Source organism: Cyanistes caeruleus, chromosome 10, assembly GCF_971803275.1.
Source record: "Cyanistes caeruleus chromosome 10, bCyaCae1.hap1.1, whole genome shotgun sequence".
NCBI classification, from domain to species: Eukaryota; Metazoa; Chordata; class Aves; order Passeriformes; family Paridae; genus Cyanistes; species Cyanistes caeruleus.
The window spans coordinates 19,327,193-19,471,371 of NC_141710.1; the positions used below are offsets into that span (position 1 = coordinate 19,327,193).

The 144,179-nt window shown below is 38.9% G+C and overlaps 1 protein-coding gene and 1 long non-coding RNA gene across 5 annotated transcripts in view; both read right to left on the bottom strand.

The window, feature by feature from the left end:
- Positions 1-13,707: 13,707 nt before the first annotated feature.
- On the bottom strand, positions 13,708-75,585 carry LOC111933205 (uncharacterized). The gene is made up of 7 exons (XR_002866563.2): positions 75,404-75,585; positions 34,980-35,058; positions 33,220-33,279; positions 20,801-20,945; positions 19,678-20,008; positions 17,773-17,888; positions 13,708-15,050 (listed from the first exon to the last, which is right to left on the bottom strand). It is a non-coding gene; the product is annotated as an uncharacterized LOC111933205 (long non-coding RNA).
- A 35,275-nt stretch (positions 75,586-110,860) lies between these two features.
- Positions 110,861-144,179, bottom strand: part of NAALADL2 (N-acetylated alpha-linked acidic dipeptidase like 2) — a 406,977-nt gene continuing 373,658 nt past the window's right edge. For all 4 annotated transcript variants that reach the window (XM_086844332.1, XM_086844333.1, XM_086844335.1 and 1 more), the window contains 3 exons: positions 135,370-135,463; positions 127,891-128,089; positions 110,861-113,347 (listed from right to left, as the gene is read on the bottom strand). In XM_086844332.1, coding sequence (XP_086700458.1) covers positions 113,149-113,347; positions 127,891-128,089; positions 135,370-135,463 — 492 coding nt within the window. In that variant the 3' untranslated portion in view covers positions 110,861-113,148. The remainder of the gene's footprint in view (positions 113,348-127,890; positions 128,090-135,369; positions 135,464-144,179) is intronic.

A 144,179-nucleotide genomic window follows, 5' to 3' on the forward strand; every position in this document is an offset into this window, starting at 1 on the left:
GGGAATCATCTTTTCACTCCACTGGGATTTGGATTAGGCCATGGGGAAGAGAAAGAGATACTGGATAAGTCCACATGGTGTCTGATGTAAATTCCTCCTGTTCCCATCCTGGGCACAAGAGAGCTCCAGAGCTGAGCCCTGTTAGCAGGGCACAGAGCTCACAAAGCCTGTGGAAAGGCAGAGTGAATTATCTTGAGCTCAAAGCTCCTCTGCTGCAGCCACAAAGCTCCTGGCCAGCTTGGCACTTCAACCAAACAAACATCACATCTGCCTGAAAAATCCCATGTAAATAAACCCATCCCTGTGCAGTTACAGCCATGGGACACCCCTACAATCTCAAATGTGACTGCACTGCAAAAGCCCCATAGTGTTTGTACAGAACTAGAGCTCAAGAAATAATTACTTGGCTAAATCTTGATAGTCTGGAGATGATGTCTCATTACTCTGCAAAGTCAATTGCTCAAGTACTACTAAAGACAGCACTTGAGAAACATTGAGTGTCTTCTTGTAATCACACTCCCAGGAGCTGCATTTGTCATTGCTGCCCATAAGTGGTTCCAGGATAATTGTGCTAACCTAATAAAACCATATGTCAAATCCCACAGAACACTTGAAAACCAATTGGCGCTCTTAAAATGCAAAATTTGGGTTTTTTAAATTAAAACTTGTACTTTTTTTACCTTCCCAGACTCCCTTTCCTCCCCAAGAATGTGTATCTAATATGGTAGATGTTGATTCTATAGCAGCATCAAAGGATCTGTAAAGGTTCTTATTTGGAAGTGCTGATTATACAGCCTGTGATCTCAGCATCCTGGTCCTTTCACCTCCCTCTCAGGGGAGGAAAAGGAGATTTTTTTTTCCTACAGATATCCACAGGTACCCAAAGGAATTCATCTGCTTTTGAACCCAATGACCACCATAAATCTCATGCAGTACAGTGTATTTCCTGGGAGGAAACTACATCCTCCCTTTCCTAATTACATTTTTAAAATAGATTCTGAGAACACTTGGAATGCTTCCTTTGATTCTTTCAGAATTCCTCATGTTTCCCTTACTTTTGTTTCAGCAATAGCACTCAGTACATAGATCTCAATAATACCTACATAGTGAAAAAGGTTCACCCAATTTACTATCCAGTTTTAATACTATTGAGGACAATAAATCAAATCTCTGCAGAAGTTAGGGTGGATACACCTCCATTGACTCATCAGCTGAACCTTAATTCTGACAAGCAGCACAAAGTGAAGAATCACCTAAATTCTCCAAAATCATTTACTGCCTAAAAAAGCATAATTCCCATGTCCAGCTGTGTCAGGCTGACAATCCCAGACACAGAATTCTACCACAAGGCATTAGGATCTGGTCTGCTCTTAGTTAACATAGTAACAACATCCATAAGGGTAGTAATTTTCACCCACTGATATGCAAAAAGAGTGGAAGCAGTGTGGGATAAAAGCTGGGTGAAGTGTTGGTATCTGTACCCATCCTGGCCCACGTGCAGTCAGCCCCAGAGTCTGTGCATGGGATTTTCCCAGAGTTTTGCTTCCAGCCTCTGCACACCCAGAGGCAGCTCAGATCCACCCACCCTACACACACACCACATGCAAAAAATACCATTTTCTTCTCGACCTTTAGCCTCACATAAAAAATGAGAGGTTTTCTCACAGCAGGTTTCCTTAGGAATCTAATTTTCTTGCCAGCTAAGTAATAGATATTGGACTGTAACTGGGATAAATGTCAGGAAATTTCCACCAAAAGTTTTTGTAAGATCTGTTCAGTTCTCAAAATGTAGGGGGAAAGAATCTCAAGGAAAGCTGCCTTGAGTCAGGGGATGTATTTGGAGAACACCAAGGACTGACATTTGGAGGACACCAAGTCCACCTTGCAGTGCTATGATCCTACAGCACCTTGAGAAAATCAACTGCTCATCAAAAAGGAATTCCCATCTGCAGCCACAGCAAAGCAGGGAAGTGTTACACTTCCATTTACCAGACACGTCCCACACATATGAAGATCACAGATGGTAAAGTTTCAATCAAATAGAAGTGTTCTGGGTGTTTGCTGCTACAGAGTAAATAAAAATCATATTAAAGTAGACAAAGGAAGCTGACAAGGAAAGTATCAAACTTAAGCGAACCCAGCAATGATGATAGAAATGGATATGGATTCTTAATTTCTGGAATAATTCAGTGGCTCCTATAACTCAGGAAAAGACAATTCATGAACAGCTTCCAAAGACACCATTTCTATAAAGAAAACTCATGGATTTTTAACTGCAGTTCATAAAAACAAGAGACTATAATCATTCACTCATCTTTTGAAACTGCTGGTTAGAATGAGAGCAGGGATGGATATGGCCAGAAGGGTCTAATTGAAATAATATTTTAAAGAAATCAAGATTTATTTCTTGTAAATAGAAGAGATGCCTTTTCTTTGTGATCCTTCTTATTCTAAATGCCAATTCAGTCAAGTTCATGAAAAATAGGCAGCTGAACAAGCAAACTTTTTCTTTAATTATGAGTACAAAGTCAGTTTTCACTGTCAGAAATTTAATTAGAGACACTGAACATCAGTGGAACATAATGTCTCTCTGCTGTCCTAAACAGATATAATAAAGGAAGCAGAATCCTCATTTTCCAAATGAAACTGAGATTGTCCCAGATGAAAAAACAGAGACTTGATCCTTTCTCTCAGCACCTCCCTCCAAAGTGTTAGAGTAAGAAAATGAAGATCAGATGAAACACTACTCTGAGCCTCATTCTCTTACACCCTGTATGGTGACACAGAGCCATGCAGACCCTTTTTTGAGTCTGACAGAACATAAGTCCTTCCTCTGCAGGAGCTGATGGCACCATGGATGGGCTCTGAGAGGGAGAAGGGAATCTTTTCTCCCACCTTTTTCAGCTGAGAAGCATCAGCTGGGGCCCATCATCAGCACAAGCAATCTTCCAGTGTTTATGGAAATGAGAACAACAGCTATTGAACAGGCTGTAAGGAGTTTCCAAGAGCACAATCAGAACAATTAAATGCCTGATCTGGCACGCAGGATGTGGTATCTGTGCACACTTATCAGCACAAGCCTGAGCAGCCACGCTCCCTCTTTGACAAATTACCCATCACTAAGCAGTGCCAGCCTTCGACCCACTGGAGCTGATAATGGGGGCTGGAAAAATGTGCCCCAGGGAGTCACCTTCTGAGCAGACTGGGAAAAATCCCTATAAAAATTAAGGGAATGTGAGGGATCTCTGAAAGAATATTGTTCCTTCAGCCTCTCCAAAGCAAACTGGAGCTCTTGCTCCCTGCCTTCAAGGGAGTTTTGCGCTTCTGTTTCAAAGTTCCTTTGAGTTACTCTCAATAGTGGAATTCTTTGAAGAAGGCTCTAAAACACTGCCCTTTATATCTCAAAATACAAAGCTGTATATTAAATTATTTCAACAAAATCTCAGCTTAGCATGGTCTTTTCCTTCTCACCACGGTATTCTACTTGTTTGTCAATAATATCTGGTTTTAGCTCTTTTATTCTGCTCTAAACTATTTTATTTCTGTGGTGTTCCTATGTAGTAGCCCTAGTTATATTTTACTGTCAGACATTTTTACTACATTGCATAACATTCTACAAAATCTTTTATGCAGCACTTGGGTGTATCTACATATAATACTTAGATTAGGTTTTCCCTCATTGTGTATTCTGCCTCCAGCACTGTGCAATGCTCAGGGATTGTCAATGGGAGGATTTCCATTGACTTAACTGAGAGCTGGAGAACACCTGTAACTCCTGAATTTGAACTTTGTTCTGGTATTTTGCTCAAGTCTAAAGAATTTAATTTGAAAAATTCAAAATCAAAAAACAAACAGCAAACAAATTCCCTCTCCTCTTCAGGTAAGGTGCATTGTTTTCTTTTTTTTTTTTTTTAACAGAGATTTATTTTCTCCATTGTTAATGTACTGATGACAATGGAGGATTAAAAAGAATAACCTCCCTTCCTCCCAACATCCTCCCACTCATTTTATAAACAGGTAGAAACTACTGTAAATTTCTGTCATTTTTCAAACAAAGGATAACATCCTAGAGCAGCAAATTCTGAGACCCATTTAGTTTTTTCCAGTTGTGACAGTTCTTGTTTTTAATTTTGGGGATTTTCAGTTTAACAAACCTTGACAAACGACTGTTTGTTGTTTTTGGTCTCTATAATGCATATCTATAGGTAAATCTGTGTGGATAAACTGATGGGTGAGTACCTGCACTGATGTATTTATATGCACATCCATTTATGCATTTTTATCCTGGTCTCATACAAATTTAAGCTGTTTCCATTGTGATATGACCTTTTTTATATTATTTGTTAAAAAAAGCAGTAAAAAAATAGTTGCCAGAACAGCTCAGAGCAAGAGGGGGAAAAGGAATAACTACAGCAATCACCTAAGTTGGGACCATCTTTTCAACAAATAAAAAAGTGCAGTTTTTTGGATTTCTCTGCTTCCATAAGTATGACTTACAGCTAAGAATATTTTCTAACTGTCAGATTCCAACCTGTTATTTTTTGCTGTGGAGAATTTTTCTGTCAGCCTCCCTGTCTGCTTTTCAGGGGGTTACTAAAGAAAGGTGGAATGGAAGGTAAGACAGATCCTTACCTTTGTAAAGTAAGTTATTTTTCATTATTCTAAAAATAAAAATTCACCCTAGGCCAGACACTTAACTGTCTCCATCTCAGCTGAAGTTGAAAGTTATGCAGTTGTGTACCAGCAATATCCTAATATTTTAAATTCACCATAAAAAACAAATTCATGGGCTTGAGATGCACAGACCCACAAAAATCTTAATATGTGCACTTTTTTTGGTAGAGCCAAGCCAGCTGTGACTGCAGTGACAAAAGCAGATGTCAGAGGTGGAGAATAAGGGCAGATCTGCTTCTAGTGTGCAGAAAGGGTCACTGCCAGAGACACAAGGCAGAAGAAGGAACCAGCTGCAGTCTAAGCTCAGAGCATCATGTCAAAGAGCACAGAGGGTATTCGTATGGAAGAACTGTATGTGAGCTAGGGTGGGAAGAAATACACAAACACTGGATTTGACAGCTAGCAGGGGCATGGCAGGAGGGAGAGGATCAGTAACAGATGGTGGGAGCAGCATCCTGGTGTGTTAGAGCTGAAATGGAGCTATTGTATGCTGGTAGACAGGAGAGAAAATGTGTGTCTAATGGCCTTTGGCTTTTCTTTATCTTCCAGTCAGCCCCTACACTGCACACAGGCTGTTCTCAGCAGCACATCCTTCTGATGGAGCTCAACAGGTAAAACACTGAACACCCACCCAACATCAACAGAGAAATAACCCTGATATGACCAGACCCTGATGCCACAAACACAGCAATGCAGAGCACAGGAACCACTTTATGCTGGGAGGGACAAGAGGCATCTCCACCCTGGGCATGCTCAGCTTTTTGCTTCTAGAAACAGGGACCTCTAAAGGCACAAAAGACATCATTGCCTTGCAATCACAAAGAGCCAGATGAGGATAACTCACTCAGAACTTCAAGGACTACTGGAAAAACCAAGGGCATCTTACTGAAAGAAAGATCCCAGAGTGATTCCTGTGAATCCACAGTGATTTACCCTATGAACCAAATAAAAACACTACTAAGGGGGGAAAAAATAAAGAATTAAAAATCAAAACCTTATGCCTTGAGCAAACCTTACAGATAGAAAGTAGACAACTTGATTTTGGATAATAACACATCCTCCATCTCCTCCCTCCTTCATTAACCTTTATTCTTCTTTTATTATCAGTCTTGGCACCGTGGTGCTGAACGGAGCCCAGCAGGCTGCCCAGGCAATGACATTTCAGAGATTGGCAGAGCAGCACAGCCCATGTCAATTTAACACTATCTTGAGGTTTTTAAGTTCACAGCAGGAGGAAAACTGGCCTGTTCCTTTGGTACCTTCGGGAGGGAGATGAACAAAAACGGTAGTGGGGGGTGGGAGCATGACAGGGAGACAGGAAACTTAATTAGAAAGAGAAAACAGACTGGAAAAATACACCACTGACATTTTGATACTCTGGAAAGCAGACATTGCATCTCAGGCAAAACATTAGATTATATATTTTTTCTCTCTAAACCCTGTCCTTTTGGAGACCATAGGAAAATAAGCTGAAGGTGTTTGGCTGCTGCATCTTCCTCTTTCATTGAACATGAGCTAAGTCTATAAAAGATTACTTTAGACACAGATAGGCATAGGACAGGAAAGGACCAAAAGAATTCTTTAAGTTCATCCCTTCACCCCAAGACTAAAATGATCATTAAATGCCATTTTTTACTAGTCTGACAGTATAATAGTTGGTTCATACTGATGAACCAACCATGAAAAATACTCAGCTGCCCTAAAATGCATCTGTCAAACAACCAAGCTCTCTGTATTCAGCTGGAGACAAAAGCTTTGTCAAAAGACTGCAGGGAAATTCGAAATTTAAGCACTTGTTTGGGGTTTTGACTGCTCTGATAGAAATAACAATAGAGTAATAATCATTACAATTGTTAATATTTATATAATCAATGGACTTATCTGAGATGTACAAACTTAACAAATTCCCATGAGCAAGCAAAAAATCTGTGACAAAGTCAGGAATTCAATTTGTATCTCACTAAATTCCAGGAGAGGCTTTTTCCTCAGTACTAATATATAAATGAATAATAAAAAATCCTGTGTAGGGATATTTCATTTAAAGATTAAATTAAACATTAATTTAAATTAAATATTTAATTAAATAATAATAATTTTTAAATTAAATATTAAATTAAATATTATGGCTGGAAATACAACTATCAGGACAAACTGTGGGAACTGCTATCTGCAACATGAAAAATGATAACTATGTTTTAAAATATTAAGTTAATTTGAATTTTCCTTATCTCTTATAAAGTCACAACAATAAAAGAAAAAAAAAAAAAAGAGGGAAGACAAAAAAAGGACAATATTTATCCAGCCAAATGCAATGATAACTGTAAAAAGCCTATTCTCCCTTAAGGCTCTGTTTAAAGTTCACCAGATTCTTCTTATGGAGCATGAAGAGCGAGTGATGGTGATGCAAAGATGGAAAACCTTATCAATAGTAAGATCAAAATGGAAAAGAGTGGTGAAAACATGATATCAATGTTCCATAAGCATTTAAATAAAAAATATTTTAATACCAACAGACATGAACTTGAAAGGTTGAATCTTAAAAGTCATTCACATAATGCAGTGTTCAAGGACTGAGTATTAGCCATGTCATTTTCCTAACACATTTGCGCTATGAATGAAAAATTCTTCCTTTTAAAAGAATTAATTGCATTGCATTGCATGTTTTCATTTTAATTGATAGTCCAGTAGTATTTCTGGTTTTCCCTTTTCTTCCAAAACAGATTTGCTTAAGCAGACACAAGTTAAACTCAGCTCTTTTGATTAGCAAAAGCTGTTGCCTCCAGTGTTCACTAATTGCTTTCTTGTAATGCAGAGAAGGAAGCATATTTTTGCATGTGAGTTCTGGCTCAATTAATTTTCTTTAAGTGAATTTCAGAAAATACTACGGAAAGAAGGTATTTTCTGTCTACAGAAATCACACATATTTGATGTATTATAAATGGTTTAGGCATAAGGAGGGTTTCTATAGCACTGTTGACCTAGAACTGAGGGAGCTCTTGAAAAGATTTTCTCTATGATGTCACACTCCAACAAGAGTCATCAAGAAACGAGGCAAAACAAAACTCCAAACTTTGAAAGCAGAGTCCTAGTAAATGGTTATGTTCATGTGCCTAAATTTATAGATAGTAAATTTCTAGATAGGTGCTATTTTCCAGCTGCTGAGTGATAACTGTGACAGGAGTTAGTGAGACACATCTGCCCTGCACTGCTCTGCCTGCCAGTGCCATTAGCTGCCCTGGGAAAGGGAAGGAACTGCTGCTTTAACACTGTTTATTAAGCCTGGGTTGATGCAGCAGGGTGAGATGGAATTATTCTCATTTCTTGTCTATTTCCCATGACATTCAATAGGAATATCCTGCTGCATGAGGAGGAATACCCTCTAAGGCTGGGTGTGAGCTGCTGGCCCTGGGAGCAAGCGCCTCTGTGCCAACGTGCCCCACAGCTGCCACCACTCAGTGCAAGATCCCAAACTGCAGAAACCTCTGCTGTGCCTTGCTTCTGGGGGGACAAGTTCTGCATGTGAACCAGAAAGGTGTTGAAAGGAGCAGCTCTCAATTCTGAACAACCTGAGAACAAGGACTGTAAAGTTCTCCACGCATTTAACAGAGGCAACATGACAGAGTGTCTGGATTTATCCTGACCAGGAATAAACTATTGAGTCCTCTGAATCTCAGCTAGGTTTTATTAAGTCAGAGGGCAGACCTAGCCATAGGAATTTTCCACTGTTTTTTTCCTGCATAGGAAAGAAAAAAATGAATACAACACCTCATGGGTTAAACAGTTCATTTGCCAGTAGAGGACCAAAATGTTCTTTCAGTTATTTTAATCTGCCTGAAAAGTATGTGTTCAAACCAGAACCCTTGAGCTCTCTATTTCTTCTTACCCTTCAATGGATATTTCTTGTTAAGGTTTATTTGCTGTTCACCAATAATTTTTCCTTGCATCAGAAAGGATGGCTGCACTTTAGCAAACAGGAAACATTCTTCTCAGAGGGATAACAGCTTTCCTTCCCATCTCCTCTTTCAAAATCCAGATATGGACATTGCTTTTCCTGGGGGCTGTCTAACAGTGCATCAAGGATGTAAATGCAGAGCCACATTTCTTAATTGTCCTGAACATCCTGAACATGGCAGCTGCAGCTCCACTTTCTACTCTGATAATCCAAATTACAGCCTTGTAGAAGCTCTGTTGTTTTAACATCTCCTCCTCTCCTGTGGCCTAAGCAACTCACACCATATTCCAGCAAACTGCTGGACCAGTGCTCCAGAGATAAACAAAAAGGCTGATAAAAGCCACTCCATCCTATCAGGCTATGCTAATAATGCCAGCTATCGAGTTTGCCATAATTACTGCATTGCTTCTTTATACAACCCTAATTTTCCTTCTTTTTTGGCATTTTTTCCTGCTTGTACTAGATCACATCTCCTCTAGGATGAGTGCCAGCTGCTCCCTCCTGTCTCAGCAGGACAGAACCTGGTCCCCAGTGACGACTTGGGACTATGAAGCTTAAAGAAGCAGAATATTTTTAGAGAAAAGTGCTTTAGACAAGACAATGGTCTCAGTATAAACGAAGAACTAACAACTTACACAGGGAGAAAGACTGTAAAAACCAGAAAATACTTGAGAGGAATTCATCTGAAGAACCAGAACCAGCACACAGACCCTGACCCAAACTCTTGTGACATGTATTGACATCTCCTGTCATCACCAGGCCATGAACAACGAGGGCACAAGACACAGCTGGATTCAGTGTGGCTCTAAAGCCTCTCTGAAACACTTCTTATGGCAAGAAAGAAACAGAAAAATCAACATTATTAACGACTGATTATGGCTTGTAGGTTTATACAGAAAGCCTGCATACATAGGCACATCTCTTATTTCATATCTTTGACACTTAATATTTGCTTTCATGCATTCAATAAATCCCCCCAGTATACACACAAAAATCACCAAAATCATTACAAGAATCTTTAAATAGACTGAAACCTCTGCTGAGCTATTAAGGCAGAAATAACAATGCAAGCTCTTATTTCTGCTAGACAAAGCAAACCATCTGATTGTAAAAAAATAAAAAAAAACAACAAAAAACCTGCACCTTCACTCATGAAGAGAGGACAAAGAGAGAAAGGAGCAAATGTAACTTGTCTGAGAGCCCAGGACAGTGCACAGAAGTGGTGAGCCCCATGTGAACAGAGGACACTGCCCAACCCTGCAGTGATGGGGGCTTCTCTCAGTTTAAATTTACAGGATAAACAAGCTGAATTGTCAGAGTCCACAGGGACAGCACATTTGATCTGCAATACAGAACAAAGAAGCATAAAACAAGTATTCCAGTTTCTAACTGGAGAAGCAAAAGGTAGTTTGAAAAAATACATATTCTTGGAGTGATAGTGGACAGCCTAACCTATTCCTTACTGCATCCATTCCCTCAAACTTATCCTTAGGGAGAGGTTTTACACTCAAATGCCAAACCCAGGATGTCAGTTGCACTCCTTTCTCTTGGTTTCTAAACATGCCTGCTTTTATAAATACTTCATGTTTATATTTGAACAAGCCTATCCTAGTTGTAGACCAGTTCATGAGCTCTGTAAATCTTCCCCAACAAATTTTCTTGAGGAAAACAGCAATGCCAAAGGATTTCATGGCACCATTACCTTTGAGAAAGGTGGAGTAAAGCACCAGACCTGTTCACCTAACCAAAAAGTGGAGATCAGCATTTTCAGATGGCATCTACTTGTTCTTCTCTGCTGGAGCTAGAGGTCTGCTTTGTCCAGGCACACTGCCCCAGTTCCTGCAGCCAACATCTCTGTCCCTGCTCCTGCTTTTCACTTGAGCTATTGAGCCACATAAGCACTGTTTTGCCATTTGTAAACCCTCTTGAAAGTGTTCAATCTGCTGGAGGAGCAAGGTGTTTACCTTGATCTTGTGTGGGGGAGTCTCCAAACTGACAGACTCTCTCACCCACCTGCTCTGTTGGCATCTCCTGGGAGGGCAGTGCCAACACAGAGCTGCACCAATTTATTTACTGTTTTCAGCATATAAACCCCACAGAGAGAGACTCAGGGTTTCTCTAAATGCTCCCCCATGAAAATACAGGAAGAGAACAGTCAATGGGAGCCCTTGGGAGAGCTCTTCACACGCTGCTGTGTGATTCACCTGTTTATCCACAGTCTGTGTGTTTCCACAGCAAGCACAACACCATTCTCTTTATGGGGTGTAAAACCAGAGAGTCCTCTGGAGCATCTACACACTTGGCTACAGTCCACCTCTCTCTTTTTCCAGAGATGCATGAGGAATAAATGGTGGATTCAGCACGAGAAGTATCAGTTGATAAAGAAATCTCTTTTCAGAAAGCCTCCTGCAGACAAAACCTTGCTTATAAAAATATGTTACAAAAAATACACCTTGTGGAAACTTTTGTGTGTGCTCAAGGATGCAGAGTGCTTCACCATGTGGAAACAATCCTGTAGTTTGTGTATATATTTACATATATCAATGTGTGATATCCCAAAGCCCTTGAATCTGGAGTTCCTGTTCTACTAAACCAAACAAATCCAGTGTCCTTAAATCTGTGGCCTCCAACTCCCTTATACAGATGGCCTTGAAAATTCTAGTGTAAAAACATGATATAACACAGCTGTAAGAATTTTCAAGAAGATTTTCAAAAGCCAATACCTTCCACAATTAATACACAAATAATAACAACACAAATAATAATTAATACAGAATAAAAATTAATAGTTATGGAAATCCAGCAGCAAGCACTCTGTTGAAGAAGAAAATAAATGTACTGCTTTGTATTCTGAAAGAACAATAGTTATTTATGTAAATTTGCACTGCAGTAGTTATTTTTAAATACTATCATATACTTGTTTCATATTTACTACTACTTACTCCCTTTAGATATTCCAGTAATTGAGTAGATATTATTGTAAAATAGACCTTTAACTTTTTTGGTTAATTCTAAAATAAGTGTTTGAGTGACAGAAGAATATGATTATGTTGGTAGAATACAGTTTTCTGCTTCCCCAAAGCAAAGATATCCATTGCTAGCAGAGACTGAATAAGTGAGATGGAAGGATGGAGAGTGATTACACCTGTTGTCTAATTTCCAAGTAAGTTTTGTGTTAGAAGCTGGGTTTCCAGGGAAATGAGCAACTCACTACAACAGCAGGTCATTTTTCTTGTTTCAGATGGAATGTTTGCAACATAGTTATAAATACAAATTAAGTTACAAAATAAATATAAATACAAATACATCTGTGCATGTTATTTTAGGAGCCAGTTAAATTCAATAGCTCAGATTCTATTCAACACAGAAAATATTTCAGCAAGGGAGTAAACTTAAAACTTCCTGTGTACAGAATTGCTCCCATCTAAAAATAACCCATTCCATCTAGAGACTATAGAATAAGTTACATCTCAAGAGATACTGCTGAGTGTGTGGCAAATGCTCCTGCAAAAAGCCCCATTTTAAAACAGAAGCAGCAATAATTCCATTAATATCCTACAGGCATGAACAGCCTTGCAGGTGCCTTCCAGACCCATTTCCCTTTCTGTCACCAAGGTCCACAGACATACAGATGTCCCTATATGAGTGGAAACAGTCTCAGCCCATCATTTTCTAAGCTATTCCAGAGGAACGAGAGAGCAGCAGCTCAGGAAGAGGAAAAATGCAGCTGTTTAGGAGAGGAAATAAATGCTGAGATTCTACCTCTGGCAAGAAAATCCCCTGCAGGACACTACAAAATAACAGAGAACACAACGAGCACAGTCTGTGAATGGGGTGGGGATGCCCCTTCTTGCACTTTCTGAGATGTATTGGCATTACATGGACAAAATTAGATGCTCAAGGTCTCTGCACGGCCTTTGGCAAGAGGGGAGAACTTCCAGGACTGAAAAGAGGAAAGAACCCAAGTCTTTAAAGACAAATGTAGCTTATCTTCTCCTAAGAGACATCAGACATAATGGCCTGAAAGCAAAAACTGCGGGGTGAGGTCCTGTGACCTCCACAGGCAGGAGATCTGAGCAATCTCCAGTCAGCCTTCCCTGGCCCCAACAGCTGCGTGTGCCTGAATTTACCCAGTCAGCAGCAACAGCAACTCTCCTTTAAAGAGTCTCCGTAGAACATTTTAATTAGTTTGGTCTTATGGCTTGTCTAAAACACTTCTGATAGCACAGTGTACACTAAAGCAGTGTTATGAATGCCTAAAAATATAAAATCTAATTATGGTAGCTCCGCAACCAGAGTAATGAGAAGCAAGTGTGAGTGATAAGTGAGACGGGCTAACGAGCTGAACCACTGCAGTTCAAAGGAAAACAGAGGTCTGAAGGAAGCACCTGTGGTATTGCTTGGGGGAAGATATGTGGACTAGGAAATATGAACATACTGCATTTAAAAAGATACGGTACTAAATGGATACACAACATCGCTAATTATTAGAGCAGATACTTAACATATGGGCAAAATAAGTTGTTAATAAGGATGTGTAAGACTGAAGATGATTGCTAAGAAAAATACAGCTGGTGTAGTGAATAAGAAGCTCCCTGCTGTAGATAAGAGCAAGCTGTGGCTCAGAGTGCTTGGGTTGATTCTGCAGAGCTGACTGCAGGCTGCATGGCCACCATGCACGGCGTTGTTTGGGAGTTTGTTCTGCCTGAGTGATTACACACTGGCCAGCGAGGCAGAGCTGCCAGGATCAGAGACAGGGAAGGAGAAGGCAAAGCAGACATCCTCTGGCATGAATGGGAAACTGGAACAGCAGGACACAACTGATGATTTTGCCTTCCTTTATGTAAAGATCGTACTCTGTCACATCAGTTAATGCATCCACAGCTGCAACACATTTCCTGCTGGACTGTCAGCATCTGACCTGGCCCTTTGCTGAAATGCTTGCCACCAAACAAGACAGCTGCCCAGTGAAATATCAGTGAATTTTCTGTACTCATCTAGACTTTCCCAAGCTCATCAACTACTGATCAATTCATACTCTGTGAGAAACCGTGAAAGCAAAACATTTAGTAACAATATTGTTCTACTGCTAGTAACAACTTTATTGTTCTGCTGCACACCAAAATTGCTGTAAAGGAAAACAGCATTCTGTTATACAGAAGATGGAAAAAGCACAGGAATGTTCCCACCATTCTGCTCCAACCCACACCTGGCAGCAAGTTTTGTGTCTGCATGTCTGGGCTTAAGAAAGTCAGCTCGAGTTGACTCTCCCACAGAAGTACAGAATTATCACAGAATCATTTGGGTTGGAAGGAGCATTAAAGATTATCTTGTTCCAACCCCCTGCCATGGGCAGGGACGTCTTGCACTATCCCAGGCTGCTCCAAGCCCTGTCCAGCCTGGCCATGGACACTCCCAGGGATGGGGCAGCCACAAATTCTCTGGGCAACCTATTCCTTCTACATTCTTGCATTGTTTCTATGTGGTTAAAATACATAATTAAGGAGACTCTTCTATGTGCATACATCACTGGGGGGATGGAATGAAATATGGACAATGCTTGATGAGATTTCCTTTGCTTAGTTTATCCAATTTGCATTAACTATAACGCTTTTTCCTGGTCTTACTGGTCTCCTGAAACGTTTGTCACAAATTATATAATCAAATACTAAACAGTGCATAGATATATTTCCTTTAGTTCTCAGGTTGTGCTGATGAAGTTCTTAACCTTACCAAGTATCAAAGCTGTAGAGACAGTCCTATTTAACAATATTCAGTAACTTACTTTCCTACCCTGCTGCCTCCATACTAGTATTTTTAGCTAGTGCTGATTTTCCAATCTGTCCAGGCTGTCATTCAGGGCGTGGGGAATACCAGAAATGGTGCATTTGGTTTTGACAGTATCCCAGACTGTTTTTTAAAAATAACCAAGGAAAAGACTTTACAGCATTGTTTGAAAATATTAAATTTCCATGGGGGTCAATAGAGGTGCTTCCTATATGCAATTTATTCACTAACAAGTTTCATGGGTTTTATGAGACTATTCACCTTCCTGGTTAATAGAAAATCTGTACTTGCCATGGCAACCCCTAAATCAGATGGCTCTACAGTAATACCCTGGAAATATACCATAGATTTTTTTCAGTCTTCATAATCGATCTGGTCATGAATGTCACAGTAACTTGTCATTAAACTCTCCCCTCTAGCAACTCTGGTAGTTCTTTGATCCCTCCTGCCTCTCTGCCACGCAGTTCCCTGTGCACAGCTGCATTGTTCTGCCTGCAGCCTTTTCCCAAAGCTGTCACCTGCCAGCGGTGTCAATCCTCAGTGATCCATGATGGGGCAGCTGCTGACACCAGGCAGATTCACACACACCTCCTGCTGCTTAGAGCAGTGGTCACCTCCACACAGCTCTGATAACCAACTGCAAACCAAGAAGGAAAAAAAAAAACAAAACCAAAAAACCCCAAATAAACAAAAACACCAAGAAACAAAAAACAAACACCCAAAAAACCAAAGAAATAAAAAACCCAAAAAAGCCAAAAAAAAAAAAAACAAAAAAAAACAACAAAGGGGAAAATTTGGCAGTTAATAGCAGGCTAAATTATTTGTCTGTGTTCCTCAGGTGACTCCTGGGATTTCATGTCAGGTCCAGCAGCTGGCACTGGGAGATGCTGCCTTTGGGAATAAGACTGACCTGTCTGGCACCAACAGGGCTTGAAAGGAATGCCCTGTGCAAAGTGAATCAAGGAGATGGGGTGGAATTCAAATTTCACCAGCTCCTGACTGTCATGAGACTCCCAGTGTATTGTAGGCCTAATTCCTGCTGCCTTGCACTTTGCATTGCAATTGGGAATGTGAGTGTAAAATGCTATCACATCACAATTAGTAATGCATTGGCATCGACTGCAGAGAGGGGAAAATGCCAACAGAAGGGGAAATATTGAAACCTCAGAACTAAGCATGGATTTTGAAAAAATTTTCTGTAATCTGGAAATACAATCAGAGGTGACATTTTGCTAAGGGTTAAGAAAGTTAAAGTCAGTATATAAACGGGGGAAAAATATTTAAAATTATCTGAATAAACTAGGAGCTAAATGAAAAGTTTGTGCTTTTAGAAAAAAAATAGGGTCATGATATAGCAGAAAACTGCACAAAAATGGAATATATTCTTTATAAGAGCACATACTGGAAAACATTGCATAGGAAAATGAGGAGGTTAGGGTGGGTCACACACAAAAACTTCTGAAATGTTTGTACTACACAGGAACCCTCCAAAAGCTGTGTAGCAGAAGTTAAGCAGATTTCATCTGCATATCTGGGGGTACTAATTAAAGTCCAGAAGTATATAAGTATTAGCAAACATTTATCCAAAATGTTAGATTCATCTCTTTTAAATCTTTTTCACATTATTTAAATGCACAGCAGTGCTGTGTTATCAAATGCAGCACAGCTGTCCTGGAGCCAGGCCAGAGTAATTCAGGAGGGAATCAGATCCCTTGTGTGCCCACTGCCCTCTCTATGGACAGGCAACTTGTTATATTAACTAAGAGAAAGATTATCAAATATGTAAAATTTTAAATTTCCTTTACTATATTTAGACCAGTAGCAGTGAAACTGCCCAAGGTTCCCAGTATTTTAGAAGAAAGACACTTTCCAGTGACAGAAAATAAAAAAGTTCCCAGCTGGAGAGCCTTGGCTTTGTTTGGATCTTATAATTTAAGGAATCATTTTCTAAAATTACCTCTTGTACAGTAAAATGACAATGATTAGGCTTGCTATGTTACAGTCTCCTGCTGTGCAAAACATTCACTCCCCAGGCTCAGGATACAAAAGTAGCTGCTTTACAAATAATAACACAGCTTAACTATCATTTAATAGCTTCAAAAACATCATACTAGTTACAAACTCCTTGGAATGAGGACAACTAATTTCAGCATCTCAGTTGTTGTCATGTTTAATCACTTTCTAATGCTGGTGGCTGTTTTGGTTTGTTTCTTTGTTTTTAATTGCTGGAAATTTTTAATTCCTGGTTCAAACAACCTAATTTTACAGTTTTTAGATTAATCAGTGATCACTTGAGGGGAAAAAAATTATTGAAGTTCATCAGAATGTAGCACGGAGAATCAATGTAATTTTGCAGAAAAACAGTTTGATTCTACCTTCCTGAGCAATGTGGAACTCTAACACTTGAATGTAACACTGGGAGCATTGTCTGGGTACTTTCAGGGACTTTCAGGGATCCTTTGCTGGATTTACAGAAATGATCTTCACTGCCAGAACTAAGGCTGTGTCAGCTCCAGGTCTGGTGTGCTTAAAGGGTGGGAAAATAACTCTCTCACTAGCACAAAAGTCATCTCCTGGCTCCAAGTTTTCATTTACACTCCAGGGAAATTCTCCTGCACATCTCCTCTGACTGCCTCGTGCACTAATGTCTCCTTTTGGAAATACTAAAGTACATGTACATCATTTTGGTGAAGAAATCCTGAGAAAACTGTTAGCAGGAATTCAAACGCAACGTGAGAGTGCGAGCCACTTCTGAGAAAAAATAAACCTGCAAAGAGATCCTGTTCTCTGTTTTCTGCCCAGGATTTCTACCTGTTCGTCCAGAATGTCCTGATGGTCACTCTGGGATGTGGAGGGAGGTGCTGCCAGAGGGGTGTGTGGTACCAGCTTGGCAGGCTGGGTGCAGGAGAGCATCAGAACTGCCCTCAGCAACACAGCCTGGCTGCTCAGATTGAGGAGAGCAGCGCCAAGAGCTCCAGAAACTTTCATAAATAAAAACTTCAGCCTTCAATCAGTCAGGCAGACAAAGCCATGGGGTTTCTTTCACCCCTATTTGAATGCAAATCAAGTGTTTGACCCAATAAATAATTGTGATTTCCTGTTTCCTACACGCTGAGGGATCCAGTCTTCCTACCCCATTAAATGAGATTGTGTTTAGGGAACCTCTATCCAGCAGCTAGGAGAGGGGATTTATCAGGGTCATTCAGTCATCTCCTCAGCATTTTTTCAACCATGGCATTTGACCACTGCCTTTTTGTTTTACAGTCTCCCTTAGCAAAGGAGAAAATAAGAGAGATTTTCTTGTGGTTTTAGAAAGGCACATTTTTTTTTTTCTTATGTATATATAAATACATTCTTACCTGGGTGTATTTGCAGGACCAGCTCTGAATTCAAGCTCTATCCAGACATTATTTGGACACCCAATAATAAATCCCCGATTCTAAGCTTCTATGTCTGTGCAGGGCCTTTACATTATCTGTAATCCAACCAGCAATAAAAATAATCATAAATCACTTCTCTGTACACAAAAGTACTGAGAACATTTGTAAAGGTCCAGAAACTCTCAGATCCAAATCTCATACTAAAGCCTTCCATCACAGGTAGGGCATCCCTACTCCTATAATTAAAAGTGCCCACATGTCTCCTCACACCACCAGCCTCCCTCAGTCTATCCACCAGCTGCAATCCTTTCTCAGTGTTTTAACACTGTTAAACAAGATTATCTATATCAAGGCAGTCTTTGTTCACACCTCATCAAATACAGCAGCAGGTTCAGCAAGGCAGTAATGCATATGAGACACGGACTCATTTTAAATTGTTCTTTGTTAGATAACTTAGCACAGAATCCTCAGTGGACCCTTTTCCAAACAAATTTCTGCCCTGAAACATACCTGGGGATGCTCAAACTCGTAATTGGAGCATTCCATGTAATAGAGAGAAGCATGAAGGTATTAATGTTTTGTTTAGTCTGAAATGAGTTGTTTCAGTTGCAGCCACAGTGACATCAACATCTTTGATTCTTATCTCTCAAAGGCTACAAACTGGTTCATTTCTGCTGCTTGACTCTGATTTGATATTTATCTGATCTAGGTCAGAATCTGGCCTAGTGGGATCTTAGGAAAAGTAAAGCAGCCCAAAATTTACTCCTGACTAGTCTACCTCTCATGCCACTGAAAATATGCTTATCTTTAGTCAATGTATTTCACATTTCTGTAACTTGATTTCATAATTTTAGAGCTTGTCATTGTCACTCCTAGCAGCTTGTCCCCCAAAATGCTTTAGCTATTTTGACACCATTATACTGTTAATATCTTGATGAACTCTTACATCTTATAGTATTGGCTTTATAAAACATGAGGCAAATGGTTGTGACTTGATGCTGAAAAAGCCTAAAAGCATCAAAACCCGTGCAAGGAATTAGCTCTGTCATGGAGAATAAAAGCTGTCACCCATTATGACAGAATTATCTGTATCCTTTATCTAGAAAAATCCAGCATATCCATCCCAGTGGGGAAAAAAAACCAGAGTATCTAATGAACAAAATAGAATCCTACATCTCTAGTTAGCTCCCTGTTCATTTTGGGTTTATGTATGCTCAAGGGACTATTTCAGTGTTAAAACATAACTCACAGAAGACACAGGAGATAAAAGAAGCTGAAACATTTTGATGGAATATTTCTCAAAGGGAAAATTTGTTTTTGAAAGTCTCTTTTTAAGCCTTCTTTAAACCTCAAGGTCCTGTGCATTGTGCTTTTCCGTAATTTTTCCCCAATTTTGATTTTCACTGCTCTTTTTACAGGCTGTGAGCTCTCTTGAGCATTTCAGATCTGCCTCCTTCATCTTTTTTAACCCGAGGGCTTTAAAACTCCAGAAAGTAAAAAAAAAAATATGAAAAAAACAAGCCTGGAGATAGACAGAGGAACAAAAATGGCCACAGGGTGCCTTGAAGAAGGTGGGAAAATAGATTGTTAGAGAAGGAAGAGAAAGGTGGTAATTTCAAGAGAACAGTGCAGTCACCCACCTTTTTAATCACCCAGAAGCAAAGTATTTAAGGACAAAATTCAGATAAAATCATGACTGAAGTTGCTTGGATGGTAAATACCTTTTTATAGACCCATGAAGAGTTCCTGCTATTGCATCTTTTGTTGCTCTAAACCACAAATACCCATACAACTCCCACACAAAAAAATACAATCCTTCATTATCATTCACATTTGATTTATGGGAATTTAGTCATTGAATTATGCAGGAACAGCCATAATCACCTGGCTGATTGGGAGACTGATGTGAACCAAGTCCCACACCCCTGTGGTTTTGGTGTCTTCTCTCTGGCACTCCGAGTCTGGGTTCCCTGGCTCGTGCTCCTCTGCTTCAGCTGGCAATCCAGAAGCCCTGGCTTTACTCAGATCTTGAATTTTGGCTCTCAGCTCCACGATGAAAAGCTGCAGACTCAGAGATTCTGTTACAAAAAGCAGCACCCTGGAATTGCTGCCTCTGTGCTGGGCAGCCAAGAACAGGCCTTGAGGGTCTGCCAGTCAAAGATGCTGGATTTGAAGGTTACCCTTTCCTGCAAGGCTCATGAAATCCCATTTCACACTGGGACAAACAAGGAAAAGAAAAGAATAGCAAAAATATGGTGCTTGAGTATTTTCAAAATTGTTTTCTTGGGTAGTCTTTTCAAAATACTATAACTTCTAATAGAAAAGGACTTAAGAGTTTTTAGGAACTTCAGTTAAAATTGACTAAAATTCAAAAGGCCTGAGGTTCAAAACTCATTTGCTACTCAGCCATCAACTCCTCCTGCTCTTCAGCAATCAGTTTCACTGCAGGTTACTGATACACTGCCTTGATTAAGCTAATGATGAAATGGAGATAGTTTCTTTTTTTGCCTGCATACTCAGCTGTAGAAGAAACATGTGATAGTTGTAAATTATTTATTATTTGGAGGTGAGGGGATGGCAATCAGTAACTGCACAGTTTGTACAGATTATTCTCTTCTGCTCTGCTAAGGTCTAATGTGAGTAATATTTGATTATTTGACAGATCATTTCAAATGTGACTGTATAAAAACTAGGAAAGAGACTCAATATGCTTCAAACAGCTTGTAAGCTCTACCAAATTAGCTTTAGGACCACAGCATGAGAAAACTAACATAGGTCTTTCATTATAGGAGTAAATCAGACTTTCAAAATAGGAACATCAGTAGTAATAACCAACTGTTTAAGAGATATTCTTTTCTTTCAAACAGGGAAATGTCAAAAAGGCATACACAGAACAGGAATATTATGGTAGAAATGGTAGAGAGTTAATCTCTTTTATCAATTTTATCTTTTATAAATCTTTAGACATCATAAAAAAAAATTCCTTTTAATCTTAGGGAGAGTTTACCTCTTCGAAATCAGACATAACTTATTTTAATTCCCAAGTTTTCCAGTGAAGAACAGATAATGGAAAATTCTGGACTGATTAGGCTAAGAGGTTGTGTAACTCGGTGGCACACTTCCATACATTCATAAATAATGACTGACAGCACCTAACAAACACAAGAGGGAAAAGGACAAATAAGTCACAAGAAAATTCAAATTAGTTTTCAAATTCCACCAAAAAATGCCTATAATGGAACCTCCTTTTTAGCCAACTACTTAAGTATTGTAAATTACATATACAATATGTTCATTATTTTTGTTCTGAACAGTTCCAGTAAAAGAAAACCTGGTTTGGTTTTTTGGAAGAATAGCTTAAAAAAATTGCCTACAGTAGTTGGATCTGGAGGTCTGTCAGGCAACATATTACTTGGAAATCTGCATGAATTTATATGTTAGAAATCAAAATATTTCCATGCATTGTCTCAAATATGTTACAAGTATATTAGGGTTATAATTACAGAACATGCTCACAAGAATCCATAAAGAAATAAATAAACCTGGTAAAAAAAAATATTCAACTAATTAATTTCCAGTGGAAAAAAAAAAAAGTTCTAGCACACATTTACAGTTTAGTCACCAGGAACACTGATTTTTAAAGAATATCAGGAGAATGAAGAAAGGCACATTTCCATTATTACAATTTCTAAATGGAATATCCTTGGGTTCAAGGCTGATTTGCCTTTTGAAATATTAACAAATTTATCCCTGAAAAAAAATTTGAAGATGACCCAGCACAAGAGTTTGCAAAAAGTTAACATTTCCATGAGAACTTCAGATTGAAATGGCTGAGGATCACGAGCACACAGAATCATAATGCTCTGCAACAAGTCACTTCAAGACAAATTAAAAATAGATTTCAGTCTGAAAACACAGAGATTAAATGAGCAGGTGAAGGGTAACAAATACCATTGAGCTTCCTCCTCCTGATCCAGGGGGCAGGGGCATGAGACTGGTAAAAGAGATTTTCAGGAGTTTCTCTTCCCATACCTGCTGGAAGCGGTGCCCCACAGAGGAACAGAAAGACTCACACGTCCTGTGTCTTCCTGACCCACTTTGTTTTTGAGATAATGCCAAATTTTCAGTGTCAAATAATGGGGGATGAGGGAAAGGGAAAGAAAACAAGCCCTTCTACTTCAATGCAAGGCTTTCAGGGAGATGTAGCATGAATTTTTCATGCTCGCAGTCTCATCTATATGCTCAGCTTCCTAGCTGACACTAGAGTTTCCATGATGTCCTTATAAAAATGGAAATGAAGAGCACAAATATAAAACCTCATGAACTTACTTGGTGCAAGTGCTGCAAAAGGAAACCTAGCCATGAATTAAGTTTACAAAAAGAAATGAAGAATTTCTGCAACATTTAAGATGAAAAAAGGCCAATCTAACAGCATATTTAATTTGGGATGAACACTGAGAGTTTTAGAGATTTGACTTAAAAAACACAAACAGAGCAGCAAAACTTAATGAAAAATTGCAGAAAAACAACCAACAAGACCCTCAGTTTAACATTTCTGAAAAAGAGTCTGTCTTTATTGCCACTACATTTTTTTCGTGCTCTGTGTAAAGCAAAGTTTGATCTTGGATAACCTGGGCAGAAATGAACTTTGATCTGATTGAATCAAGCCTTTCTAGTATGTAGAAAAATCAATATGTGCCATTTAATAGGAAAATACAACTAGGATAAAAATACAAAAAATATTAACCAGCATACATATGTATGTACTGCAGAGCTCTGACCAAAAATATTAACTAAGATTCAATTAACACATACTAATGCTTGTATCTGTCTCTGATTTTTCACAGGAAGCATTGCAGAATATAATTAATGTTCCAAAAATAGATGCAAGTTCAGAACACCATTATCTTGAAGAATTTAATTGGTCTTACTATTCTATGAAGTACAGCAAAATGCCATTTTTTTCAATAAGTTTAAGAAAGAAAGACTCTCTCTCCAAATCTAATTATAGATATTTTAAAGGTGAAGCAAAGCAACACAGAGATAACACCTGTATTGAAATAAAATGTCCCTATTGGTGTATTCAACTCAGAGTAATTATCAACTGAGATGAATTCCCAATAAATGGTTAACAGAATGAAAAAAAAAAAAAAAGAAAAAAAAAGAAGCTGAATATTCTTATTGTAGGTGCTGCTTTGTAGCAATTTCACACACCCATCTCAATCTCACCCTGAAATTTGTGGGAAAGATCCTTAAAACAGAGCTTGCTGCCACCAAGATGAGCAGTGCAAACAGAAGCAGAGGATGTCCCATAGCTCTGCCTGGTTTTGCCTCTCTTGTGTCAGGATAGGAGATTTTTGGGTGCTCTGCTCTTTGCCACCTTCTCCTGAGGAAATTATTGCACTCAAGACTGTCAAGGCCTGGCCTTGCCAAGCTGTACCCAGCACTGGAGTGATGATTTACCCACAGCCCTACTCTACATCTAGCCAGTGAAATACACATTATTCTCTTCAAACCCCTCTAAAATGGTGTTTTGGCTTCAGTAGTGAAGGAATGATAATTAGAATTTTCCACCAGATATTTTATAACCATTCTTTTCCTCAAAATACTTCAAGCTTCTGGAGTGCCTGTAAAATGGATTGTCCTTGAGAGATGAAAATGGAAATATAAGCATGGTGCAGTAATGGAAACACAGAAACTTTCTCCACTTTAGGATGCAGATACTATTCCTGTAGCACCATCCTGGTCTGTGCAAACTTTTCTGACAAACTGGAGTATTAAGAAAATTTCTTTCACAGTTTCATATATAAAATAAAAATGAGAAATGGGTGGGTTCCTTATCATAAAAAGTTCATTAGGCAAAGGCAGAACAATACTCAAATTTTAAAAACATCCATCTTTTATGTTTAGATGTGAAGAATCCATATTTTGTGTGGATAATTGACTATTAAATTGGGCATACAGGGATGCTTCATCATTTGATGCCTTGAAAAATCCTCTTTTCTAGCTCAATTAAAAATTATGCTGGTTGATAAAAGGACAATTTATCAAATTCTAGTGGCTCACACTGAGCAGGTTGTCACACCAGATTATTTTAGAAGGGCATCTGTCATTTGAGTCTATCAAAACCTCTGTATCTACAACACACAGGCTGAACACTTCAGTGAAATATTCTCATAATGCCATATGGATTCTAGAAATCAGCCTTTGCAGTGCTGTGTCTGATGTTTGAATTCACATTCAGTTGACCTCAGGGTTTCATTTTGTCTAGAATAGAGTTTGGCTCACTGACATGAAAAGAGACAAGTCACCATCCTGAAAAGAAAAGCAGAAAAATCAGTACAGGTGTCCTCTTCATGTCCCCACTTCTGCTGAATGTAATCACCTTGAGACTTCCCAGATAATTTCAGTAGAGAGTAAAAAGAACAAGCTGTCTTAAAAAAAAAAATAATAAAATTATATATGTATATAAAATCTGTGTATCCCTGGCATTTTTTTTGCTTACAAGTGCTTTGATTTATTAAAAGTTATACACATTTACTTGCAAAAGTTCATATTACAGCTCCAGGTAAGCTGAGGTCAGGTTGCTCAGGAAGAAATTTGCACTTAAATGAACCAGCCTTTCAGCCTGACAAAGATGAAGCCATTCAGCATTGACATTTCCCCAGTGGGTCTGGGATCAGTGAGGGGAGAGGCAGAGCCACTTCCAGGTGCCAGGATTGCTCACTAAAGTGAAGGCAAATTTTTGAGCAAATACTTCCAGCAAAGCAAGAGGGAAGAGAAAACACAAGCAGACAACAAAATCCCGAGCAAACAAAATATCATCCCCTAGGCTGCAACAAGACCTAAGGATCCAAATCTCACCCAAATGAGGCACAGAAGAGCAGAATTTCTTCGTGTAGGGATTGAATAACTAGCACCATGCATTCACAAAGGACAGCTTGTGCTATCATAACAGCTTTGAAAATAACTTTGCTTTTAGAAGAGACATGCAGAAGACTGAGAGGAAAGGAAGAATGGGCACAGAAGGACCAAAGTGTACACTGTACTAAACCAGAAATCACAAACCCAACCTCTGACCAATATAGTGTCTTTAGAAAATTCCAAGAATCTCCTTAAATGCTTGTTTATTTCTACTTTTGGTTGCTTAGTTCAACAGACAGAGAGTGCTGTGTGCCACATAAAAGTGTCTCCCACATCTTTGTCCTGTCAGATAAGAAAAGGAAACACAGTGAAAAGGAACAGCAGCATAAAGTATGGTTGAAAAAAACAATGGAAACAGGTTTTACAACACCAAATGAAACAGATTAAGGAAAAATTCAATATTGTCTGAAAGATCAGATCTTTGGTGACCATTTGACAATCTGTGGTACCATGAGATGTCCCAGAACGCTTCCCTGGGATGGTGGATGCTCTTATCTTTATTGAGCAGGGGGTGATTCTGGATCCCAGAGAGCTGAAGCATTTTGTGAGTGCTCCCAGTGCAGGTCCATGGCAGGATGAGGGTCAGACCCTGGACTCCCACTCCACAGGGACATTCTGCACACTTTTTGATAACTAGAACTTCCCAGTGAACCACAATTGCTTTATGCAATCATAACATACTCATCATCATTTTTATCTCAGATAAAATTTTTTTTTCCCAAAAACCTGAACTCTTGTTCCATCATTTGCACCCCAAAAAAAGACACACAGTACCCAGCTAGGTTTTGCATTAGCTCAGTGTCTGCATTGGAATCACCCAAATTGCACCAGTGCCTTTGTCCAACATTTTATCAGCTCAGTATTCAGACCTAAGCTGCCTAGTAATATTGTAACATGATAAACCAATGCTGTGTTCCATATCACAACTGAGCATAAATAAAGCTTAAAAACACTGTATTACTCTAACTACAGTCTCTCATGATACTGTTAGAGGACATTGAAGGAAAACTGAAATTTGTCCATTGAAAGGACAGCACTTTTTGTTGTAAATTATCTGATCACAGCTACCCTATAAATCTGGGAGCTGTAGATATTTGTTACACCTGAAAACAGTGAGAAGAAAGATGTACAGTGCCTCACATCATCTCTTATCACCAGTTACTAATAACAGATGTCATTCTGACCGTGGGCTGGCTGAAGCTGAGGTGCTGTACCTCATTATCACACAGAAGTCTCCTGAATTACCTTCAAGATGTGCACGAGGAGTCACAGAGCACACTGGTAATTATTTGTGCCCCAGCAGTGTGGTGTGTTTTACAAGGGACAGTCAAGGACTCAAGTAGAATACCAGAAAGGATTTGTTTTTATGTGTTGCCAGTTTAGTTGAATTTAAGAACACATACAGGTAAAGAAAAAAAAGGTTCAATTATCCTATGGGGTTTTTATTCTATGCTGTGAGAAGATGTGTAATTAGATTCTTGCAACGCCTGACTACACTTCTGCATTTTCCAATTTAGGCTTGATTACCTGACGATTAATAAAATTTCGAACTTCAGTTCTGATCTTCCTCCATAGTTTGCAAGAAGGAGCAATTTCCATGACTGCAGAAGAACCTCAGCTCCTCCTGAGGAGGGGAAACCACTCCACAGGAGTAGGAAAGCAATGCTGCTCACACCCTGCACCGAAAGCAGCCATACAGGAACTGCCAGGATCACAATCCTCACTGCCCAAAACCTCTCTTTAGTCTGTAAAAGGGATGGACTGTTCACAGCTCTAAAATATGCTTCTGGTTTCATTCATGCTCCTCCCTGCAGCCTGGAGATGCTCAGCAGACATAAGCCTTTCCCTGACAGTGGTTCCCACCACAAATGCCCCACAGTGTCACCTAAATGCAGAGCTAGAGGGAAGCAGCTGCAGCTGCACCAGATGAGCCACAGCCTTCAGAGAAGGAAATCCCTGCTCCAAGGAGCAGCCTTTGGGGCACCCTCATCCACCACCACATCAGGAAAATGATGAACTAGTCCAACAGCAGACAGTTGAAAAGTCAGGCTGAGAAAACTTACGACACCAAGCATCACACAGCCCTCATTAAATTCATACAGCTAAGGCTGGCTTGGGAGCACCAAAGGATTTAATGTGCAGCAAAGGACATATTCCAACCATAAATACATAAGACAGAAGAAAAGAGGACAATCCAGTTAAGGTAGGAGGTACAGAGTGCTGGAGAAAAGGTGGTAAGAAAAAACTAAATGAGCTTTCAGCAAAATTTGAAAGGGGAAGTGGTAGACAGGGACTAGACAAGAGAAATGCTGTGAAATAATGATTAATATCAAGGCTTCAAATCAGTCAGAATAGTTCAAGGAAGCTTAAAATTCAAAGAGATGAATTTATCTGATTTTTGGTACTCAGTCTGTGTGAATCATGGAAAACAACATGAATTTGACAGGGAGGGAAGCAGTTGTACATCAGTACTTTAGATGGACAGAAGGAAGACTGGAGGTAAGTCCCTGCCCTTTCTATCATCTATCCAGTAGTGTCCCACTGTTAACAATGTAAAAGTGGCAGCATTTACTGGACTAGATGACAAAAAGAATCCAAATTTTCAGCAGGAAAACAAAGCACTAGAAAGGCTGGATGAAATACAGGAAGACAGTATGGTTCAGTTAGGTAAAGGATGTAGAAGACAGAGCTGAGAATATCCTTACAATCATATGTTGCTCTAGTGAACTATGTTGCTTTCATAATTGCAACCAATTTAGGCACTAGAATGTGCAGTCTGAAATTCCTACTCATCACCATCAACACCTTTTCCCTTTTCCCCCAGAGCCTGGCTGCAAGGCTCAGTGCAAAATTTACCTCCAAAGTCAAGGGAAAAGCAAGTCCCAGCTGTTCTGTGAAGAAGATCAGGAGGTCATTTCTTCTTTAAAACAAGCACTACCTCATGCTGGCTGCTGTGGCTTTAAAATTTACCCAATCACCATAGAAAAGAACAATTAGGAAAACTTTTCAACTCAGAAAATGGAGCACAAGCAGCAAGCTTTTGGACATTACCACAGGTAATGTCAAGAGACATCATTATTTTAGCTGTGTTATTTTTTCCTCATAATATTTACAAAGCTCTTGCAGTGGGTGCCAGAATTCTACCTGTGCCACCTTGGTGCCAACAGAGATTTGAAGTGTGAAGGATGGGAATGGAGCATGACTGAGATTTCACTTTACTCCAGGGGTAACTGCTGGGGAAGAAGCATGTTGCAAACAGAGAACGATATCCTCACTTCACCAACTGTCAAAGTATTTGCTAAGGAACACAGAGATGAACATAAACATCTAGCAACATCCCTGAAACTCGTTGTGTTTGGGATTGCAAAGTAACATTAGCAAAATACAATAAAGCAAAAGCATAAAAAGCAAATCCACTCTAGCATGTTGCCTCTTTCAGAAGACTGGTTCTCATTATGTTGAGCTTCTGTTCTCAAATTCAGAACCTGAAAAAGCTATTTTGTGTATAAAGAAAGAAAAAGTGGCTGTGTTTTTTTGGCTTAAAGATGATGAATGCATCATTTGCTGTTAGAGGTAATGAAGATTTCAGTTGCTTTTGGCCCCTGTAGGATTTTCTGAGCTTTGCCAAAACGAACAAACAACAATCTATATTAATGAACAACTCCAAAGGCTTGGATAAGATGCATAACTCACATTCACATGGAGTAGTACCACCATAAATCGAATGTGTTGTGTGTAACAGATTTAGGAGGCAAACAGATGTGCCCTAATGCAAGTTTAGCTCTGTCTGTACCGTAATTCTGCAGGAAAAAAAAACCAGAAGCCTTTGTCTGAAGGACAGATTGCTGCACCTTCACCTCCTGAAGTGACTGTAGCACACACCCTGCTCATCCTCAGCGTGGCTGCAGCTTCCCTGAGCAGGAGGAGATGCAGGGAGAGCACAGACTGCCTTTGGAAAGCTCAGCACGGGCAGTGCCCTGCACAGGGTCTGTGAAGGCACCCAGGCCATGCCATGGAAGGTTTCTCCCAGTGGAAAGCAGATCATCCCTTCTGCTGCAGTGTTTCTGTCACAGCTGGAGGGGCTGCAGATCGTGTAGCCAGAGCTCTGGGGCAAAAGGCACGACTGAAACACCTTGCAAAGAGCACAGCCTGCTCTGCACAAGTTTACCAGTGCTTTACAAGTCTGCAAGACAACCCCATGGCTAGATGTGCCTTAAATTACCCTTCATGGGAACTGGTGAAAGTAAAAGGTGTTAATATTACCTGTGTGCACACAAAAGAATGCCCTTATGAAACAGGGTCTAACACAGCAGCAGTGCCCAAACAAACCAGGGGAGAACAGGGGCTGTGGCTGCTCTCCAGCAGAGCTGAGTGACCCTGTTTGAAAAGCATGGAGCCAAGGACCCGAGGAGAGGAGAAAGCCAAGGACATTGGAAAATGCAGCAGCTGGAATGTGGCCCAAAGCAAACTTCCACGGGATGGTTTCCAGCATAATCACCCCCTGAAAGATGAACAATGAGCAGAACCCCAGCTCCCCTGCATTCAGAGGAGCAGCACCTCGCAGGAGTGGTAAGTGCCAAGTTTCAGCACTGACCTTTATAACTAAAACAATCCTCTAGGTCCTGCCTTTATGCTGATAGTGGGGTTTAGGAGTGGGTGTGAAATACAAAGGTACAAAATGTGTCCATGCAAGACACTGCAGCTTCCCAATTCCCCATCCTCTCACACACTGGAGTGCTGTTTCTGCAGCCTGCAAACAGCACATGCACCTTTCATCCAACCTCCCCTGGCTATGCCACGTTCAGAACTGAATCCTGCCAACAGAGGGATGAGATCAGTCACCTGAGGAAGGGCAGCAGTGCTCCCAGCAGAGTAAAAGTCAGTGATTTGAAAGAAGTGAAAAAAAACTCTTATCCAAACGAACAAAATCTTCCCCAATGAGAGGGAGGCAGAATTCTGATGTAACAATAGCTCTGTGTGCACATTGCTCTTGAACTGAGTGCTTGCATGACAGACAACCAAATAAGATGGAAGCAAATCAAACCCAGAATATTCCCCTATTTTTTTTTTTAAAGACACTTATAGTACCACAAGAAAAATTTATGCCCCACTGCTCTCACCTTATTTTCATGTGATCAAACAAAGTTTTTTGTTCTGGGGAGGGGAACAGAAGGAGAAGGAGGTGGCTCATGGGTTAGTAATTTACAGATCCATATTTCTTTTATACTCCAAGTATGTTCCATTTGTTCTGAAAATATGTAATGATCTAAAATGGGGACAATTTTAATGAATTGGATTCATAATATTTCATATCTTGCTGCCAGACTCTTAGTCAATCAAACTAATGTTATAAAGGAACAGCCAACAGCCAATTTTGACATCCTTTAAGCAGGTCAGTTATAAGCCAATTAGCTCTACCTACTTGGTCTCCAAGGTCTGAATAAAATATAGCCCATTTTGATTAGAAGCACTACTTCCACCAGTGTGCACATGCCTTAAAATAGACTGCAAAAATACTGAAAGCCCCATGGAATTGTTAGAGGAAGTCTCGATCCTACTGAAGTCAATTACTGTAATACAATTTCTCTTGACTTCTCACAGATTACGAGAGCTCCTAGATTCACAAAGTGTCATTCCAGTTTTATTGGATAGCAGAAAAACTAAGTGCTTCATTCATCAGAGCCCTTCCATCTGCTGAATACAACTTTTCTGCAACATAAGATAAATTGAAAGCATCAGTCCTGAATTACAGCAGAATTCCCAGTGAAGTGACTTCAGCAAAAGGAAGTCAATCAAAATAGAGTATATATGCACTTCACATTAATTTCTCCTGTTTATTTTAACACAACTTTCACATTATTAATAACTGTCACATCCTTCTCAACTGGCTTGACAAGAAATGCAGAAACTGGATTAAGTAAGACTCATTAAATTATTTCAACAATGAACTTTGCATTAACTTGAACTTACAAATTTTATTAATTAACAAATATTCTTTTTCTTGTTAATCATGTCATGTTTAAGAGCTGAGAAATATGTGGCTGTTTCCCAAGAATATCCTGCTTTACATTCCTTAAAAAATGGGTGGATTTTGTCATTATTTGTCCCACTCTCCAATAAAATCTAAACATTTTCTTTGGAACCATACTGATGAGTGGGGAGTGCTAGAAGATTCTTGGTTTATGTGTAGTCACACAAATGCCTTGGAAAAAATATTGCTGTCATTCACTGTGTTATATACTTCATGTAGTCTGAACTTCAGAAAAGCAGATCTGATTAAAACAAACCTCCATCCCCACAAAAACAATCAAAAACAAACAACAAAAAAAAAAATCACACAAAAACCAAACCAAACAAAAAAAACCCCCAAAACCAAACCACCAACACCTAAAATCTCCAGAAACATAGAGAAAATTTGGCCTAATTTCTTGGAAAACTTCCTAACTGGGCAGGATCCTTACAAACCAAATTGCATCTGAAATTTTGCTTGCACCTTCCTCTTACTTCTTATTACTTGAATACACCAAAAAAAGACTGTACATTTAACATAGGCAATAGGTCAGGTTTTTGTTCTCTTTGCTTCTGCATAAGCCAAATTCACAAATAACAGAACTTTTTGAAACCATACCAGCAGCAAATCCATCCTACTGTGTTTCACCATGCTGTTACTGTAATCATACAGTCAGTGAAAAAATTAGGAGGAAAGGGGGGGAAAAAAGAAAAAAAGAGAAAAAAAAAAGCGATAAAGAGAAAAAATGTGTGGGTAATAATCCAAGGGCACAAGAAGCAGTAAGCCCAGCATGCAGAACCATCTAGAACTGCCAAAAAAGCACATTATGAAAAGCTAGAGGGGCCTGACACCCAGCTATTGGGAATGGCATGGCACAAGCCATAGGAAGCCAGATGGATTCCAGCCAGGTTGGCCTGGCCAAATGCACAAAGACATAACACGAGCCTGAATCCAGCCTAAGAGGATTTTGTTGACAGGAGCTGGAATTAAGATCATACAAAACAGCAAAAATGTAATACTGAGGGTTGTAAAATTTACTCATGCTCAGGAATGTAAGTAAGATCTACTAGAGTGATTTAAAATAAAGAAACAACTCTTTCTTACAGTAAATAAAGAAATATTGAAACCCCTTACCAAGGAACAAAAATACAATTTTCTTCATTTAATGGTTAATTATACTGCATTTAATTATTAAAATTCTTGACAACTGATGCAGTAGAAACAATTGTATCTGTCATAAACCTTTTCTGTAGAACACCACTTTTTTAATTTTCAGATGATTGCCTGTCCTATGCCCATTACCCTTCTGCATTTCCACTGATCTTTAATTAGAGTTGAAGTAGGTCTTGATTTGCTTATTAAACTTCATAAGCAATTTAAAAGAAAGGGTCATAAATTTAAATATGCAGGAACAGGGAAACTGAATTTAACCTATTTCACAAAACATACTATTAAATCAAGTCATGTATTTTTTAAGAAAGAACTCTTATCATTTTAAGGTGTAAATTAATTTTTTTTACTGAGGCTGGGAAAAGTCTGAGCTATTCTTGAAAATGAACCAGGGGAGCAAAGGGGATGTCAGCTACAGGAGGGCACATGTGTAATTTGCAGTCCAAGGTGCTTGTACTCTAATGGGTACATAAGAGCTGGAATGGCTGGAAGTTGTTCACACAGAAGTGATCATTATTTCCCTCCCAGAAGGACTTGCTTCAGAAACTTATCCTGCCTGTCTACACCTGCACCTTTGGTCTACAGCACTTATTTACCTTCAGGATAAAACTAAAGTCACTTGCAAGCCATCTATATGGATATGAATGTATACATATTCAAATTCCTCATCCCTGCTGTGGAAATGTCAGGAATGTATGCACTCTGGTTTTTTTCTTAGCAGGAGAATTTTTGACATCTCACTAATTGCTTTTTGTTAGTGTCCAAGCAAGGGATCTATGGAAAAGGATACTTAATACAGGTGTCCTTTTTTTCCAGAATATAATTCATTAAAGAGAAGTGAGTGCATCCTAAATGTTTGTGCATTTTTCATTGAAGAATCTTTCATAAGCTGTTGTATCCTTTTTCTTACAAACAGCTGTCATAGCATCATTTCATTAAGTAATCAGCTTTTCTCTACTCACACACACTCAACAGACACTGTAATTGCTGGTTATTGGGCTAATATGGAAAAAATAATTGTGGAATCAGAGACATGGCTTAAAAAGAAATATTTCACATGAAGGAAAAGTGACATAACATTCAAAATTTGAAGCTTCAAATTAGATACCCAGTCCCCTACCTATGAATTGTTATGCAAATGTTTAAGTGAACAGCACTAATCAGTTAAAATTAAATATTCTTAGCTTTTGCTGAACTGGGGGTGAGGTCTATTGTTACATAACTCCATAAATTACTTGCTTTTTGGCAGTCCTTAAGTCACTTATTTTAGTAACTGAGTGCAGCGACAGGCACATAAATTTGAAAGTGTGATAATAGATTACCTAAGGCCAGACTGTGAATCAATGTCTAAGTCAGAAGAGGAAACCAGGAATCCCAAGTACCTGTTGAAAGACAAGGTGACACGGCTCAGTGTAGAGAAAAAATATTTCATTTGCAGCCCATGCAAATATAAAGCAATTATGCTCCCCAAACTGGAATTCTCTCCTCGAGATAATCTTAAACACATTGTGTATTCCTTTACCATCATTCTTAGAGAGGATGGGGTGGAAGGATTAAAAGCACAAAAAGCCAAACCTGAAACTCAAAGCATTCTTCACTAGGATTAAATTACTAATTGCTTGTACTCTTCTTGCAGTGGTCCTAATTACATTGTAAATAAGACTATGAACAAGATCAGCTGAATTACTTAAACAGTTTAATTACCCTGCAAAATGCATATAAGTAAAAAGTCTATAGAAGTTAACAAAGTGGTTTTGTAATTAGTGCAGAAAGCTGAATATCTGCTAAAATAAACCCTGTATGGAAAATTTCACATCCAGAATAAATGTGGTGCAAAATGTTGGGGGCATCAAGGTGAAGGCAGGTTATAAACTACTTTTTACTTTTCTGAAGTGCAGAAAAGATTCTTTAAAGAGTTCAGTCCCTCCTTCCCCACCAGTGCAACAATTACTTCCCCAGAAAAGCATCAATGGGACAGGGAAACCAGAGAGCTGGGAAGGACATGGCAGGGGATGTAATAGCTTCAAGGACCCTTAAACTTACTTACATGAGAAATTTGTCAAAGGTTCAGTGGGTTTCCACATGCTTCAGTTTCAATGAACCTTCTCTTTGAATAGAGGCAAAAACCTTCAGAAAATTTCCAGCCAGATTAAAAGGAGCTGCTTCTTGCTTTTCAGATTGAATAGAAAGCCACTCTAAGAACATTAAAACTGCTGTGGCTCATTGCCATCATCTGGAGCAATGGGAATTGTGAAGAGATGGAACCTGGTCACTGTCTAAGCCTGAGACACAAATTTCCATGGGAATTTGGCCACTACTTCTTTGGTGAGATGAGAAAAAAAAATAATAATAAAAAAAATATAATAAAATTATCTTCTGCTTCTGAATATCCCAAATGTTTCTAGCCTCCATTTGGTCTGAAATTGCTCCTTCTCAAGTCAGACCTGTGACCCTACAATTTGTCACCTGTGATTCCTGACAGCATCTGGTCCACTCACTACCAGGAAACAGATGTGGAAATGGAAAATGCCTACTTAAGATGCCAAAAGGCCTTTTCTGGCCTTCAAAGAACATCTCAAATAAGTGGATCAACAGTGATTTTTACATAATGCTGAAACATCATTTCTTTTTTTGTGTGCTACATTTTGTATTTCCTTTGGTATCTGATAACAGCTAGAGACTGGTAAGCAAACTAAATACCAAGTCTTTACAGAATTCAGCAGGCTTTCCATACACCCCAGGAGAGACGTGGAAAATAACATTTCACCTTCTAGAAAACTAAATGCAGTCTGCAAGGTAGGACAGGGGAGGTACAATCTCTGCATTACAAAGCAGCACATTTGCACATGAGGCATCATCCTCAAGGTTAAACAGCCCTGACACTGAGAGCTGAGGAACCTGCTCTGAATTACAGCTGGAGCCAAGCTGCACGTCCCTGGGCATGAACTGGTGACCCCCACAAACACAGAGCACTGAAACAAACCAATTCTGGAATAATTATAGTGTTTCTGACATTTCTAAACTTCTCCAAACTGATAATGGATGCATTTTCATCTCTTAGAATGAGTGAGAAAGGACTCACCTTGTTTCCTTGGAAGAAAAAAGGAGTGATATTTTCTTGGAAATTGTCTCTCTCAGCACCTTTGGAAAGCATAGTCAGACTGAAAAAAAACCAGTGCACAGTGTTAATTGTGCCTGACCAGGAGCAAAGGCAACATTATCTTTCTTGGGTGGGAATAAAAAACTGAAAGCATTCTACAGTGGCAAAATGGAAATGAGCAGAAACATTAGCTGCTCTGAGGGCTGGGATAACCCTGCTATGGAGACAGCCTGGGAGAGCTGGGATTGAGAGAAGGCTCTGGACACAGCACCTTCCAGCACCCAAAGGGGGACACAAGAGAGGAACTTTAGACAAGGACATGACTGGACAAAGGGAAATGGCTTCAAACTCACGGAGGACAGGTTTAGATTAGATATTTTGTAGAAATTCTTCCCTGTCAGGGTGGTGAGGCCTTAGAGATCCACATACATCCTTTTTGAGTGTGCTAATTTTCAGTTTAGAGCAGCAAACAAATTGGATGGCTCTTAATTTCCCCTTAAGATGTTTGCCAGGTTTGGACTGAGTCCTCAGAATACACTGGGACTCCCACCAATGTAAGCTTCATGTGCAAACTGAAGGCAGCTGTGAGATAAACTGCTTGCCCTTTTATATCCTGCAGCACATAATCTGAAAAAAATAAATAATAAAATAAAAATCTCCTTTGCTTATTGCAATTCAAAACTGCAGTGTCCATAACATTTGAATCACATCTTGCTAATTCTACTTAAAATTCCATATTATCAGAAGTCCTGTTTTAATGATTCTACTTTGATAACATCCAAACATTGACCTCAGGCATCAGATAGTGAATTATCTCAAACATATCTGAAAGCTCCAAAGTGCTTCAGAAAGCCCAGGGGAAAGTGATATTTGGGTGAGACAATAGCTGGTGCAGGAGTCCATTCCTCAGAAGAACCTAAAGATCCAGGCAGAGCTGGATCTTAAGGCAAACCACAGCATTTGCAGAACTCTTTAGGTTCATTTTGTCAAAAAAAAAAAACAAACCAAAAAATCAACAAACAACACAAACCAAAAACAGATCCTCACTGCCAATAAAATGTTGTGGTTGACAACAGAGGTTTGGCTAGATGCAGCCACCAACCAACTGCACTGGAGCTGTTGGAAAGCAATCACCTGTCCCCCTCAGCAGGAGCACAAGCCTGACAGCAGAAAATATAGAAAACAGCAAAGAAAATGAGGTATGAATAAATCTTTCATCCTGGTAATTCCAGCAGATATCCAGTAGATATGTGGACTAAATTTGATGATAATATAAAAACTGTCTTCTATATCCCAGGCAAAAATCTAAAGTCTAACACATACACTTGTATTTTTTGAAAGCAGCTTTGTGTTGTCTCAGGAGGTTACAGCATTTAAACGTGGAGCATTTAAACGTGGAGCTTTACAACTAAAAGTCAGAACAGGTCATGTCCATAGAGCCCAGTTTTCAGAAAAACAGGTATTCAGTACTCCCAGTAAATGAGGTATAGTTCAAAGTATCAGATCCCAGCCATTGGTAGCCAGGAAATCCTGGCCTAAATATTCATCAAGGTAACTATGGGTCTGCTCCATTATGTATCTGGTGCCTTTTCTACCCACCAGAAGGAATGTTCAAAATGTCACCTAAGTCAAATAAGTTTCAAACAATTTAGAAACTGGGGAGAACAGCTTGAGTGACTTGGAGGAGGGCTGATCCTGTTTTTAAGTGTGATGACTCCAGTTGCCATTTGTCCTCTAGATCTTCCTTTCAATTCCAAAGTTAGTCACACATGGGCTTCTTCAGGGGTGGGCTCTGACCTACACATATCTCAAGTACCAGACATCTTAAACAGCAACCTGATTTCATGAGCAGCTAGAATCCAGATAAATTTACATTAACTTCAGATAAAATCCTCTTATAAACCAAACACCAGCTCTTATGGGATCTGTTCATTGCCATTGCCAGAATGTCCTGTAACATGCACCCTGACTCTGGCTGTGCAAGCTAAATTTGCTGTGATTAGTAGGGCTGAAAGAAAAACGACTGCACTAATATTCAAGCTGTTTGAAGAGAGGCTTACTGCCCCCAAAAGAATCATTTAATTATAACACACCATTTTCTTTAGATCTACATATAAAAGAGTTAATTTGCCTAAGCGTGCACCAATGGGGCTAATGGATAAAGGTTTTTATTAGGGATGTGCCAAATGGTTCAATAGTTATTTGAATACTGTAGAGACCTCTCAAACATGTAGCTTTGGTGTGCAGTAATTCTGTTCAATTAATGGGTTTATTTCCTTCACAGATATTCTTTCAGAAGTGCTCCATCATCCATGCAGTGCTGTTCAGAGACAGGTTGTAAACATTTTGTCTTTACTGGTAAGTTCTGAGGACATGATGCTGTTCTTTCATGCTGCTGTACTTGATATGGCAAGAAACCTGCAGAGGAATATGTAAAAAATGCTGTACAAATTCTCTTTGGACCCAGGTTAATTGGTGATAATAATATTGTTGCAACCAATGAAATTGTATCTGCTTTCAAACAATTTCTAGCACTCCCTTCTCCACTTCAGCTCTAAGTGGCAGAAGGTGGCACCCTCAGCATCCCTTCCAACATTAGTTCCCAGAGACAGCCATTAATATGACTCCAAATCTCCCAAAGCAAATGCAGATCTGGCATCTGTGCATTGCTGCAGAAACTGCACACCTCCTCATTAATCTGAAGTTTTAGTAGCTGTCAGTAATAAATTAAAAAATACTACAAAAATGGCTTTGTTTGCCACACCCACACAATTAAAGGAAAGCAGAGCACAGTCCAATGCACACATTAGCAGACATCACTGAAGTAAAACTCTTCCCTGAGTGCTCTCCTCTGTGCTGCTTTTTGTTTCTGCTGATTGTTTCTGAACCCTCCTCCTTTAGTTCCTCTTTCCCTTCAATCTGAACTCTGAACAATTCCCTTGATAGGGCTGGGAAAGAATGACAGTCCTGATGTGGCCATCACCATCCAGCTGTTACCTGCCCTTGAATGGTCCCTCTCTGCCCTTAACCTTTATCCAGATGGTTTATTTGAATCTTAGAGAGCAGCATTTGTATGAATAGACCTTCTTAAGGTCCACAACTTCAAAAGCATTTCAGCTCCTATCTATCATTGAAAAAAAGGCTCTGGTAAATATTTATGCAAAGCTGTCTCTAGGAATTATTTATCAAATTTCTTTGCCCATGTTACGTTACAAAGACATATTAAATCTTTTTGTAAAAACATTTTTCCTATCCAAAAACAGCTTTGCTAAATTTATAATACTTGCTATTTATCTGCTCTGAGTTGAACATTTTTAAGTTACCTTTGCCATGATTTTTCATGGCCTTTAACAAATGGAGTTGCAAGTAAACAACATGAAATGCTGCATGAGTAGCCCAGTATGTATTGACAGAGAATATCAACATCTGAATAAGAGAAAAGTTTGATATTCCCCCCAGGATAATTCTTCTATCTCATAAGTCATAAACATCACAGCTCCAATATTACTTTAATTAAAAAAAAAATAAAAATAAGTCATTAACTTGGGAAGAAATATTTCTAAAATTAAAATCTATGGTTTCCCATATCTATGCTCCTATGCCTTCCTATCCCTGTCTAGTTTTTGGCTGTATGATCAGCCAGCAAGTATCTCATTTTCTTTAGTGCACTCCAGTTCCTGCCATCGATGGAGATGCTGAGAGCCAGTGGCCTCCTGTGTACAGGGAAGGGACTCTGCATTTGCACAAGGCTCCATGCTGGCATTTCTTCTCTCTAAAATGCCCTGGCAGCATTTTTGATGTGGTATTGTGAAGGAAACTTTTAATATTCTTCAACAATTAGCAAGATAAAGGGGATGTTGCAGACACCTTTAGCTAGCTAAAGTCAATACTGCCACTATGGTGTTTTGGTTTCTTTGTTTTTCCCCTCCTTTTACTCCTTAGTTCTCCATTTCTGAGCACTGGGGTGTTTTTCTCCTGCTACAAGCACAATAACAAAAGGAGGGCAGAAGTCATGACTACAAAAAACAATAAACATTACAACATTTACATGGTGATATTTTTACAGTGGCCAAATGATTGCCTAATGACATCTCCAGAGCTTCTCGAGCTTCCACCAGTCAGGGTCATGAGATAGTTTTTGCTTTCTTCTGCTACCCGGGGTAGAAAAGGTCCACAAAAGAGGCACCTTGCTCTTTCTCTACTAATGAACTTTGCAACTTGAGATGGAGGAAGAAGTACACAGGTTCTGGAGACCGAAACTAATCATCAAAATAATACTTCTGAAATTGTTTCCCTAAATTATGCCGCAAGAAAACACAGATATAGGGCTTTGTCCTGTTTACCCTTCCTAGTAAGGAGCTTTTATTTCCTAAACAACAAGGGCATCATATTTAAACACAGCAACTCTTTCAGCAGTTGGAATTGAATAGCATTGAATACATTGACCTTTACAAAGATTTAAAAATAACCTTGAATGTTGTCTAGCATTAGCTTTCATTATTATTCGATTGCATCTGATGAGCTGGCAGTAATTTCCACTTCTGGTTGCTATTGTTTCTTGTGGAACAAATACCTTCTCATATCTACAGGGCAAACTATATATGGAAAAGTGCACAAAAAGCTCCCTGATAAAATTCAGAGAAAACATGTCAGTGCAGTGGATGTCTGGGGCACTGGTCAGAGCAGCCCCTCACTCACCCACCCTCAATACAATCCAAACAAATTTCTGCTGATTTCTCCTATTTTTGTCTACACACCACCCAATATTTTTAAGAGCACTTACCTAATCAGTGACATATTTTCTACATACACAGAATTCAGCTATGTGCTACTGGGGGAAAAAAAAAAGAAAATAGCTGAAAATAACAATTATTCAAATTCTTTCAAGCTTTTATCTTTTTAGAGAGCCATAAAAGACAGGTTTGTTCTTTGTCCACATTTGTATGGGCAGCACCTGTTTTCTCACCTTCATTCTACTTTTACTTGCACCTCACCATGTCAAAGTAAGTATACAAACCAGTGAAATATATTGCTCTGACCTACTTGTTAGTCACTTAAACACCTTCAAGGATCACAGACTGAGCAAAAAGAGTATTCCAAAAAACAAAACACAGGGTAGGAATGTCCATTGTTCTTATTCCACCAACAGTCTCAGTGATTTAGAAACCTTGATGTGAGCCTCTATCAAGTGGTAACTCTTCCCCAGTGGTAATTCCCACCCAAATATCCCACTTTTCTAAGGCAGATGTTCAAATATCTGCCAGGAAGGTGACAAGTCCTGCTCAGTTGAAATGTGATTAGCAATAAGGAGTCTCAAACAATCTTTCTTGAGAACCTCCCTGCTACTTTGCTCCTTACAAGCCTTGCAGTATGATATAAGAAAAGTCATAGGCTTTTCATTATATTTTGAGTGTTATGCTGCTACAACTGTTATGAGGCACTGTCATTTTTTTGAGACAACTGTACTCTCTGTGGGGAAATATGTTGTAGCAAAATGCAGCTTCATTGACATGAATCCATTCACAGCCACATTTTGAATCCATTCACAGCCACATTTTAAATCCTTGGTGAAAGGTGTGATAAATAAATATTTTTTAAAAAATTAAAAAAAAACCACCAACTGGCTTTTTCCATTCCCTGTTCTTTTGTTTGTCACTTTTAAGATAAAGGTAGAAAGCACTAGTTTCTCTTTACCTGAAAATATATATTCTGAGGATGTAAATGATGGTTCCAAAGTTAAATTTACCTCCCTAGTGTAAACAAAGTAAAGTAATTGCATTAAAATAGATTTTCCTCTACCAACACAGTCTAAGTTCTGACTTCAGTAAGACTCTTGCAAACAATCCTAGTGGTCTCCACTAAGACCTTGGCAGATCCCTCAGGTTTAGTCTTGAATCAACAGAGATATTTTCTTATTTACCCACATTCTTGAAGAGGAGAACTTCAAATATAAGCAAACATTCATTTTTATAAACTGATTGTATTAATAATTCATTACGCTGCCATCAGTGACTTAATAATTCTTTTTAAACTCTTATTGTGACGATGTGAAGCTAGTAATAAAAGCTTTCTTCTGTCCAAATGTGCTCAGAAAAATAATTACTCCTCTCCTTATATCTCCTTTCTGGGTAGCACCTAGGCTTCAATATTCCATGTGGGGAGGAATTTTTGCTTATACCTGGTCTGTAAGAGAACATGCAACAGCCAGGTAAGAGAAAGCCTATCTGCAAAAGCCTCTTTCCTATATTCAATTTCCACTGAATAATGATCCCACTGGAGTGCAGAATGTTCTGTTCTGTTCTTTGCAGCTACAAAATAAATTTGGAAACAAATGCTTCCTTAGAGAAGGAATCATTTCTATGGATGCCAGTTGCACTGAAGAGCCATCGTTGCCCCACTGGTGTTATTGTTAAGACAGAAATTCACAGAGGTGTACACACATCTCTACTCCTCAAAATGCACAATCAAGGCTGGCAGCAACTTGCAGCAAAGCAAAGGGGCCATATGTCATTATTTACATGCTTTGCCAGGTACAGTTCAGGCTTAAGTTCTCCAAAGGACAATTGTTGTTGTTATCTTGCCTGACAACCCCATTCCTAGGTTCTGTCAGTAATGTGAGGCCTAATTCCAAAATGTGCTATTTATTTTTATTCTTCAAACTGTTTTTTCCTGTTTCCATAAATAAGTCTTTAGGTTTCTTTTATGCTTAACTGGAAGGGGTTTAATCCAGTATTTTCCAGGTCACTGGATCACTCAGGCCCTAGATCACTGGTATACCAAATAATGTCCTAGCTGAATATGTGGAAGTCGTACAACTGAGGACACTTGCAATTCTACCAAAGTTTTCAAAATTACTTTGCACTTAACAGTTGCTGTGCTAGGAATGGTTAATTGCTGTTCCAGGGGACAACAGGAAGAACTTAGGCTTACAGATTTGTCTTTCTGGGAAAGCATTTTGCATGGTGCAGGGCTGCATACACGTGGACCAGGAGTGTCTTGGTAAGGCACAGGAAGCTTGGGAACAGAGGTGAGTGCTGTCCCTTGTGTCTTGCTGCCTATGCAGCATCTCCAAAAATGTGTGTGTGTGTGTGTGTGTCAGGCTGCATTCACAAAGCTTTATTTTGACAGAGATAATGTACAAAGCAGCACAGTGCTAGGAAAGTCATCTAGGCTGTGCTTCATCTGAGACTCCAGCTCATCTATATGCTAATTCAGATGGGGCGCGAGCTGGATTCTCCCGACGACCGTGCCCCTAACATCCTTTTTAACAAATAATTTAATATTATGTTTTGGGGACAGGCAGTAAAAGTTGGTGTGCTGTGTTGTTCTGTAAATCCACTGTTTTTTCAGGGATATTGCACCAAACCTTGGCTTTTCAGCGAGGCCTGTCAGCCTGAGGGGGCTCATTGTGCTCCTGAGCCACACGCGCAACATGAAGAGCAATAAATGGCACTTCACAGATGCTAATATAGAATAATAAACGGCATGGCACAAAGGTATGAGGAAGTGTCTATTTTTACCCTGGCAATTGAACCACTTATCACTGAAAAGGCCATTATTTGCATGTGAAACTTACTCTCTAACTCTTGTTATAACTATGGAATTCTAGACACCCATAGCATAGAAAAACATTAAAAAAACAAAAAAGAGGAAAAGAAATAGCACAAATTTGTGAACTGAACTCTAAAGAGTCCAAGAACAGGAAGTATTCAGCTCTGCATTTGAGAAGGAGATGCCAGAGTTCACAAAAGCAGATGCACTGCATCTTCACAGAAACCTTGCAGAGAGGGCCACGTGAAGCTGGTAGACACATTAAAATGAAGAATAGGTCTGAGCTTCAAAGGGAAGAGAATCACTCTCAGATTTACAATAATACTGTCATGGAACATCATATTTAAAGAAGACAACATAAAAGGAATCAAAATACATTTCTTGAAGTATAATAGGCTTTATTCTTTTAGCTTGGATGTGGAAAAAAATGGAAATAGAAGAGGCAAATGACACGAAACTTTCGCTGGCTGGGGGAAGGTGGTCTACCAGTTTTAAAAACTTTTCTCTGGCTGAGAAAATTTAAGATATGCATTTATCAAAGTAACTCTGAACACAGCTTAGAGTCCATGGAGTTTGCTTCAAACACAAGAGACACTTTTAAGCTGCCAGTGCACTGTGTTGCTTATCTACACGAAGACTTACTACAAAGCCCTAGAGAGAGCTGCTGCTACCTCCTACCTGAGTGCAGCTGATTAAGAATGTCCTTGACAGAAATTGTCTCTCTAAGTGACTTTTAGCTTTCAGGAACTTAACCAAACTAAGAAGTCATCCAATGGGCAACAGGGTAGGACAAAGAAATGATAGTTCTTTCAATTTTCTTCAAATCTAACTCTTCAAGAGAGGTTTGGTAACCTGGGGGAACAAAAACATGAAGTCAAATGATTGCACATTGCAGTACTCCTCATCTACACTGCTCTTCTCATCTTCTTTCTTCTGGAGTCACAGGTTGAGCTATAACCATACCAGAAAGATGGGAAGCATCCACTGGTGTGCCTGGTTTATCTTTTTCTTTCCTCCTTTCTAGCAAGTGCACTGTAAGGTAGACTGTCACACACTTTAGGAAAAACAGAGGATCAAGGACTATTGTATTAAGATGTGAAGTGACTGTGGTCACACAAAATCCTCTGTGAACAATGTCATGAGTGCTCCTGTGTCTAAACAACTCAGATAAGAGCTATTTTCAGAGGTTTTCATTATTATTGTGATTTTTTCCCCAGGTCACACTAGGAAGATGTCTGTTTTAGACAACTGATACTTTATTCTGGTTTAAAATAGTTATTTTGAATGATTTTTCTTTCCCCCCAGTTACTTTTTATTGATAAGCCATGCACAAATCTAAGGGCTGTGCAGAAATATGGTTCTGCCAATTACCTTGGTATGAATAACTACTTTGAACATCCCAAGAGAGTGGGCCAGTCAAAAGATGTATTTTGACCACTACCCTGCATGTGACCTGCAGAGGAAGAAAAGTCTTTCAATTTGTGCAGCCTAATAGCCAGCACACAGGAGAAAAACATCAAAACTGGACAAATTAACAAGATACATGTGAAACCACTAAAGAAAGCTTTTTAATTAAAAAGCTAGCCTGCTGATTGACTTCGTCTGGTCTTGATTTTTCAGTTCGACATTTTGTTCAATAGGGACATTTTTGGATGCTCTTGCATCTCTATTTAGGTTAGAATCCTGTTTTCTAAATTCATTGAGGCATCTGATATATCAGATCCAAAATAGGCCAAACTTTGTTGCAAACTCAAGTCAGAATGCACAAGCCTATCCAGGATACTGAAATTTTGCCAGCTGTTTTTTAATCCTCTGTGTGCAAAGTGCAGTCACCCAAGTTCACCCATTTCAGTGGTGACTGCACTTTCTACACTGGTGCCATTGTCACAGTTCTATGCAAGTCCTGCAGTTTTTATTGCCACTAATGTGTGTCCCTTTCTATCCCAAGTGTTTTTTTTAATTTAATGGAACAATTTGAAAAATAATTTATAAGCTTGTGTGTTTTAAAAGTTAACTTATTTTTTTGTTTGTTGGTTTGGGTTTTTTTAAATCAAACTAAAAATGGAGGACAACAACAGACTTTGTGCAGATTCTTTGCAGATAATGGAGGTTTCACATAAAAATATCACTAAAAACAGTTTTAATTACTGTTGTGGGATTTTATTTTTTTTTCTTTTAGTTTGCCCACATTAATTTCTTTAAACGTAACCTTGAGGAACCAATTTTTAAGGAGTGAGTAAACTCTTCCTATCTATGAGGGGACTAATGTTTTCATTGGTATTTTCCAATTAAAATACTGCAGAACAACCTACACCAAAGCAGTAAAATCCCAAAAGTGCACCAGCAGAATTGGGCAGGACACCAAGTGAAGCCTCATTTGAATTCAGTTAGAAAGTCTTTAAAAATACAGTTTTTGTCCCTGTTTAGCCCTGGTGCAACAGAAACCAGGTTGAATTGTATTCTGAACCTAAATCCCAAGTGATAAACAGGCTATTTTAATCATGAGAAAAGTATTCAAAGCTAAGAAATTGTAATCTGATAAGGTTATGGGCTCTTTCTGTATGGGGAAAGAAAAACAATAAAAGAAGCAATTTTTTTGTCTTTAAGGTAATTTGTCAAATACATTAAATTAGAACAATGGGGTTTTATTACCTCTTGGTTTTGCTGTACCAGAGTTTTATTATATTCAAATCTTTTGAGTCATAAAGATTGGAGATAAATACACATAACGGAATAGTGTTAACATATTATCTCAAGAAAAAATGAGCATTTCTTTTCATTTTCCTGTTCATTCCACCATTTTTTTTTCTTTAATCCAGTGAAGAAACTGAAGAAAGATGTCTGCTTCTGTAAATATCTCATTTCTCTATCCCCAACAGATTTTGTGTAATCCTGAAACAACAGCTACTTCTTCTAAACAACAGAATGACTAACAAATTATAAACATAATAAAACTATGCAGTACTAGAAAAATTATATGATTTATTTTTTCCCTGGGTCCCCAGGGCTTTTCTGTTAAAAAGAAAAGCAAAAGAAAGACAAAAGACAAAATAAACAAGCAAAAATCCCTGCTTGTTTTGCAACCAAATAAAGGAAAAAAATATTGAGCTAGATGTTAATTTTCTAAAATTAACAGAATACACTTACCAGCTGACCTAAGCAAGCTTTAAAAAAAAAACCCAAAGCCAAATAGCTGGGTAGCCAATCCATATATCCATAATAATAGACAAGCCAATGTGCATCCTCTGGTTAATTCTGAAAAATACCAGAGATTTTTTGCTATTACTGGAAGATGTTAATGGCCACTATCAAGGAAATCTGTGATCGATAAATATTATTAGAGACTAGTTCAACTCAACTGGGAGTGTTAAGAGCTCCTTTCAGTTCCAGGGGAACAATGAATTCTCCTAACAGCACAGAGAGACTGAAACACCAGTGCAGGTTAATATTTTTTGTCTCTTTGGTACTCTGTAACCAGGTCTGTAGCGTGCCTTCAGATTCCAGCTTTTTCTCCTTACAACCACACTTTCCCCATGCAAAAAAAACCCTCCTGCTGAATTCAGGATCTGGTTCTGTTTCATGGAAGTGTTTTAGCTGCTTTAATCTTCCCGTTCACCATTTTGCAGAGCGGCTGCAGCTGGAGCAAGGCCCGAGTGACAGGAGACACACAGGAACCCTTTGTTCCCTTCCTGCCCTTTTTCATCCCTTTCTGAGGATTATATCAACCACTGCTGTCTCCTGAAACCTGCTCTGCAAGTTGTTAGGGAAACTCACACACATTCTTAATCCAGTGGAAAACCAGCACTGACACAAGAGTAATTAGGGGTGGATTTACGCTGAACGAAATAGAATTCATCAGGAAAGGTGTTCAAGCATAGGTGAAGCTTACAGACCACACAGAGTGCAAAAAACCCCTGCCTAGACATATTTTAGGGTCAGAAAATGAACAGAGAGTGAGGAAAAAGCTATCAAAGACAGCTCAAAGGAAGAGAAATATTGAAATTTACAGAGGAGCAGACCCAAGCCTGGACAACTTCCCCAGTCACTTCCCTGGCATGGAGGGAACAAGAAACAAACTCTGCAGAACTTTGTATTTTCAAGCTGCAGTCACCAAAGCATCTCCAAACAACTCACAAATTCAGAGCTGTTGCTCCCACTCCTTTGAAACAGCACAATATCTATTTTCCCTCCGTTTTAGAGATAAGGGAAACAATGCAAGGACAGACTGAAGTTAACTCCAAGATCCTGCTAACATGCTTTCTGTTTCCCACACATTAACCTCTCTTGGGCAAGAAGAGTCTCACTCCGTTTTTTAATCACATCATGTGCCTGATAGAAACAAAGTTTTAAAGCCCTGCTCCATTGATTCATATCACAGAGGTAATTCTTAGCCAAAGGAATAGCTTCTCTTGATGCAAATGGCACTCCTTGCACACAACTGAAAAACAGGACTCCTCCTGGCAAGGCAGCCTAAACTATTTTAGTAAAGCAGCAAACCAATTTCCTGAAGAAAGTTGTTTTCTGATATGTAAGACCAATCTTTAAATTATATCTAAGTTTGCAGATTGAAAATATATACAAATATGCTTTTAATCTTAGGGCGTTTTTCTGGTCTAGCCCAGAATTTTCAAAAAATCTCAAGGATTTACACAACCATATCTCCATTTACTGTAATGAAAGATCATGTGCAGTCATTTATATGTGAATTTCTGCATTTGCTTAAGCAGCATGGAGCTGTTGTGGTACTGTGCTCCAGAAAGTAGTTATGTTTCCATGGAAAATTTGGTGTTTTTTCAATGCATTTGACTGCTGGAACTAAATTTATAGAAGTGGGATGCTTGTCACCACAGTGCAGAACAAACAATGCAGTTTCTTACCTTCCCAGTGCTTGATATTCAATACATAATTTAAGCCTTGATATTCCAGTCTGTAGTCAAATTGTCTATTAGAGCAATTGTGCAGAAAATCATTGAGAAAAATGGTTTCCTCTTCCATACACATAGTCTTTGCCACCAGAGGTCAACAATTAGTATACAGATCTATTGTTCATTTTAATAAATTTCTAGAAATAATATTTGTGAATATGATTATTCACAATTTATGAGGTCATATTTAAAATCTGTGAAGCAGCCCATTTGACATACCTCATAAATTACAAAGTACATTATTAGTTCATGAGAGGAGAGCATATGACTTAGAATAGATAGTGTGAAATGCCATATATATGAATTTGAAATTCATCCTCTATTAATATTCCCTAATTAGTTAAAACTTGCTGCTTATGAATTTCCCTGCCAGCAAAATCATGGAACATATTGGAAAGCAAAAACAAAGAGGGTAGATAGCAGTTTCAAAGCCAAACCTTTTGAAATTCAAATCATTATTTGTGGAGAGAGAAAAGATAAAAAAAAAAAAAAAAACAAAAAATCACAGTACTCAATTACCCTGTAGATGGAGAGATGAAAAAAGGCAGAGAGGATGGTGACTTGCTTTGTCTGAGGGACACACAATGGCTTCAGACTTGACACATATTGAGTCACAATTAGTAGGAAGTTTGTCATTCCCAGTCTCTCTCCTACCACAAAATTGCTGTTTCTTCTTACTACATACACAAAGAACACAGATATCCAATTACTGCTAATTGGTTTTGGTTTTTCATGCATAGTTAATGCAACCTTATTTATACAGGGCAACCAACTCTCTTCATGTATACCTAATTTCCTGTAGCACTCATATAATACATCTCTAATTTTGAATCTATAAAACACATTGCATCCTCAGATATAAGAGTCATCCTACCACACAAAATTAACCCTTCCCCCAAATATTATGTTTCAGTAAATGTTAAAATAGGCATTTTCTCTTTTCCACCAAGATAACTCCATTACGGATGCTTAGGATTGTGTGGTCAGATGAATCAGCCAAAACCCATCAGAGAAACACCAGGCAGCAATAAATGAACAGAGATCACAGAATAAATGATGTTGGAAAAGACCTCTGATGTCTTTGAGTCCACCTATGACCAAACAGCACCTTGTCAACCAGACCATGGTACCAAGTGCCACATCCAATCTTTCCTTAAACATCTCCAGATTCCATGCCCAGGACGTGCCACAGAAATAAACCAGGACACACAGAAATCTGTCTTGTATTCCCTTGGATGTTTTGCATGAACACACATCCAAGTCTTTGTGCTATAAGTGCTTTTTTTGGTAATTACAGGTGTTTGAATGCACTTCTGTGAGCTCTTCATTGTACAAAACCTACTGGACCCTTCTGTTGTGTTCAGGAGGCAGAACCTTTCTGCAGTGTTCTTCTGCAGCATTTCAGAACAAACTGGAAAACAGGAGGGCTGAACAAAACATTTGGACTCAATTTCCTGCATTTAAAAGCTAAAGATTTTCTCCGATCACTATTTATTCATCTAATATATACTCATTGATATGCCCTCCAGAAATACTTCATTTTCCCACTCCAGAAATCTAAATCAACTGATAGCTGCACTCATCTGGCAGTCCAGATGAACTCTAGAAATTCAGTGTCTGAAGAATTTCTGAGAGCAGCAGTGACCCAAGTGGCCATCAGCTCACTGTTCTGGACAAGATTAGACCGTGCCAGTTTGATTCTGCCAGTATCAAACTGCTGAGGTGTGCAGGAAAGCACTGGGAGTTGATGTGACAGTCAGCCTTTCACCACAGATGGTGAAACTATCACTTGAAGCACGGAGGAGGTGTTGTTAAGGCACTGAGCACTCCCCAGAACACCTGACAGACCTTCCCCTGGTGGCTCCAAGGCACTGTTGTGTGACCCCCAAAACAAGCAGCTGAGGCTACACCTTCCTCTCCCAAGAGGACAGCGCTCAGTGCGGGAGATTCAGACCCCTGACAAGCCAAATTTTGGTAAAACAAACCTCCTTCTCTCTCTGCCACACAGCACTGACTCCTTCTCCTGCCCTCAGTCTCACCTGAAGTCTCCCTTTCCCTGGAAGCTCCAGTCCCTGGTGGGTGCTGCTGTCCCCCTTGTGCCCTGCCCGAGCTGCTCAACCTTGGACTTCCCAGGGCATGGCAAGCTGCTCCTGGGAAAAGCTCCTTCCCACTGCCCTGCAGAAAGAACAGCTGAGACAAGAGATGCAGGGCAGCTTTCTTTGTTCCACCTGGCCTTATTTACTCTTTCAAACGTGCCACCAAATAGGTACATGAAACTTCAGAAAAAACCATTTAGGCTCTCTGTCACATGGCAAAAATCTGAGGTCATGCCATATAAAGAAATGCTAAGAAATCAGCAGAGAGGGCAAAGGCAGAGGCAAACTCAAAGACAGCAGCTGCACTAGCCACCTGAAAACATGATTTTAATTTTGTTTCTGCTTAGCTATAGACTTGGCATCCTCTGAGAAATTGTTGGCTCTCTATACAAATGTTAGTGCCCCCCACTCCCCAATTCCTTCTGGTATATGCTCTCCCATCTGAGCAGATACCTGTTCATTTAAATCATTAAATGCAAATTAGTCCTTGAAAGTACAGTGGCTTATTCAGGAAAAAAAAATAATTTGAAAATGTAGTCCTATACAGATTGCAGATGTAAGGCACAGTATATAAGCAAGATGGTTCACAGAAGTATTCCTTTTTCTAATTTCTAACCCACTGATGCCATGCTCAGAAAGCACTTCCATAACAAAAGGTCCCATACTTTCTCTCTGGGGAAATATAATAGTTTGCCTGAAGAACAACAGTTTGTTAATTATTCCACCGTTTATCATCTATGTAGCACACTCGCCTCCCTTGTGGTCAATAGCACTGCCAGGGAGACCCAGCTTAATTGAGTAGATATTGACAATCCCTTTATTCAAATTGAGGCATGTAGAAGTAATTTTCAAGCACTGTTGATGGCATTTGGGTGATTAACATCTCCAGGTGTCTTTCAAAATCTCATCATTATTTCCCCTAACAGACTTCACTGGGATGAAAGCAGGACACAGAGATCCTGCCTTCAGTTCTACTGTTACCCTGTTCATCTCCTCATCACACTGATCCTTTAACTCCTGAAGCATGAGGACATGTGAAAACGAAATAAAAAAGCCAAAAAACTTTGGCCTGTGGGAACCTTTATTACCAGAACTGATTGTTCACTATGATTGCACAACATCACTCCAAGGTGTGCTGTTTTGAGGAGCTTGATGTCCAAACTCTGTTCCCTTGTTTCTCTGCCACTGAACACACAACCCCTCCAGACCACAGCATATCCCAGTCCTGGCATGAGTTCTGCAAAGGTTTTCTGGCCAGCCTCTCTGGGCAGTGTTAGGCTGTACAACAGCCCTGCACAATAAACACTGGGGTACAAGCATTATTCGACTTGATGGGCCCTTTAGGTGTTGAATGTGGAGCCTGTGCCAAAGCACTTTGGTGCTATTAGTGCTCTCCAACTTTCTTTACACTGAGCCTTATCAAAGAACCAGCAAGTGATACGTTTTTAAAAAACAAAACCACAGGTTTAGCTAAAGAAGACTAAGACAGAGATCTTCCCTTTGCATTACCACTCACCCTTGGGGCTCCTGCCACCTTCCTGCCTGAGACTTTGTTCTTATCCCTTCTGGTTTCCCTACCCTGTTATTGCACAGCTCTCACCTCTCAGTCCAGTTGTCTCTCTCCTTTTGCATCCATGAGGTCCCAACCAAAATAAAACTTACATGTCCCCCACGAGAGTCACCTTTGCATGCCAGGAATCACCTGTCACTCTAGTGGAAAACGTTTTGCAGAGGGTGACATCCCACTTCACTGTCATCCCTCCACCAGGGAATTGGGAGGGAACTGTCAGAGTCTGCCTGTCTGTAGGCAATGAGCTCGGAAAGGCTGCCTGCTGCAAGTGCAGAACTGGACATGAAAAAAGACAGAGAGCCAAAGTGTGAGAGGTACAGCAGGGATACAGCCCCTGTCTGCTCTCTGATAACACTGATACATCCAGCTTTGCTTTGTGTCCTTGCAAATGTCTGACATGGGCAGTACAGGCACAGCTGTTGCAGGCCTTATTCTCAGCAATTAAATCAACATATCCTTAAAACTTCCTCGCCCTGCAAAGAAAGACTGGTATGATAGAAGAGGTCACTTCAAGCTGGAAGTGACCTTTTAAAGGCTGTCTAATCCAACCCTCCCTGCAATGAGCAGGGGCATCTCAGATCTGACCTTGAGCATTCCCAGGAATGGGACATCTACCACCTCTCTGGGCAATCTGTGGCACTGTTTCACCACCCTCATTGTAAAAAAACATCTTTATTTTCTTTAACCTAAATGGACTCACCTTCAGTTTAAACCATTACCCCTTGTCCTATCAAAGGGAGACAATACTGTGTCAGCTCAATGCTTCCTTGTTGAAAATCAGCCACAGTGCAGTTGTTCCTGGGCTAAGCTGTCCTGACAAAGCAATATGAGCAAATAATTAACCAGATTTTGTTAAGCCATGTGTTTCAGCATCATTTTCTACTCTTGTGTGGCCCTAATCAAGAGCCAGGGCAGGGAATGTCAGTGAACTCCAGACCCAAGGGATCAGTTAGCATTTGAATGTGTGAACCAGCCTCTGAATTTCCCAGTTTCATGTTCAGTGGCTCTCCATGGCTCAGGTCCAACTGATGTGCAATTCCACCGACTGCAACAGCTCCTGTGGGTTTATCCTGAGGAGGTATTTTGCACAAAAGGATTAACTCAGACAGGAACTTTCCCCTGAAACTAGTGGAATAAAAGAAATAGCGACATGGAAATCCTATTAGAGGTTCCTGCTATTATTAACAAGATAAAGGGAAACACTTTCTATTAATCTGTTTACTAAACCCTAAACAGTCCTTTCTCCCCTGATCCATGTGGGGATCATGGAGCACATTAATCATGTCTGGGAGCAAGGATTGCTCCCAGGGGTTTTCCATTCTGCAGCTCCCAGGTGGGCAAGGTGAAACCCCCAGGTAGTTCCAGGAGGAGGTGTCTAATTCATGGCACAGAGTGGCAGTGAGCTACCGGAGCATGGGATCTGCTCCAGCAATTCAGAGCAATAACCCACCAATAACCCACCAATAACCCACCAATAACTCACCAATAACTCACCAATAACCCACCAATAACCCACCAATAACTCACCAATAACCCACCAATAACTCACCAATAACTCACCAATAACCCACCAATAACTCACCAATAACCCACCAATAACCCACCAATAACCCACCAATAACTCACCAATAACCCACCAATAACCCACCAATAACCCACCAATAACCCACCAATAACAGCAAGAACAGACTGCCCTGTCTGCAGGACCAGCTGATACTGTGACATCAACAAGTGAAACAGTTCCATTTACATTAACAGATACACTGCTTTTCTGAAGTGGCATTTAGAATTCAAAACATCATCAGTAAAAATTTGCATAGATAACTAAACCCTTTTTATGAAATTCAATGTTCTGCCTTTTCAAAATGTCACAGGAAAACCCTTTAAAAAAATAATAATAAAAAAGCAAGTAATGGCTATAAGCTTTCTTTATTATGCTGAAAATCAATCTACAAATACTTTAAACATCTGCTTTAGACTGTTACATTTATTTTCCGAACAGTCTTAGATGCCAGAAGGAGTTCTTAAAGGTTTTCTGGGATAGAAACCAGCAAAAAAAGAAAAGCATTCCCATGTGAATTTAATTGTAACTTATGCATGGTATGCACTTTAAAATATGCGTTTTCAAACAAATCCTGGAACACTTTACATTGTTGATACTATACAAAAACGAATATAAATGAAAGTTGCACTATAAATAAAGGATTTTTGCCAGCCATGATTAATAGTTATAAACCATGTGTGGAGCTTTATTAACTTGAATAAGGATTCTTTTTTAAAACTTTATTTGCATAAATTAAACATTCCCTTGCTATTATAGATATTTTTCCTTTTTCTGCGTTAGTTGTCTGCTTATCCAGGAAAAAAAAAAAAAAAAAAAAAAGGAAGAAAGAAAGAAAGAGAAAAAGAGAGAAAAAGAGAAAAAGGGGTTGAGGGGCTGCAGGGCAGATAGATTTCCTGCAGACTAATTCTAATAGGCCTTCCAGATATATAGCATCTTGTTAAAAATTCATGCAGGCCAGAATACTAGAAGGTCAGAAAATGTCTTTGAAATTCTGCCAGAGCTCTTTTTGGTAATTCATTCAGGTTTTAAAAGGGAAAAATTCCTCATTAAAAAGAACCTAATGCTTATTAATTTATACTCCTAAGGCAGAGGCTGAATATTAAGCGGTGGACTCTGTTAATCCATTTATTAAATATCAAAGACCATATGTTTTCACCCTGTGTCTTTGCTTATTGATTAATTTCCTTAGACCTATATGGGTAAAAGCAGAATAAAGTAAGTCTCTAGACACTTCCTAAACTGGTGGAGACTGTAGCACTCTTTTGTGTAGTCTGTACCTAACAGAACTCAATCTCCTCTGCCTTCAGGTACACGTCTGTAATCTACTGGATCTGGCTGAATAAAAGTCCCCTTTGCTGAAAGCTATCATTTTGTGCCAAAGGGTAAGTAAAATACCTCCTACAGCTCTGATTTCTGGTTTCCTGGTGAACACATTAATGGACATGGAGTAACAGAAAGGCTTCTCCATGCTCCAGAAACAAACAAAAGCTTCTCTGCTCTAGGCTGGTACAGAGCGAGGATCTGAGCACTTTCCCCACTCTTACAGCAATTTCCAAGAACCCTATTCAATTGCAGAGTTCCAAGTACAGTTCAGATGTGTCCTGATTTTGGCTGGGATAAAGAAAATTCTCTTCTTAGCAGCTGGTACAGGCTGTGTTTTGAATTTAGGGTGAGGATTATGCTGTTACCGTACTGATGTTTGAGTTACTGCTGAGCCAGGCTTACCCCAATCCAGGAGTTTTCTGTTTCCCATGCTCTGGCAGTGAGCAGGTGGACAAGAAGCCTTTAGGGAGCATGGCCAGGACAACTGACAGGGGCTGGCCAAAGGGATATTCCACAGCATGGAACACCAGTGGATAAACAAGGGGGAGTTGGCCAGAAGCCATCGACCACTGCTTGGGACTGGGCTGGGTATTGGTCAGGGAGTGGTGAGCAACTGTCAGATGTTATTTCTCTCTCTTATTTTCATTAAAATGATACTATTATTATTATTATTAACATTAGCACATTTATTATTTTTCTCTTATCTCACAGCTGCCAAGCAACCTCCATCCTGCCCAGAATCCAAATGCTACTGAAGCAGAAGGCCACAAAAACACAATAGAAATGCTGAAGTTTTCAGCCAGTCTGTGTTTTACTGGAGTATTTTGTCATCAGTTTAGGTGCATGCACGTTTTCCACTTCATTGTGTCACTCTCAAATTAAAGAAGAAAGGCAGGATTATGTTCACCTTGTAGTGGAATAAAAGATGACTGAAGGTGCTACTGGCTCAATAAGGGTCAGGACCTAACTGTGAATCTTTTTCTGAAATCAAGCAAACATAAAAGTAAAACAATTTCATTTTCTTATGACTAACTTCTCCCCTTTCCCAAAACTGAGGATAAGAATTAAAAAATGATGATTTCAGGAACATTAAGAAGTTTATGTCATGAATGACTACTGACAAGGAAAAGCATGACAGAGAGCAGAATCACCTTCCAAGTGATTTAATCTCCCTTCATGGAAAAAAGGGGAAAAAATAAAAAAAGAAACTTTTGAGCAAAGAGCCAAACCACAGACCACAATCATAATTAACACTTTAAGATCATCAAGCAATGCTGATTCACACCACCTTATAGAAAGTAGAAAAGCATGAAAGCACCAAGCACTGGCATAGGCTGCCTTGGCAAACCTCTTTCCCTGAGGGCAGAGGGGAAAAGCCCCTTGTGGAGTTGGTATCCCCAGTCACTCTGCATGTGTGACTGTCAGAAGCCTTTGAGCCAGAATTGTGTGGCTAACAAGAGAATGGTTACCCCTTTTGCCTTTTGAAGGTCAGGTAATGTTTATCTTACTGCTAATTTTCAGTTGCCTGCTAACGTGGCTTAGAAGTCCACAGAGACTTTTGCTTCTTTCCCAAGTGCTTCAGTAATCAGCAGACAGCTAACGAGATGGCAGATGAGTACTGGCAGAGGTGAAACAGCATGTTGTATGGGGGAAAAAAACCTGTGTAGCAACAAAGAGAGGAAAATCCACAACAAAAACAAGAAAGAAAAGCTCCTGTAACAGACACCAAATGAGGGCACGTCAAATGGACACAGCAGAGAGGACTTTAAGGTGTTTTTCTTCCTGTACAAGAGCTGCTGTGTGCAGTCACTGCTAATTCTTGATGCTCCCTCTATTGTGCCAGTACAACTATTTGTGTGACTGTGAAGTGAATCAGATCAGGTAACTGATCCAAGTTAGAAATAACCTGGGGGGTGGGGGGTGAAAGATGAAGAAAAAACATAAAAACAAACCCCAAAAAACCCTCCCCCAAAAAACCAAAACAACACATACAAAAATATTAAAGAAAAACCAACCCAAACAAACAAAATCACAAAGCAGCTGCCACTGGAGCCAAAAAGAAATGTCAGGCACGTCACAGCTTTTCCAGGCTCTCCCCAGAGCCACAGTTTCAGTACAGTTAGATTGGCATTGCATTTGAGACAGCAGCACACGAGGCTGTGCTGTCACAGGGACACAATGGATGTAGGCAAGAGAAGGGTTTGAAAACCTTCCCAAAACGCCAAAACTGGGAGTTGAGGATATAAACACACAAAGTGTTAAGATGTAACCTGAGATGGACACAGCACAGACAGTGCAAGTCTCACTGCTGCCCACACTTCAGTAATTCAGATAGTTCAGGGGCAGATCAGCTGTTCCAAGTTGGACTTCCAGCCACCACCAAACAGCCACCTCAGGGGGCTCTTTTTAGAGTCAGAACTTTCAAAAATCAACACCAAAACAACTAGTCCCCATATGCACCATGACATACCCAGTGTACCTCAGGATAGGATTGTAAGAATGTTCTGAATGCAATCATTTAGGACACGTCAAAGGCAGAATATTTGTCACCAGAGTCTAACCCTCCCTCAGAAAAAATGAAACACAGGTTCAGTTTTGGTGGTTCCTCCAGGCAGAATGGTCTCTTACCAAGCTGAGGTCTACTTTACATGCTAATATCATAATTCTCTAGGAATAATTTAGCCTCTTCCTGCTTATAACATGATCTTCAGCATGGCATTTAGTGGCAGTCACCTGCTCAGCACAGCACAGATAAGCTGTGGAATTTACTGAACATTTTCTGAGCTCAGCAGACAAAGCCTTCCTGCTGGACAGTCTGCTGAAATACCCAAGCCACTTCTATAGCATAAGCTGAATGGTTTCCTTATGGATGAAAAGAATTTATTAAGATTGTATCATGCAGAATCTATCTGGTGTCTGTCTCTATGGTGTAAATAACACTTCCTGATGATGATAAGCTCAGCCTTAAATGCACACATGCCATGATAATGCTGTGTAAGTTTAAAAATGCTACTTGTCTGCCTGCCTGTTTAGCTGGCAGCTTTACCCACCAGGAACAGAAATGATTTAAAACCCAGATGCTGAGCAATTTGAGATGCAGAAGCACCCTACAGTGAAGCAATTATTGCCTTGGAGGGTCTTATTATCCTCATCATGACATGAATTCCACACAAAGTAAACACACTTTCATTGTTACGTATTTCCCAAACTGCAGTATTGTAAAGAAAAGTTTTGAAAGGAGTTTCTCACCCTTAAATGTAAATCTCAGCAACCTGTCTCCTTGCTACGAGAGACAAATGATGCCTGCTATCTTCCTGACATATTATGTTTTATTCCCCCTCCCCAACTCCACTGGTTTAAGGAGAATAGAGCCTCCAGGGCTTTTATAGCCATTTTAAACCAAGTTCATGCCAACTGTCCTATGGAATAGATTTCAGAATAAAGCAGAACATTCTGTTCATCATAGAACAGTGCATTTGTGTAACACTATCATTTTACCAATGCACCATACTGTATACTTGTGTCCCAGTGCTAATTAAAATGTATTGAGACGAGCTTCCTCTTGAATTACCTAAACCCCAATGATTGCAGACCTTTGGCACTCTCTGATCACACCCAGGCCACCTAAACACAGCTCAGAAATGCAGTTTTCAGGTATTTACAGCAAAGCAAGGACATGGATTAGCAAACTGCTGCATGCATATTTAGAAATGTATAGAATTCCTTTAAGAAAGCTGCAGGGGCCCATATTCTTTCTTGAATGATACTGAAAACCTTTGCCAAGTAATTCCAAACTTAAAGATTAATTGACAGTGTTGTTTAATCCATACATTGATTACTCTGTGTCCTTCTATGCAATGCATAAAGGACAGCCATATGGTTTTAGACTTTGCTTATTTTATAATGCAGCAAGTACCTAAAAGAATAAAATGCTAAAGTAACAGTTCTGTATGGAAGCACATGTGCAAATTGCACTGAATCAAAAGCTTATTCCCTTCTATTTTCAGCAATCAGCCACTTTCTACATTCTTGAGACCAAAACCACACAGAATAAAAGGAAAAGAAACCTGAAAACACTAGTTTGTGTATGAAGTGAATGGGCATTACAATAGGTAATAATTGCAGTAGTCAATGCTTATATCTGTATATTACCTGAAAATAAGTGAGGCTTTTAAGGCTACTTCTTTTTAGTTTTGTTTCTTTGCTAAACCACACAATAAATTCCAGAAAAGTCATTGAGAGCATTCCTTTTCCTGAAAGGACATAAACTCACAAGGTCTCTTTTGTTGGTGCCTGCCCCTAACAATTCTGCTGTTACATATCTGTTACTGCAGAAACACTCAGGCTCAATTCTTCCTGTAGAAGATATTCCACTAAGCATGACAGGCACAAAGAGGAGGGAAGACTGAATAGCTATGAAGACTCCTTGATACCAAGACAGAAATTAAGATTCCTGGTTTCTGATGCATCAGCTTGCTCCATTACACAAAATTGGAGAGGTTCTACTAAAAGAGAAAAAGCTGTACCTAGAATGTGATATTGCAGATTCATTTAGAAATTTGGGAATTCTGGGAAATGGAATGAGTGTAAATTTCATCTCACAAAACAAGCAGCATAATTAGATAGATTTTAATTAAACAGGATTCAACTTGAATTCTCACATAGCTCCAGATCAGACAAAAACCATATTAACTATCCTAGAAGAATATTTGCTTATGTGCACCTGAAATTTGAATCTGTGATTTATTTTTTTTGTTGTTGTTGTTTGTTAATTCTTCCCTGATACATCAGCTGGAATCTGTAGGTTTCACAGCAGTGCAAAGACAGTGCTCTGAGTATGGCACTGCATTGTCCCATGCCTGTGCCTCAGCCCCAGGTGTGAGCCAGGAGTAGTTACTATGATAGAAGAGCTCTGTGCCTGAGGAAATATAGAAAAAAAAAAATCAATTCAACTATTTAAATTCAGGGACAGCTCTTTATTGTAAAGACCAGCAATAAATTTAAGAGCACACAATATTTTAACCATTATAGATGAATATATAAAATGATGTAGTTGGCAGTCAATTCTGAGTTTCAAATATTTCCCTTTTCTTATCAGCTGAATCCCAAGATCAGCCAAGTCCTCCACTTGATCAGCATCAACAATCTGACTACTGAGAAAGTGCACAAAGCATTTTCTTACTCGAGTGAAGCACATGATTTAATCTCTTCATGGTGCACATTCATCACCACCAGGGAAGGAGGATGGATGGTAGGAGCACTCTCCAGAATGCTTCACTTCTGCTGTCAAGTTGCAGCATATTCTGCTTTATCGAGATACTTAGCTCTTAATAAATGCCTAATAAGAGCAAAATCAGTCCTGTTATTACAGTTAATGGGATCTGGTGATGCCAGTGGAGAGCAGGAATATGATTTTAATTCCATGTTGAAAAATTCTGGATGGAAATGAATGCTGTCTGCTCGGCAGCAAACACAAAGGCACAGCATCCTTCCCTCCAAGGTGTGCTGCTGCATGCACACTTGGGCACCAGACAGTGCAGGTTAAATAAGCAGCAGTGCTTAAAGAAAAATGGCACAAGTTGTGCATTATCTGGGTGATACTAAGCAGTTTTTATATGTTAGAAAACAGAATAACAGCAGACCAGGTTTTGTAAATGACCTTGTAACTCTTTCCTAAATATCCTTTCATGTTCAGCCATGAGTTGCCCAGTGCCTGCCTCTAATTTTTTGGGAAGAGACAACAAAATATTTAGGGCTCTTCAGGAACTTAAGGCAAGAGAACATTGAAGTACAGTTCCTGAATATGGTTTTCAGCACGAAGGAAAAATAATTTATCATTCAAAAGAGGAGAATTAAAGCACAGAGTTCCTCAGTAAATTCTCCCCACATTTCTCACAAATGAAATCACCTGACAGCAAGGTTACTGAGATCAAACTTTCTCCTCTGCATCACCTTTCATGCCCACGTGTCCATCTGCTAAACCTGGAGCTGGCATGTGCACCATCTGTGCTTAGCACAAGAGGGAACTGGGACTCCCAGGTTTTACAGAAAATTATAAAATTAACACAGGGACAGATGCTACTATGCCCAAGGAAAGAGCCACCATGGTTTTTGTTCATCTCTCCTACCAGAGGCAGGGCATAAATCTTATATTCTTTTTGTATAGTTTTTCCAATCCTTTTGTGCAGTTACTCCACTCATGTTCAGTTTTGGATTATTTAGTGTTTTTAGACCTTTGTTAAACTAATTTATTCACACCTAACTTCCCACTTTTTCCACCTGTGATTATTTTGGTCCAATGCATCTTGCTGTTGGTTTATTGTCAACTCAGGCTTATAGGTATAGCAATTGATTTCATCTTACCCCTTCTCTGTTTTTCATGCACTAATTTTCAATTAATGCCTATTCATTAGTGTTTTTTCTCCATTAAAAATCCACAGGTTTGTTTTTGGTTTTTTTTGTTGGTGACCTTTATTTGCCTGCCATAAAGAAGGCTCTGCTTTTTACACATCAGCCAGGCCTGATTCTGTATCACTTCTGGCAGCAATAACTAAGAATGTGACACTGCCTTTGTGTGACTGATGGATGTCGTGTGACACAGGTACGAGGCAGAAGTGAAAGGGGAAGGAAACAGAGAGAAATATTGGTCCTGTTTAATACCTACAGAAAACAGAGTCATAGAATGTAGCAGAAAGAGTGGACCCCTGCACCTATCCACCATTATCTCTGGCAGAAGCTGCAGTACAGATCTGCCATGCATTTACCCTGCTCCCACTCCTGTTTAATTGGAATCCTAGATTATGTGCAGCACACTTGCCTGAATAATATGTGGAGAACAAAAGCTAATGAAAGCTAGATGAGGAAAAAAAAACAAATGTTGGGGAAAAAATATTGCATGGTGGGAATAAAACCATCTGTTTAGGAAAATTAAAAGAAATAAATGCCAAAATGGCTCAGTTCCATAGGCAAATGGATATAAGTGAACTAGACTTCAGCACTTGTTCATCCTTCTCATTGCAACAAATGCTAGGTAACATGATGTTTTTATTTTCTGTCATTGACCTCTGGGATAGTTAAATGACACAATACTTTCTGCAGGCTAAGAATACCTCTTCTGGATACTCTGGCTAAATTCTAGTCACTGTGGATAAACTGGTGCAGAGTAACATTTTCAATGATAGTGATCTTATTTGGAACCTAACCTTTTAAATTTATTCAACACAAAATGTTAAAAACACATTTTGTGCAGAAAGAAATTCATTGCTGGGTGGTGAAAGGAAAGAGGTCTGAAAGCTCTTCTGACAGGTCACCAGATGGAGTGGGGACACTCTGAGCCAGGGCTGAGCTGCATTCTCACCCAGTAACTGAGAGGGACAGCTAAATGATAGATGCCTTGGCTGAGCATCAAGATGAGATGTTTTTCTCTCAGAAGATCACAAAAGACCATCATGCATTCTCAGACAGTGGAAGCTGCATGATCAAAATGCAGTTTAAGATGTTAATCAGAAAATGGAACAATAAAGCAAAGCACAGCCATTTCCTTTCACTCCTGCTGCCTCTGCAGCCTACAAGGGTTTTGCCACTGGTTTCAAAGAGAGCAAAGCCAGGTAATTATAATGCTTGTGGCTTACAAAGACCTCCACCTTGATGAACAAAGCTCCTCAAAGTGAAGCACTTCAGGGACTTTTCTACAGTCTCCTTCTACAAAATAATTTTATAGCACTGGAACATTTTCTATTAAAAAACAAAACAAAGGGGAAAAAAAAAAGGAAAAAGAAAATGAAAGAGTCAAAACCAAACATTTCAAGGAACTAAAATAATTTTGTACCAGTCTGTAAAGCTTCTTCACAGCAACAACAGGGAAATTACCTCTTATAATGATAGCATTATCTTATAAATAACCATGCAGTAAGAAAGACAGTCAAAGATAAAAAAAGACTTCTTAAAAATTTCTGGTTTAATTATTCTATAAAGGACCCTACTCAGAGAAACCTTTAAGTAGAAAAGATTCTTCAGGTTAAGAATTAGTCCCATCTTTGATTTGAATAGAAACTAAACTAAACTTCCTAAATTTAACTGTGATCTTAAGCACTGCCTTAAATGGGTGGCTAATGCAGCACCATCTCTGTTTAGTGTTTTTTTCTGTTTCCAAATCCACCAAGATGTATACAGGCACCTGTGTTTATACATTATATACATATGGCATGTACATTAGGCATAACAGACCTGGGACATGCTAAAAGGTTACAAAAAACTCAGAGCAATTTGATAGTACAGGTAAATCTGCAACATAGGTAAACCTGGCTTTACTAATGTGAGGATGTTTAAGAAAAAATTTACTGAAAATAGGGACAAAGTGCTGTTGGAGGCATGGTGAAATCCTGTCCTTGCATTTTGCCAATCTCAGACAAAGGCAAAAGCCAGTTTTGAGATTATAAGTCTAAGAAAATCAACACGTGTTTTTATTTAAATTCTACATCTACATAGTCAATTTAAACATTTTCTCTCCCCAGGAACTACATAGGCTATAGCAATATGACATCCCCTGAATTTTCTTTTTTTGCCAAGTAAGAGGAGATGAGAAAGCAAAGACTGAATGGAGCTACAGTAAAATTTAGAATAGATGACCTAGAGACCCCTCCTCAGGTGGACTCAGCACACGAGAGAGGCAACACAGGGGTTTTAAATATGCAGCAATTCTTAACACAGGTGCAGTTTCATTTCCAGAAGGGTGATGTGTTACCCCAAGTAGGAAACAAAGCCCTGCAAAAATCTAGCATTCTTGTGGTGTACTTCTCATATTTTCTACTCCTTTGTGTCCAACATCAAATATCCTTGAATACCCAGGTCTTTGAAAAAAAGAATCTCTGGGAACCTGTCTGGATAATACACATGCTTGGAAGGGAAAAAGCTGCCAGCCAGAGGGACCTCACTGGAAGGCTGAATTTAGGACTGAATTTATAAAGGAACTCAAGTGAAGACAGCAGAGCAATTTCCAGGTTCAATGCCATATTGTATGTGGATACATCCAAAATCCTTCATTAGCTATAAAATACATGTCAGAATAATCTGTGCAAAATTACAGCCCTTGTAGAGAGGGATGAAGTGTGGAGAAGTGTTCGTAAATCAGATGCAGAAATGAAAATTAAAATTGTAAATTTTGACCTGGCACATCCTGGATTTACAAAAGCTATCAAAATACAGCCATCTCTTTTCATTGGTCTGGTTTAACCGTGTACCTTTAAAGGCAGAAATGATACAAGTACATTTCTCTTTAGGATTTACTTAAATTAATATAGCAACCTCTATATCTACGTACTTATATTTGTAATTTACTACAAAATTCCTTAATTTCTCATTACTACAAGCATGAATGTATAAATAAATATTAATATCCCAAAAAGAGTTTCAGACCGGATGTAATGGTTCCTGTGGAGCCATTAAGTTTCATCATTTCCATAAATTGAGTCTCCATGCAATGAGCACTTTATGAAAGGGCATTTAATTGCCTGATAAGATATAGTGGCTCCCCTGCATCAATAATAAAGTCAATAATCTGCATTTTTTAAACCTCTCTAAATATCCACTGATGCAATAGGTTGTTGCAGTACTAAAGTCCTCCAGGCCCACTGGATCACTAATAAAAAATGTTTGAAGCCATTAAATATACATTTAACATGATAGAATTTTATGAGTCTATTGGAGGTCAATGCTGTAAAATTATACCTCTAAAAATCCTCCTCAGAAAGTAATTTATGGTATAAAATATGTTTATTAAAAGTCCCTGACTACAGATTTATGTGATTTTATGTGAAGACTGCAATTGAATATGCTTGGGGACCAGTCCTGAGAACACTTTCCATGAAGTTCAGAGCTTATTACCCTACCTAATCCCTCCTGGAGTTAACTGAAATACTCCCAAGAGTAAAGTTACTCATAGTGAAGAGTATTTGTAGCTTCATGCCCTTAAACTTGTTTCCACAGCTCTCCCTCTGATTCACTGTGTGATCTAGCAAGTCATTAGATTAGCAGGGTTTATCTGAGAGAGGGAACCATTTAATGGGTAAAAGGTAAGATAAAATGTGTGTTTGCAATGTGCTGAGGTGCACTATTGGTGCAAGTCGTTACTGTTTCTGCAGCTCCAGTTTTATTAATCAACTATGGCCATGGTGGTGACCAATTACAAAGGAAGAAAAATGTTTTCAGATCAAATGGGATACTGAAATCTCTTTGGATCATAGCTCAAAAAAAATTAAAATTCCTCTCATCCTATGCCCTAAACACCTTCTTAAGCTGAAAAATAATAATAAAAATATATATATAGTCATGCAAGGCAATTTCTAGAATATTTTCAGTGCAGTGCAATATTTATGAAAAATTATCGCATTTCTGTTAAAAATAGTTACAAAAATTCTCCACCCCTCTAGACATCCCTGTAAAAAATGTCCCAAAAGTTCCTCCTTCTGTGCCACTGGATCAATTGGTTATTACAGCAAAGAGCAAAAGCCATTAATGAACTGCTTGATACTGTTTTTTAATGCTGTTTTCGTTTGTGTGCTTGTATGAAGGTGGGAAGGAAATGGATAATTTTTAAGATAATTTAAATTTACAGCTTGGAGCCTGTACTAAGAACCTGAAACATTCCCACCACCTTGGCATGGGAGAAAGTTATCCTCACAGTAAATTAATGAGGAGTTTATCGACAGCTAATTTTGCAAGCTGGTTAAAGAGGTGTAGTTTGGCACCCAGGCAGGGAATGGTTCCACTTGGTGGTGTGTGAACATCCCTGTAAACATTTTCAGAAGCATAACTAACACCCCTGATGGAGGACTGCTGATCTCCTAATCTCCCTTCCACCTGTGGCTCCAGAAAAGGTGAAGTTTTGGGGAAGAAACACATCTGGCTGGATCTCCCCACTCTAACAGCAGAGGATTTACATATCTTTGTAGGATTTTGCTCATTCTAAAATCAAATTCTCCTGTGATACGAGAATTTAAGTACTGAGGCCCATCTGCATGGCTTGACAGCCAATTAGCAGGACGACATAAGAGATATCAGGATGATAAAGAGATTTTTGAGCTCATTTAAAGTGTATACAAACATACACATTTTTCTTGTATTTCTCTGTATCTGTCTTGGACCCTATCACTACACTGTGAGTACTTAGGTGTTAACTATTAAAGACCTGACAAAGGAAAAACAAGAGAAAAATGCAACAAACTATCAGGATATGATACTTTAGTAGTAAGATTTTTACTGCCTGAGAAAAGCAGCTGTGAATTTTGCTCATTCTGGACTCCTGACTGTGTCTTTATTTACTACATTTTTGGGGTGTTGCCAGTCACCAGGCAACAAACAACAAAAACATCACACTCAGCAAGGAGAAGCTGAGCCAAGTCTTGGTTAGAATGTGAAAACATGGTTGTGATCACATGGGGCTCTTACAAACACTTTGAACTTCTACTGGGAAGTTTCTTCTCTCAGTGAATATGACTTTTCCTCACATGCAGCTTACAAATAAGAGATTTTGGAAGAACAATGCTGCAGACCTGAAGAGCAGATTTTATTTTAGTGTAGACAAAACCCTTCAGGTGAGGTGCTTGGCACAGCTGTGTTGAGTTCAGCTGGTTCCCAGCACAGTCTCTGGACTCTCCTGTCCTGGCAGCAGAGGTGGGATGTGCATTATCCCTGAAGGAAGTGCTGCCATCTCCAACCTGCACACAGTGGCAGCAGCTCTTGGCCCTCCCCTGAGCCTCTTTGATACTGAATATTATGGAAGGCCCATCTAATTAATGCCCCCACAAAATCTCCAATTTTTTCTGTGTTCATACCTTGTCCTTGCCCTCAAAGCTGATGGCAAAGTCCTGAGTGGATTCATCATAAAACATAACACATTACCACAAGCTAGAAAAGGATTTTCAGAGGATTTGTGCTGTCACCTGATAAAGGATTTGGGAGACTGCAAGTCTTACCTTATTTATGTAACATGCTGGGCAGAGGAGCTGGGTTAGCACACAGTTCAGCATGGGCATGTACCATAATGAAATCCTTGCCTTTAGGCAAAGAACTTAAGGGGGACATTCAGGGATTAAATTGCTCCAGTCACAAGCCAGCATCTATTAGGACTAGGAGTACAAAATTTACTACAACAGCCAAAATGTTTTTTTAAAAAAAAATTCATATTTTTTTTTCATATTTTACTTTTAAGTCAAAGCTAAAATGGAACGTGAGTTTGTCAGCAACGTGGCAGCAATTGCTTAGGTTTAAAGACGTTGCTGTGGATGACAGCAGGGATTAGTGAGTTTACTTAATTTTCAACATTTTCTTATGGTTCTGCTTTGAGGGCGAAGCTGTAGAGGAGAGGGATTTTCAATTATTGCAGATTTATCGTGTCCAGCACTCAGGATAACCCTGGATCTCACTGTGACTGTCCCCAGCCCAGCCCCGGGCCCAGGCCTCAGACACCTGACAGATTTCTGACTGCACATCCAGAGCAGAGAATGGCACTCCAGAGCACTTGTTAAGGAGGCACTTACTTTAAAGCTGCTATAAATTTTTCCATAAACTCAGTTGTACTCTGTACATGGATCTCAGCAGATCCACGTGCAAGAAGGATTGCACTCTGGTCTTTGGCACGTGAGCCTTGGAACGTGTTCAGTGCCAGATGTGATTGAGCTCTCTGGGAACTAGATTTACTGGTGTGACTAGGAGCAGAAAAACACACTGTCAGTGGCTGAAATTCCATCTTTTTTTCCTCCTCTAATCCCTGTTTTATTTTCCAGAAGTGAGAAATCTTATAATAGGAAGGTATTAAATTTATATATTGTACACCTGGCCTTACATTATACTACTTATTTGTGAAATATATTAATTCTTATATTAAATCTACAAAGCTACATTTACACATAGAAATCTAAGGCACAAAGCCTGTGAAATATGGTGAGAGGTTTTTTGTTTAACTTTATTTTTTAACTGTCCCAAATACCCTGTCTCTGGGTACCTGAGAAACAAGTGTTCTTGCCCACTGAATGGACATACCCTTGAGAAAATAAAAATGGGAGCAGGTAGCACCTTCTTTAGTATGAACATGTTGAAATTCAAAGAAATTCCTCTCAGAGAATGAAATCCTCTTTCAGGAAAACAAGTGACTAATGCCTGCATCAGTTAAGAGAAACTAAGAGCACCAAAAACAACAGAAGAAGGAAACTACTCACAGCACCACAGGGACTCTTGAGATTTCTGAACTTTCATGCATTTTTTGGTGGCAGAAATTGTTTGTCTGTGAAAATAGGGCACAGGAAATACAGCACTACAACACCAATTGCCTGGCACTGTGCTCCCTGGGTAGGGCTCTTTCATACCTTTCTGGAGCCCTGTACTAATTTTATATACACACTGAGATACAAAGAAACTGAGAAATCTGTATTTTGCTGCTGTCTTGTATGTTGGGAATGTCGGAACATGGATTTTTGTAATTTTTTTTAACGCTATTTACCACACCAAATATTTTGCTGGAAGCAAAGCTAGGAATAAAACAAATACAGGGCATGATTCTTTTTTTTCTACTTGCATTGATAAAACAAAATGTTTAATTTCCATGACTTCAGAAAAGCTGTTACTTCTTTACATTGACATAAAAGGGAAGAGAACTACTATCACAATAATGGGCAGAATCTGTATTGACAACTAGCAAATAAAAGAACTCAGTAGTGCAGGACAATTATATCTTACAAAAATGAAGATAGGAATCACAGTAATTGGGAATGTGTTAAGATTTTGCTTTCTTCCACAGCCAGAATTCTGGAGCTCAGCAAAGCTGTTGATCAGCACTGATGGCAAAGCAGTGACAAAGTCAGCCTTACTCCTTGGGATCTGAGCAAACCTCTGCTCTGGCCACAACTCTGCACTTTTGGGAACAAAGATATATATATTTATATATATATATATCAGCCTGCTCTGGTGTAAATTACAATTTACTATGCAGCAGTTAGTTTCAAATTTTGCTTTTTCAAGATGCAGAACTAGAATGGAAAACATTTTCAACACAGCAGAGCTTTGTCAGGAAATGCCTCTCACTAAACACAAAATGTTTAATGCCCAACATTTCTCTCCTCCCGCCTGAGATTCACACGTTCCGTCAGCCCAGTTCCTGACAGGCTGTTGGAGAGCCCAGAACTTCCACACTGTGCAATGCCAGGGGATGAGTTAAACACACTCTCACACATTCTCTGAGATGGAGCTGACAGATTGAGGTCACCCAAAGCACAGGGACAACCTTCATGCCAGGGACACGAGGACAGAGGGCCATGGACCTTTAGCCTCACAGCAAAGTTCAAAGATACACATGTAAACACACACAGAAGTAACTCCAAGTATATTTTATAGCTTCTAAAAGCTTATAAATAAACACACATCACAATGCTTGTGCTATGGTGCACACTTACTGAATTATTTATACAGGAAAATCCGGAGTAAACCACAGCAGAACTAAGAAACAGCAAAATAAAAGTTTGTAAATAATGAAGCTGTAGTTTAAGCTTACTAAAAAGGTGATGAACTGTTATCCCTTTCTCCATCTCCCACAGCACTTTTAGGGTTTGATTTTTAACAACTAAGCAATATTGAAACATTTCAAATATTCCTTGAACAGAATAATTTTCCTGATTTTTTTTTTTTTTTCTTTTTTAAAGAAACCTTCCTGGCACCTACAGCTGAGAAGGATGTCAGTTCTGTAGAGCACATTTTGGGAGTTCTAGGATACTCAGCAGGTGTTTTCCCAGGATCCTGGGAGAGTAAACATGAGTTGCTAAAAGCCAATGTTAACACTGCTTTCTATTCTTGTTCTTTACAACCATGAAAAAGGTCTTCAACATCTTTTCTTTGTACACTACAAGGTGTGTTTAGTGATTCTTTCCATTCTCTGTGATCAATTACTGCAGGAATAAATAGTATCAAAATGAGCAAACCCCTCCTCAGCCTCAGCAGCCGTTTTCAGTAGGTGTCAGTGACTTGGTCCTGCACTGCAAATCTGATTTTCCCTGAGCTGACACACCAGGCTGGCCTCTCCCTTAGCTGTGCCCTTGCCTGAAGCCATCTCCAGCACCCAACCCTTTGTGCTCACTCCCTGCAAACAAACAAGCAACCACCTCCGAAGGAAACAAGTTTTCAGTCTGATTTCTGTGCGTGCTTCCCAAGCCGTGCATCCCCAGTGCTCCTGAATTCTGTGTGTGTGCTTGTCCCCAAATGAGCAGAAGGAAAACACACAGCTGTAAGCTGAAGTGGTGTGTCCTGCAGGTTTCCTGCCTGCATGGCCTGGCTTGACCTCGTGTGGTCAGCGAGAGCCAAGCAGCAGAGGCAGCCAAAATGAGCATCAAATTCTCAGAGAAGCCAGCTGACAGAAATAACAGCAAAGGGACTTTAAAGGTATTTTCAAGTGGTATACCTCTTCATGGATTTTCTGCAAAAGAAAGGATTTGGAAGTATCTTTCTTGGGCATGTAGTGAAAGGGCAAGGGGAAATTGCTTTAAACTGAAAGAGGATAAATTTGGATTAAATATTAGGAAGAAATTCTTCCTTGTGAGGGTGTGAGGCCCTGGCTGAGGCTGCCCAGAGAAGCTGTGGCTGCCCCTGGATCCCTGGAAGTGTCCAAGGCCAGGCTGGACAGGGCTTGGAGCAGCCTGGGATAGTGGAAGGCCATGGCAGGGGTTTGGAATTAGGTGGTATTGATTATCCCATGATTGTATGATGAAATTTTCATGTTTAAAGCTTAGCTACAGAGGTGAGGAGCACAGAGCTGGTCCCATCATTACATCTCAGACTGCTGAGGATACTGTGGTGGTGAAGAACAACACAGGGCAGCTGGAATTGCCCCATTAATTGATCTAAGGAAATCCTGATTGATCTAAGGAAATCCTGGAACAAAGCATTTCCCTTGACCTCTTTATCAATTTGTGAAAATATAATCACTCTGATATCTGAATCTGTAGGTAGGAGTAATTACAGCAAGTTTGAGGAGTAATTTCAGCAGGTTTGGATCTATTTTTTCCTGATAAAGTCCCATGAATCATTTGATAAACCGAGTTCTACATCTGATGATTAATTCTGATTTATTCAAAAAATGTTCTGAAATCAACAGGAACAGTTTTTAAGTGATTAGAATGAAGACCTGTTAGACCAGTGAGACACTGAATATTCAACAATGACCCAGGCTCCTTTTCAGCATGGTAGGAACACTAGCAACCATAAGAAAATGAACCATAAAACTGGAATAATAAGGAAATTTTGGGAACATTAGCACTAGAAAGTCTTTACATGTGGTAAACTCTCCCTTTTACTTTAAATTACTGAATTTGAGAAACTCAGATTATGAATGTATTGCTGCCTGTAATGAATGTTACACTCAACTCAGAATATTTTTGCTCTGCAGTTGTATGAGACATTAGTGACTGTAACTGATTTGCCATTAGTCTTGCCCAGTGACTTTGTTTAACAAATTGCACTGAGCTTCATAAGTAGACATATAGATTTCTTAAAAATGCTAACTTGAGCTGGCTCTGCACGAGATAATTGTTACATTCCTTTACTATAGTGTTTTCTTGAAATTATTTTCCTGTCTGTATGATTACCAAGTTTTCATGAAGAGTGGTTTAATATTATTTTTTCCAGTATCCTTCATTTTACTGAAATGTGTTTCCATGTTCATTTATTGCTGAGAGTGGCACAGAGAGAGGACCCAACAAGTCTTTCTCTAACAAGAAGAGATTAGCAGTAATGTGAAGAAGTAATGGTCAATGAAGTGTGTAAAACCAAGTCCCTTGAAACTGGTAAAAAAAGTTGAGATTTGTCTCTGTGGACAGGTCAATATGTGTGTAAACCTGGATATAATAAGAAGAAATCCCTCTCAATACATCTTTCACCTTTCTTGCAATACAAATGTTTGCCATGAAGGTGAGAAGAGCCTGGAGTGGGAGCAAGAATTTGGGCAATTGATACAAAATCCTTGTGGCCAGATTCAAAAGTCAGTGAGTGACTGTGGCTCCAACTTTTAGTGAATTGGGCAGTCTTTTATAGCCACCTGTTTACTCACTGGACTAACAGCTTCCTAAAAATAAAGATAATATTTCTCCAGGTTTTGAGACTATTTTTTCATGTTATTGCAAGTTCTCCTGTGTTTTTTAGGACAAAGGGAAAGATTACAAGGCCCTCTAGGTTTCTTCTGTACTTCTTGCCCTATTTAGATTTAAATCAGGAAATTAAAATAATTATTAAAAAATGCATGTCATGCCTAAAAAGCACAGACTATTATCAAGGGACTACAAAAGCTGATACAATGGAGGGATGAGCTAAAAAAAAATATCCTGAGAAGTCAAAACTGGCTAGGAATGAAGTTTTCAGAGCAAGGAAATAAGAACAATAGAGTCTCCTTCAGGTGTATAAAGTGGAATGAAGCTGACAAGAGGAGACATTCGACCACGGCAGGATATTTGAAGGAAGTTAATAAAGAAGGAGGGTAATACAGCTGCAGAATTTAATGAGGTCCCTGTAGTGTTTGCAAGAGGATCTGGAGTTGGAAAGCAAGCAATAATCAGCACGCCTAAGTTTTTCAGAAAGTAATGTGCCTAAAGGCCATCAGGTTAATGTTCAGATTTAATGAAAAAACATCCATGCACACACCAGAGGGGTAAAGCACACATCAGATCTCTTCCCACTGACTTCAGTCTCTGCTCAGGGGGAGGGGACTGAAACTCTCTCAAATATAAAACTCATTCAAAAGCTTCATGAGGAGATGAGATGAAAGAAAATAAAAACTATGTCTCCTCTTAATTGAATGCACACTTTGATTATAATTTTTTTTAAGCAAGTTTCCTTGAGTGATTGAAAAAAAACCAACAATTTTTTTAGGAAGTTCTGATAGTTTGAAGAAAATTATTCAGAGTGTAAAGAAAAAGAGACATTTATATTAATGATGTTTTATGCTGTGTCTGGGCCTAACCTTCCAGGTTCACCCTCAGAGAAATCAGCCTCAGGAAGAGGAACTTGTGCAGGCTGTAATAGAAAGCCACAGATAGAACTGCAGCTCTCCAAAAGCCCTGGACCTCCTCTCCAGGCCTACAAAAATTCTCAGGAGCTGGGAGGAGCTGGACAGGTGGGCTGGTAAAAGGATTGCTTTCTCAGGCAGAGGTTAATTAAAGAGGCAGACTGCTGAAAAATATTTAGATTCACAGGAATTCCAAGGCTTTATCTGACAAAGTAAATGCCACCAGAATATTTCTGTCTAGCTTTAATAGGCAGTCCATTTCCTCATATCTTAATACTACTAAAGTTACTAAGCCAATGCCACATGTTGTGAATAAATACCTGGATTCAGAGTCCCTGAAATCAATGAATGTTCATTGACAACTGTGGGCTTTAGATTATAAACCCTTAAGAAGACATTGCCTATTTCAAATGACCTCTTATTATGCAGTTAAAAGCAACCAGAGATAAGACATTTTTGGAGCTGATAAAAAGCCTCCAGAGCAATGGCTCTCAAAATTAGAGTTGCAGCCTCAGGTTGGGGTATGAAGAGTTTTCACTGCAGTCACAACACACTCTACAAACTTAAGATCTCATTGTAAAGAAAATTACTTCTAGCTCTTCTGGCAACAAAGATAACCTCCTGAATGTAAATATCTGAAGCAGTTTGGTTTACTTAACAGACAATTATAGGGAATACCCAGTCCATGATGCTTTCTACAAGGATAGGGGTTTTCTTTCTATTCTGGTGGTATAAATAGTAATAATAAAAAAATTGTGTTAAATATAGGTACTAACCAATCAGTCAGGAAATATTTCAGCTGTGTTTCTGTTGTTGACACAGCACCAAAGGTTCTGACACAACTCAGAGCACAGATAAACCATCAAAGATTATATGAAGGGAATGGCTTGAATTTAGGGTTGTCTAAAGACAATTGATTTAAGTTTTAAATCAATGTTTGATTAAGGAAGAAAAGGTTTATATAGGGAAAATAAGATCCTGACACTGGTTTGAAGTCATGATGCAAAGGAGCTCTAAGGCATTCACTGAGGTGTTTTCTAGGACTTTGGGGCTCACTGAAGATGGGAGGCTAAAAACCACAAACAACTTAATCCTTCACCAAGAACAAGCCTGGGCTCACCCTGCTCCCCAGGATAAAGTTTCACTACACATAGGAAGATATCCTTTTAGGCAACTGGTAATATAATTCAAGGACTCAACTGCATAAGCACTGACCAGTCCATACAGCTATAACAAAAGGACTGGAATTCCAAATCAAAAGCACTGGCCTTGTACAAAAGGAATCAGATGATCCAGTCCTTGTTTTCATCAGAAGCGCAATCTGATGCTTAGTGAACTTGAAAGGTATGTGAAAACAGTGCATGAGTAATAAGAGAAAATATATATATACATATATAAATATAAATATATATATATATAAATACCTGAATTGTCAGTGCTGTAATGGAAATTCAAACACAGAACCCAATGTCTTTAGAGGTTTAGACTTTCTGCTGTAGTTCAAAGCACTTGTTGCTTAGAAGGTCATTGTTCCCTGGCTTGCAGGGGTCTCATTTACATAGAAATGGAACTGGCTTTAAAAGGGAATAAGAGGTGAATTTTTGACGAAAAGCCATTCCACGGGGAAAAGAAAAGAAAAATATATGGAGAAACAAGCAGGCTAAATCAGTGTCCAAAGCACTGAGTAACACACTCAGATTTCAGTACTTCACATCAGCCAAGGATTTGGTCTAATATCACTGAACTAAGCTGTTGTCATAAAACATAGAAAGGAATTTAAGAGAAACTAGGAAGAGCTGCAAAGAAACAAGGGGAGTGAAGAGACAAACACTTCTGAGGAAAGGGAATGAACCTGATGAGCAAGTGGCCTTACCCTGTTCTGTAGATTTTCCAAGACTAAACTTATTTAAGGAATAAAATTATTGCAAATCTGTCCCTACAGTTACTATAGTGATAATGAAAACCATTAAAATGAATATTTGATAAATGAATAAATGAATAAAAATGAAGGGAATAAATGAATGGTAAATGAATATAAATACTAAACGGTGAAAATTAAATGAATAATTCTCTTAAATGAATAAATCCGCTGTGCTTCAGTTTGTTAGTGCCTCTATACAGATTAAATTCCTCTTAAATGTCATCTTGAAAGGAGTTTACATTGCACCACAAGGATCTATAGACTGGGGTTTGCCAGGATAATGGAAAGTAAATATCTGCGTGTGTGACATTGCTTGGTTTCTTTAGCACACACCAAAAACTGACAATTTAGTTCTTAGTTACATTTTGCAGTCAGTGCAGCCAATAGCTGTTGCAGAGGCAGCAGTATCTCAATTTTTTCCTGAGCTATTTGTTTCTCTTAAAGCAACTGTGCCTTTCCCATACTTATTAAACACTGATATTCTTAGTTTCAATATTCAAGACCCAAATATCAGCATGTTCAGCAGCACAGTCTAGAAGTCTAAGAGGAGGATGAGAGTTGAAGACAGGGATGTAGGAAGATGGTTCAACACAGCAGCGGTTCTTCAAAGAAAGAGAGAAAAGGAAGAATTAACAGAGCAAATGCTGCACCTAGAAGAAATATTCCAGAGCTCTATATGGATTGCAGACAGAAGGAGAGGAATAAATTAGGGGAATAAGTGAAAGATGAAATGACATGGTCAGGAAAAAAATAAATAGTTGTCAGTGGTCAACATAATTAAGCCAGAAGAGAGTTCCCTAATTCACAGTGCTATTACTGAGAAGTTTCCTCTCTGGAAGGGCCACCCTCATTCAGCCCAGACCCTCAGCTGCTCTGGCTGGAATTAGCAACAAGCTGCTGCCTGATCTCTGCTCTTGCATTGGCATCAACATTTGTGTGCAACTGCCCCCTTCATTCCTTATTTAAATATTTCTAATGTCATCTGCTGCTAAAACAGAAAGCAGAAGTTTGACTAGGGACCTTGTAGAATCTACCAAGAGTAGCTTAATTTTTTGTTGTTTAAAAGAAAAATGCAGCTCAACTCTACTGGGAGTTTTTATCATTTTTAGCTGTGGAAAATTAAACTGTCCTTATGCTGTACAAGATGTTCCCCTGCTTCCACTCCCCCGCTGTTAAATCCTGAGTTCTCTGCAGAAGCACAGGCCCCAGCAATTGAGGAGCATGACTGTCAATGCAAACAAAACCCCACAACATACATTAGTATATACCCCTGAACAGGTGAAATAAAGAATTGCCTCGATTCCTCAGGTTCAGGCACCAGCTTTAGTCTATTTTCAAACCAAAATTCCACCTCTCTGTAAACCAAGCAATGTAAACTCTGCTCCAGAGTCACATAAATTTCAAAATAAAACTGCATGCCTGGAACTCTGAGAAAAAAGGGTGAAACATCAGTCTTATTTTGAACTGTTGCTGGAAGTTTTAGTTCAATTGTCCTCTCATCCACTGGAGGAAATGCAGTGAGGAAAGATACTCAGAAAACAGGCAAAATCATCATGTGTTTTTTGATTTGAGCACACCCTGCTTTGGGATTAGCTCTGCACAGCTGTTCTCAGTTGGCCAGTAAAGTAATTTTTTCTAAATTAGGTCTCACTGGGGAATTAAGCTTGTCTTTTTGGTAGCTAAAAACCTGTAAACTTAAGTCAGAAACTTGTCTCATGAGGAGATCCTTGTATTTTGGACTTGTGTTTCTCATTCCAAAATGTGTTCCTTTGCCTTGGTGCTTCTTTAACTGAATTTTATAACCCAACAAAATTGTCATTTGATAATTCCTTCCTATTGATAACTTGTGCAGTTTCTGTTCCTCAGTTCTGAAAGCAGTACATATTCTATATATTACAACACACAATTCCAAATACCAAACTCAGCATAAAAGCAACAGAGCAGTCTTATGATGGGCTCATATCTCCTTTTTATGCTGTGAAAGAGTCAAGATCTGCATCCCAGCATTTCTTAGACTTGATGTTTAAAATAAAATTACTGGTTCAAAACAAGAAGATGTTAATTAAACCAGAACATCTAATAGAATTCTCAAAATACATTGAACATAACATGCTTTTCCCTGTTACCCTTGTCTCCTTCTTCTGCCTCCTAAAGCAGGATATAGACAGTAAAAACTTGGTATGTGTTTCTCCCTCTCACAATTTATCTATACCTCTCTTGTCTTGGTAAATTTACAGAACTAAACTTACACTGCATTTTGTACCTTTCAGAATGTCTATTAATCTTACAGCAGCGCTTTTATTTGATTGGTTACCTTGGCATTGAAGCAATAACTGGGAAAGACATTTTAATAGTTTTAACTCTCTGCACCGCATTAGAACACATTTTTCCCATTATCTTTGCTATCATTCTATTGTTTGCCAATCCCAAAACCTGTTGATCTGCCTCAAACAGTTCAACTCTTTCAGTTAAAACAAGACTGATTAGCAAAAAATTCTGAAATACGAAGCTCAGTGGGATTGTATTTACTCATTAAATGCCAAAGAGCCATTTCATGCTCCTCATTCCCTTTTATAGCTATTGACTGAAATGTTGCATCAGTATCAATTATAGGGATTTGAAATGGTGAGAATGGTGGAGAAGCAAAGAATGAGATTTCACGATCACATCAAAGCTATAAATACTGTCATTCTTACTGTCTAATGTCCCTTAAGCTTTATTTAATGGTTAATTGATTGCTAAAAAAATCTTTCAGGTTCATTTAATTTTCAAGAATGTGGCCTTGTTAGTATTTTGGCAGAGCCTTTTTTGTTTTTTTAACAGCAAAGTTATATATTGTGTGGCATGAATTATAAAGCAGTTGTCATGGAGATGTTGCTAAAGCAGGAGCCTATATGCTGTGTACTTTGAAAACTGTGTGTGTGCAAGCACCTTTCCTGAGTGCCTTGCCATGCTGCTTGGGGTAGCACCTGCATGGCTCCTTGCACCATTCCTGCCTGTGATGCTCTCACAGGTCTGCATGCAGGCACCTCTTGCTTTCCAACATCCTAGGCATGAAACTGGAAATTTTAGTGGTCTCCAAAGCCTGCAACAGGGCACAGAACTGAAATACATTGAATTGTTCAGAAGCTGATGTCTTATCAAAGAAATGTAACTTGACACAGAAATGAAACAGGTCATCTTACGAGCTCGAGATCTAGGTCTACTTTTGCTGCTTTGATATATCAATATTAATTAATTTACCTACAAAGAAGCAGGCACAAAAAAGCAATGTTAATGAACCAGTGCTTGCAATCTGGTGGCTCAAGATTTGCTTACCTCTCTAAGATTTTGGTAAGTAGGTTACAGAACTGTTTCCCTCTGTTTGCACAGCTGTGAAATGGGGACATTTATGCCTAATTATCTTTATAAACTGCTTTAGAGCTTTCAAGATTGAAAACACCATTTGGATGTTAGGGAAAAAAACCCCACTTCTATCTCATAAGTTCTTCAAAAGTTTATGTTCACCCATCTCTCTTAAGAGTTGTATTTTATTTTATATGTGTACAATTATATCAACCTTAAGCAACTTTTATTCTTGAAGCCTCACATTCCGTCCTGGAGAATCAGTTTGACAATGTTTTTGCTTGCACGTTACCAAACAGCACAAACTGGCACAGGCTTGTTCTGTAAGACAAGCAGCTCAGCAAGAAGGTTTGCAGCATTACAGAAACTTGTAACAGATCTTGCTATCGTTTGTGGTGGTGCCTGCAGAAGATTCTGGGTTTTCTGACAGGGAAAGCAAGATACAGCCTTACTTAAAATTGCTAAGTAGATTGCACATCAAGCATCGAGTTCACTCTTTCATATTTTCATAAATATGTAGAAAATCACGATGCCTTGCAAAATGAAACTTAAGAGACCAGTTCATGAAAAAATTATATGCTTCATTTACTCTGGCCTCCTATGTACTTTATTTTTTATTAACTCACTTATCCTTTTTTATACAGGAGACCATGTCTCTAATCTGCACCCCAGAGAGGTGGGGAGCAGGATGGAGGCGAGTCAGCCAAAACAGGTATTTGCATTTCCTGCACAGAAAGAACATTCAGAAACTCACCCCACATTAGAAAAGAAATGAACCACACAGAGTTCTGTTGGTTTTTTTTTTTTTTTTTTGCTGTTCTGAATATTTTTTCTTAGTCTACATGAATAAAGAGAACCCCTCCAAAAAAAAAAAAAAAAGAATAAAAAGGGGAAAACCCTTCTAAATGGCCTTTGTGGACAGCAACAGAGAATTTACACACCCCAAAACATTTTACTGGTAGGTTTGCTAATTTTAGAGAGGAGATAAAAATACAATTAAACATTAAACAAGATGAGGTTAATCAACTCCTTCTCTCTGTCAAAAAGAAGATTAAGTTAGAAATGGAGCTGTCAAGGATGGAAACACAATATAAACTAATGGAATACTGTCAATTTACCATTAAGGATGAAGAAGGAAATACTCCTGGAACACAGTCTTGTTTGGTTTCTTTTTTTTTTTTTTTTATATTTTAGTCTAATTTCCCAAACTACAAAATGATACTTGGAAATAATTTGTGATCTTTCTGTGCTTTATCATTCACAGTGTCCTGAAATAATCCTCATGGCAAACTATGATGTCATGTTATCCACATTTACTTACAATTTGGAGGGCATGGTTTAATTTCCATATTGAGATGACCTGGAGTTCAAGATGAAAGAGGAGCACTGCATGTTAAAATACCTGAGCTTTTATCCTAATCATGGGACAGAAGTTATTTCGATGATCCTAAATGAAGCTTAATGTCCCCAGTTTGGGCTTACTGTTTGCTGATTTCAGAAGATGTTGACAACTCCATTTGCCACAATAAATAAGAAGTAAGTTCCTCTCCTTTCTCTCCCCTGCTCCTAATGAAAACCAACAGACTGGCTCAGAACTGTCAGGAAGCTCAGTAGCAACTTCATGTGCTCTGCAATATTTAGTCTCACACTGAAGGGTAGTCACAGAATACCAAAGTATATCTTTATTAGAAGATATCAAACTTTAGTTTAATGCCCCAGTGCAATTTTTGTGTTCCGCCTGTTAAAACATTGGTTACAATTTCATTGCACGTCTATAATGGGAAATTGGTTCTCTAGGTGGGAGAGCAAGAGCTGAATGAAATCAGAGAGAGACAGGAAACTGTTGTCTGATGAGCCCTGATAATTACCACAATTTTAACCATTGGACTGCCATAGGCCCTCTTAATAGCAGAGCAAGAGTGACACCAGCTTCCATAAATTTCATTTCATTAGTAGTGCCTGATGCAGATTAGAATGCAATGCTCTGGACTTGCTGTTAGGAGCTAAGTAAAATTTTAAGCAAAGCTAACCCACTGAGGGTGGGCCCTACTCTTGGTCCTGTAAGGCTTTGTTTGTTCCCCCTGTGCCACTTGAAAAGGATGTGTACAGAACTGGAAAAACAATAAAGTTATTCCTACCATGTGACAGTGAGAGTGAATCATGGCCCTTGTTCCTATTGTGCAGCAGAAAATGGGAGTGTGGGAATGTGTAGAGACATTCAAGTAATCATTAATCCTTTTCTACTTGTCAATCAAAAATGTTTTACTCGTGGGGTGAGAATATGTTTGGCTGAGAACAAGCTTTTAGTAAAATAGATTTGGCAGATGCATATTTGCAGATGCTCATGAAAGATGAATCATGACATTTCCTGACAACAAACACACCAAAATGTCTGTTTTGCTACTTTCTTTCTCTTTGGGTATTGCATCAGCAATATATACCATGTATGTATGTGTTTGTATATAAATCAATTATCAACTAACTAAGAAAATTCTTTGCTTTCTACATCAGAACACAACAGTACCCTAACAACATCCTGATCACAACAAAAATGGTGAAGACTGAAATAACTGGATAGGTTCTTTTGGTTTTGTTTGGTTTGGGTTAGTTTTTTTGGTTATGGTTTGGTTTGTTTTTTTCTTTACTATTTTCCTTTAAATTCATGGGCCTTGTAAGGAGGAAGACTCTGGCTATCCCACAAAAACCTGCTCTTGTAATATCTACCCATTAAAATTCTAGTAAGCCTTTGAAGTTGAATGTTACTACCTGCACTCTACAAGCTGTGGCCTCCCAGGTGATATCTACAAGAGATCCATCTAGTCTGACCTGTTGCAGACCCAGAGCACCAAATCAATATCAGTGAGACTCACAGAGGCCCTCAAAACACTAATGGAACAAAGGTGGAAATAAATCTGTCATCAAAGGCTTCAGTCTTTTACTAAATTTTATAACACCCTTGTTCACGATTAAGGATTTTTCCCTAAAAATAAATTTAGTGGTATCAATTAGTTCTTTAAAACGGGTTTAAAAGCAAATAGCAGCAATGCATCACGGTAGTTCTTTACTCACAATTATTCTGCTTGAGCACAATAGTTACATTTGTCCAAACATTATCTTCCAGGCAGCATCCGGCCTTGGCATGAAGAAATCCACAGCGGCTGTTCCTCTTGACTGCTTTGTTCCAGCAATCTTTTATGAGGCCATTTTTGCCCCACTTTTACTTTGAAAAGTTCAGCTGTGTGTTCCAGAGGAAACTGCCCCTGTGTTCAGTCTCCCCACCCAGACTGGGGACAACTGCCACAATCCCTGGGGGGAGCACAAGCCACCTTGGAATAATGACAAACCCTTGGTTTGAGCACTGACAGTATTTCATCGGCAGGGCTTTAAACAGATTGTGTTTGCTTGCCATCACTCACTGTTTTTGTATTCAAATAGTCAGGGCAATCACTGTTCTTTGCAGATGTAATCAAGCTGCAGTGCAGGATTCTGTTTCTGGCTAAGGATGTTTATCTGTTATTAAGTGTAATATATTGAAAGTCACAGCAGCGCTGATGGGTCAGCGCAGATGCCTTCCATCATGAGTTACCGAGATGCATTTCTTCAAAAAAACTCATAGATAAAATGTTTTCAGCTAGCTGAGGTTAATAAAGATAGGTCCTTCATCATCCCAAGGAATGGAGCCAATAACGAGTAACAGAAATAATATCATAAATCATTCTTTATAAAGTAGGATTGACTATTATTTGCTAAAATGCCTTTCATGGTGGATTTGCATGCTCTTACTTGTTGAATGACAATAAGAAAGCAAGGAAGAAAGGTCACAGGAGATGCAAGGAGGTATTTCACTATATCACTACTGTATTTGATAGCAGGTATTGATTTACAGGATCAGCTCCCAGATGGCCATGTCTACAAGATCAGAGGACACAGCCAGCACGGGGGTCTGTTCATGTCAGGAGACATTCCCTGATCCTGGTGTTTTGAACAGGTATCTGCTAAGACCTGGACACTCCTGCAAAGGCAACAGCATAGAATTGTGTGTTTTCTTGCTGCTGGAGCTCCCTTTGGGTGTGCAGGGGTGGGCTTTGCTCACAAGATGGCACTGTTGATTATTGCACACTCCTCGGGAGCCTTCCCCAGCCCAGGGGCTCTGCAGCATCCCAGGAGAATAAACCACACAGGGTGGACCTCCCTGGGGAGCTGCATCCCCACCCCTGCGCATCCCCTGGAGCATCACGGGGCTTATTCGATATCAGAACCCCTCGGGATGGAATACACAACTCTCCTCTAAATCTAATAGACAAAAATGTCAGTCTTTATTTCCCAGTCCTTATTAATGTAATGTCAATAGAAAATTGGGGCTTTTTTCCATCTTTACAGATGGCTTTTCCCCCGTAGAAAGCAGGTATAATCTTTAAACTGGTAAGATTCCAAGTTTCCAGCCTCTGCTGCATTTTCTTTAGCAGCCAAGTGTTCCACATTATTAACAGAAATGGTTATCAAGATGCAGATGTGCTTGGGTAGTTTTGGAAACTCTATACTGAGTAATATTCAAACCTTTTAGGACCTTTCTTTCTGGGTCCCAGAAATTGCATCCTACCAGAGATGCACACAAGTAAGAGGCATTTTCTGTTCAAATTCAGCAGTGATTCCTTAATTACCAGCAGCACCCATAAAAATCAGGCAAGTTCACAGGACTTTCATCCAGCTCTTCCTCAGAGAGTGAGAAGCAAAAGGTTTATCATTGCCACTGAACATTATGGCATGTTTTGAGAATTGCTTAAACTGCAGGAAAGCAAAAGAACCTGGAACTCATTAATGCTTATCCAAGTCCAGAATAAGAGACAAGGATTTTTAATGAACATTGACAACTAAGGGAGATTTGTGTCAGTCAATGAGAAAATAAAGCATCTGGGAAAAGGAAAATCACACATATTTTTAACAGCAAGCCTAATTTAACTTCAAAGACAAAGCAAAATGAACAACCATGCCAGAAACAGCGAAACATGCAAACCACACCTGCCAAGACAAGTTAACAGAGCTTTTGGCTTCAGGTGTTCTGACCAGCCACAGTGATCAGGGCATGGAGAAACACCCAGAATGAGCTGAGGCAAAACTGGCAGATTCCTATGATGAAAAGAATGAAGAACAGGAATGCTTCTTTCAAAACAAGGGCATAAAAGACTCTTATTTACCTGCTGCAAAACTGAAAAATGCTTACCCATGCATTGCCACTGCTCTGTTTCCAGCAACAAAAGCAAATTTTAACTAAATAAAACTTGCAGTGTTTACTCTTGAGAGTCACATGCAAGATGAAACTTTTCTTAAAGATTTGCTGGCCATCTAAGGAGTTTGCTTTGGACATTTATCATTATAATAACAGTAAGGACCTACTTCAGTTCCAACAGTCCTCAATATCCCAACAGTCCTTCAATCCCAAGAGTCCCAAAAATACTCAATAATCCTCTTCTATTCCAAGTCCTGGCTGAGATTGTATCAGTGATGCAACAGCTGTGCTTACACATTGCAGCTCTGCACCCACAGCTGCAGCTCACTCAGGTTTGGTGTCACCTGTGATCTAACACAGCATACAACTCCTAAGATAGAGACATTTGTCTTAAACTTGCAATTTCTTGCCTTGCAGGGGTAGTTAAATATTGGCTACTAGCTTTAGTAAAGAGTCTGTATTACATTAATTTTTTCCCCTACACAATACATATTTTGGAGACATGGAAGATTTTTGAAGGACAGGGTAGTTATTTCAATATTAAATCTTCTCAGCTTGGTGGTGAAGCTAGCACAGAACTCTTGTGGTTGAGCAAGTGCAGAGCACTTTTTCTCCCCTCCATTGTCCACCATGTAGCTCTTTCTCCAGCACCTTTTCTCATTAAATTATTTTTAACAGAGCAGACTGCTCTGAATCCATGTGAGCCAATGGCCCTGCCTTGGTTTTCATTATTCTCTCTTTTCTTCCCCCTGTTCAGACGCCAAGGCTGCCAGAACATCAGCTATGCCCTTGCCCTGTGAGAATGACAAGGCATTCTGACCTTGATTTCCTTTCCTTTCTCATTCCTAGAGGTATCTCTAGCCAAAACCACAAATTTGACTGATGCCTCTACTCCAGACCATTCTCATCTGGCCAGATGAAATTATGAGGTGATAAACGTTCTGGGACAAGAAGGATGTTGTGTGTGTGTGAGTTCTGTCTCCTTGCATAATTAATAATGTTTAGGGATGTTAATAAATCCCACCATAACAGGACATGAGTTTGATGTTCTAGTATGCTAGAGCAGGCTAGACTCTCTTTAATGGCTTGGTAAACTCGTTTTTAGTAGTGCTGCTTTCCCACCCCCCAGATGATTTTCCATTTCCCTCCTTGCACAGTCTGCACCCCAGCACAGGTGAGCTCCCACTCAGGAGCCTGAAGGAGTTCCTGAGCTCCTGAACTTCCCCAGGAGCCTAAACACAGACCCTGCAGGGGAGATCTGAAGAGTGCACTGGTGGGGAGAAACTTGCCCTGGGCTGCTGCATGCAAGACTCTCTGGTATTTCAGATGCCCCAGATTATGACCTACTTTACTGGGTATTACTCAGAGAGAATGAGTAAGACGTTTCAGAGGATGATAGAAACCCAGTATTTTCTGTGGTAGCAGAGAAGAAACCCTTTCTTAAACATTAGATCAATTTTGGAATTCTTGTATCAATGATTAAAATTCCCTGGGGTCACCAGGCAAAGTCTGCTGAAGAACTGAATTGATTTTCATAGGCTACAAATCAGATCTGGGGGCTTTAACTGAAATGCAAGGTGTGTGTTCCCATACATATGGGATTGTCTAACTGCTGAAAGACTGAAAAGCCTCCATAAATAGATTTACTGTTTGGCAAAATTACAGCATTTCTGGGTAATTTATCCAGTACTGGCACCAGCAATACAGTTTCCAGCCCATTCTGCAAACCTTGTGTGGAACAAGCCTCAGAGCGAGACAATCATTTAAGCATGTCCCTGAGTGCTGGGCTGATAAAACACCACAGATCCACTGAAGTCACTGGGAGCCTTTTCCTGACTTTTATGGGCTTTTCATAGCATCTTCTGTGAATCAGTTTTCCAGGTGTAAGAAGACAATATGAATAACAGCACTTTCCTCCTATTACTTGTCAGGTCTATTTAGGCTGGAAACTCTTTAGGGCAGATCTGTCTTTCATCTGCAGGCCCTGTGCACAGAACAAAGGTTCCCTGCTCCAGGTCAAACCAGTCTTAAGTTATGGAAGTTCAAATGTGAGGATTTATACACCCATGTTGATTAAAATTGCCACTTCATAAGCAAGTCCTGAAAGAGCTGTGGCTCAGATTTTGAAAAATGAAATAAATACTTCAATGTGTTGTTAAACTGGAATCAGCTCTTGCAGTAACTGCAACTTTGTGGACTCACCACTCTTCACTTAGATCTGCATTAATCCATTATTAATTTTCAGTTAATTATATCACTGAACTAATTTTAGAGGATATCTGAACCCAAAGAAATTTCTTATTATTCCTTTTAACGCTGGCCTCTTTTAGCCATATACTGTAATATAATACCAACATCAGTATGGTGACTTCATAAGAGATCAGCATCTTGATCTGTAATGCTCCTAGATCAAAAAAACACCATAACTAAAAAAAAAAAAAAGACTTATACAAAAAAACCCCCATGTTCAGTTGCCTGTTTAATCTGCAAATGAAAGGCTGAGATGACACCAAAGCAGGAAAACACAAAATAAGCATGTTTACCATGCAAATAAGCTTCATTAATAGAGAAGACACTTATCTGGACCACTCAAAAGATTCCATGTGGGTGGATTTTTCAGCTGTTAAAAATAAGGTTTTCTTTCACAATCAGCGTTACATAAAGTTATTGGCAGCTCCTGGACTGTTTATTGATAGATGTGTAAATGAAAAGTAGATGTAGAGATTAAAAGATTTAGCCTATTTTAATTATGTTAAGGTTTAAAATATGGAATATGGAAAGATATATTCAGGCTACCTCATCAACCTAAAATTATGGTTAGATTTCTTAAGATCTATGTTTTCCATTTTTTGTGTTAATTAAATGGCATTCTCCAACCTGTATTTTATATCTATTATTTAAATTTCAGCTGGTGGTAGGAATACAATATTCTAATTGGACAATAAAAAATCTATATAGCTAGAATAATCAAGCAAATAAGGATGACCACTCTGAATAAAAACTAGAAGCTTCCTATCCTAGATCACTACCAAATACTTGCATCTAAAAATCTGATTTAGCTTTGCCCTTGAGGTTTGTACCTGTGCCTTCAACAACCTCAAAAAGTGACTTCTGCTAAAAGATCTGCAGTATATTTAACAACTTGGGCTGTAAAATTCTCATCTGGGCCAGTACAAAAATGGGAAGGGGCTTCACAAGGACTACAGGATGTCAACATGCTGCAGTAACTACTCACAGCTTAGCAGTTCTGCAAAATTTCAGCACCCAGTCTTTTCAAGTCTTACTTGTGGAATGGAAATTTAATTATAAAATTGAAAGGAGCAAAAGTTTTGCTTAAACCCTCTTGTAGTCTATTTCCAATAGAAAAAAAGAATTGAAATAGACTTTTTTGGTTTTTTTTAGAAAACCTTCATCTTGAATAGCACACCTTTCTTAGCTCTTAAGTTCATTGATGGTAGTTTGACATGAAACTGGCTAACCAGATTTGCAGGAAGAGTTAGCATGAGGTTAAGATGAAAACCAGAGTTCCAGGGCCATACCACCACTATCACCCCTGCTCTTTCTGGGAAGCTGTGGGGCAGTATCTGGACTTGCAGTAATTATCCAGCTATAAGGACCTTCCTCAGCTGCCAGAACATGGACTTAAAATGCAAAAAACAAAAAAAAATATAAAAATTCTGACTGACATGCTCAGGTTTTAAAAATCCCATCATATTTTTATTCTGAAATTAAATAGAAAGTGAGGACTCTTGATAAACTCAGTCTGTAGATCTGATTCTCACTAATGTAAGCATAAATAAAAGAAGCATACAAAATCACTTGATGACCAATAATGTGGCTGCAGTTGCCCACCCCTGCCTCAGCATCACTCAAAAAAGTATCCTTTTATAATGTGCTCTTCAAAAACCAAAGAGAAACCATTAAATAGACACACACACAGACACACATACAGCAATGATACATATATTATTTTTTTTGCATTTGAACCCATGTTCTATGCTCAATCTAATTTGTAAACAATCCAAAGTACTCTAAACTTCAACAGGGTGGGATTTTGCAGCTTGCTTTCATTTAGCATATGCAATAGATATCTTACAGTAATTGTTACTAATTTCTTTGTACTGTACATAAATACTTTAATACTTACAAATGAGGCAACAAAGAAAACCAATTTGACATTTAACGTTCCACACAGAAATCACAGACACACTGTCAAGGAATTAATTAAAATTACAGTTACATGATAATGACACCAACAATAAATACTCATATACAGGTAATAAATTAACTCATTAATTCAGCCACAACACAGTTGTAAATAACTATATAAAAATAGCAAACATTTTTATGTTTGCATCAGGGCTGTAAATATTCCCTGTTTCTAATTCTGAGTTTTCTTCTTTGGTTGTTCCAAATAATTAGGCTTTAATGGGATATTAAAATGTAAATTTATTAAAGAATCTGTAATAAATTGGTTGGAAACTTCCTAAAAACACTTCAAAAGGTTTCAGAGGCTTTTTCAAGGTCTGTCTCACTCATGAAAACAAAAATCACAAAACAAAAGCATTGTATATGCATGCTTACATATAATTATTTTTACATATATATATATACATATTCATGTGTATGCATATATATATATATAAATATATAGAGGCACACACACAAATTCTAGAGATGTGTATATCTGCAGGTTCAAATGTCTTTCTGCCAAATACATTTCACTGAGGGACACAAGAACAACAAATCCTTTAAAATATTTTTAGGGAAAAAATAGGCTATGTATGAGAACTGTTTAAATTCTAATTAGCAGTAATCCTCCAGTTTTCATCAGAAACTGTGGGACTGTAGTGCAGCCCTTCACAGGCAAAACCCCCAGCACAGGGAAGCAGCAGATCCCTGATAAGCTTGCCACAGAGAGAACATCCCAAGAGCATCTGGTGTCATTCTGGGCTTCTGTGTCTTTCTGTCAGAAAGAAACCCCATAAATCCATCCTTACAAGTCAGGAAGTCCAAGAACATCTACCCTTTACCCGGTGGCATCTAAACACCTTGTTTTGTTTCTCTTGGAGCTGTTTCCATGGTGTAGTTTTGGAAAACAGACCTGAAGGATGCACGCTCAGCGTGCTGCAGGCATCCTGCTGCTAGAGCTGGGGACATCACCTGCTGCTGCTGAAGGAGTATCACCCACAATCCCACTCCTGGACGTGTTATAATCTGATCATTCTAATCCTGCAGCGTTTTCAGTAAAATAGATTTTGTAGGCAGGATGTGATTTTGATTTACTGATACTTTGATTTACTTTGATAGGGAACTTATTCAGAGATTTCACTACAGAACAGTGCAGGATCACATCTGTAGTGGGAAAACCCATGGTGTGCTCCCAAGTGAACAGTCATGAATGGTTTTACTCCCCACACACTTACTTATTACAAGTGACTCACTGGATATTTAAAATGGTATCTAAAATGAAACAGGATATCACTAAACCATATAAGGGAAATTCAGATTGTCCAGTATCTTTCAATGCAGGGAATAAATTTCTTGAAACAACCTGCCTGAGTTTATGCTTAATGTTAAAATAGGCCTGTTAAAATGTTAAAATAAAGCAATGCTTCAAAACTTAATATTTGGTGCATATACACAGTTTCTTCACAAATATCTTATTTCCCACCTCATAGTAAAAGTGTGCTACTTCTTAGCAGGACTGACACATTCTGCATTTAAACCATAACCAAATTTTTTTCAGTTGTTATTAATCTATAAATTGTCCAGGCTATGCTTTCCTAGTAATAAAATGTATTCTGAGCGAGTTAACTATCTCAAACTGCAAAATATGAACTAGTTTATTTCCACTGCTATGATAAGTATAGAAATCAGTTTGGTACTCATGAGTTTGGAAGCACAGGTTCATTTCAAGAAAAGTAATGTACAAAAAGTAAGGATGTGCCACTCTTCCCCTGAGCCTTGTTCCAAAAAACCCTCTATGGAATGGTCATAAAGTATTCCAAGTGCTTCTAAAGACAAACAAAAATTAGTTTCTGCTTAAAATTAGAGTTACTTTGGATGCCTTGACTGTGTGTTTATGTAATAAAAATGTATCTCAAAACTAATAACAATATTTTTAATACTAAATTTACCATTTCATTGGCAAGAATGACAAGACCATAACAGCAGTAAATTTACTTGTATACCCTATGTCCATCAATGGCTACATTCTTTACAAAAATTGCAAAGTTCTCAAAGTTAGCAATTACAGATGAATTGGTATCTAATTTTTTTATGTTTTTTTTCCCCTCTGGGTATCTCAAAAGGTAACTGTATCAACTAAAACATAAAGTACATTTCAATTGTTTTCCCATCTAAATATGCCATTGTACCATGCCAGCATCCAATTCTATATGTGTGTGCAATTGAATCAGAAAATGTGGGTACAAGCATGATTTTTTGCCATTTGTTTGAAAAAGTATTCTAAAACTGATGTATTTCCAGGGGAAAAAACCCCAAAAATGGTATCAGAGAGGATAAAGAAGAATTTTCAAGCTACGCAGCTAATTTTCTGTTGATCAGTAAGACTAAAACGATTTTTCTAAATTGAGGAATTTACCAGTGAATTCTCTTTAAGTGCTCTCCTGATGGAGGGGATGTAAGGGAAATAAAAAAAAAAAAAACAAAACCCATAGATGCCCTTTTTCCATAGCAGAGGAAGGGAACCAGAGAGCCAAGGCAGGCTGATAGGCTCCCTCATAATTTGCTATTTCAGGTGAAGGGAACTGATGAGCTGGATAGGCCTTAACAAAATATTGTCCCAGAGTAGCAGATCATTAAAGACAAGATGGGCCTTGGCATAATTTTTGCCAACTCTGTGAAAATACATTTGGCATTTCTTGTGGTGAGACAGGAACTAACCAAATTGCTGATTTTGCATAATTTTAAGGTCTGGGAATCTCTACAAACCACGGCAGAACTGCTGAACTAACAAATGGCTGATTTAACACAATAAATAGCACATAGGAAAAATAATGCAGGAACAGCATCGTTAGGACAGCTGCAGAATGAGGGGGAAAGGAACTATTTGAAAGGAACATTGCCTTTGGAATATGGAATTAAAATGTCAGTATGGAATATTGAAATGGGAAAATGTGGAAATACTGGTTTCAGGAAAGTAGTTTCCCAAAGAAACAAAAAGCCCCCTCTGTACTGGGCAAGTGACTCAGCACAGACAGCGAGCCTGGGAAACTGAGGAAGCAGGGAAGAGAAAGCCAGAGGTTGTGGGCTCTTGAGGGGATGAAGGAAAACTCAGAAAAATACCAAGGTGGGACCAGCAGAAGCAGACCAGCATTAAAACCCCTCAGTGCTAGGAAACAACTGCTATGGAAGCAAAGACCTTCCTCAGGAGCAGGGTGAGGTGAGTTTGGAGCCCCGAGGTGTGAGCGTGGACCCAGCAGGGCCTGGTGGGCCAGGGGGGGCTGGGACAGCTCCAGGATTTGGGAATGCTTGTCACAGCCACCACTGGGCCTTTCACATTCCTGTGGCTGGATGCTGAGCAGTTTGCTACAGATGCCCATTACCATTATCATCATTAGGGTTCTCTTGTGAGGCTATTAGAGCCATTTGCCATCCACTGCCATTCTCTTAATTACCTCAGTGTCCTAATTGTCTGTTGTTATTGATTACTTATGGCTTATCCATCTCACAGTTAAATATTGACAAATCATAGTTGCATTTGGTACTGCCTAGCTTAAATTTATACAAGCTATTAATCAATGTAAGTTTTTAAAAGCTCTCCTCTATATTTCATGTAGTCACAGTCTCTTTATTCACTGTGTGATATGTTGGTCAATCCTTTCTTTCTCCATTAAGAGGCTGAGTTAGGCAAAACTGTTTGCCCCTGTGTATGGAAATCTTCCCACAAAGATGCTCTTTAGAAGAAAAAGCCATTCCCAGCTAAAGAGATTGTAATCAAAATTAGACCTCATTTAGGAAACACAGAAAGAGAAAGGAAGTGTGAAATGCAACAACTGTAAGAATCACTGTGTATTTCTCAGAGCTCTGGTCCCACTGACCACTCAGTGAGTCAGAGTTCAGCCTCCATTCCCCATTCCCTGTGTCCACAGGCAGGACAGGAGGTGGGAGCTGAGTCTGCAAAATAAGGGGTGAGAGGAAGGTGTTTCAATTTTTGTCATTGTCTCTCTATTTTAATTGGTAATATATTAATTTTCCTCGAGTCTGTTTTGTGTGCAACAATCATAGCTAGGTGAACTCCCGTCTTTACCTTGACCCACAGGTTTTTCACCTCACTTTCCCTGTGATGAGGGGAGACCTCTCTGGGCTCTGCAGCTTCCTCCTGGGGGGAAGAGGAGGGAGAGGCACTGATCTCTACTCCTGGTGACCAGAGACAGGATTTGAAGAAATGGCATGGAGCTGAGTCAGGAGGTTCAGGCTGGACATTGGGAAAAGGTTTTTCACCCAGAGGGTGGTTGGGCTCCCAGGGAAGTGTTCACAGCCCCAAGCCTGACAGAGTCCAAGGAATGTTTGGACAAGGCTCTCAGGCACAGGGCTGGGAGTGACTCTTGGGGTTCTCTGCAGAACCAGAGGGCCCTGAGGGCCCCTCCCAGCTCAGGATATTCTGTGGTTCTGTGATTCCACCCCATCCTGGTGAGGAGGGGAGGGCTGGCTGTCTGACCACAGCTCAATGCCAACCCACCCCCAAAAATCCCCAAGTGCAGAGATGAAGTCAGAGACTGTCCTGAAGGAAAGGCATGGATGAGATTTAGCTATCACTCTGAGCCAGATAGCCAAGCTTGCTGTAACAACTAACCTTCACCCACTGGCTGAAAATGAATCCATCCAATATTTTAACTAAAAGAAGGAAGAATTTTATTTCCACTCACAGGAAATTCTACTTCAAAAGTGTGACTACTTTTCTGGAAAAAATCCTTTGAACTCTTAGACTACTTTTTCCACATTTGTATCCAAACCAATTTCCTTCAGGACAGGAAATCTTGGAACTACAACAAAGAAAAATCAGAGGGTTTTTTAATAGTCTACCACTTAGAACAGCTGTATAATATTAAGTAAAATTGACACAAAGCATGTCTTGAGAGCAGCTGAAAGCACTCAGTGCAGAGAAAATACCACTTTTCTGCCATGGCTTGGTCTCTTTTGTTAAATTTGCTTTCAGTCTGCCAGGATGAACTAATGAGGAGAAAGATTAGAAAAAAAACTGACCTGGTTTGTGGTTTGGTTGGGCTTTTTTCATTTTAAAAAAATTGTCCTATACTTGTGTTATTTCTCCAGCCAGCTCTGACTTGCCTCGAAGCTGCCCACCAAGGACCAGATTCCCTCAATAAGTAGCACAGTACTCACACAATGGACAAGGCATTTTTGCAGTCATGGTGACAGAAGGAAGCAGCTGCAGATTCCAGGGAATTAACACTCCTTTTAGCCTGTGTTTAACTCAATTCATCTCTTCTCTGAATGTTACTGGTGAGAACTCCAAGCAAGGCATGAGGTGGGGTTCTCTGATCAACAGAGGAAGTACTGTCATTAAAGCCACTGGAATCACTGACTCCTTCCCTGCAGAGTTCCAAGTGGGAAGGGGAAGTTCATTAAAACTGTAGCTTTGACTACCTTGGCTGCAAATTACAATGGAGGATTTATTACCTAGTGTGGTCCTCTGCTGCATATTTCACTTATCATAGATTATGAATTAATAGAGGCATGATTTCAGATAAAGGGATGGAAGGTAAATGTCAGCAGATGATAATATTCTCTGTATCAACATCACTTCTCACATTGGCTCTGTAGAACTTCCCTTGAGGCTCAATCTGGCAGTTTGTGATTTATGAAACAGTTTAAGTTGTGTATTTGATAATCAACTAACCCAATTACTTCAGTCATTATCAATCTTCTTGATAATTTTGGTTTCATTCCAATACCTACTGGTGCCTATGAGAAGGCTCTGTTGCTATCAAGGGAAAGTAGGTCACCCTTCAGTCTAACTGGGCTGCAATAGCTGTCATTGGATCATCTTCAAGAAGCAGAAAGTTCTCAGCACTAGAAAACTAAGAACAGTTTCTTTAGTCTGTGTTTGGGGTCTTTTGTTTGTTTGTTTTCTTGTTCCCCTCCAGAGAGCCCCAAGTGATGAGGCTATTGAAACCTGGCACATCTACTAATCTTTCATGCCATCTATTTATCATGGCATTCAGTCTTGAGGATGGGATTAGGATGGGCTTCAATAAAAGTTTTCTAAACCTGACAATTTTATTCTACTTTCTGCAAATAATAACAACAGCAACTTCTATATTATTTTTTTTTTTGTATAACTTATTATTACTATTAGGCTTTGTGTCTACGCTGCTTCCAAGAAAAAAAAAAAGAAGATTCTTTTCATGTCTTTCTTATTTTTATATTAACAATTTCTTCTTTCACCAGATGCAAACCATTTGATGTTGCAAAGCTTATGCACAGACATTGTTATTGTTATCAGTATTAGTAATGGAATCATTATCATTCTCATCACTAAAAGCGAGCTCATTATCTGATAAGTCAAAATTTCCTCCCAAAGATCTTGAGGTATTTTATTTTCCTCATTTGTATTCTCAGAAGTCATTGCTTCTTCACTTGCTGGAGATGAAAATGAACCCTCCATAAGAAAGCTGCCATTCTGCTCATTATACACAATTTGATTATTAATTTTTCTCATCTCCTTTGCAGCCCAAGAGTGATTGCATCTTTAACTGGTTTGTGGCTCCCAAAGGTTTCCTTTGGAAAGCAGCTATTGGGGTTGTGTGGAGGGTTAAGCTGTGCTTATGTGGGTTTGTGACAATGCTGACCCAGCTCCCAAAATCCAAGGGCACTGTGGCAAGGCTGACAGCTAAGGCCAGATCTTGGGGAAGAATTGATAATAACAACACCAGTGACGAGCTGGCCTTTCCCTAGGGCAAAGTAAAGGTTTCCCATCTTCTCACAAGGGCAGATCGTGGGGTTCTTGGGGCTGTCCACAGGCCAGGAGTTGGACTTTGATGATCCTTGTGCATCCAGCTCAGAGTATTTCATGGCTTTATGATTTAATGCCTTTATGCAGGTGAGCTGCAACAGCTCAGACTGCCTTTTCCAAGTTCACTTTGACTGTGCAAGTGGCCTTTCAGTAAATCCCAGTTCTGCACAAATATCTGCTAAATTCTTCCCCTGTGTAGAACAGCAGCTCCAAGGCTGCTCCTAAACCTCACCAGCCAACTGTTCTAGTGTAGAATATTGACTGTCTTCACATCTATCTGCAGGATGAGTTTATAGTTTGACTTTCATCAGGTTTTGCTTCATCCCTCTCTAATTTCTTGGCACTACACAGACTCTGAGATTTTTTTTTTCCCCAGATCTGCTTTTGGACATGAGAATCTTTTTCTTTTACACTCTTATGAAATGCCACTTCATTGTGTAACTGGGGTCAGGAACAGACTTGTCCAACAAGAAGTGCCAGCACATCAAGAGCAGGATATTTGGGAGTAAAGTATATTAGGTAGAGGGTGAATTGTTTTGGTTTTGTTGCTCTGTTTTTGTTCTTTTCACTGACAAAGAAATATTTCTGATGGTGTGGTACAGAAAACTACCTGATGTGTGAGCTGTAAGTGGCCTTTTAAAATTCAATTAACTTTATTTAATGGGTTTCATGCATTTGTAATATCAAGGAGCCACATTACTGAAAATTAGTTTCAGTAATGTTCTTCTGATATTACTGCACAGCTATTTGTTGCCAAATGGAAAGAAAGCTAATTACTGGACTTAGTTTCTCACACAGATATTGCTTTACCCATCTTCTCTCATATGACACAAGATCATGTATTCACTTATGCAGCTAAAAAATATTTTTAATCTGAGATTATCTTGACCCCTTTAGAAAACTGAGTTCTTCTCTTTGTTTAGCCAGGAAATTTCTCAGCCAGGGAATGGATTTAGATTCTTGATTTCCATTTAATTTTCAGAGTTTAAATTCTCATTTTTTGCACAAATATGCCTAGAGAGAGTCATAACAAGGCGATTTTGCCTGTATCATCCAGGCAGCAGCCACCTAACCAGGCTGTGGCACTAAGCAGATCTTTCTTATTTTTATTCTAAAAGAATAAAAATATAGAACTCACCATTTCTTCTCAATGTACTGGGCAGAGATTACTAAACATTTAATTCAGCCAGACTTTTGGAGGAGAAATCCAGATTGAAGACATGTTTCAAAAGCTTTCAACTTTGCTTCTTCCTAGAAATAACACAAATATTTAAAGGATCTGGAATATTTGTGCAGATCTTATAGGTCATTATTCAGTTTGGAAAAAAATGTGGCTTTAAAATGTCACACAAGTGTTTTGTCACCAACAGAAATGTCAGCACTATATAATAAACTTGCTAAAAATAAATGTAATGCATGGGAACAAAATGAATCCATTTCAAGGCCACTGTTCCAGCAGAAGGATGGAAACCAAGGAGTGTTCATTTCTAAGGAAACATGGCAAATACATTTCATCATTACTAAACTGACTGCACCAAACCTGGAAAGAGCACTGGGCTTTGTTTGATGGGAATTCACATTTTCTCTGCATTTTGCTATTAATTGCAGGCTGGTCAAAACTAAAAAAACAATATTAAACACAGAAAAAAACATGGCAATTTAACTTTGAATTTATACCTGCTTTAAGTAGAGAGAGTGCATTCAATATGTTATAATCTTGATTCATTTCAGACAAAACTGTAGCATATTATAGATTTTCCATAAAACAAATTATATTTTATATATAAATATATAACTTTTGCAGTACTTATCTATTTTTCTGTAATGATCAACCCAGAGAGCAAACTGTGCTGGCTAAATTAGATACATTGCATGAAAACAATCAGAAACAACAACAAAAAAAACCTCAAACCAAACAAAGCTATTTTTTTTTTTGTTCCTTCTCTCATCTTAATGTTTTCAGTATTTTCAATATTTTAATGTTTTCAATATTACATTATATTTAATACTACATTAATATTATAGTAAAAGCCCCAACTAATGAACAAGCAACAACTTGAATTTATACATTTTAATGACTTTCATGGGAAAAAAAGATATGGAAAACTTAAAAACTTTGTATGAACTGTATATACATATTTGTCATGGGAAGCAACTACAATCATCCCCAGAATTGGAATGACATAACTGGTCCCAAGTCAGCTGAGGTTTTATTTCTCACTCACATTCATTCACACCTCAATTCTTGTGAGGTCAGAAAATATTTAATGTGACAAAGAAATTTCAGGATTAAATTAAGCACAAAGATAATTATAATTTTTGATTACTTATCCAAAAAGATGGAGAAATTAATTAATACTATTAATTTTTCCTTTCATTTTATCTGAGATAGACCCAAACAAATTACTGGCATTTCTCCTTATATTGTGACTATAGATTGCAAAAGGTTCTCACCTGCATATACTCCCAGCATGGATTAAGAAACACAAAAATACCTTATTTGTTATCAACTGGATCCCCTGCAGGTGATTGAAGAGTTCTTGAAAATGCTGAATTTGAAGACCTTTAAGATTGTTATCTTTACAATAAAAAACACTGATATCTTTCCTAAAGAATTTCAATAAACAATGCCAGAAATTACAAACATCCTTCCCCTAACAAGCGGCAATATGGCTTTAGCAGAATCCAGGTATTTTAGTTATGTGATATTCTTTTTGCTGGTGCAACATGAAAGTTTTTTTAGTTATTTATTTGAGTTAGAGATTGTACAGAACAATTCTTAAACACAGATGGAGGTTTTATTAGTGTTATTGAATTTATCACAGGGAACAATATGATAGAAATTCTGAGACAGCCACAGGAGACTTTGCTCTATTTTATTTGGCACAGCCATATCGTGGATATGAGTCTATTACCTTTTGGGGGAAAAGTGGAAAAATATCATATCCTCATAACACAGGGAGGTGGTGGATGCACCACCTCTGGAAGTGCTCAAGAAATGACTGGATGTGAAATTAATTGATTCTATGATTAATGAAGACAGTCCATAAATTGTGTAGAAAAATATTTCTTTATCAGTTGTAGAAAGAGCTTACACAAACTTTTTCAAAACAAACTATCTAGGTTAAAAAAATGTTAAAACCAAACATTTATGTCAAGCAAAACAGTAAACCAGTTGTAAGAGTTAATATTTTCACCTGCAGCACAGAGAAATACAGCCATGGCAAGCATGGCAGAGGAACCTCAGCTCAGCAAAAATCCAGCATTTTCCATGTGGAAGAACCACACCAACAAAACCTGTGAGCATTCCCACAGTGGAATAGCATTGTTTTAGGTGCAACTTTGCTTTGTTCTTTTCCTCAGGCTCTCTGAAGCCTCACTGTAACTCCTTGGTTAAGTGGGGATGTCCTTTGAGGGCAGAGCCCAGCAGGCACCTTCCTGCTGGGTTAAAGAGTTTTTTATGTTCCACAGGCCACCCTGGCTCATGCAGAAAAGCAATTTTCTACTGAATACAACAGCAGACTGTAAATCTTGGAGGGGTCTTTCCTGAATTCTCATGAACAGCTCTGGGTGTTACATTTATGCTTAATTTCCCTGTACATACAATGGAAAAATAATACTGCACAGGATAAAGCACTTAGCCAAACCTGAAATTCTGAACAGATCTTTGTAGCCTTCCAGTTGCTCCAGATATTATCTCTCTGTGCTCTTTCTCTTCTCCTTTGACATATGATGCTGCACAAGTCTCAGACTTTCATGTATCGTTGATAGATTCAACCACTTCTAGTTTTTAAATGGCTTTTCTGTCCTTCATTTAGAGGGGAAAAAAAAAATCTTGTAACATTCAACACGTGCTAGAATTGCCAGGAGATAAATTGTCTTTGATTTCAAATGTGTATTAATGGGTCAATACTCTCCTTTCTTGCTATATACAGCTCTCTCATTAATTATATTGTCACTGGAGCTGCAGAATGAATTTGACCTTATTCGTTGAGCACCATGTTTTAGTATTAATAGTTTTTGTTCTTAGCAGCAATTGGGAAATACAGCCAGACATGGTGATTGATATATTCCAATCTTTATAGCATGGTTCTACTCATTCAAAAGATGCAATATGAAAGAGGGAATCAATAATGATTTCTTTCTTTTTTTAAAAAAAAAAGAAACCAAACCAGTTAATACATATGCTTGGTTCTGGGTTTATATAAATTTAATACTGACCTGTAAAACTGATTTCCCCTATGTGTCAAATACAATAGAAAAGATCTGAATTTGAACCATCATGTGTCTCTGGGCTGGGGTTATCGGCACAGGCATTTGCTCAGTTTGGGATTTTTTTTTTAAATATATAGTAAATAATTTTTAATATAAAGTAGTTACATATCTAAGTCCAAGTAAGTGTCCAAGTAAGAAACAACATGAAGTTAAAGGCTAATTTTTTAGGAAGCATAATGTCTTCAATTCTAAGTAAATAGGGCTTTGGTCTGAAATCCTAGTGTGGAAAAATAGCACAAATTAACAAGTTTTAGTTAGTCAGTGAAATATTTTTATCACAAAGAAGGGGAGCACAATAGGAATATTCTGCAATGGATAAAATGTGAATGAACTGGAATGTAGACACACATTTGCTCAGGTAATACAGCCTTGGTTCACCAAGGCCTTGCAAAAAGGATACCACAAGGAAAGGCTTTAGGCTGGAGAGAGAAATCATGAGATAACAGTAAACTTTAACTAGACAATATTACAGAAATATTTTATTCAGGCAAACCCAATGGATTTTTATCAGGAATTTCATTCAAGCTGGATAATAATACCAGTGTAACACTTCATTTGAATGGGGGAGAAAGAGAAAAGCAACAAGGGAAGGTGTCACTGAACAGTGTCAATCCACAGTGTCCCTGGAACCAATTAGGAATCTTCTGCAGGAATTTCAGTGACACCAGGAGAGAAATCTATGCATAACGAGTTACCTCCTAACCTAACTTCAAGCAAATTATTTGTCTCTCCTGCTTAAAACAAAGGAGAATTCAGGAGAAGTTTAGGATCTATACTTAGGGGCAATCATTCAGGAAGACATACAGCATTCAAATCTCAGGCCCAAGGCTTCAGAGAAACTGCTTGCACCTCCAGAATGAGCCCTGCTGGCTGTTTCCTGCTGTGGCAAAATCAGTGTGTTGCTCTCTTATCCCATATTCTTAACGAATTGCTAAATGATTGTGTGATGGGAACCACAGCCCTACTCTTCCTTTAGAGTCATTTATGTGTAGAAGTAATCATGATTGGCAGGGCAGAAGAATTTAAATGGAACAGAATCACAGTATTTTGTGTGTGTCTGTGGTACTTATATTAGTCAGTAGGTTGAATTTATCTTTAAAACTATCAAGTTGATTAAAATGTTTATTCCTAGAAGAAAATACAGCTCATGTTCCTTTTAAGAACTGTGATATAAGAAAACAGCACTACATGCCTTGAGCTAATATATTTCTGATTTATGCTATTGTCTAAAGCACAATCAGAGAGCAAAGAAATGAGACATTTTAAAGGCTGCTGAGCACTGGAGATGTGCAAACAGCTCTAGGTTATTTAGCAAAGTTTACTAGATTGATGTGTAGGGGAAACACATTGCTCCCACTCGTAAGCCTAACATTTGGTGGGCTACTCTGTAATAAAACAGTCTGAAGTCTAAAAAGCCAAAACCAAAGTGAAAGCCCTCTGTGAACAAACCCCTGCCAGCTACCTTAAAGTCCATTTCTTTTCTGAAGTATAATTGTCTTTTGCTTGCAGGTGCATGCAGGTTCATCGATACACAAAATGCTGATTTCAGCTCCTTTCACAGTTAAGCATTTCCATCTCTGTTACCTAAAAACAAATAGAAGAATTCCAAAGGTCTCATTGTACTAGCAACCTGTTTCAGTTTCACATGTTAGTAAAGGCACTCAATCACTCTCAGAACTGCAAAGAAGCTGAAAATTCTACCAAATGGAATCAAGATCAATTTTGACAAATTGCTTTATTGTAGAATAAAGGCATAGACACTTATTTGAATAATGCTGTGTCCTGAGGACACTTAAGCACGTGGAAAAATTTAAATTAGTTTGAAGGATCTGCTTCAAACTTACATGGGGTGGGGTAGTATTTCCTCTTTTAATTGTTATTCCACAACAAATGTTGCCAGGGCTGCAACAGAACATGAGGAAGTTTTTGTTCTCTTTTATGAGGAAAGGCTTGGCAGGTATCAGATGCTGCTGGGACCATGGATCCCCTGCTGGGAAATAAAATACTCTTGCATCTTGTGCTGTTTAACAAAACAATGACCTGTCCTAAAGATGCTGCTCTCAAGGACACTTCAGGAAGGAATAGGTTTATTGAAATGAAAGTCCAATGGTAAGGCAGGCAAAAACATTAAGTGTAAATCAAGGGGTCTGTGTAGTTCAGCCTGCCAGGGGGATCTGACTGGTCTGAAATTTCATGCCATCTTACCACATTTATAATGATATGACTGCTACAGAGTCTGACTTGCCATCTTTGATCCATTAAAACGGTCAGGCACATGATTTTCAATTTTAGAAGTCCCTCTTTCAGAGTCAAATTCATCCCTGATGGTACAAACTCCAGAGTGATTCTGCTCACTTGAAGAGCCTTTTCCCATTTACTCTGTCTTAAGTGGAGTGACTGTGACTTTAAACCAGTGTAATTGGGAGTAAAACTTGGCTTTTTAAGTCTACTTCTATTTTTAAAATCTTCTCTGTCAAGTTTCATGAGGTCAGATGTGAAGATGAATTTGTTGTTTAAGCTTCTTCCTCCTTCAGGCAAAAAGCTTAATCATTTTTTTCTACTGACCTTGTCTTGTCTAAAGATGAGTCAATGAATCAAGTTACGAATGATATATCATGAATAAATGATTTATGCTGGGTCAGATCAAATATGATGTATTACTTAGGTCCTTGAGTATTATTGCATATAAAGATTTATCCAAAGTGTCATACAATTGGTCAGGGAGAGAATTCTTAAGTCTTTTTACATCCTTTTGGAAAAAAAAACCAAAACAAAACATGAAAAACCCTCCAGTATGTAACTGTTCTCTGACTAGAGAAATCTATCTTGGCAAAAAATCTCTGTCTTTGACAAAGGCCTAAGAAAGAGAGTCCAGCAGTCCCAGTTCTCTGCTGGAATGCAGGAGCCCCCAAGCATCCCTGCATTTCTCTTTCTTAGCAATCTCCCTTTGCCACTCTCTACAGCAGAGGGAAAACCCTTTAGGTCATCAGGGTGCCGTGACACTGACCAGCTGAGAGCCCCCAGGGGGATCATACAACATGTAAAATTTACAGGAGTGAGATTTCCTCTCATAAATTTACTTACAGAACAACTTTCTGCCTTAGCCTTCATTACATTGATTACTCATTATTGATTTCTAACAGTATTGGAATGACAAACACCTTCTCTGACACGTTCCTCCAAAAAGGATTGCATTGTAGCAGTAGCCAATGCCCCCTCTTAAGAGATTTTATTAAAGTAATTACAAACTTGGAAATAGTTCCTCACATGGGCAGGACTGGAGATCCCTGGAGAGTTTTGGCTGAAGCCTGGCCATAACTCTCTGCAAAGAAAACTGGTGCAGAAAATCTATTAAAAAACTTACTAAAATATTATGATGGAAACAAAAAGTTTCTTTAGCCCTCTCAACTTGCTGCTGTTCCCTTTCTTGCTCTGTAAATGTGATGGTTTGGGTTTCTCTTTCCCAATGGACTTAACTGCCCAGTTACAATTACTAATTCCAACACTCCCAGTACTGGGAAGGACATTCTAACCACCACCAGGATCACACCTTATGAGGTCACCTGCTCTATGTCTGCTTACTGAGTTACCCATCATAGTCAGTTATTTTCATTTGTTATAAAATTATAAAGTGATGGGCATCAGCACATGCAACTAAAGCAAATTAATGTATTCTGAAAAGGCTCTTTTCTCAGAAATGCTAATAGATGACAGAAAAGTTGGGTAAATATAATTATTCTGACAAGAAAGAGTTTGTCTTATCCTGAGCAATTTGTAAATCTACATAGATGGTGAAGGCCTCATAGAAATAAGAGCAAAAAACATGAGAAATTAGTCATCTGTCAAATATTTTCCACTGTATTGTGACCAGAACTAAGCCCTTGCAGTTTACAAAGCTACACAGCCTAGAACCAATTCCTGGGATGGCCAGCAAAGTAGGTGAGACAGAATTCTGCCAATCTAAAAATGCAGTTAGGAGGTACAAAGCTGGTTTAAAAAAACCCCATGATGTTGCAACCAGTCACTGCAAATTGTTATCACTAAATCTAAGAATGAAGCATCAGCGAAGTGTGCAATAGAACAAGTTAAATTCTTCATAAATTAATAAAAATGTTACGAGCCACGAATTTATGTATTGGATTTTCTTACTGTAAAAAGAATTATTTTAAAAGATGCCTTTTAATTTCAACTGCTACTTTCCCTGCTATTTTATAATAGTGAATGATAATGAAGTTGTCATTTTACATACAGGATAATAAATTTCCCTGCTATGAATACAAGGCTATTGCTCATTCACAGGGCCCTGATTATATTGTGCTGGGAGAGCATGACAAGTGCTTTATGAATGGCACAGTCCTGCAAGTGAACTCAGTCAGTGCTCATTAGAGGGTCATCCTCCTGGAATTTGAAAAAGGGAACTTCATGCATGGGGGTGTTCTCTAATTTTTCACACTCACTGTGTAAGTAACACCTGCACATCAAGGTCTCCCAGCGTAGTTCTGCATCTTCATTTCAGTTAAAGCAGTGATCTTTCACTTCAGGAAAAGCAGTGACACATGACATATGTGGAAACTTACTCACATAATTTGACCATCTTTCATACACAGTCCCACGCTGACAAACACCTGCCTGTCACCCCAGCTGGAGACAAATCCACCCCTACGAATTCCTGCACTGAGGTATTTTATTATTCAGAGGAAAACCACAGAATTACTGTTAGAAATGTCAACTTGTTTGTGGCAGATGCAGATGGCAATCTTCTTTTTTTTTTTGTCCTTCTTTCTCTGGATGCCCTATTCCAGTCTGGAATATAACAGCTCATTTCTGATGGGTATTATACATTTCAATGTCTGAACAGTCACGGGGTAGTGACCTTCTCTCACATTACAACCTGCACATAGCCATGCAGCTTGGACTGAGACCAGTTTTTAAACTGAAGTTTCTGCCTGTGTGTTATGTGACAATCTCCACAGGTTTATACTACGAAAACAAAAGCTTTTCTCACCCATTTTCACTCTTCAATATTGACACAATATTTATCCGCTTTCTTTCATGACAGATACTACACTTTCATTCTAAATTGTGTAACCACGTGAACACTTCTGCTGTTCCAAGTTTTGTATTTTATATTCCTATATTTTCATCTCTCATAGTTCATTTGTGCCTATCCTTTCTTCTCCATGCAGAAGATACTCAGTTCTGATGGGGCACTGTGCTCATCTTGCTCCTCTCCCATCAGAGCCAGGGGACACAGGACACTGTATGAAACTGATTTGTAGTATACAAAGGAAAAGCAGGTAACTGTGCAAGGGAGCAGTCCAATTTTAAGTTCAATGCTTGCAGTTAAAGCAAAAAACGTTCAAAGGCAGCAGGCACTGGTGTGGCATTAGTTCTGATGTGTGTTCTCTTTTGGGCAGGAAAACTAACCCTGGATCCGATGGGGTAATTCCTCTCTGGCACAGCCCTGACCTCACTCAAATAGACCAAAGATGAGTTGGAGGCAGAAATGAGTTGGGACTAGAAACCTTACTGGATTCCTCTTGAAGTGAGGTAGTCAAGCAGTGTCAGAAACACTTCCCTTTGTTTGAGCTGAGCTCCAGGCAGTGATCAGCCCTTCACTTGATGTGAGCTGACAGCCTCAGAGCAATGATCTCGGTGTACAGCAGAGACACAGCCCAGAGCCCCTGTGCCCAGAGCAGGCCCAGGAGCACACAGACACTGCAGTTGGTTAGAAATAAGGTCAATGGACTCTTCAAGGTCACTGTACTGAAAGAAATCTTTGCTTTGGTGCCCTTGGGCATCTCCCTCCACAAAGGGTTCAAGGCTTTTTAAGTTCAGGTATTTACACCCAGCTTACCTCATCCAGCACTGGGAGCATCCATTCCAGTTCTCACCTTTTGGAAGGAAATGGTGATCCAGTTCATTCAAAGTATCCCAAAATCCATTTGGCCCCCAGCACCTCTCTCATCTGCTGGGATGAACTGCTGGTGCTGGTCTGCAGTGCTGTCAGAGCAGATTCCAGAGTTGGGGAGACAGCCAGTCCCCCATCCTGTGCTGCCTGGTGCACCACAACTCCCTGCCAACACTGCTTTCCCAGTGCCCAGCCACTTCTGGCCCTCGGGACTTCCAACCCAGTGCCAGGTACAGAAACTTCACTGTGACAGCATCAAATTATTCATTACTCCACTCTCGTGGTTACCAAACCTGCACTTCATGTAAAAAGCAAATGCCTTCAGAATTACCTGTTCCTCTACACTTGAATCCCACATACATTTCCTAATGCCATGGCAATCTGAAGGTTAAAGAAATCAGTGAAAAAGATTGGATATATATAGTTCCATTCTCTTGGGAAATTCTCTGTTCTATACCAAGCCTGACTCCTTGGAATGCTTATGTGTTAAATATATTTTTTAAAAGATTCCTGCTCAGATAGATCCTTGGTGAGAGGATAACGGTCTGATCTCTGAATCAGAGCCACAGAAGAAGATATTGGTACCCAGACAAAACCCATTTTGTTTCAGTGCCATTTTTCATTAGTATTGACTTCCACAGATCCGTCTGCAGGATCTGAAAAGCAGGGACTTACCTAAAGTTGTTGATATACAGCTTTTATTTTCATGGCACAGGTCTACATGGCTTAAAGGAAACTTATCCTGAAGGAATATTTTTCACAAATTAGTCTTTAACATTACATGAGATATTCCAGTCAGAGCTGCACTTTATAGGGAGTTAATTTATCAAATGAGGTTAACTATCTAGCCATTTTATCAAGGCATTCCTTTTATTTTTCCTTTCAATATGGTGAACAGGAAAGCAGTTTCAAAATCAAAACCCTACACAAATTGGAAATAAAATTTGGAAACACACATTCTTTTACAATGGCACTATTTCATTACACCTCCCAAGTGCATAGTAAGCACACAAAATCCTCCAAGTTCTCATTTAATACAAGCAAAAAATGGAATTCATATTTTCAGGAGCTAACCCATCTTATAATCTTTAGACCTCTGAACTACAGGAAAAAGACTAATCATCTCAATTTCATATCATCTACATATTACATATAATCAAGATTTTCAGAATGGACTGGTTTCTTTCTTCAGATAACACTGAGGTTGTTCAGTAGCTTTATTTTATATATTTTAGGAGTCTCACCCTGAATACTGTGAGTTTGACTCCAAGTCTCTGACCAGTTTTCAAAATCTACATTCTCAAAAAAATACAGGGACTATTTCTTCCCACCTGAAAGACTGATTACCTGAATATCTGGCCTTTCTATATACCAGCACCTAAAAATGTGGATAACTGAAAGTTTACCTGTCAGTAAATTATCCCATCCCAGCTTCTGAGGTTCTGCCTGGCTATTTTTTTCCTTCCTTGCCTTTTTCTTTCTTCCCATTATGCTTTAATGCCCTGGGACCTCCATTACTGAATCAGCAGCTTGAGAGGCATAAGCTACAGCTTACTGGCAGAACCAATTATAAATAAGAAAGAAAAGCAAACAAAAAAGCAAATGAATATAATTCCAATCCATTCAGTGCAATGTACATTACAAACATCTTCATATTCCAGTTTAATTTCTGACAACAATATAACTATGGAAGAAAACATTGTCTAACTAACTCTGCTTTCACAAAATGCCTCTTACTGAATTCCAGCCCACAGTGCCTTCTGTACAAACACTCTCACAAACTCCAAAAATCATATTCAGAGCACAAATAAAATGTGCTTCTTAATCAAAGTATGTACTATCTACTTACATTAATGGCCAGAATTAATGTTCTCTTTTTATTGTACTATGTTATAAAAATACAAATTGATACAAAGTAAACTAATTTTGAAAATAAGCTGTTTTATTCAGACTCAACATTCTATAAAGTGTTATAAAAATCAACCTTTCATTGCACATTTCCACATAACATGATATTTATTGGTTTCCAGAAATCACTGCATCAATTTTATATTATTTCATGGTCAAAAAAAAATAGTAGTTACTTAATATTCTGCATTGACTAGCTATCATTTTTTGGCAAGGTGATTTTACTACGTGAAAATGTAGAAGTAGATGGAATGACAGAGTCATCACTCAGGCGTCTCAAATTCCGTGTCAAGGCTTGATAAAGGTAACACAACTTGGCAGCTGCTCTTTTGCATACAAAAGGCAGAAATACTTGCATATTCCATCTGAGTGGGTAAACTCTGCAAGGTGCTACTGACTAAAAAATAGCAGTTTGTGTTGAGACCAGCACAGACACTGATAACAGCACTTGAGCATTAATCTCACAGGTACAGCAATGAGGACACACAATGCATTCCCACAAACCTGGCTATGAAAGAAATGCTAAAATCTGCCCTTACACACAAGAATATTATTTTCCACACCTTACTAAAACCCCCAAAAGTATCTGTTTCAAGTCCCTTAACTTAATGAACTTGCATTCACCCTGTATGCAAGAAGTTAAGATGCTTGGACATGAAACATTCCCTGAATTCGATATAGTTCCTCTGGACAGGGAATCACATTCATTTTCTATTTGTCTCAGAATACCAAATCACAGTATGTGTGATAAGAGTATGCTGCATATTAACTCATGTAAACTGCAAATGGAAAACACAGGGAATTTGTGTTCATCTTATTTGCTCCAAGTATAAAATATTAAGGATCTCCTTATTTCCCCTCTAACACTACAAGATGTTTCAGCTGCTGAGAACATGAAATGAGACTGCATAAAAAAACAACAACCAAGCAGCATCCAAAACTATTTCAGAATCCTCAGTGTACAGGCTGAAAACACCAAATGTTTGGGAAGCCATTGCCAAGTATTTTATTTACTTTTTTTAAGGACAGGGGCATCAGCAGCTTCCGTAGCAAGTTCACCAAAAAGTCAGCCCTGTCCACCTCTCCTTGGGGTCACTCACACTGCTATCAGGACTGTGCTACACAAAAGCAAAGTGGGGCTACAAGGGACACTAATTAAAAACTGGAAATGCACTGAGAGCTGAGAGAAACCCTCAGCAAGCCACGTACCTGTGCTAAGAGCACTTGGTATTATTGCTCTGTCACCAGCATGGTCGGGGGAGTGCAGCCTCAAGGGGAGAAAATTAACAGGTCTCTGCAAAACGACTGAAAAAATAAAAATTCTCTTACATTAGTGCCTCAAAGCATCACACTGCACACCTACAGCACTGCATGGTAAAGGCAGCCACTCTATATATAATATATATATAATATCATGTATAGTAACAGCCACTAAAGGACCTTCTTCCAAAGATCATGCTTTGAAGTTCCACTCAATCCTATCAAATAATCCAAGAGTGATCAGACAAGGTGGTGTTACACTGTCTGAACACTTGAGAAGTGTTCCATAAACATTAAAGGCAGCACACATTTAAAAGAAAAAGAAAGACCAAGACTTCATTTTCAAAGGCTTTCTGGAAAATAAATCAGAGAGAAGCAGCTTAAACAAGCTTAATATAAGCTTAAATAAACCCTATTTTTTTTTAACCAAATGGATTAGGCAGATGAGAAAGCATATACTACATTTACACAGCCCTTATTCTGATTAAATTTCTTAAATTAAGCCCTTGTATTAATTCCAACCTGTGAAATTTATAAAAGTATGTCTGCATTAATCCAACATTCATAATAGGTACAAAGTTAATTCTAGATTATATCACTTGTACGTACACATTCATATTCTGCCCTGTGGGCTTACTTAACATTGATCAAGAGACTCCTCCCAAGTTAAAAAAAATTACAATCTTCCTTGTAATAGTCTATGTTGAGAGATTAAAGAAAATAGACTAAACAGAAATAATTGATCTTCTGATACCAAATCTATCGGGAAATTCCATGAATGGTGGCCAAATTCTGCTGACCTTGCTTCTGTGGAATAGTACCCTGGTAAATAATTATGGTAAAGTCAACCCTGCTGAAAAAAACAGTCCAGTAAGGTCAGTAAGACTGAGGGGTAACATAACCTTTTTTGTAAATCCATGCAGGTGTACATTTTCTCCAGTTATGACAACGGTGTATGAGCAATAGTAGAAATACCCAGCAGCAGTGGGATTATAATTAGGGAAGAACAAAGGCTTAACAGCACCATAGTTTTGGTAAACACTAAGCAGTCTAATTTAGATATTTTTAAAGCCTTTTCTTCCCAGATGAGTTTTCATTATTCTCAGGCACTTCCTAGGCTCAAATGTGCATGTTCAAGTTTGTGCATGTGCCTTTAGTCCTTGTCATCCTTTATAGTGTAAAACACAGCAGGACAGCATAATTACACACATCAGTTTGGTGTGTAGCCAGCATGGGGAATGTAGGGAATGCTGGATGGCTCCTGCAAGGTCAGAGAAATTCTGTGCTTAGACACTGCCTGCTCTACTTTGTAGACAGGTAGTACCAATTCTGATCCTTTGTCTATAATGTCTTATTCATCCAGCTTCAGAATTGGATTCAAATAGACTTCAAAAGTTTATTTCAAAACTTTCAAGATTATCACCTTTCTACACTGCTACTTTAGAGGGAATTTCCTGGTCCAGACATTAGAGAGAAAGAAGATGGGAAAAAATCTCTTTCCATTTAGTCAAGCTATAACTGAAAACCTGCTGCTTGCATGGACTCAGAAGTGAATACTTTGAATGTAACAGATGATGTCTCCTTACACTTTATCCATCTGGATCTGAGCAGGACTTTTCCACCACTTTCAGCTCTTTATTACGGTCAGCTGCACCAGGAATAATAATTTAAACTTGAGGGAGGTGAGCTGAGAACTGAATAGGGAACAAAAGGCATGACTGAGATCAGAGAGAGAAAAGAGGGGGATTAACTTGGTGGTTGGCAAATTAAAGGGCATCTTAGGAAGTGATAAGGAAGCAGAATGAGATAGAAAGCTAGTGAGAATGGCTGAGAAAAAGGTGGTGAGGGACGGGAAAAATCACCACATTGCAAAAAGATGTGAGAGAAGGTGAATGCAGGAGATTGAAGAAGATGGTGTTAGAGGGATAAAAAATAGCCAGATGGTTAAAACCACCCAAAATTATCACTGCATTGGTACCCAATAATTTTTATAATTATTATAACATGTAACAGACCACAAACATGTTAATAGTCTACATTTGAGACATTTGCTTGTGCAATTGCAGCCCCTACCTCAAATTTTGTAGATTCAGAGCTCCAAAAGACACCTCCTTACTTTGCTTTGAACACTAATAGTGCTGTACAAGGCTGTTTCCCAAATAGGTCCCAGGCATCTCAAAATGAGATTTGCTTCCTATCACTTTTCTGGGACTGCTAAAAAGTTTCAGAGTGACAAAGGGAAAGGAGATCTCCCCACACTGAGCTTGTTTGCTGAGACAGTGACAGAGTGCCAGGAGATGCATTTATAGTTACCCATGTGCTGCTGGGTGATTCCCCTCCCTGCATTTTCTAATACATCTTTTGTTCTCCATCAGACTCCAGAAGTATAAAGAAATCCCATGACTGGGGACCAGGGACTGTGCAAAAGACCTCAAAAGATAAGGACATTAGTTTCTATGATTTCAAAAAAAACAACTTTGAGGCTTGAAGGACAAATCTCAACTTTCCAACATATTATACCTGTGAAATCCTAGAGATGGTGTCTGAGAGTTTTTCTAGATGAAATGATGGTTACCTTTTGAATGTTTGCCATTAAACTAATGACAATAATTTAGTAACTCAGATATCCAGGAAGAAATTTTGAGGAACTGTTTCTACAGAAGAATGAAACACTTTCTCTGTGAGGGTGACCTTGCACTGGCAGAGATTGCCCAGAGAGGTTGAGAAATCTCCATTCCTGCAGGGTATTCAACAGAAATCTGAACACAGCTCCTCCTGGAAGCTGTTTTTAGGTGACCCTGCTTGAGCATGGGGGTTGGAATAGATGACCTCCAGTGGTTCCTTCTGTAATATGTCAGATTTAACCTTTCCCCACCCACTGTGGCAAGAACTGAGGTCAGCTGCAGTGCCTCCTTTCACATCCCCAGACTGAAATACTTTCCTGAAAGATAAGTGAGGCAGTGCAAAGTATTTGCTAATTTTCTCGTGTAATTATTTACATCTATGTTTATGTAGATGTATCATACCACTGCAAGCAAATTAATGTTTGCACAACCTTTTGAAGATAAAAGGCATTTTTGTGCTTGCATATATTCGCACAGGTACTATTTTTCTTGGATGATAAAAACAATTCACTGCCTTTTTTAAGGTTAGTACTCAAAATCCAGCTCACATGCACTTTTTATTCATCTGACTTGATTGTACTTTAGCTTTTTTATGGACTCTTTAAAATACATACTAATAAAAACTTATTGGCTTTTTATTATCAACTGTCTCAACATACAAATATTGCAGGCTGCAGGGATTTTCTGGTCACTGTGAGCATGACTCTAGATCAAGTAGCAATCAATGCATTTGTTATACTGTCTCTGGCAATTGATGCTTCTGAGAAGCTAACACATTTTTAGTATCATTCAGGCAATTTGCAAATGTACTTCTGCCTTTAAGGGCGCTCTGTTTGTTCCAGTACAACATAGGAATGAAGTCTGCTGTGATTTACTAACACCTTCCTTTGGCTGATGTTCCACAGCTGGTTGGGCAAAATCTCTGTGTTAGAAGCACACCAGGTACTTAAGACCTTAACTTGCTATACATTCCTTCGAGTCAATAGGTAGGATTTAAAAACCAATGGAAGGATATGGCTCAAAAGTGCTTTTTTTTAAAGCTATAATGATACAAATATTATCACTGAGCAATAATGATACAAATATTATCACTTACACTTGTATGTAAGATCTGAACATTGAAATAAAAGCTTACAAAAGATCTATAAGTGTGAGATGACATTGAAATAAATGCATTTCAGTCCCTAAATAGCTCATCTGATTCATCTCACCAACAAGAACATCTGATTGTCTCTACAACAGACACACATTTACAACAGCAGGGCTTTTCTAGTGGAGTACTTTGAAGTCTGCTATTTTAGAAGTGGTTACAGAAAGACATTAGTGAGAAAACAAAATAAATATTTTATTTTGGAATTACAGGGTTGAGAAATCATCCATGAGGGATATTGGTCCCACCAGATTTCACTGATTTTGCTGAGTACACTTTGGTTGCATTAGAGGTGGGTTTGGTGGAACATTCTAAGGATGAGGAAGCAGTTATTAAATTCACCTGGTAGAGTTAACAAAGGTGTTAATCTCTCTTTTTGGTCTCCTAACGGTACCTGACCCTTTATCACTCAATACCATTGAAGGCTCCACAGTGAGACAGCACTCTAAAAGAAATTATGTCATTAATGAACTGTTACAAGAGTGGTTCCTGTCACAAATACAATCAATTGTAGCATCCACAGTACATCCCCAAGTCCCAAAAATAAACATACAATTCAAATGTGGATATTCCAACCACTTATATCTTACAATAATAAAAACTGTGCAAACAAGGGGGTGAATCTACATCATAAACAATGTCACTCTCCAGAAGTCAAATTCTCTCTGCACTAAACAGAACTGGTGCCAGCATTAGCAAAATAATCATCATCAACTTTTGCTGATCAGATGCCAAGGAAAGCTAGGAGATAATGATGTCTGAGTCCCTGCAGTCCCACTGACTGGTGCTGCTGTACAACTGCACAGCTCTGCCCCTGGTCAGCCCCGGGGGGCTTTTCCCACTGTTCAATCATAACCTGTGAAGAAATGTAGAAACAGCATAGCAGTCCTGGGCCATGGCTTGGAGAGACCCCTTTGCTAAGGACTTTGGAAACAGAAACCCAGATCTGTAAACAGCTCATTTCTTGCTATGTGAACTTCAAAACATTTTTCACCAAATTGTGCACTCAGAAATTTTCCTGAAGGCAATTTTTAAACATTAATACAGACACTTTTTCTATTTTTATTGCAACCTGAAATGTTCCTGTAATGTTTCCATGGCAAACTGGGTAACAATACATTTAACATTTCCATCAAATAAATTATATTTAAATTCTAAGTATCTATATAAAATTAATTATTTAAGCTCTAAACCTAGAATCGTTTGAGACTGTAAAACCCAAATAGGGCTTAACAATTACAACTGTTTATATTACTAAAATCTGGAGTTCTCAAATGTGCATAGCATGTCCCTAGAGGACACTGAACCTCCTGATCCTTTCTCTCACAGATTACTTTGGCCAACAGGCAATGGTGTGATTAGATCCTTTTACCAATGGAAAAACACATTTGCATTTTAGCTCTGCAATATGCTTCACCAGCTTGTGCCTCCACACTTGAATTCCTGGTTCTACAGCAGGGAATGAATGTATGTTTTCCTTGTGCTTTTTTGACAACGATCCAGGTCCTGTATTCCATCATTCCTTATGGAATGATCTGGCCTGGAATGGTGGATGGCAAAGAGCGATGGAATCCCAAAACTCTTCCCAGGACTTGGAGGTCTTGCTTTTATTTCCAGCTCTCTGGAAATTTATAGACCTTGAAGTGAAATGTTTTGGGAATGTTTGGTGAAAATTTGTAAAGGCCTCTAGCCTTATAAGGACTAGGCAGTTCTTTCATTTAACATAAACATTCAAAGCATTTTTGTGCAAGTGTAATTACCGATTCACACTTTTCAAATAATTTGAAATCATCACAAAAATTTCCTCTCCAAGGAACATTAGAGAAAACAACTCTTTATTTTCATACAGAAATGGAAGAATCAAAGTTTATCTGTATTCTCAGAACTGAGGTATTTCTTGTTCCACAGGAGTAAAGGTGTTGGATTGCACCCGTAAAGGTGTGCAGTGCATTTCCACTCCGGTGCTGGATACCCATGGAAACACCACTTCCTTCAGCTACTTACTCTGAACGGAGTAAGGAAGAAGCTGAACTTGCTGGAAACATTAAGAAACTTGTGCCAGATTTTTCTGACAGAGGAAATGGCCCCTGGGTGCACATCTGGGGTGTCTCAGAACCAGGGCTTCAGCACATCACAGGACGTGCTTGGTACTTTGCATGATTGAGCTCTTAGTCATAAAAACGTATTTTACATACAAAAATACAGCAGATGTCCTTCCAAAAATCCTCTCTGAAGTGTTATTCCGTCTCTTTAGGTTTCATACATTCAGGAACAGACATTTCAGATATACTGTGAACAGTGCAAAATACTGTTTTACATTTCTGAAACCACGTGCTGCAGTACCTTTAAGAGCCAGCTGAAGGAAAGGCTGAGAAAGGTTTGATCCTCAGAACAATTCTGGTCCAAGTCAAACTTTTGTTTAGCGAGCTGTAAACAAATGTCTTAGAATGCAGAGAATCCTCTCATTTCTTTCCAGCTAAGGTAGTCTCAAACACATCAAGTCCTGCTTTGAAGTAAACCTGAGCTGAATTGATGCTGTTCAGCACCTCTGACAAGGCTGCTTGAACAGTCTCATTTGACTGATGTAGTTTGCAGTGCTCCAGTGCCTCCAGCAGTACTGAAAACTGGCTGGTCCTGTCATCCAGTCTGTAAAGAATATTTCTGAAAGAGAACAATGGAGAGAATGATAAAATTTTTACTCAAAAACAATCCATCAGATTCTGTCAAGAAACCCTGCAAGTATCAGCTTACAGATGATACAAACAATGCACAGTAAGGTTGACCCGTGGCAGATTGAGAGACAAATTTGTATTTATTATGCCTCTATGAACTGAATCTATTCACTGAACTAGGTGTACTTACATTGGAGCAGTTACTAAATCCATCAAAGAAATCTCACATTCCTCTTTGACCATTCAAGATTTTATTAAGAAGCATCAGCTTAGACCTATCACACCCCTCATGAAGGATTTTGTATCACAGATGAATTCCATTTATTCCTCTCTAAAAAGTTTGGTTATTGCTGTGAACCCTCAGCACAGGTTTGGCTTTGTTTTTGTTTTTCCTATCTGCTCATGTTATTTATTTCACACCTCAGAGGTGAAATTCCAGCTGCATTGAAGCCAATGGTAAAACTCTCCTTGCCTTCAGCAGAGACTTTATTTCATCAATAATCCTTTGTGGTTTCAGAACAAGAGTAACCCACCTTTAATGTCCCATCCTAGAGGAAAGAAACAGCACACACAGCTAAACCCTTGTGAAACAAAATCTGTGTTTTCAAGTAATATCTGCAAAAAATTTTAAGGGTTTGTAGAAAAACAGATGCAGGAGTATCGTGTGATCCCTTGGAAATGCTATCTGTGTGAGGTGTGGAAGGCTCGGAATTCAAAGCTAGTCAGGAATTTTAATGGGACTCTTTGAAGCAGGCTATAAATGTTATCCAAAACCAGGTGTAATCATTATACTAATTAGAAGAGCACATAAATATCATAAATCTCCACCCAGGAGCTCCTTTGATTGCAAACAGAAGTGAAGGAAATCTGAAACAGGAAAGCTACAGTGATTTGGTGCAGGACCTTATCCTTAAATACAGGACAGGTGCTCAGGGCAGGGGAGAAGCTGCTCCAGGGAGAACCCAGCAAGAAACACGACAACTCACACACTTTGTTAGTAACCTAATGGCACCACAGAACAGGCCAAATGGCAAATCCAAATTAGTAATAAAACTGCCAAGTTTATTTACAGAAGACAGATGAACACAAAAGTGCTTCTTGTCATTCCAAGGATCTCCTAACTGCAACTCTGCCTGGGGGAAAGGTAACAAAGGAGCCCAACAAATGACACCACAGAACACCCACAATCTTTTGCCATGTTTTTAATTTAAAAAACGTTTTGAATGAGAGGCCATTTTTTTCAAAGATACAAAATAACTCCTGTCCTCATAAGGCAATTTTTCAGTCCATGTTTTTAGCCCCCGATATTGAGTATACATCCAAACCCAGCAGTGTGCAGAAGGAATGATGAGTTTTTCATCCCCTGACAGCAATACATCCAGACAGTTCAAGGGGTCTGCAATGCAATGCATTGGAGATATAAACAGAGGAGGGAAAGGGTTGGAATCCACCACTGCAGCAGAAAGACAGTTTAAACAACAGGCTATCACTGACAGAGACCACTTAGACAGGAACAGGTTAGGAGTACGTGCAAGAACAGCTCAGTGAGGACAGAGAGCCTCATCAAGAGGGCAGAAAGAGGCAGATGTGGCAATAACTTCCTCAGCTTGCACTGCAGCAGCCACAGGACAAGCCCCTGCTCCCTCAGCTCGGAGCTGATGCTACTCAGAGGTGCAGCTCATACTCAGAGGTTATCTCATGGTTATCTCGTGGTTATCTCGTGGTTATCTCGTGGACTGTCCCAAAGCAGTCTCTGCAATACTGTAAATGAAAATGTGTATGTTGAGAACCAGATAAATTCTTGGTTGGTTGGTTGGTTTTTAAGGATAGGCTGTGCTGTGGGAAATACTGCATTTTTCAAAGCAGGGATTGATTTTGCTGTCTCAGTTCAGGGATTCCTGCTGAGATCAGTGCAAGCAGAACCAGGCTTTTGAAGAACTCTCCTCTGTAGTTCCTGTAGTTCACAGGGAGAAAGAAGCCTGCTCACAGCCCCTCAAACACCTCCAACAGCAAGGACAGTGCTATAGATAATCACATTTCCTTCTACCCTCAGGAGAGATCTGGCTGCTGGTGGCTGGGAGAGTTTGACTGAGCTGGAATTCTACTCCAAATTCCCACAACACTGGTGCCCTGATCTGTCTTAGCACCCCTCTATTCCTTTAGGTCAGCTTATAAAAACATCATAAGACAGCAACCATCAGCAGAACACTGACTGCCAGAAGTGACTGAAGAGAGGATGGTCTGAACGTTGAAATATTTGGGGACTGCTGAGACAAAGTTGGTGGTGAACAGGAACAGACCTCATGTCCATCATCAAATGTGGTCTAAACAAGGCACACGAGCTAAAAAAAGTTTACCCTGACATTAAATGGTGTTAATACAGTTTAAATCTAGTGCTGTGATTTTGGAATCACTGGTGATTCCACAGTAAATACATAAGCATGTGATCCAAGCCAAAACAAGTACTGCTAGTCCTCCCCACCTGAATGCAGGGCAAATTAGTGCCTGATGAGAGCTTAGATGTTTGATGAATGAGACAAGCAATCTACTGTCATAATTTTAAAATAATATCTTAACTCCTGAAATAGTATCATCACTTCAGAATAGCTGATTACATAGTACGACAGAACTTCATTTATATTTTTATGTGTGCAACTAATAATAAGTAACATAATACAGCACCTGTTTTTTTCAGATTTTCTGCTAGGAATTCTCACTGGGGTTTTGTATTTTCCAATTACTTATCTTTGCTTGGCAAGCCATGCCACCCCTTTGTTGCTTAAAATGATTTCTCTATGCATGTTCATGAGAGTCAATTTATACAAGTTAACTTTTATCTCTGTTGAAGCTTCATCAAATGAAGAAAATGGTCAGTTCAGTTTATTACTTCCAAGCCTTTACAAGTCAGAAAAGCGTTTTCATTAAGGATTACACATCCACTGAAAAATAAACCCCAGTCATTTCACTGACACAAGGTATCACCATGTGCCCACAACATCCAGAATGATAGCAAGAGACCTTAATTCACACTGTGAAATTCAATTACTTTAACATTCCTTAACAAAAATTGGTTTTGTAGCCTACACTTCTAAAACAACAATTCCAGCTTCTTGCCTAATTGCTTAAGTATCTACCTTCATCTTTAACTATTTTATCCTATAAATATAATTCACACAGTCAGCCTGACCCCCACAAAACAGAAAGACACTCCTAAACAGAAAACTGCAGTACATTATTGATGACACTGATGAAATTACAACACACATCATTCATCCTAATGGGCTTGTTTCTATGACACATCCCAGTGACCTGAAAAGTGTAAGGTAGGAAACCTAATTAATAACTTCAGGCAGTACCACTGAAAGATAAAAGGGCTACAAACAAAACAAACAGCGTTAGCAAAGTAAAGAAACAATAAACAGAGCCTCTTCTGTAACTTCTCTAAGTCCTTGGCAGGCCTAGGAACACCAGAATTCCTGATTCAAATAATGCCATTAAATGCTGTTCTACATAACCACAAATGAGAAGGGACTGTCACACTCACCAGACCAGAAGGATTTTGGCAAATCCTTGAATGACAGGTCACACTAGAAATAAATTGGCTTTAACACAACTTCAATATTAGAGCAACTGGACAGTACAAGATGAAACCAGATTACCACATTATTCTTGTCACGAAAAACGATTTTTTAGCTTGCAAGAAAATTTTGTCTGTAGGAAGTGTACAACACAAGATGAATTATTCAGGCACTTACAAACAGACTCCTATCTAACAGCCCACGTTTGAGATTTTGAAAAGTAATTATTAAATCATTAGGAGACGATGGTAAGTCTACTGTCCCACATGAAATGAGTGCAGGTTTTCTCTGTGGAATCACAGTAAAATTGTTTATAGATAAATGCTGTGGGCAGCTTTTGTCTATTCCAGTTAGAATGCAATGTGCTATGACTTCAGCATCTTTACAAACTTAATTTTATAATTCCCTGAATTGTTTTTTCTTGTATTCTCCAAGGGAAAAAAAAAAAAAAAAAAAAAAAAAAGCAAGCACACCAGAACAAGGATTCTCTGATTTTCCTTTTCTCCTGATACTGTTCAATTTTGAATGCACTTTTCTTATGTTTAGGAGTATGTTTTCATTCATGTTTGTAAGAAGACATAAAGTATGATTACTTTAGTAAATAAGTAAATGCACTCTAACAACAGTATTTACATGTTGGGACTTCCAGTTCCATACAGTGGTTTTTCATTGTTGGACATAAAAATATCACAAAATCTTCTCAGGAAACAGCACAAGAGGATTTACACTGGTTTATTTATGCAAGTTCGCACCTCAGAAAATTTTGCAGTGAACACACAAAGAAAGTTTCCTTCCTTCCTCTGGGATCCTTATCCTTTGATCTCCAATGGTTCTTCTCCTTTCTTCTCTTCCTATTTTTTAAACCTTTTTGACACTCACATGCAGTTTTGTTATCTTACCTATTTTATTTCATTGTGGCAGAAGGTTTATAATTATAAAATTATAGCTGCTGGCCATGTAAGATTAGCTTTTATCAGGAGGGAATATATGCCCTGGTGAAGTGTCATTACATGTCATTAGGGCTGATCCAGAGGAACCCCTGGTTTTGTTTCTTTTGTTTCTTTTCTGCAATGCTACAATTCCCTGCTGGACTGATGCTGGAAGTCACCAGCTCTGGGGCCATGGGATGGAACAAAACACACCTGGGCAGGGAAGGTGGGGATGTGGCACCCAACCACTCAGGACAACTCAGCTGTAAATGCCACCACTCCTGCACTGCCCCAGGTCCCCACAAACCCAGCATGACATTTTTAAGGATCCTCTGCTTGTGATATGTTGTTCCTAACTTTTGTTTTCCCACACAGCCTCTCCTTTTTTAAAGAGCCATCAACTGCCTTCTCCTGCTGCTCTCATTTACAGGCTGCAAATGGTTCTACCAATATATATTCCAGAAAGTGATATATTTAAAATCATGTACACTCAGAGGTGAGTCTCTGCCTGAAAGGGATGTATTTGCATGTTATCAGCAGTTTGATAAGCTGCAGGTAATCGAGATATCAAACCCAAATAAAGTTTAACCAACTGAAAGGCATTTCAAAGGCATCCTTATGTGACAGGGTAAGCCAGATAAACTCTCTCCCTGCTAGATACAAATTTATCTTGCATAAAACATAGGCATTAGGACATCTCTAATTGAGTAAATTATGGCAATTGGAGGTTGTGGTAAGTGTGCATGAACAGAATCCTGTTGGGACATGGGAGCACAAGGAGATAATTATTCCAGGCTGGAGTACATTTCTGAGCGGTCAGTTTTAAATAGGGCCTCTTAAAAAAAAATAATCCTGATTTTAGCAGCTGTGTGAAGTGTCTCGAGGCTTGGTTTGACTGTCTGCCAAATAAACAAAGGGAAAAAGAGAAGCCAAACTGGAAGAGTAGTGGGTTACAAGATACATCATCTTTTATTTCCCTATGGTTCTCTTTGATTAGAGCAGTTTTTAAAGGTAAGGAATGCACTGTCCTGAAACACACTAATCTCTCACTGAAGGATCACTAAAGCCTAACCTAACCCTAACTCTAGCCTAAGTTTCAGCTTGATGCACCTTGACAACTTTAAATCTTTGTGAGGGCCTTGAGTGCACCAATACCAGATTCCAAAGCACATGTAGGGGCATTCAGAATGCTAAAGAGAAAGAAAAAGGTCTATTAAAGAATTTAACCCAAGAAAGGTTGCTTGAGGACTTTTTTATGGCCAAAACTCAACATTCACAGAAAACATTCACTTTTCCTGTTCTGAAACATGTAAGGGAACTATTCTTTTGATAGTTAAATACAGTAAAGTAAAGCTAACAATGCTAAGCTTGATTTTCTGTTAATAGGACAATGTTCTGCAATGGCTGAGAAAAAATGAAATACTGAATCTCTGACAACCTGTACCAAACTTTCTCACTTTCATTAAATAAACAGTAATTACATCACTTCCTAATTTTTGTGAGTTTTGATAGCAAACAGTGTCTAGTCTAATATATAATAACCATGAACAAATGGAAGCTGGCAACTTGAAGCATGTAGCAGATGATAAGAGAACTGATGTTCTGGAACAGCCTCAAATAATGGAGCTAAGAAGCCTGACTAGCTTAAAGAGTTTGAGTAAAATCAGGCATCTATTTGCCAGTGCTGAACATCAACATTACCATGCACTCATGGTTTTTTCTCCTGGTGAAAAACTGCTGAGTTTAGGAGCTGATTTCTTTCTTGCTTTGGAGTAAACAAGATCAGTAGGTAAGGAGAATCCAACCTACAGGTTCAACAGTACTGAATGACTTCACAGAAGTGAAATAAAAAAATACAAATAGGATGTATTTGTTCTTCAGAAGTTGGAAGTCACTACTTATCACTACTAAAGAACAGTCCTCTAACTGGGCCTTATTTTCTCTAGGGTTTTACAGAAATTAATTAAGCAACTTTATACAGAAATTCCTGAAGAAGCCACAGAAGCCACTATGAGAGTCTTTGCCACAGAGCTTCCAAACCCTGTATGCAGCTGATGAGAGAATGATGTATACCCCATGGAGATGTAAAAATTCCTTGAAAATCCACCAGCACTTTTTCTGTGGTTCCTCAGAACAAGGACTGAGATTTATACTTAAAAGAGTGATGATGCATTGAACAAAATTGATATAACTGTATTTTAAAATGTTATTTGCTGGCAGACTCTGGTATGAAATATTCTTTGTTAAATTTCAAATAATGTAGCTGCTGGTAACAAATGTAAGCATGTTGTTCTTTGAATGATTTATGCTACACTTGCTTCTCGAGTGAAAGAAACATATGCTTGTGTGAATAATTTGGAGGAAACTATCTATCCTTTAAGGATGTCTCAGTCTGAAACACTCAAATTCAAAGCAGATGTGCTACTATTTTGAAGAACTTGAGGGAAGTGAATTAATAAAATTATTTCCAAATGGCTCACAGCTGATGTTCTGATGGCTTCATAGGACTTTTTATTCAGAAATCATGTAAAATATCCTCTTCCTACAGAGGAATCCCATTCCTAAACAAAGCAGCACACAGTGTCCAGTGCTTAATGCAGGAAACTGGCTTGACCTTGATCTCCAGTTCTGATCCTGACTGGGTTTATCACCCTAAATATCTCCGTGCCATGTGACATGAGACCATAACCATAGGTCATTAGCATAAGAGTTAACGAGGGATAAAAGATTATGTCATAATACACCTTTAAAGAAATGCCCAAAGTTATATCATTATTACCTTCAGTGGCAGGTACACACACAAAGTTAACACTTCTTTTAATTCCCACTTAAGGTAATTTTCCTGTTAATGATCTCATCAATACATTTCTAAGCTCTATTGCCTGGTTAATACATTAGTGGGGGAATGTTGCATATTAACTATTTTCCCAACGAATACCATTTATTTTTGTACTCTATTCAGGAAGTGTTCTTGGCTAATAGTTCAACTATACCTGAGTGGTTCTTATCTGTCATGATCAAAAATTTCATATATTTCTTGGATCTAAAAAAATGTTACCAGTCCTACTGTTTATAATAGAGATCAAACAATGCATGAAATATTAAGTTTCTGTCATATTTAATAAATGATTCAGAATCTAACACTTTGTATAGCTTCCTGAGATCACAGTAGATAATTTTTTTTTTTCTGGAACTAAATATTCTTGCCCTATTTAGCACCATAAGTGCAGACCAAGCAAGATCTGCCAGCAAGGGACACGGAGTGGAGCTGCATCCTAACCACAAGACTTGCTGGAGGTTGGCAGGAGAGCTCTGCACTGAGCTCACACAACATCTGTGACAGTCAGCAGAACAACTGCTGTGAAATGGGCTAAAACATCCAGTAAGGACACATAAAATAAATGTCATTTTAGAAAAAAAAAACAAATAAACAACTTTTTTTTTTTTTTTTTTTTTTTTTATCCCAAGACCAAGTCCATGCAGATTTCTGGGAAGCATGAGGAATATTATTTCCTGGGCACAGTCTTGTCTTCAGGACAACTAATGCTGGGTTAAATTACAATAGAATAATATTTACTGCATCACAAACATAATGGGTCTGATGTATTGTACAGAGAGAACTCTGCAAGTGTACAAATCAACCTAATTAAAAAGATGGAAGAAAATTCATGAGAAGTACAAAGAGAAAAAATAAATTAATATATGTAAAACCAGGTCTCCCTTCATATCAGGGAAGTGAGAAATCTGTTTTCAAGCCATGACATAATCCCTGATTACAGAGGTTTTCTGCTTTTGCAGGTGTAATGAAAAGATTTTCATGTTCCCTGTTTAAATAAGCTTTAAAGTCTGCCATAATTACAGCTCTGCAGATGGCTAATTCAGTAGTATTTATGCAGCAAATGCTCTTTAAATAGTAAAAATTTACAAGACAACAAATACAGCCATTAATTCATGGCCATTACATGTATCAGTGATTCCAAAGGAAAAAACATCTCAATTGCCACTCAGATGGATCAGATGTTTTGAGTATGACTATCACTCACTTTACTGCATCTCCTCAGTATTAAGAAAGGGCATAATTCAGCATTGTTATCAGTGATGAGAAAAATAATAACCATAGCAGGAATTTGTAAGAGCATTACCAGCTTAGTAAATGCTGCTGGTGTGTGCTAGGATAAATGTGCTGCTCCATACTTACCAAAACCCACAATCACGCTGCTCAAACACTGTAAAGTTCAAAGGAATAAGGCAGAAGAAAATGGGAAGGCATTTTGGGTGTAAAAAACACATTTGGACAAATGCTTATCAGAGAGAGAAGGGAGCTGAACTACAGCTGCAGAACTGAGAAACACCAGAGAAGGATTGACAGGGAAACAAGTAATGCCACTGTTCCTAACTCCATTGATAAGCCATGAAAAAATCACAGAAGAAAAGGAGTTGCAAATTTTGAAAGATGCAAAATATGGGGGTCAAAAGTGAGGTAGGAAATCATTGCTGTGTTGGAAGACAAAAATTCATTTATTCTGACTGAAAGGCAAAAATCTGAGGTACAGGATTCTACAAGCAGCACACAATTCTTTCCTTCTCCCCCAACATAATTCTAGCATTGTATTTACAAATTGCACATGGCAGATAATAGAGACAGAACATTATCTACTGCTGCCAGCGAAACATGAATTATTTCAGTATTTCCCACACTAAGGATCATCGACACCGTATCAAATCACTCTCTGCTCCACATAATATGAAGCAGAACAATAAAAATACTCCATGCATTTGGTTCAGGTCGGTCAAAAAAACATCTCAAACACTACTGCAAAGGAGACAAGAATGTTTTCTACTCCAAGTCATAAGTGAGGAATTCAAAACGAAGAAAGAAATCTCCAGAGTTTATACAACGAGACAGAACTACTGTCTTTGGTAGAAACTCTGGGCAAGGGTTTTGTTTTATTTTGCAGGTGACATTGCACTCCATGTTTACCCACATTACTGTTTAAGATTAGCAGGATATTTGCATCTTTAATGCTTGTCCTCTGTAAATCCAATGAGCAGCTTGTTTACACATGGAGATTATTATAATAAAGTCTTTAATTTTCCTACTAAACATATCTCTAGAAACTAGGCTCTTAGGGCACGTGTATTTTGAAACCTGAGAAGCTGCTGCAGTTTACCAGCAAAGCAGAAATAAATCCTGTAGAATATACACATGTCAGGAATGCACATAACAAATCCCAATCTGAAAGGAAAATATTTGTTCTGGTGAACAACACACACTTGAGTGGCACGAGTTCAGCAGCAATTCAAGTTGCATTTTTTGAATGGTACAAAAAACACCTTTTGATTGTTCTTTCATTTCATTATGTCAAATTCAGGGTGCACAGTCTACCTTTGCTTTCTGCCAGCTTTTTGATCAGTGCATTAAAATGTAGCCATTTGTTGTAATTCTTTAGCCCAATGAAGTGTTAATGTCACACTTGGATATCCATGATGAAAAGAAGCAAAAGGAAGAAGTTTAACTGGTACAAATGAGCAATAAAAACTGCTGGAGGTCTTTGCTGAAGACACAGATTGCTTCCAAAATCCTTGCTTTTCACCTACTTATTACTCAATTCACTCAATTACATCTATTAGACAAAGCACAATCACCCCTGTAACAATTCCATAAATAGTGGTGGCAGATGCATACAGCCTTAATGGAAAGGATAAACTTGGCATGCTAAGATAAAACTTGTAAAAGAAAGGTTTTGCACAAGCTGACTTTGATTTTTTTTATAAAACTGTTAACAGAACTGTCAGTCAGGACATAACTCATCCTTAGGCAAGGGTCCATTAAGAATAAAACACACCTAAGTGGAGCAGAACTGACAGCCTCAGCCCTTGTACGCCTCTTTCTGGCTTTAATTTACATACTGGAGACACAAACTGTGACTTTAATGACTATTTTAAGTTTGGAAATTTTGTGAGAGCATCCCAGGGGATTCTAGGAAATCCTGAATACTTACTGCTAGATCCATCTGGTATCAACAGCACCCATCATATCTGAAAATTAGACCTGGGCCTGAAGAAATGTGACACTTCCACTGAGACTGGAGATCTCCCTCCACCCAAGGTGCCATGCCTGATACTCCATGGAGTTTGCTTTATTATCTCCTTTTTTTCAATGTTATTGTGAATTGAGGAGCTTTGCCTTTCAACACAGGGAGAGGCTCTCTGTGAGGAGTGCACACACAGACCTGACAGATCCATCAGGCTGACAGGTTGTCAGAAGCTCTGGGGATCAGCAAATATAAGAAGTACAACAAAATATACAAGAACCCTCTTAGTGAGCCTAGGCAAACACAAGATTTGAGCTCAGTATTTATGAACACCAGGAAGATCCTTGCTGTCTTGCTGTCCCTGATCCTGGTGTCAGGGTTTTGGTCAGTATTTCTGTAGAGGGAAAAGCATGCAAAAGCGAGATGTGATTAGTATTCATGGAATCTTTTTATGCCTCTGGTGAGGCTGACCATCTCATGCAGAGGACAATGTGCTTGAATTTTTTTCTTTCCCCCTTTACAGTGCCTGAAGTAACAAAGCCTTTGTTCTTACATTAACCTTGTAGATGCCACTGCTGCGTGATCTATGATTATTACCTTTAGCAGCAAAATATGATCATCAGAAAACACAAAGAAATATCCACACAAGTATACATTGCAAGAGTGGAAAGCAAGAAATGGCTGAAGGTAAGAAACAAATGGATTTCTACTGATTATTCCATTAAATTAATGACAAATTATAAATCCAAATAATTATCAGTACTATAATTATGCCATGAGAAACCAAGAGAGATAAATGAAAAATACCATCAACAATCCTATTTTATTCCTAGGCATTTATTCTGGAAATAGAATATCTACCCAGGGTCACCACTGCGAATCAAAGAAGTATTTCAGGTAAAATAAAACTCAACAATTTTCTTCTAACCCCAAATCAAGTCCCAGGGTAACTTTTGCAAAGCAGGGTATTCCTCAACCTATTATTTTTCATTCTACCTAAATTTCTGGATAAGACTAAAATACCCTGATTAAAGCTGTACTTGTGTATTTCCAGCTCAGTTGGAAACAGTGATCATGGGGAACCCGTGCTGCTGCCAAATTTGCAGCTCAGAGTCAGAAGTTCAGGTGAGAAGGATGGGTATCAAAACTACAGCATTTACTGTATTGAACAACCTGAAAATGTCAATCATAATTAGTTAAATTTAGTCACATATCCTAATCCAATTATTAAAAAAATTAGTAATTTGAATTCTGCTAGTAAGTTTTATAATTAAGTAGATTATATTACTTCTCCTTCTAGATGCATAATGTATCAATTATGCCCAAATAAGTGCCCTATGACATTGATTGGAATGAGGCATTTATGTTTTTTAAAGCATTATATACAGTAAGAGACTATAGCTATGGGAATGTGTGTGCAAACTATAGGAAAAAAAATTATATATAAAAGATGTATCAGTTCCCCTGTAGTAGAGAAGCACAGGAAGGTTGCAACACTCCTGCAATAAAGAAAAAATCCACCTTCCTTTTTAATTCAAGTTCCAGGACAGAAAACATAGTATAGATCCAGAGAAGTGTGAATTAGGACAAACACAAGGCTAAGAATGATGCCTAAAACTTCAGCAAATTTGTCAAGTGCTTTGATTGAGGTTGAGAATATGAGTCCAAATGGGTATACAGGAAGCAATCATTTTTTCATGAAGAATACGTCCTTTACTGTGCACACAAATTCTTCCTTCAGAAGGCTGTAAATTACAGTATTTATGGAATCTTAATGATCTAAACACAGTTGGAGCCTGAAGGTCAAGGCTGCAAACTGCATCCTAAATTTCTGTTTACAGATGAAGCACAGTATTTATTGCTGTACTGCTTGTGCTGCTATAGTTAAAGGGCTGCCAGCATTTCCATTATAAACCACTATTTCAGAGGTTTATAACTTGCCTATCAATCTTCTGACTGGGATGAAACATGACATACAAGGTTCTGGCTGTGAGACTGATTTTTTTTGTTTGTTTTCTTTATCAAATGACAAAAAGAATAAGCTTAAAGTTTTACAAGCCAAAAAAAAAAAAAGGTGTATCAGTTTTTTCAAGTATTTCTAGTGTTGGGACACAATTATAGCTTCAGAATACAAAACACATCCACATAACTTCATCAACTAATAGAAGGACTTTCAATCCCTAAAAAATGAAAAATAATCTAAACAAGACTTATAGTTGGATGCTTTTTTATTTTTTAATTAAGCAAACGTACTTCAGATTTTAAATGTCAGCAAAGGACATCAGCAATCTAACAGTGTCCTTGATTCTGTTTATCTGGGTAGATTTACCATTAAAGGTAACAATTACACACCTTGGCACCGTCCAAAGGTTGCATTCTTTTTAAATGAACATCTAAATGATGATACACAAGGTGTCCTTTACTGTTGTATATTCCAGATGATGTCAGGTAAAATTATTCAGAGTAAAGTCAAAGCCAATGTTTTCTCCTAGACTTCGAAATCTTGTGCTGTTAAATCTTGTATCAAGTTTAATTAAACTGGAGGACAACATTTTCACTTTCACAGTGTCTGCTTTGCCAGTGTGAAAGTACTTTTGGTCTGTACTAAAATACTGTGGAGAGCAGGTGAAAAATTTCTTACATTATGTTTGCATATCTAGTAATTACATTTTGTTAAATAACAAACTTAATAATGCAAGCATTGCAAGAACTGAAATATTAGAAGACCTCCAAAACCTTCTCCTTATAACCTTAAGTTTTGATATAATTTATTTTTACAAATAAAGAACAGGGCCAGATTCAACAATGTTGAATGTTGCTGTTGCAATGCAACACATACAGATTAGAGTATTACTAAACAGTTTTATGGCTCCTTTGCAACACCATACCAGTTCAGACAAGACAGACAGCACTGCTAAACCTGGAATATTAGACTTTATCTAATCCCATTTTGGCTTATTTCTTTATGTTATAAATCCAATCACAGTAGGAAGGAAGTAAATTAGCCCCTCCCCAAATGTAATTATTCTATTTTCTTTATTACAGCTGTAGGGCTTTTATTCACTGACTTTATTCACTTTTGAGTTCCCCATAACCACTTTGCTTTTTTTTTTCCCCCCTTTGCCAAAAGATGATTGCATTTGTTTTACACCATTTCTATTAATTGGAAGAACCCCTCCTGTGGCTGGAGCTTTCTGCTTCCTTCCCCACCTCCACCAGATCTGTTTGATGCCCACTTTACACATTCACTTGAGTGAGACATTGGGTACTTTCTCCCATCAACTGAAATCAAGAGTTTTCAGTTTTCAAAGTAGAGTTTTGCTATTTTAGTTGGTTCTGGTGAGAAATAGAGACCTGCAGACTTCTTTCTTAGAAAGTAAAAGATGGGATGACTACGACATCTTAAAACCAACCTGGGTAGTGCAGCTGAATACATATCAGAGAGTAATTCCAAGCAGAGACAAGATGTTATGAACAGTGACTGACTCAGGCCTCCTCATTAACTGGAATGTACTGCCTTTAACTCGCTGAAACGCATCCAAGAACGCTGCTATATAATTAAATATGTTAAATAATGCTACGGAGTATCTTGTGTAATTCTGAATCTTCAATGAACTGTACAAAGTTTTAAATAAAATATAGGTGAAGCTTGTCAAGCAGTATTAGACTTCAAAATATTTTCTTCTTCTGAAAGCTTCCTGTACCATCTGACACACGTTTCTGCCACGCTGCCTGGGCTGCCATCACACCGTTCGTCTTGTTAGCAGCAATGTCATGACAGAAATGCTACAGTGCTGCATTCTAATGACCCCTTGCATTGTAATGAATTAATGTTTTCTGCAGAAAGGATGTGATAGGAAAAAAAAAAAAAACAACTTTATTTTTGGGTACTCACTGAGGTTTTCTTTTTGAAGACAGTTCTGCAAACCAAGCAGCAGTGAATACCATTTTAGCTCAGCTACAGAATGCGTGGAACACCATATACTGTACCTGTAAAGCCCTGGAGGAGCTTGATGAACCAGGAAGCTTTTCTCCAAGCCTTGCAGCACATCATTGAGCATCCTGACTCTGACAGGAGCTCGCTCCTCGGGGTCATTGGCCGGGCGCATCTCGTCCGACTGGAACAGCTCCGCCGTGTCCCTCAGACGTGCTGCCACTGCCAGCAGCTGAGGGACGCCTGCTTCATCACCTGGGCACAGGGACAGCAAGACAGTCACCAGTGATTCACACACCACTTATTACTCTTGCTTCCAAGTCAAAATTAATAGTCCAATTAAAACCTGAGCCTCTTTTTCCCCTGTGAGCAGCACGGAACGGGTCAAGGGAAGCCATAGATCATTCCGTGTAACCTCTGATCTGTTTCTCAAAGATCAATTTGGGCTCTGATGCTTTAAGATCTAATAAGTTGTGAGGAATGATTTTTGGGGTACAGCTTGAAATCTAGCATTGGAAAAACAGGCATACAGGAAGCAATGGTTATAAATCAGGAACTACAACATTTCCTTCTGAGACTGAATTTATTCAATGCCATTTGATGCTGTTGCTCTCGAGTCTGAAAGCCTGTGCTTGGATTCCATAATGACTGCTCTATAGAATATTTTAATATGCAGAGTTAATTGAATTTGATTCAACATTTTAGAATCTTAGAGGTTAACAGCAATTTTAGAGGGTATGTGAAATTGCTCCTCTTAATCACTTAAGTCATATGCCAATGAGCCGACTTTAATTGATATCCTAATGCATATTCTAATCCAGTCAATATTTTCAAAACCTTTTAAACTTGGAGTGTTAACTATTGCTTTGTTAGCAACCCCACTCAGACAGCAAAAGAATAAAAGCCTGCAGCACCTAGGTTCAGTACACCATGATTTCAGTATTTCCCTGTTCATAGTCCAGAAGGAGAAGTGTGAATTGGAGCAGTGTGAATGTGCAGCCTCCTCCCACCTGCAGTGCAGGTGAAGAGTGTGGCCTCCTTTCCCAGTGTGTGCATGACCACTTTCATCTTTACAAGCACATGGAGACAGAAAGCAGAGCCTGAAGCTGATAGAAAGTCAAAAGCAGTATCAGTCAGCACAAGCATTTCCAGAGTGCAGAAATTATCTTTAAGGTTAAGATTTACTTGGCCTTTTGACAAGAAATCCAACTATCCTTAGATCTTTCAAATAATGCCTTAATCAACATAAACCATGCAGCTCTAGGAGCTGTCTCACCTCTGCCAGAATGTGGAAACCTCAAGGAGTTCTGTACCTTACTGACTGAGATAATTAAGCCAAGAAAGTGGTTCAGGACTCGAGTTCAATGAATTTTCAGCTTTATTGTTGAAGATACACATGGAAAAATCACAAATAGTAATTGGGGATCATTGACATGGCTGAACTTCAGCTGCCAAGGGAGTACCACCCACTGGCTTCCCTGGTGGAATGGGGAGAAGAATCAGTAAGTTAAAACCAATGGGCTGAGATTAGAACAGTTTAATAATTGATATATAATGATGATGATCATAACCACAATAGTAATAACATGGCATCCAAAAGGGAGAAAACCAAAAGAGAGACATGAAACCCAAGACAGACAAGTGATGAGCAGTTTTATTGGGCTGACTGTGTTCAGCCTGGCCCCAGCAGCAATCAGCCTCCTTGGCCACCTCAGTTTAAACTGAGCATGATGTTCTCTGGTATGAAATACTCCTTTGGCCAGTTCAGGTCAGCTGTCCTGGCCATGCTCCCTCCCAGCTTCCTGTAACTCCTCTCTGGCAAAACATGGGAAGCTGGAAAGTCCTCAGGGTAAGCACTACTAAGCAACAACTGAAAAATCAGTGAGTTACCAATCTCCCCCTCATCTTAAATCCAAAACACAGTACCAGCTACCAGGAAGAAAATTAACTCTATTCTAGTTAAAATCAGGAGAAACACCAAGCCATTTCTCAAATTATTCATGGTTGGAGTCTGAAAGGTGAGCACATAATAGGAATGGAAAAGCAAACAGGTATAACTAAGAACTCCGAGGAAATGCCAGAATATAATATATTCTCCCTCTCATGTGGAATAAGAGATTTGCTACTGGATACATTCCAGTGAAGGAAAAGGAGTTCATAGATCCCATATACTCCTGTCATTCAGCTGACTAGCACATTCCAATCTAGCAAAACATGAAATGATCCAGGATACATAGAGAGACAAGATGCTGGTGAGACAGAAGCTGTCAGATTTCCTGAGATATCAAGATGAATTTCAACAATGAGCCGCAGCTCCCTGGGAGAACAGGAGTGAGGGAAGATGGTTTATGTCTGCCCTGGTTTGGAACAAGGCTCCTTTGCTAATGACACTTGACCAATCCACCTTTCCCTAAGAAGAATGAGTAACAGGCGTGCTGGTATCTTGATATAAAGGGTTGGTATCTCTCTGAGCCTGCAGTAATTGAAATTCTGATCAAGCTAAGTTGATGCCTCAGAAAAATATTCCTCAAGCATATAAGCTTGTTACATTTAAGATATTTGCAAAATATCATTATCCTTAATTTTCAAATCTCTGGCAAACATCCTGTGCAGCTGAAGAACTTCCCATCCCCATGTGTGTAATGCAGGCACTGTGCACACCTTACCCTGGGACTTGTTTCCATATGGAAATGTTTAAATTCACCCTGTTAGAAAGAATCCTTTGGTTTCAGCAAAGCACTTTGTATTCCAAGTAATGTAAAACTTATAGTTTTTATTCTGAATCTTATATAAACAATTGCAAATGTCAGCTCTGCCTTTTCAGTAGGGAAGGTGAGACAAAGGGAAAATCCATCTTTCTGTACTTGGAATTGAAGCCAACCAGGCCATCCTTTTAAACATGAAAAATCCTGTAAATGTTCTCACTTGTTCTCCACAGACCCTAAACCAACTCTTGTTAGAAAACAAACACCCAGGCCCTTTTTTCATGCTTCACTACAAAACCTGCAAGTATGGGCAGCGTTACCTCAGCCAACTAAGGGCAGAACAGGCATCACCTCCCACCGGACTGCACCACCAAGGGAAACTGATTTATGCTTTTCTCAGGCTGAGAAGATGGGAATGGAAGGGCAAATGACTCTTCAAGAAAACCCTGCATTATCTAATGATGTCTTAAGGACCTTTGATGCTTTTGCAGAGAAAATTGAGCACAAGTGTTACCTCGTTTAAGAGAAAACAATGCCACATTATTATATTTTGTATTCTTTGTCCTTTCGTCTCCAGTGTGAATCATGATGAATCATCTAAGCTAGTTGTTTAGTTGCTATAAAAATAAAATTGCAAACACAGGAAAGTGACTCAAGAGCATGTGCACTCTTGATCAGGGAATTACACTGTTGAATTTCATTGCATTTGCTAAATGTAACTGGATCCTATTCAGAAACAAGTTACACCAAACAGATATTTTTACAGACACTGAATACAATAGCCTTTCCCCGTGTAACTGATTGCTCTTATGAAAAGCACAGCTAGAGATTTAACATTTTTAAATTGTGTATGTGCCCTCTGTTATGAAAGTACTTGCCTACAAATACTTACAGGAAAGGGAGCACAGACAAATCAGCATTTTAAGGCATGATGCTTGCTTACCATATATGTGAACATGTGCTTGCATGTAAGAGAGAAGGGAAATTGCTTCAGGTTTTGATTAGCTGGCAAATTCTGAATCAGCTATGATGTGCTGCTGTATTCACTAGGAACATTTTTCATGCTCTGCAAAATAGGATAAGCAGACCTGGCAGTAGAAAATCTGAATGGGAAAGCTTTACAGCAAGCACCCTAAAGGGGCAGAAGCACAAATCCAGACATCCTTAGTGCAAAGAACATGTTGCCATCAGCTTCAATTTTGCTACCATGACTGCTATAGTCCAAGTAAACTAATCTAGTGCTGCTCCAAGTCTTTTTGCAAAGAAGTTATGCTAAAGAGGAATGTTGTGACATTTTACTATGTGCGGCCCAATACAGGAGCCTGGAGAAGAGCAGGCTCCAAGGAGACTTTACTGTGCTCTTTCCATACTGAAAGGGGGCTTTACAAGAAAATTTAGGACAAACTTTTGAAATAGGATGAAGGGTAAGGGTTTTAAACCAAAGTATTAGATTTAGACTAGGTGTAAAGAAGAGAACTTTTACATTGAGGATGGTGGGTTACCCAGGGAGGTGGTGCATATCCCATCCTGGAAACATCCAGTGCCAGGCTTGATGAGGCTCTGAGCATCTTGATCTACTGGAAGATTTCCCTGCTCACTGCATTGGAATAAATGACCTTCAGAAGGTCTCTCCCAATGCAAGCTATTCTATAATTCTGTGAAGCTATCAGTGGCTTTGTACAGACCTGCTGAAACTTATGGCCTACTAACACAGAATAGATGCTCATCCTTGCCCTTCAGAACTAAATGTTTGTCCATGAAAATTGCATTTTTCCACGACTGTTTTTATTAAAGGCTGAAAGAAGTTACTAATACATAATAACCTTGAATGGATGCTGAAGACAAGATGCCAGTGCCTCATGACAAAAGAGGTATTTCTGTCTTATATACAGATTTGTTGTATTTTTCACCTCTGTAGCAGTCAAGGATAAAGGGTGGAAACAGTAAAGAGGGAAATTTTCTGAACAGTACAGACAGGAGGGGAGAGTAACTCTGAAAAGCACACAGAATGATCAGGGAAACACAGTCAAGAAGGTAAAATGATGCCAAGCTGAAGAGCAGCAGATAGCTGTAGGCAATGAGCATGCAGCCATCAAGTAAATGAGAGAGATATGTTTCTCTATTGATTTTTCTAAGGACAGAGAGTTTAGCCTGATGTTTTGAAATGTATGGGTAGAGATAGGCTGTGGAAAGTCACGCAGACTTCCCTGGGAACGACTTATCGTAAACCACATTATTTTAAACTTCTGCTAGTGCTGCCTACTATTATCACCCCAAGTACTTCAGCTGCTGTAACATCTGTAAAACATCCATTCTGGGGAGAAGAAAGGGCCTAACTGATAGGAACCCACACACAGCTGACACTGCGTCAGCCAAAGAGCTTTAAATCACGGCCCCTGCACTTCTGCAAAACCAGAAAATCTCATCCACCCTTAATTTGTCTTCATAAGCCTCTCCCTCTCAGCCAGTGCCTATCAGGGATGGCTACAATTTGCTCCAGCAGCCTGTGCTGACAGCCACAAGTGGGGATCTCACCTCGCCTGCCTGCTGCTGCACAGCCACAATTCAGGGCTGGGGCACAGACACCAATTCTGGAAGGTCTGCAGGAGCCCAAGTGACTGGCAGTAATAAATGACATCAGCTTCAACAGCACCCAAGCCAGGGACAGCAGCAAGCTGGCTGACTTCCTCTTTGTAAACTGGGTGGGTGTACTTGTTATTGCTGGGACAGTCAGGTGCAAAGGTACAGAAATGCTTTTAATCCTAATGAGACACCTGAGAATCTCCATCATCAACCCCTGAAACTTGCTGTAACATACACTAGATTTTAAAGACAGGCTACAGGAGGCACAGTGCTAAGAGCTTTCAGCAGAAAATACAAATATGGTCTGGATAAAAATGCTTGTATACATATAAAACACTTCTGTACAAGTGATTGTACCTTTTTACTTGCATATACATACAAAGCACTTCTACAGGACTGCTTAAAAGCATTATTTGTATCTTTCACACACCAGATTTGACATCTTGTCTGCACCCTACCTCAAAAGATAAATTGGATTTTCATAGGATACAAGGTTAAAATGGGTCTTGAATTTAAATGGAAGGCACAAATCCCACACAACTGCAAGGTGTGGCTAATGAGAATATTCTAAGCAGTCACTTATTTATGAACTTGTCTAAAATATCACATCTGTGAATAGACAGGCAACAGCCTGACTAGCCCTGCCTGGGGACCTGGATTTCAGTCTTGATAATTTACCTCCGTCTCGATAATTTATGACAGAAGACCATCGTCAGAGGCAGAAAAAGAAATCTCTCCAGCCCCAACCCTTCCTTTCAGATAAACCCAAAAGCAGTGGTTTGTTTCCAAGAGTCCTGGTGTGTGCAAGGGGAGAGAACACATGTCACTTGACAGCCTCCTACCCATCTTCCTGAGGAACACACCACGAGCCATGTGAGGGTGTTGGGGTGACAGAACCTGTCACCCACACTACCCTGAATGTATAAATGGTCTGTGAGGTGCTGATAATATCCCACAGAATTTAGCAGAGCTAATTGTACAGACACCACCACATTACAGAGTTAAATCCTCTAGAAATGAAAATAAAGGCAGTGTTAACAGGTATCGAGGTATACACAACCTTTTGTGAGCACATCCATGAGACTGCAAAATAGTGACTCAAATATTTAAACAAAATTTAACTTCAAGCATGTGAGAGAGTCCAAGGGGAAATACAATCTGTGTTCAAGGAATTGGCTGAACCAGACCCCAGAGGCACAAAATTAAGCCTAATGAGCAAATGTTTTCCATGTCATGCAGGTTTACCTTTCACCTTTTCTACATTTACAGTTTTAAGCCACATAAAAAAGTACAAATTCTCATTTAAGTAACTGAAAAAGGACCATTGTCTTAATGTTTTCCAAAATGAACTGTTCTTTTATGCAAGCCAGAGACAGACAAAACATGAAAGCCATGAGAAAAATCATTAAACAAAACTCCAGAGTGAACAGCTGGGAGAAAATTTATCTTGCTGGCCCTACAGCCTAGGAAATAATTTTCTCTCCCCTGAAGTGGTAGAGATAAATGATATAACTGAAGTTAGATAAAAAAAAAGTCAATTTAAATCAACGTTTCCTGTTACTCAAAATAAAGAAAAAGGAAGAACAATAGAAGTAATCTCATGTTCAGTTGAAGGAATACCAGCTGAGCCACACTTTCCCTTTGATGATCATCCCCTGCTGTGTTTAGGCTGAACTAAACCAATGTTTAGTGGCAAAACAGAGCTAAAATTACTTGTCTTTTTAGGTGATTCCAGACCAATACTTGCCTACCGACTCCTACATCTTCACAATGATGGATGGCAAAGATTAAAGAAAGGGTATCAGACTTCTATGAGTATGTGTTACAGAAAAGTGTGCAGGGAGGGGATGAAATGGAGGGGTAGCACCTCAAGATTGCAAAAAGTCTTTACAGTTGAGATACAACCTCACAATCTGCTGAAGGATATGTGAAGTTTGGGTGTGATTTTATAGAACTTCTCTATTTAAGAGATCAACTTGAGAGTTTCATAAACCTAAAACCAGAAATATTTTTCAAAGGTCTTAGGACACTACAGGTAACCTAAATTGCTTAAATGACAAAGTAGCATCAGAAGAAATCTAAAAACTTTATGGCAACAAAACCTGAATTTTATTCAGCATTATATAATGACCCTATTTAACTAGTAAAATCACTATTATTCAATAATTGAAAATATGTATCAGGGATTAGATGATGCTTTTCCCCCCCTGTATTAATGGAGAACAATATTCCTCTAATGAAAATTACCTTTCAGACTGTTCTGAACTTCTAACGCGATGTCGAGGGCATTGAACGGCAAAACTGGATCAGTGGCAATTTGCAAAGTCACTTGTCCTGTTAGCTGAAAAATACAAAAAGACACAAAACCCAGTCAAATTATTTCCAGTACATTTAATAACCAGCACTTCTTTTGGAACAACACATGTTTTAATTACATTGGATTTTCAGGGAAGTGTTATTAAAACCCCATAAGCACATATTTATGAGAAGAAATGTGACCAGGGCCATTGCCTTTCTATACAACATTTCAAAGTGTTCAGAGAATACTGTTTATGACCACACACAAGAATTCTGTGCAGTGTGCCTTCTCTGGGATGCTGCAGGATTCTCTGAAGGACATTTTTGCTTTGTTATCAAATAAAATATCTCAATATTCTGAACATGGGAATGAAGTTTACCGTTTTACTCAGTTCTCTGGTCTCAGCTATTGCATTTTGGAACTTTCCACAACTAAAATAAAGAATCAGAGACATCAATGATCAGAAGATCAAGCCTAGGGCTAAATGCAAGCTGACCTGGAAACCCACAGCCTTTTGAAGTGCAGTGTGACAACCGGATGCACGCGGATGTACAACCTCCAGACTGGACAGAACACTGCTTTCTCTCAGGAGCCAGGGGAAAGAAATTCCCCAAAGAGCCCCTCAGCCCACTCCAGACTAGACATCAGCACCTGTCACAAAATCTCAATGGCATGAATGCCTCTTTCTGAACAGCTCCCAGATAAGGCAGGGGCTGAGTGGCCTGAGAGCTTTTTTCTGCTTACAGAAGGTCAGCTCTCCAGCTCGAGGCTGAGACATGCTACAGGGGCTGTGTATAGAAATACATCTTTCTGCTGAACTACACCTAGCTGTGATTAAACAGAGGATTTCAGTCTCCAGGCTGCCAAGTCCATCACTGTTCATGGGAGCTATAAAAACACACTGACAAAAACATGCAAGAAACTTTCATTCATCTTCTTTATATCTTGATATTGCAAAAAGGGAAAAAATATCTGTAAGGCTGTGCTGTAAAATGGGATGGCTTCAGGTGCTGGTGACCGTGTTGATAAAAATGTGGACTGAATAGAATCGTATTGTACAATTCTTCCCAAGGTGTTGGGGGGGGTGGAAAGAATAATATCTATCCTTCAAAAGCAATATGATAGTCTCTGTGCCAAAAATAACATTTTAATTTTACAATAGAAAGTAGCAGGAAAAGACAACAAGCCTCAGTAATATTAAAAACAACAGTACAGCGATTGAAAAGGAAAACCATCTCCCAGGAAAGTGGATGAAAGCAGGGAAATATCAGAAATACAAGTTTCCTTGAGAAAGATTAATGGAACCTCACAACATTTCTCAGAAAGCACAGAAGAAATGACCTGGCCACAGACTGGTTTGGGTACAGAGACTGAGGGAATATTCTGTATTCTGCTGTGAAGCTATGGAGATTCACCTCTAGAGAAAACTGTATCACAGAAGGCACCAAGAAAAAAAACAAACTGCCTTATATAGAGATAAAAATATATAGCAAGGAATAATGTTATGTCAGGTCATTATCAGGAAAAGACAAAGAACTAAGAGTGAACTTTAAAAATACTGTCTGGAGAGCTATGTTAAAGTATTCCACAGTAACTTCTTATGAAGAAACTTCCCAATTCCTCAGGCCATCAATGCTGAAAGACCATTACATTATCTATCTGATTATTCACAAAAAGTGCCTGGAAAGCATTAAGAGGCATAGATTTTTTTATGATTATTGAAAAACATTATTTTTTTAAAAACAGAGATATGAGAGAGGTATTATGGAAAGACAAAAAATGAAATTGTTAGGGCAAACTAAAACCTGTACAAGACTGTACCTAAACCAGCCATAAGCAACTGTGAAAAATCTGGTTCTAAATATCCAAATACACAAAATCCTTCCGTGTCCTGCGTGGAACTCGTGTGAGACACACTGCCCAGAACATGAGCACCCTGTGACTTGCTACAGATCAGCAACTGTGACACTGAAATAACTTCCTAATAAAAAGAAGGGATTCCACATGGAGCCCACACCCACTGAACCCCAGGACAGCACACAAAACACTGAAATTCCTCCTTGACAGCCCATTTTTGCTAAAACTTTCACTTCATGGTAATACAGCTACAAATTCCTAGGTGTTTTAGGAAGGGACACCAACAGTTACGCATTGTTGCTGATACAATCTGTTACCACAGGGTTTAAGAACACAAAAGCAAAGAAAAAAAAGCTTTTTTTATGAAACAGGGATGTGGCATTTAAAGAGGACAATACCCTAGTAAGCAACTTTCCTTTTTATCATCATCTTCTGCAGAACCTGGTGTCGTTTTCATAAATTCTTGTCTTATTTCTGTTTCTTCCAAAGAGTTTAAGTTTGCTTTTGACTATGGCAGACCAAATGTTTTCTTTTTCCTGCTTAAATAAAGTGATACCATCCAAATCTTATGACTGACTGAAGCACTTTCAGAAATTTTATAGTCCCTGTCTAACACTGCAGACATCTGTGTGTTAGCAAACAGGTAGTGGTGGTGTTTATTAAATCACGTACTTCCTGGGCTAATCTGGAAGAAATCAATCATGTAAAGGAAAGCTCAGAGCATTGATTTGAACAGAGTAAGTAATAATGCTGCAGAAGCATATATCAAACCCACATAAAGCAGCCAGACAGAAAAGGCTACCAATTTCTTATTTATAGTCTTATTTTTGGATATACCATTCCCCTGAGCGCAACACTGAATATACATGGAAAATAAAGACAAGCTTTGGCCCCCTTTTCCCAGGTGAAGAATGCATCAGACTGACTACTGAATTATTAAATGCAAGCATAGTTTAGCAAAGAGCAAAGACAATAATTTTCTCATGAAGTGAAAAGCTAAAGCAGCACGATTGATTCTATTCCCATTCTGAAGTGGTTAAAACACTAATGACAACTTCTCAAATAGAATTCATACATAATACACAAACAATACACACAATAACTGATGTAACATTTATGTGATTATCAAGTCTAAGAAAAGATCTTAGAGTTCAAATGCTAATTCATCCTAAAATGATTTTCTTACTTTAAAAAGAAAAAAATAATGACTAACACTTGCACTGCACTTGGCTGTGGGAAAGGTGCTTTTCAGTAAATGAAAATTTATTTGATGAACTTCCAATTACTTTAAAAATAGGCATTAATATAGAATGTAACTATAACTGTAGAGTTATATTGTATTTGCTCTCTAAGAGGGTGGGGAAGCCCTGGCTGCCCCATCTCTGGAAGTGTCCAAGGACAGGTTGAACTTGGCTTGGAGCAACCTGGGATAGTGGAAGGTGTCCCCTGCCCATGGCAAAGCTCCAAGAGGAGTTTTAAGGTCCCAACTCAAACCATTCTGTGATTCTATGCATACTGCAAAACAAATCTGAATATTTAAAATGGGTTTGTACCAAAGTAACATTATTTCGAGGTCTTTTTAAAGCATCTCTGTAGGAAGGAAATAACTGCTTTTACTTCTCAGACACTGTGTAGATCCCAAAAGATAAGAAGAAAAACCACAAACTTCAAAAAAATCCTGGTGTGAAAGATGATTCAGCATCACGTGACATTTCCAAATGCTGGTGTAGCTTATTTTCTCTTCCAGGGTTTTACAAACTATTCCATCAGGAACTATGTACTCTTCCAATTCTACTTATCTATGAGCCTAATTTGACTATAAAAGCCAATTTTCAGGAACATCAGTTAGATCCACAACACCTAAAGGTCTATGACATAAAAAGAAATACCTGGATTAAACACACACAATATGTTCCTCTATATAAATGATAAATATACTTTACCATTTTAGTTGTTTTACAATGCAAATAAGGAAAGGAAATGAAGTGAAATTTGGGGGGATTCATCACAGGTTTGGTTGGGGTTTTTTTTTGTATGTCACAGCTGTTTTCTCAGGGAGTTAAACTCTGTGTTCAAGACAACTTTCTTCCTCAAATATCCAAGCTGCCTACCAGCAACATAAAGCAAGTCTACTGGCATACAAATTTAATTGTTTTTTTTTTTAAATATGAATACTTTAAGCCCAGGCTAGATAAATGTGAAAGGCTCCCCACAGTCTCTCTCACACAGATTCAGTTTTGCTCTTGGGGCATGCTGTTACTGAGCCTGCCTCGCAGGGACAGCCCAAAGTGCTGTCTGGTTTTTCTGACAAGGCAGCCACAGCCACCCATCCTCCATTCTGCCACAGCAGCAGAAACCTGCAAGATGAATAAAATTAAAATGTATTTAGTGGATATGAAGATATGAAAATATTATGCGTGAGAGAGATCAATCTGCTAGAATAAACATCAGCATGAGGTGTGCAGGCAGTTTCTTTAACACAGAAGTTTACACACAGTCTTGGGGGTTTTTGGGTGTTTTTTGTTTAGTGAAATTTGAAACTGTGCTGTATCCAGCCTGTGCTATGCAAGCCTCAGTGGGTGGAAGTGCTGAGCCTTTAGGACATTTTTAGTTACATTAGGAGAGTTAAAATCTAAACAGACATCTCAGATCTCTTCATATGCCAAGTTACAAACAACATAACTTAAAAAATCAGGTAAACTGCCATGTTTATCCTTCTGTAAACACTGTCTTCAGCAATGCCATACTCCAGTTTTACCTGCTGGAAAGAATTATGCTCAGCTACTTGAAACCAGCAGCAACTCCTTTGCATTTCAAGCCTTATGCCACTGCAACATACTTTTACAATTTTATTCTACGCATGTTAACAACACTGCACTGACATCTGTGCACTTCCTGAGGAAACCAGCACACACATGGCATCCAATCCACCAAAACCATGACAAACCCTGTGAGATGGGAGGTAATTTAACATGGTAGTGAGGTAGAGCTGAGGTAGTCTCAGCTACAGACTCAGCATCCCCCTGTCCCTAAGACTGCCTACAACAGACCCAAACAATCCTTGGGGCTGAGCAGCTCTGAGCCTCATCTTCCTTTGATATCAGCTTTATTTTTTCCAAGCCACATTTGCCCTTACACCTGGCACCTCTCCCTTCCTGCATTACCCCTGGGGTTCATGGAGGAGGAAAGAACATGGCAAGATTCTGTCCTGTTTTGGGGGCTCAATACCACTGAGGTGAAAATAATGCTGTTTTCCTCTTCTTCCTTCCTTAAGGTGAGTGGAAAGGTTTAAGGTTTGTGACTGGATGTTGCACTGCCTAATCTCAGGTGTTCATCTTTTGCATCAAGGGTCTCTCTTCCCACACAAACTGACGAGCAGAGTGACCTGCTGAGATCTTCTGATATTAAACAAATCATAAACAACAGCTTCAGCCTCCACACCCATGCCAATAAGGAATGAATATCTACATATATTAAGATCCCCTCTGAGAACCACAGTATTAGTAATCTCAAATGTTAAAATAACCACCTTCTCCCCACTGCAAAACTAAAGAAATATTTTTATTAATACCAGCAAATTTCATGAATATCCTTTCTTCTGGTTCCCCCTCTCCACTCAACTTCCTTAATGTTATCAGACTTCTTTAATTAAACATGAGAAATTGAGTCTATTTAAATGAAATCGTGATTCCCTGGCAATAACAATTTCAGCACCTAGTGTTACAAGATGAATGGCAGCAGTCGTGAGCTTCATGATAAATTAATGAGCATTTTTAATAGTGGGATCTCAATTTAATGTGGAAAAACTTCCTGCAGAATCAGTCTACACAGCAGGGCTATTTTTTTGTATTCATCACCTTCCAAAAAAATTAACTGATTCACACAAGAAAAATCAGGGGAGGGAAAATGAGAAAACAACCCATTCTGTGAGCCCCTATCTTTCTGAAAACCACATTCCCATCATGAGTCAAAGAAACAGAAATATGGCCATAACCACATTCATTTTGCATTTAAGCTGTCAAATTTAATTCAAATTTCTTAAATATTCAGTAATACCACATGTTTGTTATTTGCGGTTTTTTTTGTTCTGTTTTGGTTTTTTTTCCCTGAAATCCACCCTGGTACCAGGGCATGCATTCACAGCACAGATCAAATGAAATTTTGGGGTATCAGATGCTGAGTGGAACATGCTGTGTTTTAGGACAGTAGAGGGCTCTCTGAGAAAGGACTATGGTGAGTCTGTGCTGCAGTGAGTGAGTGAAGCAAAGCACAGTAATTCATCAGAAATACCTATTTCTGAACAAGGGAAGTGTGAGGTCTTGCAAATATTAAATACTTTATTTCAACACTCCCCGCCCCTAAATAATTTAATATTGTTTTATTTACTCTTAGAACAGAAAATATTGATTAGGAAATAAAAGTGAATGCGAATAAAACATGGAATTTCCCTCTTTTCAGGTATCCTGTGCACAGCAAGCAGCACTTGACTGTTTGTATTAGGGTGCCACACAGCACTAGACATCCCCAAAATTACATATTAAAATAATCCAGAACTGTGGTAGCTTGGGCTGGCTCTGGAATACAGATCTCTATTTACATGATCATACACAGTGTTTTCTTACATGATTCATGATGAGGTTCTCAGGCACTGATAAATTAAGGTCAAAAGTATCCTCTTAAGTGACTAATTTGCTTAAAATCTAATTTGTTGGCCAATTTAGTAATATACAGCACTTAGAGCAGTGAAAGTACATTTTGTATGGATTTTGATCACAGCTGGGAATGATCATTCATCCCACTACTTTCAGTTTCTTGCACAAAAAAGCAACTCCTACTTATCTCTGCTTTGCTTTTTGTGTACATGCAGAAATTACTGCTTTTCAGATTATATGTATGTGGAAATACATACTTTTTCTGTATCTAAATGCATTTATGTGAATTTTCTAATATCGTGGTGTGATTGATGGGGTTGTCCCAGGAGTTGGACTTCAATGCTCCTTGTAGATCCCTTCCAACTCAGGATTTTATATGATTCTATTAAAAATATATTTTGAATCACATTAATTTATAGTGAGGAGTGATTCACCACGCTCTGGGTTATAACTCCTTGCTATTATCCAGAGTTTCTTTCCACTCCTACCTTCCATCCACACCACGCTGCTCCTCACACAGAGCCTGGCCCACTTCTGGCAGTTCTCGTGCTCTCCTTACCGCAGGGGCAGAGAAGAGGGATGATTAACTCACTTCCAAGATAATGGCTTTATTGAGTTAGCCTTGGCACTCTGTACATGAACCTGTGCTCAGCCCAGTTTGTTTGGAGCTGAGGCAGAGCCACTTTCTGTCTGCACAGGGTTCCTGCTCACACAGCAAGCCATGGAGTCAGCTGTGGAGCACATTAATGCAAGCAGCAATAATCTCAAGATGACATCCTAATCAGCTATTTCATATTTAGGCATGTCAAAATCTCATGGTATCTGCATGCAAAAACAGTGTTGAATTAACTTCTAGAAGGGCCACCAGATTAAAACCTTAGGAAAAAGAGTCAGTCTTTTCCCCAGTGTGCATGGTTATGAGCATGCAAAAGGATGTAGCAGAATGGTCTCTGCAATCCTTGAGCTCTGGCTGAGGAAGCCACACCATGACAAGACAAATCTTTACATCTTTACAGACCCTCATGCTCGATTTCTTATAGAGACTTTTAAAAATTTGCTCTAGTGTAAATTCTTTTTTAGCTCCAGTGTTAAAGCCCGGCTGCTCTGGTCACCAGCTGCGGACTCTGAGGGTAACACACTCAACAAAAGTTTGCTCTAAAGCAGAATGATTTGCACATAGCACTCCCATAAACCCAGCTGCCATCACTGCACAGGAAAGGACCTCTTAGATTCTTTCATTCTCTGCCTCTCTTCAGGTGTGGAAGAGGAGAGGGAAGCAGTGCAGGATCCTTTCTAAAGAAGCGATGCTAGCTGCCTGAAGCTGGCCACAGGCAGTCCTGAGGAAACAGATTTAACTATTCTTCTGGTACAAAGAGAAATATATAACGAAATATGAAGAAAAATGTATCTCCATAGATCAGAGTGAAAGATCTCCAATGGTAATGATCAGGGTACAGAAATTGCATCTTGGGGAGATGTTAACTACCTTAAACCAAATCTACATAACTTGCTTTTCTTTATTTGCATGTGTAATAAAGACATTTGCAGGGTAAAACATGCAGCTAGCTATCAGTGCACGTGCTTAAGCACAAAAAATGCAATTTTTCCTTGTAGTAAAGGGAAGTTTTAAGTAAAGAAAGTTGAAGTCCTCTCAGAATTGCAGACAAGAGGCGTCAGTGCAGATTCCTGTGGACTGGTTTGAAAACACACACCAGGCTGTGATTGAGAGCCTGGACACCACCATCTCCCAGGCTACAGGACAGCATTCCCTGTGTTTGCTCCCAGTTAATGAGTGCCATTCCCCTTCCCTGCCTTATCTGTGTGCCTGGGACACCAATCAGGATGCTGGCACAACCAGCCCTCCTTACTCACAGGATAATGGAAGCACAAGATGATGGGACCCAACAAGATAATTGATAATTTTGTTAACAGCTGCCAGACAGTTGGCTGGGCCCTGCTGGTCTCGGAGCCTTCCGAGGCAGACAGTAATGACTTACAGATAAAAAAAGCAGCAGTGCAAGTCTGCATTTAATCACCCAGGTTCACAAGCACTCCACAGAAATAGATCAGCCCAGAAAACAGTATGTTGTCTTGCAACCCTAATTAATCAGAGTATCTCCTCACAAGCTTCAAGATACATGCATGAACCAAGAATCTTCCCAGACTGGAAACAATCCCAGGATCACATATTCAAGGACATCCAAGTACATTCCCAAGTTTCTATTTGATCTGTAAAGCCTCTTCTTCGG